Here is a 144,179-nt window from a genome sequence, read left to right on the forward strand (position 1 = left end):
GACTTGCCTGGGATTTGATCAATTTTTACTTACACACAACTGGAGAGGACCTTGCTGACTACCCAACTGAGTGCTTTCTCCTGTGTATGCTGGGACATGGGGCTTGCTTGGTGCCCAGGCAGGTGAAGTTGATAAGTTCCAAGGAGTTAATGCACCGAAACTTCGCTTAATTGAAGGAGAGAGCCTATGGGTTAATTCTCTCTTTTTCCCTCAGGACATACTGCTCTACAAAGCAACTAAAATGATTTCTTGGTAAACAAAAGCAAGGATCAGTGCTTAGAGGCACCTAGTTTGATGGAACAGGTCGTATTGGCTCTCCGTCCTCTGCTTCCCTTTCCTAGGCCCTCGATTATGTTCCTGGAATCATACCCTCTAATAAATTGGTAGCACGTAAGCCATCTCATAAGCTGCTGCTTTCTGAGGGTCCCAGACTAGAACGGAGGGGAGTCAACAACTGGCATCATGTACAGACAATATGCTCACTGTTAAAGAAAATACAATAGAATCATCAGATAAATGTTTAAAACAAATTAGAGTTCTGCAGATTTGTCAGGTACAAGATGATCACCAATAATGAATCAGAAAAAAACATCTGAAAAGGAAGTATTTTTCACAGTGTCAGCCTTAAAAACAGTGCCAAATTAGCACAGAAAAAAAAAGAAGCTTAAGCAGATTATACAAAATAAAACGCACACGTTGACCCAAATACAATGGAAGCTGTGTTTGGTAGAGGCGGCCCAAGACCGTGAAGAAATGATGGGTAGTTTACTGTATCGCGTTGGGAAGAAATGGTTCATTGTGTGAAAAAGAATAATACTGCATCTCTACATGAAAAAAAAATATTTCTTAAAAGAGTTTGACATGAGTCCCTCCTGTGGCCTAAAGAAAGTGGTCCTTCCGTGGTATTAACCTTGACGTGTCAACACGTGAGTGCTGTGGGCAGCTCCGTAGGGCAGCCTGTCCGGGGTGTCCCTGGTCTGCTCTGCTGCACGGTCTGGGTGCTTCACCTCATGACCGACGATGGGAGCTGCTCACTCAGCCTTTCTCTGTTGCAAACGAGACACTTGGGTGGAAGGAACCTGACCCTCCTGGCTTTTCTGAGCTGACGTGTCCTCCGCATCCTAGCTGCTTCCTGCCAACCCCTCCACTGTGCTCAGAGGGCCTGACTACGGGAATCCGGAATCCCTGTGTCAGAGTCTGGCCCCGTGTGATGCTGCTTCCGTGCCTGTTCTGCTCCCTGCCTGTGACCCTTCTAAGCATTGAGGCGCTGAGTGGGCCTAACAAAGTTCTTCGAGTGGGATCGACCACCTGAGTAAAGCCATTTCCGGTGGTTCTGTATCCACGTGAGACCATAGACAGAAGAGAACACTTGACGTGTGGAGAACAGCATGTAAAAGGCATAGATTTACAGGTGGCAGTAGAGATTCGAGTGTATTAGTGATTCCAGACAAGAATACATCAAAATCAGAGACTTGTGTTTATGCAATTAGGTTGACAGGTTAAACAGACCGGCGACAGGCGAGGAGAAGACAATCGGAACATCCAAAAATGTCAAAGATTTAATATGTAGAATATGAATGAAAATATTGAAAATGCGTGAAAAAAACATGTGATTCTAATTTAAAAGAAAGCAAATGACATACATAGGAAATTCATAGCATAGAAAACTGGAATGCTAACAGGGATTGGATGGAAAAGAGGGAGAAGTAGCCAATCAGCATGATGTCTTTTCAGAAATAACCCAAATAAGCTGATTTTAAATTTAGAAACACTGTATAATCTAAAATCAAAATTTAATGATTTTATAATGAATAATAGGTATCTTGATATGAGCCTAATGAGCTTTGAAATATAATTAAAATAAAAATAGCACACATTGCAAATGAATTAGCGTCTTACACATGATACAGAGAACAACATTTTGCTAGACTTTGCATAGCAACGTTTTAGTCCATGAATACCCCAAGGAGGTCAAATCCCAGAGAAGAGATGATAGAATAAAATAAAGACACTTTATAATACCCTACAAAGCAATGCTTTGTTTTCTTAATTGACAAACTTTACTGGGGAGGAGGGCAGTTTTAGTTTTATGGGAAAATTAAGTAGAAAGTAGAGTATTTCCATATATCCCCTGACTTTCAACCCTAGGGTCCCCTTATTAACGTCTAGCATTAGCCTGGCACATTTGTTGCAACTGATGAGCCAACATTTATATATTATTATTAACTAAAGTACGTGGGTTGCATCAGGGATCACTTCTTGTGTTGTACATTCTATGGCTTTGCAAATATATGACAGATATGCACCATTACAGAGAGGAGAGAGAGAGAGAGAGAGAGAGAAATGGATAGATAGGGGGGCATCTATCTATCATCTATCTATCTACATATTATATATAGTATATATTTATATACCATATATGTGATATATATATAGAGATATACACGATATAACACATATTAGAGTTGTGTTGCCCCAGAATCCCCTGTGTTCCATGTATTAACCCTCCCTTCCCCAAACTCTTGACAATCAATGATCCTTTGCCATTTCCATAGTTTTGTCTTTTCCAGAATGTCACAGAGTTGGAATCATAGAGTATGTAGCCTCTTCCGATTGGCTTCTTTCACTCAACAATATGGATTTAAGTCTCATCCGTGTCTTTTTCCGGCTCATTTCATTCAATTGTCTGGGTGAGCCACGGGTTATCCATTCGCCTACCCAAGGGCAGTTTGTTTGTCTCCAAGCTTGGGCAGTCGTGAATAAAGCTGTGATAAACACCACGAGCAGGTTTTTGTGTGGCCATGAGCGTTGGGTTCCTTTGCATAAATACCAAGGAGCATGGGTGCTGGGGCATGTGGCCGGAGGGTTTGTTGTTTCGTTGCTCCCATGGTGGCCGCACCCACCTGCATCCCCACCAGCAGCGAATGGGAGTCCTTCTCACCCCCGTGCTCACCCGCATGCAAGTTCTCAGGGTTCCAGATCTCGCCCATCCCGACGGTTGTGTCATGGTATGTGGCGGTTGTTTTCACCTGTGCCTCCCCACTGACATGGGGTATCAGCATCTTTTCAGCTTCCTTTGGAAGCTTTCCCTCAACCTCACCTGTGTAATGGGCCACCCCAGGCTCCCCAGCAGACACAGCCGTCTCTTCTTGCTTCTTTTAAGTTATGCTAACAAGGAGTTGCTGCGCTTCCCAAAATATCTGCTAGGACCTGCAGACACCCCAATAATAGTTTGCACCTCAGCGATCTTTGCGAATGCAATTGATGTGCGCCAGCATCCCGGCCCGGGCTCATTGGTAGTGACACGTCCTCGGCTCCCCGGGGCGGGGGGCGGTGGGGTAGCAGGACCCCGACGGTTAGGCCAGGCGTTCTGCAGGGCAAGAGCTCTCAGTCCCCGCGCAACTAGTCCTCTTGTTGCCTCAGGTCAGTAAGTGATCTTGTTTCCACCTGTTTTAGCTCCTGCCACAGACACAGGGAACACCTGTGATTCTCTCCCTTGCCTCCCTTGGTCTTTCACACTTCAGACGTGCACTAAGGCTATTAGATGATAATCGACGTAAACCTGAGCTCCATTCCTTTCTACGGCTCCAGGCCCATCCACCCATCACTTCAGCAGCCGTGTGGATGGTCACCCCCTGCCCCATTCAGACCCGAAACTCACTACCTTTCTGTCCACTACCTTGTATTCCGTGTCCCAGTGCTCGGTGATGCGCATCCCACCTTCCTTGAAAAAGGTCCTGAAGACCCCCTTCCACTCACTGTCTTAGCCCTTACTTATTTCAGTTTTCACTCTCCTTACTTGGACTAGTTCCGCGCAGTCGGGGTCACTTCTCAGTCACATCCCCACCAGTCCCCCTGCCACAGAGATCTGAGTCATCTACTTAAAAAAAAAAAAAAAAGAAAAAGATTTTATTTATTTATTCTTGAGACACAGAGAGAGAGGCAGAGACCCAGGCAGAGGGAGAAGCAGGCTCCGTGCAGGGAGCCCGACGTGGGACTCGATCCCAGGACCCCAGGATCAGGCCCTGAGCCGAAGGCAGATGCTCAACCACTGAGCCCCCAGGTGCCCCTGGGTCTTCTATTTTTAAGGCCAGTCCTTGCACTGGCATGGGTGGCATGTTTCTGCCTCCCCCACTACCCTCCTCTGCACTGACCTCTCTTCTGCACAAGCAGTGCGAGTGCCCCTGGAGGGTGCTCACGGGAACCGGGCACAGCGTCCACTTGCATCCCCGCCACCCACTCCCATGGCCTGTCAGCTGTGCCTGCCTCCTCGCTGACCACCCCCCACTCAAAAGTTGATGAGATACTCTCTTTTCGTCAACGGCCTTCCAGAAAGTCTTCTGAAACCACTATAGAGAATTAATCGGTCTTTGCTACCTTAGAGGATAACACAGGATTCCTCATCCTTCTTATAATACTTCATTATATCTCATCACTGTTTGTCCTCCCGGACTGTGAGCTTCTCGAGGGCAAAGGTGTGTAACCTGCTCTTCCTCCACCTGGGTATTCAGCAGTATTTCACACCTGGAAGACACTCACGGCTCTGCTCAAGAAGGGCACTGATGAATATGTGAGTAAAAATAATTGGCTAACTGTCGTCTTTACTCTCTTTATCCCTTTCATAAGACAAAAACTGAAAATGCACCACTATTTGTTTTTTTTTCTAAGTGCACGTGCTTAAACACACCACAGACAACTAATCTGAAGATTTTTTTTTTTTTTAATGAAAACATTTTAAAGCTCTCCATGTATATTTTCTCTACAACCAAGACTCATTGGCTCATTGCCTAAGGTACTGTGGTGGCCAAGGATTATGATGAATTTTTAATAATAGAGTTTGAAAATGTATGTTTGGTTGTTTTTATTTTTATTTATTTTTTAAAATATTTTTAATATATGCATTTCAAATACGTGCTTTCTGAGATAACATTTTAATGGGATCATGCCCTATGAATAAATGCAATTTCATTTACCCATGACCCCAGATTTCAGGATTTTATTTTAGTTTCTTTTCTATGGAAGCCTACAATAAATTAAAAATTTGTTCCTGTAAAATGTGTAGACCAGGGAGTCCCCTGGCAGTTTGGAAAATGACGAGTGAAGAAAACACAGCTCTGAGTCTGAGTCACTATGTCATCAGCAACAAAAACCCTGTTTGCTTGCATGCAGGTGCAGAGACTTTGGAATTGGAAGAATGACTGAAGCGTTTCATGGCTCGCCCTTTGGCTTTTAGCATCCATTCTGCGGTCTAAAAAATTAACTGGGAATCTCACAATCGAAATGGGTAGAGGACAATCAAATTCTCCGCTGCCTCAATTTTCAAAACGATGGCAGGTTTCATACTTTCCTGTGTGCGGGTCAGCTGGGGGAATCCAGGAACCTGCCCCCTGTAAGTGAAATGGCATTTTCTCTGGCACACATATCAGTCACTTGTCACAGCTGGCCGAAAGCACCATCAGAGACTCCCAGAAAAGGGACCCGTGTGAGCCCTTTCCTTTGCAGGGCCCTGCTGGGAAAGGACACACAAGGGCTCTTTTGTAAAAATCTGCTTCCTGCACATGGGCTCTTCAGAATATGCGTGTCTTTAAGACACCTTGGTGCCCATAACTGGGTTCATCAGTGCACCTGACTGGCCTTGTTCCCTGGGGAATTTGGAATCCTGGAGGGATCTTTCCCTCTGCGAAAATGGGTGGAGTGTCCACAGGGGGGAATATATATCTATATATGTATATGTATACAAAAATATATATATAATATATGTATATATATTCTGAATATATATTGGGAAAAATGCATATATAAATATATTATATTTATCATATTTGTATTATTATATATTTAAATATTTATATATTTTATATTATATTATATTAATAATTATATTATAACTATAATTTATAATTATAAATAATAATTATATTATTTATTATATATTTATATATTCTATACATTATATTATATATATTATATTATATATTATATGTGCTTTCTGCATTAATAATAGTGGGTAACAGGATGGGACTATAGTTTGTAGAAAGAAGCACATAACCACTGTGACGTGACCACCATCCCTCAGGTTTGTCTGTCTGCTGGCCTGTCTGCTGGTAAGGCATTCTGAGAAGTCGCCCCCTACCCATGACTGGATGAGGATGGTGATGGGGAGGAGGACATGGTGGCTGTGGCAGTGGGGGTGGCTGAGTAGTGACAGCTACTTACTGAACACTTATTATGACTCCTGAACTATTAATAATCTAAGCGCTTTATGAGCATGGACACATGCAGTCTTCTCAACAGCACTGTGACCCTTGTTATTCCCATTTGGAAATTTTCATCCCAACTAATTCCGGATGAGCAATCCCTCTCAGATGTTCATTGGCTTTTTTTTACTCATTGGAGCCCTGTGACATCTGGCTGGTGCCCAATTACGGACGTAAGGGCATTGAAGGAAGATCGCACTCAAGTGTTCCATCTACCTCGCTTCCAAGAAAACTGTGTCTTTCCTACTTTTTGCCAGTGTCCTAGTTAGTAAGGGTAAACATACAGCACTTGGAACATCGCCTCTGATTAAGACCAATTATGGATCTTTATAACCTACCAAGAAATTTTTAAAAATTGAGGATACAGAGGGAAAAGGGAAAGATTTTGATTTTCAAGCAGGTCTGTGAGTAAAGAAATATGGATTCTACTCTCTCTGTGTGTGGCTGTGTTTATCTTTTTCCTCCATCTCCTTTACTTCTATGGCTTAGTGAGGAAATGGTGTACCGTCATTAGAGTCCACTCCGGGACAGACGAACCTTTAGGTCACCAAATATATTTCACAATTTCTGTAAGTGGTAAGATGTCTTGCAAACATTTAAGGTTCATGGTTCACAACAGAGTATTGATTTCCCCAGACACCATTCTGCATATAAACATGATTGCGGACAAGAATCTATTTCCAGAGACGACTGATCTACCTTGATAATTGGCTGAAACCCAACTAAAACGGCAGATGGAAGATGAGGACACCTTCCCAACCATTCTCGGTTCATCTTAGACAGTAGGCCGCAGAGTGTCAAACTGTGGAGTCTGGGTCTCAGACCAGACAGGGAACTGGCCAGCTGCCTTGGCGACATGGGGGCTTCATGCCAGCTTTCTGGTTCATCTCTGAAACTGGAGCCAGAGGCGACTTTGACACTTGACAAAATTCCTACATCGCTCAGGGCTGCTGTGCGAGTGTCTGCTTCAACAGCCTGAGCCTACTCTGTCCATGTGACCGACTTGCAAGCCAGAACCTTCCATGAATAAAGTAGAAGAATGATGATAGATGTTGTTGATTAAGTTACCTAGTGCCGTCTAACAGAATGTGTTGTTCCTTTCTGGAAAGGCTACCTGCCGTTTTCTCCCTCTTCAGGCTCTATCCCACTCTACTGAGGAGGGAAACCCAAAGTTGGTTGGACAGGCTGTCCCTGTTCTTCCTTTCATACCAGGCTGCTAAATTTGGCCAAAAAAAAAAAAAAAAACACAAACAAACAAACAAACAAAAAACAAAACCAAAAACCAAGACCAAAAACAACAATAACCCTCAAAACAACAACAACAAAAAACAAAACAAAACAAAACAAAACAAAAACAAAAAAAACAAAAACAAAGTAAAACCCTCCAAGAAGATAGAAAAATAATGTGGAGAGAAAACAACAACAACATCACACGTCTCTTTTGGGATAAGCAGCTCAATGAATAACAAACTGTCCAACCAAGAGCATGAACGCCAGACACAGCTCCAGCGAGTTCTGCAGCAACGTGGACCAGGGGGCCGACACAGACACACTGGAATCCCACAGATCTGGCTTCAGAGCTTCCTTCCAAGGCTCTAACACTCCCTACACACAGGCGTCTTTGGACAAGTAACGTAGCTTTTTCCTACCTCAGATCACAAGTCTGTTAAGTTATATGAAATCATTTTCCTTCGATTCTAACAGTGAGAATGAAATTAATATCCCAACCCTCTAGACATAGTATATGCTCAGTAAATAGCTTCCCTCCCACCACCAAACCCCTAGTCATTCCCCATAATATGTAAAAATAATGCTATGACTTAGGTGAAGAGCTAAGGGGACGGAGACTGTCTTGATGGCAATTGTCACAATCCTTGAACTGATGCTGCCCAGGATGTTAGGGTAGCCGGACGGACACATTTTGGAGATTCAGTGGTTTGTTTGGGTCGAGGGACAGCCACGAGGCCCACTCAGAGGAGTGGTGGGTGCCTAGGACTGGCTGGTTTCTTTTCTAGCGAGCCTCTAAGGGACACGCGCATACTGTTCGCAGCACAGTAAGCGTTTTATTTGAACTATCATAATAAACACCTCCAAGAGGCCCACGGTGTTCATGGTCCTGTTTTGCAGATAAGCCAAGGCAAGATAAGGCAAGAAGGGGAAGCAAGACACGTAGCAGCTTCTCACACCACAGGGCAGAAGAACAGGATCCACTGACAGGTAACTACGGACACCAGACCGTGGTCTTTATTTTACACGGTGACACCTGTTCCCAGGCAGGCGCTCACCACACTGACTCCCTGTCTCTTGTAAGAACAGTTTGAGGGCTTTTTTTTTTTGTGTGTGTGTGTGTGTGTGTGTGTGTGTCTGTGTGTGTGTTTTTTTTTTTTTCTGTTAGATCTTAATTGTGGTTCCTTTCTCACGTCGTCCGAACTGCCTCTGTTCATATGAATTCCCTGCCTCTTGCTTCGTCTTTGGCCAACTGCTGCATGTGTCTCTGTGTTTTTGAATCTGGAGGTAACCTTGCCACAGAAGAATCTTTCTTTTTTATCTAAATAACTTCAAGTCAGACTTCTGGTAAAAAGGCCCGTACTGTAGCTTCACTATGTGGAGTATAAAAGTCCAAATTTAAGCTGATGGGTGAGACCCTCTATAACCAAAACCTTGATGTATTTTTACTTCTTCTCTCCCATAGTTTCCCCCAAAACCATCTTATTCTTTAATATTGGACCCCTTTCCTCTCTTGGAACAGACCCCATGTGTCCCTGACCCCTACCTCTTCAAGGTCCCACTAAAAGGCATCTTCTCAAAATATCTCCCAAATGTTCCCAGGTAAAAGTATTTTCTTGTTTTTAGGCATTTGAGACAGTTCAGCTTAGAGTGGATTCTGGCTCCGTTACACACACCATGTGGGACTTTGGGTACATGACATCATCTCCAGGATTCTTGCTTCTTTACATAAAAAAGCAGGGAGACACTTTGCAAAATTCTGACAAAGGACCCGAAGTCTCCGGCCTCATCGCAATTAAGGCCTTTCCCTGAAAATAGGTGAGAACGACACCCCGTGACCATCCGATATTGCTCTTAAATGAATCCCACTTGAATCTGTGCACCCGTTTTCAGAGATAAACATGGTCCCCAAACTGAGAACAGGTGCCACCTTCAAATCTTCTGCTCAAAGAATGTTTTAGCTTTGAGATTTGCTTTCTTATTTTCTATTATAAATAGGTAAACGAGATATCTTCTAGCGTATAATAAGGTTAAGGAACGATTGCAACTTGTTAAACGGATGAAAAATGAAATAAGTAGGGCGTGACCCCTTCTGTGTTTGTCCACGCACAGGGGGCGTGCCCCACGAGCACAAGCATGCCTCACAGGCAGGCTGAGAACTCCCACCTTCGGATGGGAGGCAGGGCAGTACCGATAGCAGAGTCCCAGGGAACACTTGGCATTTCATTCACTAAGGAATGACACACGCCAACCTTTTTACTTGTCACTGACCCATAGCGTCCCAAAGTTTGCGTTGCTGCGATCATATACAATAAAGTCGGATCACTCCCAGAGAGGTGAGTTAATTCCAATGTTGATAGATCCTAAGTTCTAAGCCCCTAAGACTACTGTAAAGACATGGATAAACTAAGGGAGGCTGAGTCCCTAGCAACTGGCAGGCATACAGCAGGCTGTCAGTAGACATTCCCCGCCCCGTTTCTCTACTTTCCAACGACATTTTGGCATGCTGTAACAACCTAGTCCTTTTGACCTCGTCTTCTCTTTTGTTTTTAAATATAAAAATCTGTACCTATGTATGTATTCAGTTTGATGAATCGTCTAACGGGGGGTGGACCATCTTTACTGTCCAGGGTGTGAACTCTTTGCAGGCAAAATCCATGACTTACTCGCTATTGCATCCCTACCCTGTATTTTGCAAACAATAGTTATTAGTAAATGTCTGAATTAAATTGGCCCTGCTAAGTCTGAAATACGGAAGCTAAATTTATTGTGGAGTGGTTTACACAGGTTTCTCAGTGAACTGATAAAGGGGGCCTCGAGATGCATGCAGCGTAAGTAGGAAAAACAGACTTAAAGTTTGGGCTGATTGATTGTGAGACCAACATGGCTTGAGGTTAAGAGACCCTCACCTGCCCAGCCTTTGCCAAAGCCCTATGATCAATGCAGTATGAGTTCCATATAATCATATATTCTTGTTAATTTTGTCAAATCACAATCGATGGCAACAGCTTTCTGTTTCCACTCCAGTTTGCCCTTCACCTCACTTTCTCTGGCAGTGGGGGCTATTGCAGTGGCTAGACATACTTTTGCTTTCCAGTACAAGGGAAACAGAGCTGAGAATATATTTAATCCAGTTAGGTGCTTTGCACTTACTTTTATCAACAACTCTTCCAGTATATAAATGGTTTCCGGTAGTATTTTTTTTTTTTTTTTTTTTAGCCCATGCTATCAACCAGTACAGCACCATGACCAATTTTCAGGCCCAAGAGTTGGGTCTGTGGAACATAACGGTATTGTAAATATGTGCATAGTATACAAAAAACAAAGTTTGAAATATATATCCAGCTGTTAGACTTGCAGAATTCTTCCAACCATCAGATGTATAAAAACATGGGTGGGAGCCCCATTTCTAATCAAAACAGAAGTCACCTCCTGGAAGAGGTATCCCTTAGTGATTCAGTACATAAATTATAAATGCGTGTGGTGAATTCAATAATTAGCTCAATTCCTTTGCATCTCTAGTCAACCCCATAGTTATTATGATCTCATTATTGGGAAATTACACTTGCCTGATCCTTGTCCAGTGGCTCATAAGAAGGAATGAGGTAAAAATATCAATGCACCAATTCTGGCCTGGGCATTCAGAAATAGAACACAGTTCTGCTTACCCGCCTCTCCTCTGCTATTGCCATGACCAAAATTGTCCTGGCTTGCTCCCAGTCCTAAGGCAATAAGAAAAATATGGAGTAGAGCCACCCAGCTGACCCACAGAACACTAGTAAGAAGCAGGGTTGTTCCAGCCATCTAGCTGAGCCAGCCTAGACCAGCCAAGTGCATCAAGTTGTAGACCCATGAGAAAAAGTAATTCTTTGCTAAGCCATTGACTTTGGTATAAATTTGTCAGGCAGTAGCATTAGGCAGTAGTGAAGTGATACAATACAATCACTATTTTTTTTTTAAGATTTATTTATTTATTCATGACAGAGAGAGAGAGAGAGAAGCAGGCCCCCCCTGCAGAGAGCCAGATGTGGGACTTGATCCCAGGACCCCAGGATCACCCCTGAGCTGAAGGCAGACACTCAACCACTGAGCCACCCACGCGTCCCGTGATCACTATTTTTTGATGGAGATTATACGACATACGATTTATTAGCACTGAAAGGTTTGAGAATACGGCAGTTGAAGTCTAGAGTACTAAGTGCAAAGCTGCATGTTTTATGCATCCAAGTATCTGTAATAAATTTTGATCAATAATAGAGATTAGGGGTGCCTGGGTGGCTCAGTCAGTTGAGCTTCCAACTTCTGGTTTCACCTCAGGTCATGACCTTGGGGTCCTGGCATCAAGCCCTGTGTTGTGTTCCACCCTCAGTGGATTCTCTCTTCCCCTCTGCCTCTGCCCCTCCTCCTGCTCCTGCTCTCTCTCTCTCTCTCTGTTAAGTAAATAAATAAATCTTTAAAAAACAGTAGATATTAAATTACCTCTCTATTTTTTTCTATGGAAAATAAAACAAAGTCAGGACAATATGAAAACTTCAAAGAGATTATAAACGCATAAGATACTGTTCATGCATGTGTGTGTGTGTGTGTGTGTGTGTGTGTGTGTGTGGTGTTTCTGGAAATGTCAATTCCTTTAAATTTACTTTTATTTTTCCAGTTCATTTTTAAGCTACTTTATTAAACTTTAGTTGTCCTAAAATAAATGGTCCATGTTTCAAGTATATAATAAGTTTTGATATGTGTATACATCACCACAATCAAAAAATGAATATACCTATCATGTCAAAAACTTCCCTCAGGCCCTTTGGAGACCCTGCCTCCCATCTCTGCTGACCCATGACCTCCTTCACTAAGCAACCACTGATCTGCTATCTGTTGCTCTTGATCAGTTTGAGTTTCCTAGAATTTTGTGTACATAGAATTATTTGTTCTTTTTATGGCTTTTTTTATGCAGCACAATTTATCCATGTTGCTATAGCAATGGTTGGTTTCTCTTTGCATTTCTTAGTAGTAGTCTGTGGTGTGAACATGCCATCATTTGTGTATACATTCACCTTTTGATGGACATTTGGGCTGTTTCCAGCTGTTGGGTAATACAAATACTGATGACATGAACATTCATAGACAAGTCTCTACATGGACATACATTTCCATGTTGTTTGGGCAAATACCTAGGAGGGGGGCAGCCCCGGGAGGCGCATCGGTTTAGCGCCTCCTGCAGCCCAGGGTGTGATCCTGGAGTCCCGGGGTTCCAGTCCCACATCAGGCTCCCTGCATGGAGCCTGCTCCTTCCTCTGCCTGTGTCTCTGCCCCTCTGTGACTCTCATGAATAAATAAATAAGCTCTTAAAGAAAAATACTTAAGAGGGGAGTGAATGAGCATATGTTAGGTGTGTATTTAGTTTTTTAAAGAAACCATTGAACTGTTTTCTAATAATAATTATTTTCACGCACTTTGTTCTGTGAAAGTTCAAATTCCTACCTATCCTTGCCTAAACTTGGTATGGACACCCTTTTTCTTTTCCTTTTGTCATTCTAATGGATGGGCACTGGCTTTTCATTGTGGTTTTCAACTGCATTTACATAAAATGACAAATGAGTCAAGTATCTTCCAAGTAATAAATTGCTATGTGTAGGTCTTCTTTGGCAAAGTGTCTATTCCAAATTTTTGCCTACTTACCTACAGGGTTGCTTTTCTTATTTTTGAGTTTTGAGTTTTGATCATTAAGTGCTCTTTTTTTTTTTTTTTTTTTGGCATATAAAATTCTTTGTCAGATTTCCGATTTGCAAATATTTTCTCCCAGTCCTTGGTTTGTTTTCTGTTTTGCAACCCCCCTCCCTCCCACTCCCTAGTAGTGTTTTCTTGGGGGCAGAAATTTTAATTTTGATAAACCCCAGATTATCAATTTGTTATTTTATGGATCATTCTTTTGGTGTTGCATCTATAAAATCTTTGCCTACCCTATAGTCACAAAGGGTTGCTCCTATATTTTCTTAGAGTTTTTATAAGTTAGGTCTGATGTACTCTGAGTTAATATTCATATACGGCATGATGCATAAAGCTTATTTGTTTGTTTTTGTCTTTGCATTTTATAAAGACTATCTTCTTTTTCACTGAATTCTATTATCATTTTTATTAAAAACCAATTGATTTTACACATGGGGCTATTTATCTGGAATCACTCTTTTATTCCAATGATGCATCTGCCTATCTTAACATTAATACCATTATTAACCACTGAAACTCTATAATAAGTATTAAATTCAGATAGTGTACCTTTCCCAAAATAATCCCTTTTTTCAATGTCATTTGACTATTTATTTATATTTCCATGTAAATTTTCCATGTAAAATTTTAAATTCACATGTCAATTTCCACAAGAAAATTCTGTTGTACTTTTGGCTGAAATCACATTACATCTATCTACAGATCAGTTTGCAAAAGATTGACATTTTATATCAAATTTTCTGATTCATAAAAATGATGTATTTCTCCATATGTCCTTCTTAATTACTCTCAATAATATTTTGTAGCTTTTATTGTAGAACCCTGCATAAATTTAACATGATTTATCCCAAAGTGATTCATATTTTAATACCATATTATAATTTAAATTTAAAATTCCATTTGTTCATTGCTAGCATATAGAAATACAACTGAATGTTATATGTTGATATTTTATTCTGAAAATTTATTCAGCTCAGTAATTTATTCTACTAGCATTTTTATAGAATCCATGAGATTTTTCATGAATACTAGCTTGTGAACTGTTTTTATCTCTTTTTTAATTTCTTTTTCATGCTTTTTTGCACTCATTAGAATCCCCAACATAATGTTGAATTAATGTCTTGAGAGTTACATTCCTGTCTTTGTCCTGATATTAAGGGAAAATCACTGTCTTTTGATATTAATGATGTTATCTGTTTTCATTTATGCCCTTTATCAGTTTTTAAAATTCCTCCTTTATTACTACTTTTTTGAAAAGTTTTAGGGCAGCCTGGGTGGCTCAGTGGTTTAGTGCTGCCTTTGGCCCAGGGCCTGATCCTGGAGACCTGGGATCAAGTCCCATGTCAGGCTTCCTGCATGGAGCTTGCTTCTCCCTCTGCCTGTGTCTCTGCCTCTCTCTCTCTTTCTCTCTCTCCCTGTATCTCTCATGAATAAATAAATAAAATCTTAAAAAAAAAAAAGAAAAAAGAAAAGTTTTAGCAAGGGTAAGTTTTGAATTTTTATATGTTTTCATACATTTGATCATAGTTTTTCATTTTTAGTCTCAATATGTTATATTACATTGATTAATTTTCAAATATTAAGCAATTATAAATTCCTAAGTGAATTCCTTCTACTTATTATATGTTATCTTTATATATTGTTGTATTTGGTTTGCTAGAAATTTGTTAAATTTTTTTGCACTGATTTTATGAGGAATATTGTTCTGTGTTTTTCTGGTAATATCTTTGGTTTCGATATCAGAGTAATGCTAGCCTCATAGAATGAACTGGAAATTTCCTGTTTTCTTCAGTTTTCTGGAATATTTTGTATATTTTGCATTACTTCTTCCTTAAATATTTGAAGAGATTTTCAAGGAAATGTTTTTAACAATACATTCTCTTTCTCTGATAGATGTAGAGGTAGTCAGGTTATCTATGTTGTGTTTTGTGAACTTTGATGATGTCCTTAAGGAAGCTTCTGCTTCATCTATGCTGTTTGATTCATCATCTTGAAGTGGTAATACTTTCTTATTATTCTTGTAATACCTTACTAACATTTTAATAGGTTTTATTATAGATAAATATTCACTTTGTGTTCATACCTTGGTATTTTTTGTCAAAAGAAGACCTTCAAATTATTTCATCTTTTGGATATAATGGAAATGTTCCTGTTGCTAATGTGCATCACCTTGGTGTGGATTCCCTTCTCAAAGGCACTTAGCTAATTTAAAAACATTTGCAAGGACATCCTTACCTAATTGTCCTGGCATCAAGCCTCCTTTCACCTGAAGTTCACTGGTAATGAAGATGTGGCCAACAGATAGTTTTAGAAGATCACAGTTGCTGTGAGTAAGTCCTCTTAGTGCAAATCCATTCATTTTCAGAGTCAACCCTGAAATGCTAAAACTACTCTTGACCCAGAATTCGTTCCATCAAAACACCAGAATGATTTAAATTCCGCCTATCATGTGTACTAGGTAGTACTTTCATTAAGAATGGAGTTTAAGAAAAGAGGAAGAGCGATTTCAGACACATGCCTGCCATGATTAGCTAATGTATACCTGTTCCTGGCATCTTTTACAGCAATAGTAAAGTAGAATTAAGAAAATATCATGAAAAAAATGCAAAGAACAAGAGATAAATGATGAATTACTCAGTAAGATTCAGCAAGTCTCACTCATAGGTCTTCTGTTATGATTTTCTGTCCCACTAGTACCTGAGCTTTTGGCTTCTATTTACTTCAAAGTATATTATTGAACATTATTTCCATTATTAAAAAGGAACTTCAATTTATTTTTCAATTTCATGGTTTATCTGTCTATATTTTGGTTTTTGAACAATTTCTCTACCTGCTTCCTCACATACAACATCTCTGTCACCATTGATTCTCAGGGATAGATAATTCAAATTTGTCCGTAACCACTTAACACAACCCCAAACATGTTTTGGGTAAATTTCCATCTAACTGTATACTTAGCCATCATGTCATACTGGCTAACTTTGTGCATTACCATTTCTATTACTCCATAGAAATGTATATGTAATGGTATTCCAGGATTCTTTCACTGCAAAACTTTTAGAGACATTAGTAATATTTGTTCTGAATTTTTTTTTTATTTATCAAGTTTTATTCTACTTGTCCAATAATTGATGATTTTGAAAGTATAAGATTAAATATTTGGCACCAGTTTCATGGTCCTACAAAACTCCTGACATCCGAATCACATCAGGAAAACCCTCACAGCACAGATGAAGGATTTTAATAGACCAAAGAGCCAGGATTTTGAGGACTGGTCCAGCTCTCAAGTAGCATTCCCCTGGGGTATGTCCATGTGTTCACATACCAAGGAAAATGAATGACAGCATAACCAGGCAGAAAGCTGTGATAAAAATGAAGGAAAATGGGACCATGTTACTGACAATATGGGCAAATGCACAAAGACTGAGGTGACAGCAAGTTTTACTTCCTCGGCAGAACTGAAATCTCGCGTGCTGGGAACACAAGGCCTGCTGTCATCCTAAAGGAGCTTCTAGGACAATGGCAGTAGTTAATAGCTTAGTGGTTAATAACAAACTTTTATGCCATATGAAATTCTGGCTCCTCTTCTTCATGTCTCTGGGAGAATCTTTAAAAACCTCTCTAATTGCAAATTCCTCAATCTATATAATTGTGATAATAATAGTACTTAGTTAACACACTTCAGTGACAATTACAGAAGAACTAATGAAAAGACTCAGTGCTGAGTCTGACAAAAATGAAGGAAAGAAATGTTAGTGTTACAGGCTGAATGTGGGTATCCCCCAAAAATTCATATGCCAAAACCTTAACCCCCAATGTGATGGTGTTAGGAGGTGAGACCTCTGGGAGGTCATGAGGGTGGAGACCCCATGAATGAGATTAATGCCCTTATAAAAGGAACCTCAGAGAATCCCCATGTCCTGTCTTCCACAGAGAGAACACAGGTGTTTATGAACCAGGAAGTGTCCTCTCACCAGACACCAGATGTGCCGGCATCTGGATCCTGGACTCCCAGCCTCCAGGACTGAAAAAGAAGTCTGTGTTGTTTATAATACTTTGGTATTCAGTTACAGAAGCCCAAATGGACTAAATATTTAGCATATATTTTCCTCGTTTAGGAAGAGAGACACAGAGAAGTTAAGAACACTGCCTGTTCCCACCCCAAGTGAACAGCAGCTTCAGGGCTCAAGCCAGGCTCCGACCTGAGCTCTTGCACACTACTCTTCCTCTCCTACTGACTTATTCTGTCTCAACTTTTGTCAAAGCCTCACACTTGTTACTATGTTCTTGTAACAGACATCATCATATAAATCTTCAAGGTATACAAGTGACTTCACAGTCTATGGAGATTATGTGAACCTACACCTGTGTCTAGAGAAACTACCAGTGGTGCAATCAAGATGTGCAGTCAAGTGAGAAAACCCAACGTTGCAAAGAGCAAAGGCAGAAAAGCACAAGATAAGTAGAACAACTCAATACTTAGCAAGATGAGAGAGCTAATAAAACAGAAGGAAAACAAAGCAGTAAGTATCCTCACAAATATTCAAGATGACATTGTTCACATAAAACAAGGAAACGATACAGTGAAGAAAGAAAGTTGGAGCAGAATGACCTGAGGTATGGTGAAAAATTGCTGTTTTCACCATGAACAGTTCTGTAACATTAGATTAGTATTGAAGGATAGCATAAAAATTATGGGTAAATAGCTTGAGCTATTATCACAAAATCATAAAATCAACACTTCTAGGTTAAGGAATAATGGCAACCCAGCATAACAGTAATACTATATTATGTTTTCATTACATACGTCTATCATTTGGATTTCAAAGGTTATAGGCATTTATTAATGATTACATTAATTATAGTTATAATTATATTCATTTATATTTCACCAGTGGGATCAGTTTTCCTAGGAGTTATTTTTTAAATAAAAAAACAGAATAGAAAATTCAGGATTTATAACCAAGAAAACTCCAGCCAAAAAGTCCAACTGGTAACTCTTCTGAGGGTTTATGCATATTCCCCATAATAATAATAGTATAGAAAGCGGATCTCAACTTTATAAACAGATTCCAGTGAGAATGACCTTGTATCAAACAAAAAAGGCAGAGAGAGAAAGAATCATGCCTTCTGTGATTTTTCTAGACTAGAAGAGAATATCCATTTACAAACAACACAGTTTACTCATTTGTTTTGCTCCTTCCTCCTTTGGGAGTAGTGTTTTGACGTTAGGAAGAGGTGCTTGTGAAGGTCTGTACCTAATAGGAGCCCTGAGACCAAGGCTGTCTTCCAACAGACATACACTAATGGAAAGATTGCAGTTTGAGTGGATAGTCAGATCCGTGGTATTCAATCTTAACACTGGAAGAATGTGAAACCATATATTTTGACACTAGATGCTTCATCATAGTTAGTCTGACGGGATGGGATGCCTGCCTGAGGAGATAGAGAAGGGATCTCCTCAAGCTTCTCTCTCAGGCCCTCCCACACTGTGGCTGATAGGAAGCATATCTGCAAAAATCTGTTCCTTCTACATAGAAACGCTTACCTCCCAGAGAGACCACCTCTCTACCTCACATATTTGTTAAAACACAAGAATGGGAAGAAAATACTGCATCTTTAATAGATAAGTTCCACAAGCTTCTGTGATGATTAATTTTTGTGTCAATGGGGCTAGGCTATAATTCCCAGATATTTGTTCAAACACCAGTCAAGATATTGCCGTGAAAGTGTTTTGTTGTTTTGGGTTTTTATTTGTTGTGCTGTGAAGGTGTTTTGTTGTTGTTGGGTTTTTGTTTGTTTGTGTTGAGAGAGAGCGTGAGTAGGAGCTGGGGTGGAGCAGAGGCAGAGGGAGAGGGAGAGATGAATCCTAAGCAGGCTCCATGTTCAGCACAGAGCCCAACGTGGGGCTCGATCTCATGACCCTGAGATCATGACCTGAGCCTAAGTCAAGAGTCACATGCTTAACTGACTGAGCCACCCAGGTGCCCCACTGTGCAGGTATTTTATTAGAGATGATTAACATTGGACTCAGTAGACTTGGAACGGACACGCTATCCTCCTTAATGTGCGTGGGCCTCAGCCAACCAGGTGAGGGTCCCAAAGGAAAGAGTGAGGTTCAGTGAAGACGACTTTCTGCCTGCAGATAGCTTTCAGGTCTGAACCGTAGCGTCGCCTCCGTGCCGTGTGTCCTGCCTGCTGGCCTGCCTTGCAGAACCTGGACTTGCAAGCTCCACAGTCGCATGGGCCAGCTCCTAACATAAAAAAATCTCTCAGTCTCCCTAGCACTTGATAGAACTCTATTTCCATCTACATTAATACTGACTGCATTACGTCTCCTCTGAGTGCAATTTACATGTGACTCGAGTTAATTCATCAGGACAGGTGAGGTCTTCCTGCCCTTCAATCGTACTGCGTGGCTGCTGCAGTCTGAGGGGACACTTCTCTTCATCACTGTCATCACAGCTCCTGCTGCTGGGGACCCATCTCCTCGAACGCACGCACCTACAAACGTGACTTGTGCACCGCCTTTTAAGGTTTCTGCCCAGAAAGGACTCAGTCACTTCTGTTCACATTTCATTGGCTGACACATGACATTACACCTCACTTAACTTCAAAGAAGGGTGAGGAGTGCGATTCTATCACAGACCCAGAAGGAAGATAAATTGATTTTTCTTTTTTTTCCACAAGCGAAAGTAACAAAAGCAGTCTGTGTGCTGCTAAGCACGACATCTGGTTCAGTTCACTTTCTTCACATGAGATACGCTCACCCTGTTCCCCGGGTTTAGAATCTAAATCCTATCATGGCACAGCGTCAAGGTCAAAGTCGAGGGTCTCTGAATGACACACATTTTTCTCACCTGATATTCCACCATCGTTGCTCTTGACAGAGAGAACCTGAATCCCAAAGGAATCTCCCTTGTACTCACACAACCCGCAGCAATAGAACAGGAACAATGTCACCACAATAAATACCGCCTCCGGGAAAGGGGAAGGTTGTGAGGCCCACAGATGTTACTGGTCCACAACATTCCTACAGGAGCACAGGGAAGATGCAGAAAGGTGTGAAGCGCATTCTCTGGTTATGCCTGATTCCCATCTGCAGAGGACTAGGGGTCTGCTGTGGGGAGAGGCCTTCCACTTCCATTCTCCCTCTTGGACCCATTTGCATCAGGCAATGGAGAACACGCTCTCTTGGGGCCCGCGCAGGCTCTGCAGGCTGCTTCCCCCCAATAGAACATGGGAAGCCTCTGTGTCACTGGACATACTGCATAGTCAAAAACCATTTTTGAGACCAGGATTTGAGTTTCCCTTAAAACAAATCTTATTTATTTAACTACAGGCAATCTTTACTACAACATTTTTTTTTCAATCTGAGGACTCACTGCCTCCATTTTCTTCCACTTACGAATATGCTTCATGTACACTGTAAATAACAGTGTAAATGGGCACTTTCCCTAAAATGGGCAGAGATTCATTTCCGTGCCCTGATTTCAGAGAAAAACCTGGTATAAGTAAGAGCAATAAACCAGAAGCAATTTTAGTAAAAGGATAAGAAGAAACTAAATGCAGGTCATTAATTCCTTGAAGAAATAACAAATACAAATCCAGTTCAATCATAAAATTCATAAGTACTTTATTCAGAGAACGAGCAGCTGAAGATGTTCAGGAATGCAAAATTTTATGATTTGAGTGAAAAATTATGATTTGAAAAGGAATTTTCTCTGTTTGAATTTTACCTGATAATGGCAAATATGACCATGTCAGAATGACAAAAATATAATTATTTGTAGAATTCCTCGAGAGAGCATGCCTCATTTCTATGTGCAAAATAGATATGAATCCATAAATCTGTTGTCCAGTGAATGTAGATTAACTTACCAAATCACTTCAAAAGGTTTTGGGCTTTTAGGATTCCACTTTATAAAATTATATAATCAGTGGAGCAAATACTCCATAATATTAGGACACTAAGAAACTAATGTTTCTTGTGCCAATATTCTTATATTTGTAAAGAAGCTACTTATTTGGAAGAGGAAGACAAATGTGGCATAAATTCCCCATATTTTTAAGTGAATATCAGAAAAAAAAAAAAAAACTTTGCCACTGGGATTTAAAGAATAAGCACATATATGTCTGTTTTAATCAGTATTATTCAAATATTAAATGTACAGTTTAATATTTCTTAGATTTTAAGTAACATAGAATTTTAGTAAAAAGGTAAAATTGTGCATCACATTCAGATGAAAAGTACATTTACTAACACTCCAGAATTAGAATTCTAAAGATGAAAACTTGACATCTTTTAATTTTAAACTGAAGATATCATAAAATATTATATTAATATAAAAATATTCTATATATCAATGTAAAAATATGAATGGCAACTAATCTTAATTAAATATTGACTCTAAACATGTGTGCTGTTAAAATATATGCTTATTTAATAAAAATATTGTTAGTACGTGCCAAAAGTTTTTCTAGTAAGGCGAGGTAAACTTTCATTAAATCAAACTTTATACTTGAAATAATCATAGGTTCAGGGGAAATTGCTATAAATAATAAAAAGAGATCCCATTGACCCTGCACCCAGTGACACCAGCAGGTAAGGCTACAGCACCACACCACCATCAGGATACTGAGCGGAGGCCCTCAGGTGCAGACACTTCCAGCAGCTCCAGAATCCCCACTGCCTGGGGGCCTTCTAAAGCCACACTCTCTTCTCTGCCCTCACCCCCACCCCAACACCCATCTGCTATTTCTGCATTTTATCATTTCCAGGTCATGACGTAGGTGAGTTTATACATTATACAACCTCCCTGTGGTGGTGTTTTCCCTGGAGACTCTTCTAAGTTGTTGTGTGTGGGTATTTCATCCATTTCTGTTGCTAGGTATGGTTTCGTGGTATGTCTGTACCAGTGTGTTTAACATTTACCTATAGAAGGACAGGTGGGTTGTTTCCACGTCGGCTTATTAAATATAAATTTGCTGTAAACATTCACAAATGATTTTTTTTTTTTTTGGTATGAACAGAAGTGTTCATTTCTCTGGGATAAATTCCCAAGAGTGCAATTGCTGGATCATGCGGTGGCTGCATACTCAGCTTTTGAAGAATCCGCCAAGCCCGTTTCCAGCGTAGCTGCCCCATGTTACATCCCCCTCGGGAGTGTATGCCTGATTCACTTTCCCCACACCTTTGCCAGCCTTTGGATGTTGTCATTATTTATTTATTTTATTTTATTTTATTTTTAGCCATTCTGATGTGTGGGCAGTGATACCACACTGAAGTTTGAATCTCCATCACCTTAGTGACTAAGCATATTGAAGATCATTTTATGTGCTTATTTACAGTTTCTATGTCCTCTGTTGAAATGGCTCTTTTGCCCATTTTCTAATTTTATTTTGTTAGTTAATTCTTCCTGCTGAGTGTTGAGAGTTATGTATATATTCTGCATACTGGTGTGGTTTGCAAATATTTTCTCCCAGTCGGCAGGCTTGCCTTCTCAACATCCTAAAGGGGTCTTTCATAGAGCAAAAGTTTCAAATTACGCTGATGTCTACTTCATGCATTTTTTTCCCCTTTATGGTTTGTTCTTTTAGTGTCAAGTCTAATGATTCTCTGACTGGCCCTAGATGCTGAAGCTTTTATCTTTTCTCTTTTCCTAAAAGTATTAGAATTTTAAGTCTGAGATCCATTTTGAGTTAATAGCTGCATAAAGTATAGGGTTTAGGTAAAGGTTTCCATCTTGCCTATGGATGTGCAATTGCTCTATTACTGTATTTTCAAAAGGCTGTCCTTCCATTGACTTGTTTCTCTCCCTGGGTCGACAATCAGCTAGGCATAGCTGTTCACATCTACCTGCAAGTTCTCGGTTCTGCTGTGCTACTCTTTGCAAAACTCCCTTTAAGAATTAAAGAAAATATCACATGAAATGTATTTATTAGTTAATTCCCTTTGCTAATTGTGATTTGGAACAAACTGCTATCATATTCCATTCTCACTCTTCCCGGAATAGAGTCAGCCTCTATTGAGCATATGTGAGATCATGTCGATGAGTTATACGCATAGGTTTTACATGTGGAATGTGGAAAGATTTTGTGTATATCCCTTACAGTCTTGGCTCCTAAAGTCTCTTTGAGAATCTTTCATGCTTTCCCTCTTCCATCTGCCAGCTAAATAAGGAATACTGAATGACAATAAAGGAAAGTGGGGACATAGGACATGAGGGCCATGAGCTTCTGAATGACTCCTGTGCTTCCAATACATGCGCAAAATAAACATTTACTGTCTTAAGATTTGGGGATTGTTTGTAATAGCAGTAGCTCATCCAGACTTTCCTATCCCCTCATTATTAACATCCTGGGATATTCCATCTCTCTATAAAGCATTGCCATAACTCTAAACCATTATTTTACTCAGAGTCAAGCTTTAGTAGTTACTAGGGATGGATAGAGATAAGAAGTCAAAGCCAGTGCCATCCTGTTTGATCTCACTGCCTGACAACCATCAACTCAGGCTACTGACTCTACTTTATCAAGGTGAGCACATTTTGATTTTGGAGCGACTGGCAAACCCCAACTATACATGCATTATGAGTCGGCCTGGGATTTTTTCTATCAACAAATAAGGAAGTCCGGTTTCCTTCACACCTGCCAGCTTCAGGCATTCCCAAGAGGGAGAAACTGGTTATAAGCCACCTTTTATATTCTCTTCCCAATTCTCACCTTTTATTCTCTTCCTAATTCCTTTGGTTGAAATGCTCTCTTCTATAAAGGATATGACTTTAAAAAAATATGTATAAGGTTCAAACTTCAACATTTTAACTAAATTAGTCAAATTTAGATGATTAAAAAAAGTAAAGGCAATGATTGGTTTACTCTGCAATGAAGAAAGGACAAGTTAAATTTAAAATGCCTTATATGATAACTGTCCTTAAAAAGTTAATAAAGCAGGGACACCTGGGTGGCTCAGCAGTTGAGCATCTGCTTTTGGCTCAGGGCATGATCCCGGGGTCCAGAGATTGAGTTGTGCATTGGGCTGCCTGTAGGGAGCCTGCTTCTCCCTCTGCCTGTGTCTCTGCCTCTCTCTGTGTCTCTCATGAATAAATAAATAAATACATCTTAAATATGTTTATAAAGCAAAATATATAAATGACCTGTTATTTGGTTATCAGTGTTTGGGGAACTTGGCATATTTGACATTCTACTGGCAAAGTCTAAATACAGAGAGTTGAAAACATAATCCCACAGTCACTATGCTAAGTCTTTTTCATTTATGTTAGTTTTCAGTTTCATCCATCTAAAATTTTTAAGGAACTCTTAATAAATGGATCTCTTGTTATTCAGGTAAGCACAGTTTAGACTGCCTTCTAAAACTAGGAGAGATGCATTGTATCCTTCATGTTTTCTTTTTAGATAGCTAATATTTATCTTTTAAAATTCTGTACATAGAAAGCACTACTGCATAAAATGTTTTATAGTATACTATTAGAAATAATATTGATGTATATTTTTAAGTTTTTATTTTAATCAGCTGGTGTTCATTATGACAAGAGCACTCCTTAATCCCCATCACCTATTTAACCCATCCCCCACTCCCTCTCTGGTAGCCATCACTTTGTTTTCTATAGGTAAGAGTCTGTTTCTTGGTTTCTCTCTCTTTCTCTTTTTTCCCCTTTGGTCATTTGTTTTGTTTCTTAAATTCTTCATATACTGTAAAATCATATGACATTTGTATGACATTTGTCTTTCTCTGACTAATTTATTTCACTTAGCATCATACCTTAGCTCTATTTATGTCATTACATAATGACATAAATCTCAAGAATGACCGATATGTTAATTTTTAAAATTATACTAAAATCTTCTTGGAAGTTATCTTTATTCTGTGTACTATTTTCTTTGAAATTCTCTAACAAATATACCTAAAAATAGATTGAAAGATTATATATTAGATTATATTATACTTTAGCATATGCTTATGTATACAGCTACACACAGAGCAACTCACTTTGTGAGAAATCTAGAAACTAGCTGAGTGACTTCTACAAATAAACAAACAAACAAACAAACAACTCACTCACTTACTCAACATCCAAACAAGCAGGAAAGGCTAAGACACAATCTTATCACAAACTGCACCCCCAGCATAGCACCATACAATCAGAGGGAAACCCTGACTCCAGCTTCTTCCCACAGAACAAGGGGTTTGGAGTGCACACTAGCATGCCAGTCTAAAACTGTAACAGGAGACATCACTATGTGATGATAAAGGGGCCAATCCATCCAGAGGATTGAGCACTTATAAATATTTATACACACAGCATCAGAGAACCTCAATAGATAAAGTAAATATTAATAGATCTGAAAGGGAAAATGGACGGTAATACAATACTACTAAGGGACTTCAATACCTCACTTTCAAAAATGGATAGATAATCTAGAGAGAACATCACAAAGGAAACACTGGAATTGAATTGTACTTTAGACCAAATGGACCTAAAAGACATAAATAGGACATTCCATCCAACAGCAGCAAAATACATATTCTTCTTTAGTACCTTTGAAAAATTTCCAGGATAGGTCATATGTTAGGCCACAAACAAGTCTTAATAATTTTAAGAAGACTGATGTCATGCCAATTACCTTTCTAACCACAATGATTTGATACTAGAAATCAATTACTAGAAGAATATTAAAAAATCCACATACATGCAAAAGTTAAATAACATGCATCTGAACAACTAGTAAGTCAAAAAATTAAAATAAAGTGGAAATAAAAAATGCTTGAGACAAATGAAAATAGAAATACAATAAACCCAAATTTACAGGATGCCATAAGCAGTTTGAAGATGGAAGTTTATAGCAATAAATACCTACATTAAGAAAAATGAAAGATCTTAAATAAACAACCTAACTTTATACCTCAAGGAACTAGAAAAGGGAGAAAAAACTAGCCTAACTGAAAGTTATTGGAAGGAAGGGAAAAACACAGAGGAATAAATGAAATGAAACTAAAAGAAATAGAAGAGACCAGTAAAACTAAGATACATTTTTTAAAAGATAAAATTGAAATGCACCAGGTAGACAAGCCAAAATAAAAAGAGAGAAGACTCATAGAAAATCAGAAATGAAAGAGGAGATATTACAACTGACAACAAATAGCAAGGATCATAAGAAAATATCATGAAATGCCATATGCCAACAAATTAGATAACTAAAAATAAGTGGATAAATTTCTAGAAAGAGAAAACCTTAAGGACTCCACCAAAAAAATACTAAAACTGATAAATGAATTCAGTGAAGCCACAGGCTACAAAATCAATGTACAGAAATCCATTGTATTTCTATACACTTTTAAGAACACAATCCCATTTATAATTACACCAATAATAATAAGATTCCTAGAAATAAACTTAACCACGGAGATGAAATATCTGCACTCTGAAAACCATAAAAAATAATAAAATAAATTGAAGATGACACAAAGAAATGGGAAAATATTTCATGCTCATGGATTGGAAGAACAAATATTGTTAAAATGTCAACATAACCCAAAACGATCTACACATGTGATGCAATTCCTATCAAAATACCAAAAGGGTTTTTCATAGAACTAGAACAAATAATCCTAAAATGTGTGTAGAACCAGAAAAGAACCCCAATATCCAAAGAAATCTTAAAGAAGGAGAGCAAAGCTGAAGACATCAAAATTACTTACTTCACGTTATGCTACAAAGCTGTAGTAAACAAAACAGCTTTGGTACTGGCATAAACACAGACACACAGATCAATGTAACTGGATAGAGAGCCCAGAAATAAATCCACAATTTTATGGTCAATTAATCTTCAACAAAAGAATATGCAATGAGAAAAACACAGTCTCTTCAACAAATGGTGTTAGGAAAACTTGATAGCAATGTGCAAAAGAATGAAATGGGACTGCTTTCTTACAGCATAAACACAAATAAACTCAAAATGGATTAAAGATGTAAATGTAAGACCTGAAGCCATAAACATACTAGGAAAGAATGTGAGCAATAATTTCTTTGATATTGACTGTAGCAATATTTTTCTAGATGTCTCCTGAGGCAAGGGGAAAAATAAAGCAAAAATAAACTTTTGGGACTACATCAAAATAAAAATCTTCTGCACAGAAAAGGAAATAACTAATAAAACTAAAAGACAACCAACTGAATGGCAGAAGATATTTGCAAATGACATATTCAGAAAAGGCATTCAAAATATATAAAGAAGTGTTAAAACTCAACAACAAAACAAATGAATAATCCAATTTAAAAATGGGCAGAAGACATGAATAGACATTTTTCCAAAGATGACATACAGATGGCCAACAGACACATGAAGACACATGCAACATCACCCATCATCAGGGAAATGCAAATAAAAAATACAAGGAGCTACCCCCTCACACCTGTCAAGTGGCTAAGATCAAAACCACAAGAAACAATGGGTGTTGGAAAGAAAAGAAATCTTGCACTGTTGGTAGGAATGCAAACTGGTGCAGGCATTGTGGAAAAGAGTATGGAGGATCCTCAAAAAGCTAAAAATAGAGCTATCCTATCATTCAGTAATTTCACTGCTGGGTATTTACCCAAAAAAGAGAAAAACACTAATTCAAAAGGATATACACATCCCTATATCTAGGGCAGCATTATTGACAATAGCCAAATTATGTTAGAAGTCTAAGTGTCCACTAATAGATGAATTAGACACAGAAGCTGTGGTATGGGTATACAGCGGAATATTATTCAGCCATAAAAAGAGTGAATTCTTGTCCTTTGCGACAACATGGATGTGGCTAGAGAGTATTATTTCAGGTGAAAAAAAAAAGTCAAAAGAAGACAGATACATATGATTTAACACATATGTGGAATTTAAGACAACAAAACAAATGAACAGAAAAAGAAATATAGAGAGACAAACCGACACAGACAACCATAGAGAACAAATGAACAGTTACCAGAGGGGAGGTGGGTAGAGGAATGGATGAAATAGGTGATGGGGATTGAAAACACACTCATCATGATGAGCACTGAGCAATGTATAAAATTATTGAAAACTGTATCATACACTTTAAGCTAATATAATCTTGTATGTTAACTATTCTGGAATTAGTTTTTTTTTTTTTAAATCATTAAAAAATTCCTAGAACCATACAAAAACAAAAAACCAGAGTAATTATAATTAAGGAGATTGATCAGTAATCACCCCCTGCCCCCAATGAAAAGTTCAGGGAAAGAGGTCTTTACTGGTGAATTTTGCCAACATTTAAAGACAAATCAATACTAATCCTTCTGAAACTCTTAAAAAGTATAATAGGAGACAATACTCTCAAATTAATTAATTATATGAGGCCTTGTATTACCCTGATGCCAAAACTATACAAGAACACACATACACAAAGAAAATTACATGACAATATCCCTAATGAACATAGATTCAGAAATCCTCAACAAAACACATGCAAATCAAATCAATGGTAAAGGATCAAACACCATGGTCAGGTGGGAATGCCCTGGACACAAGGATGGCCCAACATACACAAGTCAATAAATGTGATTAGATCACATTAAAAAAATTAAGGACAAAAATCATATGATCACCTCTGCAGAAAAAACATTTGACAGAAATCAACATGCTTTCATGATTAAAAAAAAAATCTCAACAAATGGAGTATAAAAGAACATACTTCAACATAATAAAGTCATATAAGAGGAGCACACAGCTTACATCATATTTAACTTAGAAAAGATAAAAGCTTTTCCCTTAAGATCAAACAACACAAGACAACAAGACAGAGGTGCTCACTTTCACTACTTTTATTTAACATAGTACTGAAAACCCCAGCCATAGCTATCAGGCTTAAAATGTTCCTTAATAATACTAAGTATTTATTTTAGAGATGAATTTAAAGAGAAAAATTCTCTTTTCATTCTGCCTTTAGGTACAAAACAGAGATATCTTTGTTAGAAAAAACAGGCGATCTCAAGTTAGAAAATAGTTAACAGAGTCAGATAGGAAATATAAAATGTAGATAATATAGGATGAACATTAAATTGGTAGCCACACTATGATTATAATTCACAGAATGCTTTTAATAGAGAAAATGGATTTTATTAATAGCAAAAAGCATTTTGAAACTATATTAGATTGTATTTAAGGAATGTCTACATTTCCCTCATTAAATGTTGATGAAATGTCCTAATTTAAAATTTTTCTCTTCTAATATAAACCTATAAACTCTTTTTTGAAGATTTTATTTATTTATTTGAGAGAAAGTGAGAGTATGAGAGAGAGAGAGAGAGAGCATGAGTAGGGAGAAGGGCAGAAGGAGAAGCAGAGTCCCCTCTGAGCAGGGAGTCTGATGTGGGACTCGATCCCAAAGATCATGACTTGAGCTGAAGGCAGATGCTCAGCCGCCTGAGCCACCCAGGTGCCCTGAACCTATAAACTCTTGACACTGTCTTTTATTAAGCTTTCTTGAGGTATAATTGACAAATAAAATAGCAATATATTTAAAGTCTAAATATGACGTTTTGATATACATAGACATTATGAAAAAATTCCTACTATTGATACCTCACATATCTATCTCTTTGTAAAATTTTAACACTTAAGTTCTAATGTCCTAGCAAATTTTAGTCATACAGCACAGTGTTAACAAACAAGGTTACCATACTGTTTTCTGTCATTACATCTTTTGTAATTCATCATGATCTTTGTCCAAATGCTTGTTGATATATCTAGAATATAACTCCTTAAGGACAGAGAGCAGAGATATTTTTTAAATATTTTATTTATTTATTCATGAGAGACACAGAGAGAGAAAAAAAGAGAGAGAGGCAGAGACACAGGCAGAGGGAGAAGCAGACTCCCTGCAGGGAGCCCGATGTGGGACTCGATCCCGGGATCAGGCCCTGGGCTGAAGGCAGGTGTTAAACCGCTGAGCCACCTGGGCTGCCTGAGAGGAGACATTTTACGGCATAATGTTAGTACAGTCCTAGAAGGAATGGATGTGTGTGCGTGTGTATGTAATTTGATTAAATGATTGAATGAGTAGTTGGCACTCAGTTAATATTGGATAAATGAATAGTGCAAAGCAGGCCCCAGGAGGCCAACGGAGAAATAACAGAAAGCATTGGAGGGTTTTGATCTACACACAAAACATCATGTTTAACATGAGACTCACCACATCCATGCCATGGGCTCATCAAACACAAGAGGTTCAGTCTCCCATATGCCAGACAGAGGAATAAATGGTCATCAACGGAGAGCCCCAGTGATTACCAAAAAAAATGCAATGATGAATATTCATCACAAAATATTTCATTTTTTAAATTGTATTGATTGACCTAGGATAGGAATTATATTTACATGTATTTCTATCAGTGGTTATCAAACTACAATCCTATATAATAATTTGAAAATTGGTATATCTGTTTAAAAGAAAATCGAAAATAAGTTACTTTGACCGTAGTTCTAGGTTATCCAGGTGATCACTGCCATGGGCTGAAGGCTGTGTCCCCCTAGAACTCATACTTGAATTCCTAATCCTCAATGTGATAGCATCGGCAATGAGGCTTTGGAGAAGTCCTGAGGTCACGAGGATGGCACCCTCATGATGGGATCAGTGCCCTTATAAGAAGAGATAGGGATGAGCATGCTTGCTTTCTCTCTCTCTCTCTCCATCATGTGAAGACACCAAGAATAGGACACTTACCAGAGCCTAACCACACTGACACCCCGATTTCAGACTTCCCAACTCCAGAACTGTGAGATGCAAATGTTTGTTGTTTAAGTCATTCAGTCTTTGGCCTTTGTTATGCGGCTCAAACTAAGACAAGAGAGTATAATGAGGTCCTGTCGCATGATTCCAGTCCCAGGCTTGGTTTTTGTTTGATAGCTTTATGGGGCCAAGTGATCAAGTACAGTGAGCACATTTAACTTGTAAGATACTGGGTGGTATGTTAGCTGCCAGTAAGTTGTCACCCTGCAGTGTCAAAATGACAACAGTGTGGCATATTTATAAACAATATTCTAATGTATGAAGTAGTTTAGGATGGAGGATTGTTAAGTGAGCTAAATTAAACGAATTAAATTAAAAGGCTTTACCACTTGAAGCTGTCATTCCTGGGTGTCACAGACCTGACAGGACAACTGGGGTGTCTGAGGGTGGAAATCACAGGTTTATAGAGGAATAGAGTAAGACTGACCCTTGTGCAACTTTGCCTTCTCACTTTTGACTCCTTGCTTTTTTCTTTTTTTTTCTTCCTGAAGGTTGTAAACCCAAAAGTACATTGGAAAAATGGCTCTCTATATATTTCATTTATATTTCACTGAGTATCTTTGATGATATCTTGGTGTCCCACTAAGCTTATTGTAATAGAAGTCTATGTGTATAATCCACGCCTCTGCTCAGGCCTGAGACTGTTTCTTTTTTTTTTTTTTTAAGATTCAAAAATCTTAACATTCAGCAGCTATAAGCTGAGAAAGCACATCAGACAAGTGACAGGTTTAAACATAAACATATGTGTATGCCCAGGAGTGGAGCAGAAATCCACTCTGGTATGTGGACTTAATCTAATCTGCAAATGCCATATCCCCTTGAGTGTCTACTTTGTAAACTGTCCTAAAATTTCAACCCTGGAAGGGCTTCACTCTTCATCTACTCTTTATCTCCTCTTTCAGACAAGTGGTATCATAGCCCAGTAAAGGTAAAAGATATGATCAAAAGTGCCTAGTTTGCTTGTGGCAGAATTAAGGTTAGAATTTAAATCCCTTGGCTATACGGGCAACTGAGTGGGTCAGTCAATTGAGCATCTGCCTCTTGATTTCATCTCAGGTCATGATCTCAGGGTCTTGGGATTGAGCCCTACGTGGAGATCCATGCTCAGGGCAGAGTCTCTTGTCTCTGCTCCTCCCCTGTGACCCCTCTCCTGTTCACAGGAGTGCTCTCTCTCCCTCAAATAAATGCAATCCTTAAAAAAATTAAGAATAAAATTGTGTTAAATAATAAATCTCTTGACTATCGATCTGAAGATGTTAAAAAGAAGACATTACATTATGAACAGTATCATGTTTAAGCGTATTGATGACCTCTTTTTTTTTATATTGACCCACTAGGTAGTAACAGTGCTTAACTGACATGATTACTGGAGGCTTGCAACCTGGTGAAGCACTTAGTACTCAGTGTTAATCGACAACAACAACAACAACAACAACAACAACAATACCATTTAAACCTCACCAGCATGGAAGGTCATCTAAAGCAGGAGCTTTGACTTTTATGTTCACTATTACATTTTCAGCTGGTAGGACAGTATGAGGTAAACACTTCATAAATGGTAAATGTTTATTGAATGAATGATGCGACATATATAGGAATGATCTTTATTTCTCTACCTATCCATCTCTTTTTTTCTACCTCTGTATCTATAGTCTTATCCAAAATCAGAATTAGGACTATGAAATTATATAGACTCCAAAACCTATATTCTCAACAGTAATATAGGAAAAGGGCTTTACATAATCAAGATACTCTGAAGGGCAATCTTAAAAATATAAAACCAGATCTAGGATAGAAAATATTTCACAGAAAACAAGGGGAAGTCTCTGTATTGGATTGAATGATGGCCCCTCCAAAATGTCCACATGCTAACTCTCAAAAACTGGGCATGTGACCATATTTAGAAAAAAGGGTCATTGCAGATATAATTAAGTTAGGGAGATCTTGAGATGAGATCATTCTGAATTACTGTGGGGGAGGGGGCATAAATCCAATTATAAGTGTCATCAGAAGAGACAAGAGGGAAATTGTAGAGGAAGAGAAAGGCATGTGAAGATAGAGGCTCATGCTGGACAGATGACATCACAAAGAATGAAGACAGCCTCTAGAAAGTGGAAGATACACAAAGGAATTTTGTCTGAGGGTCTTCTGAGACTCTGCAGCCCTGCTGACACCGTGATGGTGGACTTCTATGATAGAATGAATTTTTACTGTTTTAAACTCTTCCGTTTATGGTAATTTGTGATGGCAGCCACGAGAAACTAATACAGTCCCCAAGACCGAAAAACAAGCCCAACTGAAAATAAGGGACTATACTCAGTAAGTAAGAGAACCATGAGCACTAGGTGAGAAAGGGTGGCACAAGCACCAAGGCTGATGCTTGGACTGATGACAGCCCATCACAGATGTGCACAACAGGATTTGAAATTGCTGAGTTAAGGTATGACTTTTGAAAGACACTAGGCAAACAGGATTGCTACAGAAAAAAAAAATCAAGCAATTAAAAATTACTAACACACAATGAATAAAAGTCAGAAATAACAAATAATTTGGAGTCTGAAAGCATAACCTTAAATATAAGATTACTTACAGCTATAAAATGAAAATGAAGACACCAATTAAAGAAATAAAAATAAATAAAGGAGCTAAAAATAATGAGTAGGCAGCAGGGGACTCTGAAAAGGGACCACAAACATAGGAAAAGAAATAATATTGTATATTAAAATGTGCTACTTTTAATTTAAAACTGGTGAATAAATTAAATGACAAGTTCAACACAGACCAGTGGAAATCCTGAATTCAATGGTGTATCCGGAAAAAAAATTACCCAGAAATTAGTGTAAAGAGAAAGGAAGAGAGAAACTATGAAGATAAATAAAAGATAAAGACAATAAAATGAGGATCACTATATAGCTAAGTAAGGCCCAGAAAGAAATTCTAGAGTGAAATGAAGGCAAAAAGTATTTAAAATGTTAAAAAAAAAAACTGAACATTTTTTACAAGACATGAACCCAAACACAGAGGCAAAGGAACTATCAGTGAAAATAAAAACAAATTCACTTGTAGATATATTAATGATGTATTTTTAAAATAGCAAAGACAACTCAAGGAAAATAGACATCATAGGAACAGATTCACAATCATATGAAAACATGAGTCATGGCATAGCACATGGGGCAAAATAATTGCTTATTTAACAATGATCCTAGAACAACTGGTTATCTTCATGGAAAAAAAATAAATTGGATTGTTACCTTAGGCCACAGCTTAAAATTGATTTAGGTATATTAAAACTTAAATATAGAAAACAAAACTTTAAACTTTAAAAAGAAAATATTGAGAAATATTTTTAAGTACTTGAGGAGTGAAAAATTGATTATATACCACTTCATCATCACTGTAACTGAACTACATTAAAATTCAGATCTCCAATTATCCAGCTCTGTGGCTTTGAACAAGTAATTTAATAATGATAATAATAATAATAATTATTATTATTATATATTTCACAGAGTCAAATTAATTATTAGAAAAACAAAATATATAATGTTCAGGACAGTACCTCATACACAGATACACATGCACTGTTTAGTTTTTATAATTGATGCTTTCATAGATTTTATTATTATTTTGGGCACAATTCCGCATTTTAGAAATTGTTCCTCCACACGTAATCATGGGACATCAGACCACCTAATCCACATAGTTTATTAAATTACCAACATATTATGACTGCCTTGGCCTAGAGTCCTTCACTTTAAAATTATTACTTATAAACAGGAAACTTAATTGGGTACAACAGGCGTAGATCAAAGATGTTCCAGTTGAGGACTGCTTGGAATAGGAGGTGTGAGTTCTGGTGAATTTAGAAAAGCGACCCAGGACTTTCAGAGTTAAAGAAAGCTCTAAAATGGATAGGCTTGCATTTTGTTTCATTAAATTTTGATAAGGTGACCTCTGACTATTTGAATGATATTCTTTGCTGACCTGGTATTCCACCGGCAGCCAAGAATAAAAGACCTTTTGCTCCTCCTCTCTAATCTCTGTGGTGCATTCCTTTAAAATCCTGTGGAGTGTTTCAGAATTCTAAAATCAACTCTAAAATTGAGTTCTTCCCATTTACGTAGCCTTTTGTTTAGAAAATGTAATTGTTCACATAATCAAACCAAATTATTTTCTTTGTTACGTAGGATTTTTTAGGGGAAAAAATCATGAGGTTGCATGATTTTAGTAGGCTTTATCAGAGTAATAAATTTCTCACTCAAATCTAAGACCTGTGTATGTGTCACCTAGGTTAGCTCTCATCCATATGGTCTCATCTCACTTCATCATATTGGTTTATAAGCTAATGGAGGAAAAGGTGATTTTTATATCTCCCACATTGCTTAATAGTGTCCTCCTTTAGGTAGGTGGATGATGAATTCTTATCTGGTGAGTGAATCCAAGCATGGTCAAAATAGTTTTTGAATGATGCAGTGATTCTCTTTGAATAATTCTGGATAAGTGTTTCTAAATAATGCTCCCCCCCTTTTTTTTTAATTTGAAGGATTCAATTAAAACCGTAAGCATCTTCCTCCTATAGAAAATATGATATGAATTGATTTAAAATTAAATATGTTAATGTAAAATATTAATTCAAATTTAGGACATCTTTATCCTATTAATGTTGTGATTATTTTCCCCCATTTCTGATAACATGCTATACATGCAGCCCTATATTCACTGCAAATAATCAGAACATTAAAAAAATGCTTTTTGAAACTCTGCTTTCTATGTAGAATACTAAACTGTGTTTTGAAAGCTGACTGATGATATGGTTTGTCATGAACTTTATCTACTACATATATATATATATATATTATAACTCTCTCTATATATATATACAAATTATAGTATATAGTAAAATAGCTTGAATTTCAAATAAGTAACCAAGACCATGTGAGTGAAAATTAAACAAAATTACTTAACCCTATGGCCTATGGTAGTAGGGATATTTTTCATGTGAAAAAAATTAAATTGAACAAAACCTTGATGGGTGGATGTTATTTATGAGGCTTAAATAGCATAATAAATATGTTGCAAGCAGATGAACAATGTGAATGTGGGGGCCAAGGTCAGGCTGCCGCCAAATGTGCCAATACGACGTAGTGATTATTTTAAAATAATGTTACTTAAGGAACAGCCAATGCAAGAACTGCACTTTGACCCCCTTTGTCTACAGAAATCAGGAAATGAAACTCCCTGTACCAGAAGGTAAAGAGACACCCTTATCACCAAAGATAGGGAATTCAGAGCTGAAAAGGTTGTAAAAAAACAAATCTGTTACTTTTACTAATTTACTACCCTAGCCCAAATTTAGTTTAGAATTCCTTAATAATTACAGTTCCTAAACATATGTTTTCTTTGTCCCATAAATTCCTCACAGATCTATTGTTTCTTTGACTAAAAAGTATAAAAGTTGCCTGCCTTCGTTATTTCTTTGGGTTTTGATTTTATTATCGGGTCTCTGTAAGCACACAATTAAACTTTCTTTCTCCCCTCCCCCCGTTAATCTGCCTCATGCCAATTTAATTTTTAGAATAGCTAGAAGAACTTTAAGGGATAGGATAAAATTTTTCTCCCAACATGAGTAAAGGAAATGATGCTTTGTGATGAAAACCACCCATGTGAGTCCCATACGTGTTAAGTCCTTGCATCTCTTACAACACAGAATATTTTTATTATCTTCAATAACTAAGTACTACTTAAACAAGTCATATTAGTATAAATGACAGTATCTAAATCAAATCTAGCTTTTATTAATTAAATGCTTATAGAGATCACCTGATGGAATTCCTGAAAATAAACAAATCAGGAGGCAAGAATATTTAATGCGTTATCCATATGGTGTTACTGACCAACCAACACAGTCATGGGAGTCTCATTATATAAGTTTAAAAATAATACTGTAATTGCCTAAAATGTGGATATGTCAACTATATCCCTATGTAATGATTATAAAATTATATATAAGACATACTACAGCAGTTTACTTCCCTGAAGATGGATGCCTGTGGATTAGAATAAAATTTTTACCTATTATGGTTTTAAAGATAAATAGAAATAGTCTAGAATAATTTCATCAAACATGAACCTATAGACAACAAATCCTTAGAGTTTGTTATGTCTCATCAGTCCTATGGAACAGCCCCACCTTTACTTTCCTATAAAATCTTTCCCTAAATTCTTCAAATGTGAATATGTTGCCATCTTCATCACATCATATCAAGGGCACATGACATCTTAGAAATCATACTTGATCATCTGACTAAAGTGGTGTAAGTCAAATTTCTTTAAAGTTGCTCTGTTTCCCCCGACTGTTCCATTCTGTCCCATTTAGAAGTAAGCTACTGTAAGCATCTGAAATCTATGGATGGAGGGATTATAGTCCGCCTCCAGGAGGTCAGAATATATACCTTAATTATTGGAAATTCATATGTATGGGACAGTTGTCCCTTTTCTTGCATTGACTTATTTATTCAATTCTTAATTTATAAAAGTTTGGATTCATAAATAAATTTGTAGTTGAGGTTAATCCAATATAATGATGATGATGATGATGATGATGATGATGATGATTATGCTCAAATTATCCTCATGTGTAGCCTTTTCATACTGCTTCTATCATTTAGCAAAATGCATTTAAGCATCCATGATGTCTTCTTATGGTCGGAAAGCTCATTCCTTTTTATCACTGAATAATATTCCTTTGTATGGATATACAGTTTATTTAGGCTTTATCTCATTGAAGGGCAACTTCTATGTTTTGATGGTCTTGTAAATCATGTTTTGTTCATTTCAAATTAAGATTGTTTATTGATGGTATTTAAGAAAGTAATTGACTTTTGTATATTAACCTGGGATCTTGCTATATTCATTTACTTGTTCCAGAACTTTTTTTTGGGGGGGTGGTATTTCTCTTAATTCTTTGGGATTTTCTATATATATGACGATTATGTCATCTGCAAACAAATATAGTTTTATTTTTTTCATTCTCAATCTATATATATTTTATTAACTTTTCTTGATTCTTTGTACCTGTAATTTGTAATATGATATTGAAACCAGTAGTGAGACAGAATATTCTTGACATTTCTCTGATCTTAGGAGAGAAATGTCCATTTTCTTAGTACAAAGTATATTAGCTATGGGTATTATGTAGATGTTCATTATACCAAGTTGAGGAAGTTCCTCTCTTTTACTGAGAATTTTTATTATGAAAGGGTTTGGATTTTGTCAAATGCTTTTCTGCATCTATTGATATGATCATATGACTTTCCTGCTTTAGCCTGTTGACATGATGGAAGCCATTAATTGGTTTTCAAGTATTGATCTAGACTCACATATGATGTGAAACAAATGTCTGGTGGTCACGGTATATAATTATTGTATACATTGTTGGATTTAATTTTGTAATATCTTGTTGAGGATTTTTAAGTACATATTCATGGTCTATGCTTTGTTGCAGTGTCTTTTTCTGTTTTGGTATGAGAGTAATGCTTATTTTACAGAATGAGTAAGAATGTATCCCCTTTGATTCTGTTTTCAGGAAGAGAAATGAAAAACTGATATTAAAAAAGGAAAATTGATATAAATCCTTTCTAACTGTGGAGAATTAACCAGTGAAACCATCTGGGCCTGGTGCTTTATTTTTTTTAAGTTAATAATTATTGATTCCTCTTCTTAAATAGATATAAGCCTAATCAGATGATCTTTGTCTCTCTGCGGGAGTTTGGGTAGTTTACCTCTTTCAGTAAACTGGTCCATTTAATCTATGTTATAAAATTTACATGCACTTGGGAAGCCTGGGTAGCTCAGTGGTTGAGTGTCTGCCTTTGGCTCCGGTTTTGACCCTGGGGTCCTGGGATTGAGTCCTGCATCGGGCTCCTCACAGGGAGTCTGTTTCCCCCTCTGCTTGTGTCTCTGTCTCTCTTTGTGTCTCTCATGAATAAATACATAAAATCATTTAAAAATAAAAAAAATAAGCATTGTGTGAGTTTAAGGTGTACAATATGATTTATGATATATATGAGAAATGACCACAGTGGAGTTAATTAACACCTCTATCATTTCACATAATTAGCACTTTGTCTTCTTTTTGGTGTAGTAAAAACATTTAAGATCTATGCACCTAGCAACTATCAAGTATATAATAATGTTAACTGTAGTCAGCATGCTATATACTAGGTATATAGAACATACTTATCTTATAACTGGAGGCTTTTAGGTTTTGAGCAATTTTCCCCACCCCCATGCAGAGGGTACTACCAATTCATGCTGTTTCTGTAATTTTGGCTTTTGTAGATTCCACACATAAGTGAGATCATACACTACCTGTTTATTTATGCCTTCCTTAATTCACTTAGCATAAAGCCCTCAAAGAGAATCCATGTTGTCAGAAATGGCAGAAATTCTTTCTTTTTAATGGCTGAATAATATTTCAACATATACGTATACCTCATTTTCTTTATCCATTCATTCCATTGCTGGACACTTAGGGTTTTCCATATCTTGGCAATTGTGAAGAACGCTTCAACAAACATGGGAATTCAGATATCTCTTTAAAATAGTGATTTAATTTCTTTCAGATATATAACCAGAAATGGAATTGCTGGATCATATGGTACTTTTATGTTTAATTTCTGAGGAAATTTCATAGTGTTTTCCATAATAACTGTAACAGTTTACATTTACAGCAACAGTGCATAAGAATTTCCTTTTTTCCACATTCTGCTCAACACTTGTCATTTCTTGTCTTTTTAATGAGACATTCTAACAACTTTGAGGTAAAATATCATTCTGGTTTGGTTTTCATTTTTCTCAATTAATAGTGCCGACTATATTTTCATGTACCTGTTGGCTATTTATATGTCCTCTTTGGAAAGATGTCTATTCTGGTCCTCTGCCCATATTTCAATCATACTGTTATCATTATTTTGTTACTGAGTTGTATGAATTCCTTACATATTTGGATATTAGTTTCATCAAAAAAAAAAAAAAAAGAAAGAAAGAAAGTGGATCTGCAAACATTTTTTTCCTATTCTGTAGGCTGCCTTTCTCATGGCCTATTATTTCTTTTGCTGTGCAGAAGATTTTAAATTTGAGCTAGGCTCACTTGTTGGTTTTTGCTTCTGTTGCTTATACTTTTAATTCCATATCCAAAAAATCATTGCCAAAACCAGTTCAAGGAAATGTTTCCTTCTTTATTCTAGGAGTTTTATAATAATTTCAGGCCTTGTATTTACCCTTTAAATCCAATTTGATTTAATTTTTGTACATAGTATAGGATGGGGGGGTCCAGTTTTGTATTTTATTTTTTATTTGTATTTTTCATTTTTGTGATTATCAAGTTTTCCTCACACAACGTATTGGGGAGACTATCTTTTCCTCTTTGAGTTTTCTTGACTCTTCTGCCAAGTATTATCTAGCTTCATAAGCATGGATTTATTTCTGAGCTCTCAATACTGTTTCATTCATTGTTCTATGTTTTTTTATGTCAATAGCAAACTGTTTTGATACTATAATCTGTAGTATAGTTTGAAATCAGGAGATGTGGTGTCTCCAATTTTGTTCTTCTTTCTAAAGATTGCATTGGCTCTTCCTAGTCTTTTCTGATTCTATAGGAATTGTGGGCTGCTTTTTCTATTTCTGTTAAAATTGCTATTGGAATTTTGATAGGGATTGCACTGAATCTATAGACAGCTTTGAATAGGATGCACACTTCAACTATCTCAATTCTTCCAACCCATGAACATGAAATATAGTTCAATTTATTTTTGTCTTCTTCAAATTCTTTCATCAAAATATTATAGTTTTCAATGGATAGATCTTCATATTTTTGGTTAAATTCATCCCTAACTAAAAAAAGTGTTTTTGATGCTATTGTAAAGGAGATGGTTTCTTTATATATTTTTCTTATAATACATTGTTAGGGTATAGAAACGGATTTCTGTATATTAATTTCTGTATGTCAATTTTACATGTTGTACTTTGTTGAATTTATTTTTCAGTTCTAAGTTTTTGATGGAAGTTTAACATTTTCTATGTATAAGATTATATCATTTACAATGAATGAGAATTTTACCTCTTCAGTTCTGATTTGGATGGCTTTTATTTCTTTTTCTTAATTGTTTTGGGCAGCTCTTCTAGTACTATGTTGATTAGGAGTGATGAGAGTGAGCAATCTTGTGTTTTTTTTCTGACTTTAGGGAAAGTTTGCAAACTTTCATCATTGACTAGATGATAGCTGTGGACTTGTCATATATGGCCTTCATTATGTTGAGATATATTCCCTCCATATCAAAATTTGTTGAGCATTTTTGCCATGAAAGGATGTTGTATTCATCAAACAATCTTTCTTCACTTACTGAGATAATATTATTTTTGTTTTTCATTCTATAAATGTTTATCACATTTATTGATTTTCATATCTTGAAACATCCTTAAGTCACAGGACTATAACCCATTTGATCATAGTGTATGATCCTTTTAATGTGCTGTTGAGTTTGGCTCCTAGTTTTGTTTTTTGTTTGTTTTGAGAATTTTTGCATCTATATTTATCAAAGATATTGGCCTGTAGTTTTCTCACAGTCTCCTTATGTGGCTTTGGTATCAGGGTAATATGTACCTCAAAAATGAGTTTGGGAATGTTCCTTGATACTCAATTATTTTGGAAAAGATTAAGAAGTACTGGCATTAATTCTTCTTTATTTTAAATTTTATTTATTTATTTATTTATTTATTTATTTATTTATTTATTTATTTATCTTTAAACATCTGGTTGAATTCATCAATAAATTTATCTGCTCCTGAGATTTTTGTTGTTTCTATTGAGAATTGTTTTTATTACTGATTAATTTCTTACTTATTTTTGTACTGTTTTGTTTTTCTATTTCTTCATGAGTAAGTGTTAGTAGGTTGCATGTTTCTAGGAATTTATCCATTTCATACAGTCTTTCTTATTGGCATAAAATGATTTATTTGTACTTCTGTAGTGTCAGTTGTAATGACTCTTATTTTTGATTTAATATATTTGAGTCCCCTTTTTTTTTCCTTATTAAGTATAGCTAACAGTTCATCAGCTTTGTTGTATTTTCAAAACAAAAACAGCTATTAGTTTGAATTTTTCCTAATGTTTACTGGTCTTGCTTTCAGTTTTTTCTACTCTGACCTTTGTTATTTTTTTCTGTAATGTTGGATTTAGTTTCTTCTTTTTTTAGTTTCTTAATGTGTAATTTTAGGTTGTTTATTTGAGATTTCTTTTTTTTTTAATGTAGGCTTTTGTAAAATTCCTTCTTGGAACTGCTTTTGCTAAATCCTATAAGCTTTGATATGTTGTTTTCATTTTCCCTTTTCTCAAGATTTTTTTTTCCCATATGATTTCTTTCATTGCTCCATTAGTTTCTCAGGAATATGTTGTTTATTGTCACATATTTCTGAATTTTCCAGGTTTCCTCCATTATTGAGTTCAAATAATGGTTGAAAATGGTAGTTGGTATAATTTCAGTCTTCTGATATTTGCCAAAACTACCAGATGATTTATCTGGCAGACCAGTCCATGTGCACTTGAGAAGAATGTGTGTTCTACTGCTATTGGATGGAATGTTTGTGTTAGTCTGTTAGGTCAATTTAGTCCAAAGTATAATTCAAGTCCAATATTCCCTTATTGATTTTCTGTCTGGATGATATATTCATTGTACAAGGTGAGGTATTCAAATCCCTACTATTTTGTTGTTTATCTTTTTCTTCAGTTCTATTAATATTGTTATATTCAGTTCTATTAATATTGTTAATATTTAGGTGCCCCAATGTTGAGTGCATAAATATTTACAAATGTTATATCTCTTTGATGAATTGACCACTTCATTATTAGATAGCGACCTTGTTTGTCTCTTGTTACAGTTTTTGGTTTAAAGTCTATTTTGTCTGATATATGTATAACTATCCTGCTTTCTTTTGATTTCCATTTATATGGATATCGATTTCTATCCCTTCATTTTGAACCTCTGTGTGTCCTTAAAGCTAAACCGGGCCCAAGGTAGGTAGCAAATACGTGTTTTTTTGTTGTTGTTGTTGTTGTTGTTGTTTTTTTTAATGATTTAAGCACTCTATGTCTTTTGGTTGGAGAATTTAATCCATTTAAATTTAAAGTAATTACTGATAAGGACTTATTTTTCTTAAAGATTTATTTATTTATTTATTTGAAAGACAGAGAATGAGGCAGACAGAGAAAGAATGAACAGGGGAGGGGCAGCAGAAGAGAGAGAGAATCCTCAAGCAGACTCCTGGCTGAACGTAGAGCCTGATCTGAGGGCTCAATCCCAGGACCCCTGGGATCATAACCTCAGCTGAAATCCAGAGCCGGCCACTTAACTGACTGGTTCAACCAGGCACCCCAATAATTAAGAAGTTATTAATGATATCTTTAATTGTGTTTTATTTTACAGTTTTTATTTTCTTCCTGAGTTACCGTCTTCATTTGTGAGTTATTTTCTATAGTAATTATGTTTTGTTTCCCTTCTCTTTATCTTTGTGTATCTACTGTAAGTTTTTGCTCCGTGATTTTTCTGAGGCTTACATAAAACATTTTATAGATATAATACTCTATTTTACACTGATAATTTTGATCATATATTAAAACTCTACCATCTTACTCCCCTGCATACCTTTCATGTTTTGGATGTTACAATTTGCCTCTTTTGTGTGTATGTGTGTGCACCCATTAACAAATTATAGTACCTAAACTTATTGTTAATATGTTCAACACTTTATCAATTATATTAAAGTAGTTAACACACCACCATATTACAGTTCTAGAACATTCTGAATTTGCCTAGTATACTACCTTTATCAGTGTTTTGTATATTCTCATGCTTTTGTGTTACTAATTAGCGTTCTTTCATTTCAGCTGGAAGATGTTTTTTCATCATTTCTTGTATGGTAGGTAGACCTAATGATACTGAACTCCCTTCAGATTTTGTTTGCTTGGAGAAGTCTTTATCATGTCTTCATTTCTGAAGGACAACTTTAACAGATAAAATATTATTGGCACTTTTTTTTTCCCTTTTCCTTTTAGCAGCTTGAATATATCATCCCATTCCCTTCTGGCCTGCAAGGTTTTTTTTTTTTTTTTTTTTTTAATTTATTTATTCATGATAGTCACACAGAGAGAGAAAGAGAGAGGCAGAGACACAGGCAGAGGGAGAAGCAGGCTCCATGCACCGGGAGCCCAATGTGGGATTCGATCCCGGGTCTCCAGGATCGCGCCCTGGGCCAAAGGCAGGCGCCAAACCGCTGCACCACCCAGGGATCCCGCCTCCAAGGTTTCTGCTGAGAAATTTGCTGATAGCTTCATGGTGATATCTGCTGGTAGCTTGTATGAGGTTTGTTTTTGTTTGTTTTGCTTTGAAACTGTCTCTTTGTATTTGAGTTTAGACAGTTTCATTATAATGTGTCTTGGAGAGAAATTCATTTTGGACTGATTTTGGAATGTCATATTAGCTTCATGAACCTGATGTCCAAATTGCTCCCTAAACTTGGGATGTTCTCACAGCTTTCTGTCCACTTCTTCCTCTCTTGTACTTCTGGGAATGCAATAATTCCTGGATTATTCCTTGTAATGGTAACTATAGTTCATGGAGACTTTCTTCTCTCTTTTACTCTTTGTTCTTCTCTGACTTGGTAATATCAAAGGTATTCTGCTTCACAGATTCTTTCTTCACTTTGATCCAATTTGATGCTGATGGTCTCCTTTGCATTATTAATGTCATTCACTGTAATCTTCTGCTTCAGCATTTCTGCTTGACTCTTTTTCTATTATTTCTATATCTTTGTTACACTTCTCATTTGGTTCATGTTTTGTTCTCCTGATTTCACTGAATTGTTTTTCTGAGTATTCTTGTAGCTCACTGAACTTCCTTGAAAGAGCTTTCTGAATTCTTTATTGGGTAAATCACAAATCTCTAGATCTTTGGTGTCTTGTTGAGAAATTTTACTGTGTCCCGTTGGTGATGTCATGTTTCCTCTAATTGCCATACTTCTCAAAGTTTTTCATGCCATTTTCACATTTGAAGTAGCACTCATCTCCCCCAGTCTTTAATGACTGACTTTGGGATATAATTTCTCTCCATTTTGCTAGAGATTCTGAGGCTTTCACAGTCGTTTTGTATTGATATGCCTGCTCCACACTTCTTGCTCCCTCTTGTGGAAGAATTGTTAACCTCCTATGCCTTCTCTCAAGGCTGATAAGCCAGTCTGGATGCTGACAGAATGCTAAATGTTCAAGTTTCTGGTTTCTCCCATGCCCCCAGAGTCAGGCCAGTTTTCTGTATTCAGTAAATATCTGTAAAATTTCACTCCTTCAGAAGCATGTACAGGGAGTCCGTAATAAGGAGTGGGGGATGTGTTAGTGAGTTCTCCAGACTGTTCTTCTCATCCTATCTCAATGTGTCCAACTCAGATTGTATTTTTTTTTCCTCTAGCAGTATAGCTGTGGCTTATTCACTATCCCCTAGACTTCCACAAAGGCTCTTTTACCCGTGGGTGATTGCTTAAACTGGTGTTCCATTACTTGATGCATGGGTGGACACAAGTCCTCCCAAGTCCCTGAGTGTATCGTTCTGGTGGTGGAATCCATCCTAAACTGGGATGTAGCTAAATCCTGAGGGGTAGAGAACTGTGTCCAGGTCTGTAGCTGAGCTCATCACTGATGAGTCTGCCACCTGGGTGTGAGTCTTTGTTCTCAAAATGGCTCTCCACGGTCTCAGATTGCACTGGCGCTTCACAGTCTCCTACCTGGATGGCAAAACTCTCACAATAATGTGCTAGCCTGGAGACAGATGACACATTGTTGTTGAGGACATCATTATCTCTATATGCTTTATAAGGCTCTGTTTGAAAGCCCAGAATATAGACTATCTTAGTGAAAATCCAATGTGAGTTGTGTGAGAAGGTACATTCTGCAATTCATCTACTGTTGGACACTATATTACATCTAGTTGATTGAAAGAGCTGTTGAGGTCAACTATATCTTTACAGATTTCCTACCTGCTTGTTCTATCAGTTACTTAAGTATGGATGTTGAGATCTCCAGCTATCATAGTGGATTTTCTATTTCTCATTTCAGCTCTATCAGCTTTTGCCTCACATAATTTGATGCTCTGTTTGTAGGTATATACACATTTAAATTATTATGTTTTCTTAGAAAATATGCCCTTTTATCATTATGTAATTCCTATCGTCATTCCTGATAATACTCTTTGTTCTGAGGTCTATTTGTCTGAAAATAATACACCCACTCCACCTTTCTTTTATTATTATTATGACATGTCCTTTTGCTCTTATTTTATCTCTCTTTATATTTAAAGTTAATTTCTTTTTTTTTAAATTTATTTATGATAGTCACACAGAGAGAGAGAGAGAGAGGCAGAGACACAGGCAGAGAGAGAAGCAGGCTCCATGCACCTGGGAGCCCGATGTGGGATTCGATCCCGAGTCTCCGGGATCCCGCCCTGGGCCAAAGGCAGGCGCCAAACCGCTGCGCCACCCAGGGATCCCTAAAGTTAATTTCTTGGAAAAAAATATTGTTAGGCCTTCTTTAATTCTGAGAATCTCTGTCTTTTAATCAGTATATTTAAAATTATTAGGTTTAAAGTGATATATAATGATAGTTAATAACTACCATGTTTATAACTATTTTCCATTTGTTGCATTTTTCTTTGTACCTTACTCAATATTTTTGCATTTTCTGACATTACTTGAGTTTTTTAAAAGATTTTATTTATTTATTCATGAGAGACACACAGAGAGAGGCAGAGGGAGAAGCAGGCTCCATGCGGGGAGTCCGATGTGAGACTTGATCCCAGGACCCCAGGATCACACCCTGAGCCAAAGGCCAACGCTTAACTGCTGAACCACCCAGGCATCCCTACTTGAATTTTTTTTTAAAGATTTTATTTATTTATTTGAGAGAGAGACACACACATTGTGTGTGTGTGTGTGTGTGTGTGTGAGAGAGAGAGAGAGAGAGAGAAGAGAAGAGAAGAGAAGAGAAGAGAGAACAAACACAAGCAGGGGCTAAGCATAAGGGAAGGTGGAAAGGCAGAAGGAGAAGAAACAGACTCCCATGCTCAGTGAAGATCCCAACATGGGGTTCAATCCCAACATCCTGGGATCATGACCTGAGCCAAAGGAAGACTTTAACTGACTGAGCCATCCAGGCTTCCCTTACTTGAACTTTTTATATGACTGTATTTTCTTATTTCTTAGCATATAAATTATATTTCTTTAAACAACATGTAGTTGTGCTTGCCCTAGTGCTTCTAGTGTACACTTTAATTTAAATTCACTTACAAATGACGCTTTAATGATTAACATTCAGTGCAGATACCTTATAAAAGTATTCCCAATTTCCTTTTCCCATCTCTTAAGACATTGCTGTTATTCTTTTTCCTTATTTGTATTCTATAATCACCCAACACATTATCACTACTGTTATTTTAAACAAATACATTACTGCTATTATTTTAAAACATTCATCTGTATAACAAAGGACACAGTCAAGTGAAAATCGACCTACAGAATGGGAGAAGATGTTTGCAGATTATGTATGTGATGAGAAGTTAATATCGAGAGTATATAAAGAACTCCTACAACTCAACAACAGAAACTCTTTAAAAATTGCCATAGGACTTGAAAACATATTTTTCTAAAGGAGACATACAGATGACCAACAAGCACATGAAAAGATGCTCAACATCATTAGTTATTAGAGAAATGTAAATCACAACCACAACCATAATGAGATACCACTTCACAGCCATTAAGATGGCAACTATATATTTGGAAACAACAACAACAACAACAGAAAATTAGAAGTGTGGAAAAAGATGTAGAAAAATTGGAGTTATCCTATTTCTGGGTATACATCTAAAAGAGTCAAAAGCAAGTTTTTTTTTTTTTTTAAGATTTATTTATTCATGAGAGACACACAGAGAGAGAGAGGCAGAGACACAGGCAGAGGGAGGAGCAGGCTCCATGCAGGGAGCCCGACGTGGGACTAGATCCCAGGATCCTGGGGTCACGCTCTGGGCCAAAGTTGGTGCCAAACCGCTGCGCCACCCAGGCTGCCCATCTGAAAGCAAGTTCTTAAGGAGATATTTGTATACTCTGTCCATAGCAGGATTATTCATAATAGCCAACAGGTGGAAGCAACTCAAGTGCCCATCCACAGATAAATGGGATAAGTAAAGTGCGGTAGACACACACACACACACACACAGGAAAATTTTTCAGGCTTAAAAAGAATTGAAATTCTGACCCTTGCTACAATATGGATGAACATTTAAGATGTTGTACTAATTGAAATAGCTAGTCACAAAAAGACAAATATTGTGTGATTTTACTTATATGAGGTACCCAGAAGAGACAAATTCATAGAGAGTGGTGGATGCCAGGGTCTGGGGCACGAGGAGAAGGCAATGGGGAGTTATATTTAATGGTTATGAAATTTCAGTCGTGCAAGATTAAAAGAGTTCTGGAGATTGGTTGCACAACAATGTGAATGTATGTATATATCGCTACTAAAATCTACACGTAAATGATTAAGATGGTAACTTCTATAAGTATTGTAGGACAACTAAAACACAATTCTTAATAAAAGAGATTAAAGAAAATAAAATATTTTAACTTCATTTTTTTTCCTCTTTTATGTCCTTTTTGTTCTGTAGATGGAAGATTCTAATCTATATGATTTCCTTCTTCCTGAAGAACTAACATTTCTTTCTTATGGGTCAGTTTTATTTGTCCAAATAAATTTCTATTTATTTGTCTAAATAAATATTTTTCCTTATTTTTGAGGTTAATTTCATGGGATATGGAATTTCAGTGTGTTGTTTTCTCCAACATTTCAAAAATTTTTTTTTAACATTTCAAATATTTTGATCTACTTTTTCCTATTTGTATGGTTTCTGGTGAGAATCTGCCATTATTTTTATCTTTGTTCCTCTATAGGTAAAATATATATATATATTTAAAGTCTAACTGATTTAACAATTTTCTCCTTGTCTTTTGACAAAGATTGACAAAGATATGAAAATTGAATATGACATGCCTAGGAGTATGTGCCTTTTATTTTTCCTGCTTTGTGCTTTTGAGCTGACTCTGCTTTTTCTTGTGTCTGTCATTAATTTGTAATGTTTCCAGTCATGATTACTTCATAATTTTTTTTTCTACTTTGTTCTTTCCTGCTTCCCTTTTTGGTATTCCAATTTTGTGTATGTTCTCTTCTAAAATTGAACTACTATTCTTGGATATTTTAATCTGTTTTCTTTTGATTCTTCATTCACTTCATGTGTATGTGTGAGAAGTTTCTACTGACCTATCTTAAGGCTCAGTGATCCTTGCCTTACTGTGTCTGGTCTACTGATGAGCCTAACAAGGGCATTCTTCACTTAAGTAATTTTGATTTGTGATTTTTCTTCACTTATTTTGATTCTAGTATTTCCTTTTGATTCTGAGAGTGTCCAGCTCTGTGCTTACTTATATCCACCTGTTCTTTCATATAGTGTATTTTTTCTTCCATTAAAACCTTCAACATGTTAAACAGAGGTATTTTAAATATCCAGTCTGACAATTCCAACATCTGTGTCCTATCCAAGTCTGTGTCTCATGTTGCTTTGTCTCTTAAAATTGTTTTTTATTTCAGTATGCCTTGTAATGTATTGTTTAAAGCTGAACTTGAAGTATCGGGTGATAGGAACTGAGGTGGACAGGCTATCATGAGGTTTTGTGTTGTTCCAGCTAGGTCCTGCGGTTTGTTTAATACTTGCTGTAGCCCTACGTACCAGAGATACCAAATTCCTCCAGGGTTCTTGTTTTGATCCATGCAATTGACTCTGGGGTCCCCTAAGCAATTTTTCTCAGAGTGAATCTGTGTCATGATGCTCTTTCCACTGTAATCCAGTGTTAGGACACTGCATCCCTGTTGGATTATTTATAAGATGGATGGAGGGGAGAGTTCTAGTCTTAGGATCAGATCTAAGTCTTATTTTTTAATTTTATTTTTAATTTATTTGAGAGAGAGAGAGAGCAAAAGAGAGAGAGCAGAAGTGAGGTGAGGGGCAGAGGAAGAAGCAGACTCCCCACTGAGCAGGAAGCGCCATGTGGGGCTCCATCACAGGACTCTGGGACCATGACCTGAGTGAAAGGCAGATGCTTAACCCATTGAGCCACTCAGGTGCCCCAGATTTCAGTCTTATAATGGACCTGTGCTTCTAAGGCTGCAAACATCACTAGTGTTTCTCTCGTGTCACAGATTTTCCCTTCAGTCTTCTTTGTTGAAGGAGGGTTAGAGGGGCTGGAGTGGAAGCACTGTCCTTTCTCCAGCTGGGAGAAGCCTCCCTTAAATCTCTTTCCCCAAAGACTGTCTTTGTTGTGGAGAACACGTAGTGTGTTTCACAATTGTTACCTTCCCTTTCCTCCTTGCAGAGCCAGTGAGAGATACCTCCTGCCTCTTTGTGAAAACCTAGCAGGGTCCCTAGACGTAAAACCTGCAGAAGTGTAGGCGAGCTCCCGAGCCACCGACCCCAGGAGTTCCTGCCACACTCCGCCTCCAACAAGTCATCAAATTTACTATTTATATGTTCCTCCATGGCTCCGGCAGCTTCTGCTTTGGGTGACCCAGTCTCAGCTCTAACTTTCTGGATTCCCCTGTGCCTCTAAAGTAATGCTTTACTCTGCAACCTCAGTTCTCTGATGTGTCCAGAAAAGGTAATTGATTTTTGGTTTGCTTGGTGTTTTCTTGTTTTAAAGATGTGAGTGGCAGCTTCCAAGCATTTTATATGTCAGAGCTGAACCAGACAAATAAAGAAATCCTCTGCGTGGCACATATGTGAAAAGACACACAGAAAACAAGTATTGCAGTGGTTTCTGATGCTGGATTAGGGAAATAATTCTAGCCAAATTTCACTGCCTGATTAGCATTAATTTACTCACAATTTGAAAAAACAGCCATTAGTTTAGGAGTATCAGACTTCAGTAGTGGTAGGCCAAGTACCAGCCCTTGCCAGCTTCTTCCACTGCCAAGATTTAGAATGCCTGCCTGGATACAGAAGCACATGATTGTTGGCCACTGTTTTGGCCTTCGCCATCTGTCTTGCTTCCCATATAAATTCTCTCCCCTGCTGACTGATATATATGGCATTCTGTAGAAGGCCCATGCACAAATTTCTAAAAGGAGTTCTCAGGAAAGAGCTTTTCTTGCCATTCACGTCTGCCAGGTTTCTGCCATGACTTGCTTGTGTTCTCATTTGTAAGGCAACGTTCAGTGTAGCACCCGTGTGCAACATTTGGGGTATTGGATTATTTACCGCTTCCTGCTGCAGCCCAGGCTCACCCACTCCATGATTCTACACAGCGTGATTCAAAAACGAGTTTAACATAGCATGCATGGTATTTTGGTATCACTGCCCATATGAAAGTATGGGAAAACCCCAAGACATATATCACATTCACTAGCACAACACCACAATTGTGTTTGTCAGTGCATGTTTGTCTAATCTCTCCTCCTCTTTGGAAATATTCCAATGGCTACAAATGCAAAAATAAAGATATGTAGGTATTACCTTGTGGTAAAAGCAGATTTCCTGGGAATGGGGGAGAGTGGGTGCTCATGGTGATTGACCATTATTGCCAAAGATTTTGTTGGAAATAAGCCCAGAACTTTCTATTTTATTTATATTCTATTCAACATTTTGTGCTATACCAAGGTTAAATGAATAAAAAAAAAAATCTGTTACTAACTTTACTCATGATTCATTTGTCTTTTAAAGAACTGAAGACTCACTCTCTGGGTGTCCAAAGAAGGGGCGATATGTTAATCCAATGCTGCCTTTAGCTCACATACTGAGGTAACATAAAATATCTTTGAGAAATGTGTGTCCCAGTGACACTTTCGCTCTCCTTATGTTACTGAAAAAAATTTCAATAAAATTCACACTCATAAATTAAAAGCATGGGGAAGATCTAACTGAACTTCTATAATATGAATATCTTTAGCTCTCAATCACCTTTCTCTTCACATCTAATTTCAATCCCTAGAATATAGAAATAGAAGAGGAGAGGGAGGGACAGAGACAGAGAGGGAAAGGGAGTGTGTGTTTAGTATTAACAAAAGGTCTTAACAGTAGTTTATCATGTTAAAAAATCAAGCATTCCATCCACTATAGCTTTTCCCTCTACTCCTCCCTCAAAATACTTTTCATTACTGTGTTTTCTACTTTGAGAAAACTTAAAAAAAACATGGAAGCATTTTCTCGAGAACTAAGTGCTAAATCTAACCTCAAACCAAAAGCTAAAGTCAAATTCATTTAAACAAGTGACTTTTTTTTTTAACTCAGAAAGCCACATCACCTTCATTAAAAAAGCTAAGAATCTTGAACATCATCGTGATAATGACAAAATACTTGACCACACAGTAGTCAGCAGAAAAGGGGATCATGAAATTAAAACAGCACTGTCACTTGTTTTATTTCCTAACAAATTCCCTTTTAAATATCAGTGGATATAGAATATGCATCTCAATTGTCTAGGATACTTTGAAAACAATATTAGAAAAATCCTAAAATACTAATTATTTAGGAGGGACGTAGGAGGTGATAAAAATAAAATGGAAAGGATCGTGAATGTGGAGTCTGACCCTTTGATTGAGCATTTAGTCTCCACTCTCTGCTTATGTGAGACCAGAGATAAATTGAAGCTCAGTTTCCCCACCTGCAAAATGCAGGCAATAATAGTATATTCTTATAGTCATTGTCCAAGCTTAATCCACAGTGTCTGTGAGCACACAGCAGATACAGAGAAAATATTTGTAAACAGAAATAGAGGTATATCCCCAGAAAGGGCCACACTTAGAATGGGGTATCACTTAAAAAATACTTCTTTTGTAGCTTCTCCTGGAGAAGAGAGTTGAATTCTCAAAAAGTTGTGAGAGAATAACAATCTCGCATGAAAATTGTAGAAGAGAGTAAACAGAGGGAATATTTTCAAATACACTTTATGAGACTAGCAAAGTGTTACGCCAAAACCTTATAGGACATTCCAATGAAAGAAAATTAGCAATCAATATTTCTCATGAACACAGATGTGAGAATTAAACAAAATGTTAGCAATTGGAATACGTTTACGTGTATAATAATGGGAAATAGCTTCAAGTAATGGGATTCATTCCCAAAGTACAAGGATTATTTAATATATTTTAAAATAAATGACTATAATTCATCACATTAGCAGAATAAGGTAAAATGATAATTTTAATAAATATAAAAATAATTTCATAAAATTAAAAATATATATATTTCTTGAGGTGCCTGGGTGGCTCATTTGGTTAGGTGTCTCGATTCTTGATTTTGATCCAGGTCATGATCTCAGGGTCCTGGGATCCAGCCCCAGGTCAGCTCCCTATTTAGCTTAAGGGGGAGTCTGCTTACTCTCTTTCTCTCTATCCCTCCCCCTTCTTTAAAATAAGTACATCTTTAAAAAATTATTTTAAAAAATATTTCTTGATTAATTCTCAGCAAATGAGGAATAAAAGGGAATATTCTCAGTCTAACACAGAACATGCTAACATCATATCTAACAATGAAGTTTTTCCAAGTTTTTCCCTCATGGTTGATATGAAACATGGATGAGCACTGTCACCATTTCAACCCAACCTTGTATAGAAGCCCCTACCTAATGTCATAATGAAAGTGATTTTATCTTAATGGGGTCCCTGGAAACAGTCAGTACAAAAGTAATCAATCATATTTTTATATACCAGCAAGACAAGGTATGCAATACAAAAGATAGTTTATGAAATAAATCAACTAAAGTATGTGCACACTATAAACTACAAGATTTCTTTTCTTTCTTTCTTTTTTTTTTTTTTTAATTCATGAGAGACACAGAGAGAGAGAGAGGCAGAGACACAGGCAGAGGGAGAAGCAGGCTCCATGCAGGGAGCCCGATGTGGGACTCGATCCCAGGACCCCGGGGTCATGTCCTGGGCTGAAGGCAGGCGCTAAACCTCTGAGCCACCCGGGCTGCCCAATTGCAAGATATTCTTGAGAAAGATTGAAGAAACCCTAAATTATTGGTGAGAGCTAAGTAGTGCCCATAGATCAGAGAACTTGATATATGCTAATTCTTCTAAATTTAACTATAGATTCAATGCGATGACATTGAAACCACAAGGATTCCTGGTAAATTAACTTTCTTATTCTAAAATTCACATAGAAGTGGGGTACCTTGGTGGCCCAGTCAGTTAAGTAGCCAACTCTTAATTCAGCTCAGGTTGTGATCTCAGGGTCCTGGGATCAAGCCCTGAGTCAGTCTCCTTGCTCAGTGAGAAGTCTGCTTCTGGTCCTCCCTCTGCCCCTCCCTCATCTCATGCTCTCTCTCTCTCCGTCTCTCAAATAAATAAAATCTTTAAAAAATTAAATTAAATTAAATTCACATATAAGTACAAATATCCAACAATAGCTATGAATGTCCTTAAGTTGAAACCTACATATCTTACCAAGATAATAATGCTTTCTGTAAAGGTCCAGATTTTAAAAGTAATGGCTATTGACAAACAGGCCGGAAGATAGAATAGAGGGTCCAGAGAGAGATCTACTCACATCAGTTAACTGAAAGTATGGTATTCTCAACTAATGATGTTGGATCACTTGCATCGTTACTTAGAAAATCAACAAAATTTACCCTTGAGATGGATCATGTACCTGAAAGCAACGATAAATAGTTTGAAGCTTCTGGAAGAAAAAAACCCTAGGAAAATAGCTTCGTAACCAAGCTAGATTTATTACATAGAACTCAAAAAACACTTTGCCGGGACGCCTGGGTGGCTCAGTGGTTGGGCGCCTGCCTTCAGCCCAGGGCATGGTCCTGGAGTCCTTGGATCAAGTCCCACACCGGCCTCCTGCATGGAGCCTACTTCTCCCTCTGGTGTGTCTCTACCTCTCTCTCTCTCTCTGTGTCTCTCATGAATAAATAATATCTTAAAAAAAAAAAAAAAAAAAACACTTTGCCTACCGGAAAAAATGGATAATTTGGGTTTAAAATAAAAACTTTCTCTCATAAAAATTCCATAAAGTGGGTAAAAAGTCAGGCCTCAGATGGGATACTATATTTGTAATATATTTACTTAAAATACTCATGTCCATCAAAATATAGAACAGTTTCGAATCAACAATAAAGAGATAAACTAATTAAAATGAGCAAAAGGCTTTTAAAAAAGAATATTCAGGGCAGCCCGGGTGGCTCAGCTGTTTAGCGCCGCTTTCAGCCCAGGGCGGGATCCTGGAGACCCGGGATCAAGTCCCACATCGGGCTCCCTTCATGGAGCCTGCTTCTCCCTCTGCCTGTGTCTCTGCCTGTCCTTCTGTGTCTCTCATGGATAAATAAATAAAATCTCTTAAAATATTTTTAAAAAATTAAAAAGACTTTAAATATCCATTAACATAGAAAAAGTTTTAAAAATATTTATTCATCAGAAAAATGAAAATTAAAAATTGATATCAAATAATCCTCTATGATAGCTGAAATTTAGAAGACAGACAGTATCTAAGATATAAAACAATGGAAATTCTCATGTATTTCTGATGTGAGATGCATAGATAGAAGAAGCATGTGGAAAAATGTGAGTCGTGTCTATTGAAGCTAAATATGAGCATAAATGGTGCATAATGTGCAACAAAATGTCTATGTCCATAAAAATGCAAGATGTACAGAGTACAAGAATGTTCCTACCAGCTTTATTTGTAATAGCCTCCAAATGGGAATAATCTAAACATATCAAATGTAAAATAGTAAATTGGGGTATACTCATACAGTGGAATAGCGCAGTAATGTATTGAAACGTTGTCATGTTGGGCTGAAATGTCAACAGTGCTGAGGTTGAGAATATCCTAACCCTGGCTTCAATGAATATCTACTATGACAGCCTTGGAGAGAGGCAGAGACACAGGCAGAGGGAGAAGCAGGCTCCCCATGAGGAGCATGATGTGGGACTCGACCCCAGGACCTGACCCCTTCTCTGAATGTAGGAAAATCTTAGCTCCAGAGCTCCCCAGAGGATTGGCTGAGTCTCAGCAGTCACCACAGAGCAGATCAGCTGTCTGTCCAGTCCCACTTTCCCATGCCCTTGCAGATGTGACTCCCAGCCTCATTCCCCAATACACCTTCTTTATCACAGTCTGTTTTCTGGGAGCTCAATCAATTACACATAATTATTTTGTTTATGCAATAAATATGTATTTTGAATATTTATTTTTTAGAGAGAGAGAGAGCATATGTATAAGGAGGAGAATGGGGTCGAGAGAAGAACCCTGAGCAGACCCCCTGCTGAGTGTAGAGCCCTACATGGGGCTAGAACTCAGAACCCTGAGATCATGATCTGAACAAAATCAAGAGGTGGATATTTGACTGAGCCATCCCGGTGCCCCTATTCAATAAATAGTTTATTAAATATCTATCACATAATATAATGTGCTAGATCCTGAGGATACGACAGTTAAGGATATTAAACAATTATGCAACATGAAGAAGACTCCCTCATGGTTGACACTTGTTTTGAACAAAAGAAAGGGTCAACTAAGACTTGTACTTTCCTTCAACCACAAAATTTTAGAATATCTTCTAAACTAAATGTGACATGTTTGTTCTTAAATCTGTCATATCTTAAAGTGGTTGGTGGTGGATGGGGTAGGTAGAAGAGTATGCCAGGATTTTTTTTTTTTAATTTTTTATTTATTTATGATAGTCACAGAGAGAGAGAGAGAGAGAGACAGGCAGAGGGAGAAGCAGGCTCCATGCACCGGGAGCCCGATGTGGGATTCGATCCCGGGTCTCCAGGATCATGCCCTGGGCCAAAGGCAGGCGCCAAACCGCTGCGCCACCCAGGGATCTCCGTATGCCAGGATTTTAAGTGTGGTTTATTTTTTCTAAACAGTAAAAAGTCACAGAATAAAATTCTAACCTCAACTCGCATATTAATTTTCCATATAAATTAGTAAGTCACTTCACCTTCTTAAAGGTCATTCTTCTGATCTCAGAATGAGGCTGTGAGTTTGTCTTTGAGATTAATTTTAGTACTGGATTTTTATGAAATTAGCCATGGAGGTTTTCCAGTGGCCATAAGGTAAGGTCTTCCGTTTGAGTGATAGGTGTGGGAGGAACAACTCTAAGACAAGTTATGTAGTTATACAAGTCACAAAATTTGAGTAATAATCAGAACTATGTGGTATTCTAGGTATTTCAGTATTTAGATGTAATAGTTCCTATTCCCTAGTTTCGTCCTTTTATTTCCTAAATGTTGGCAGACATTAAAATAGAAGACAGAATTGGAGGATTTAAAGTGAGAATGGATCTGGATTTTTTAACCTCACAGAAAAATATTACTAGAAATTGATAGCACTTTAAAAGAGGGGGAAGTGACAGACACACATCTGTAACATAAGAGCATGTTACAGTTTCAACAATTTCCTGATTTATATGTATTACATAAATATTATACAACAATAAAAAGTAATTTTTAAATGTCAACTACTGACTTCCATGAATTATGTTTTTTTCATTTTCTATCATGTCACAGAAAACAATGGAATGATTGGTCTGACTCTAATTTGAGAAAAATTTCAACACAGCTAATTAGACTCTTACAGCATCTCTCTGTTGAAGGCATTCATTTGTTTAAGAAATTCTGTTTTCATTTCTGCCTTGGTGCTCATGAATGAATCAAATCTACCACCTTTTTTTTTTTTTTTTCCATGAGACACTTAAACCTTAGTAACAAGTTTTTGGTCTGTTCTTTTCAAATGTGGTATATGAATCTAAGACCGAGTTGCTCAATCATCAGGAATGCAACCTGTACCCACATTGTCAAATTATAAGTGCGTGCTTTCTTTAGATACTTGACTTGGTATGAAATGATCTAAGAACACATAAGAAACTTATAAATCTGATCCAGAATACTCCATAGGTCTACTCTTCCTGCATCCTGAGAAATCACTTTGGAGTAGATTCCTTGCTTTTTATGGAACAACATGGAACAAAGGAAACCGTGCCAGCTGATTTCATACGCAGAAGGATACAGTTTGTAAACAGGAATGAAGCAAAACAGAAATTGAAAGTGGAAGATGTGTCCTGGAGTTGGAGGGCAAAGAGAGAAGCTGCTTTAGCAGAGGACGTTGGACTGTGCGCCCAATACTGGGATCTTGGAAAAGAAGGTCCCAGAGAATAACTAGGACTTCAGAAGGGAAATTGCCCGAGGGAGGTGAGAACTACTGAGGAGAAACTCTCAGATACCGTGTGTGAGAGAGAGACGGAGGGAGAGAGGAGAAATATATTAAAATTCACTTTAGAAAAAATAGAGCTCGGGACACCTGAGTGGCTCAATGGTTTAGCGTCTGCCTTTGGCTCAGGGCGTGATCCCGGGGACCTGGGATCGAGTCCTGCATCGGGCGCCCTGCGTGGAGCCTGCTTCTCCCTCTGCCTGTGTTTCTGTCTGTCTGCATGTCTCTCATAAATAAATAAATACAATCATAAAACAAAACAAAAACTGTGGGTTCTCCTTATTGCAATGCTAAGAGACTCAAGACTGCTGCGAGAAGTCTCTAGTTCTCTCTCAGTTGAGCGAGGCTTCCCTGTGTGTTGCCTACATGTTGCAGGGGGCCTCTTATGTTTTTCTTAAGGATTTCCTCTATGTTCTCTAGACTTTTTGGTTCTTACAGCTTAAGATCTCAGAAGCAGAGATGCAACCCCCTAGTGTTTGCAGGGAAGATCCAGATCCTTGATTATGTGAACGTTTCTGGACAAATGATTGGGTTGAAGTAGATGGTGGCCCTCTGGTCAGCTTGAGCCACATATTTGCCATGATGGGGAAGGAAAATGCCTCGTGTATGAGAGGGGACAATAAACATATAAACAAAAATAGGAAGCAAGAGCATAGCATAGAGAAGTCAAGTCACTATGTTGTGCACCTGAAACCAACGTAAGGCTGCGTATCAATTATACTCAAATAAAAAAAAAGTTACTAAATAAAAATTGGAAGCAAGATAGGTGACAGTCAAACCTATGTCTACCACATTTAGTACTATATCATTTTCACCGTCCTCTCTGTATCCATCAGCACATGGCTAGGCATGAACTGTTTCAATGGGTCAAGGCAATTTAGAAAGATAACGATCTGGAATCAAATGCCTTGATGAAAGTAGCAAAGAGCCAAGGTAAGGGCGGTGGACACAGTGGCTCTACAGTAGAATAAAAATCGAGTTTGAAAGACAGGTATAGGCAAATATGGTCAAGAAACTGCAAGAACATAGCTAGAGGTTGGGCATCTGAATTAGAAACATGACAGAGATCACTGATCATCAGACTTAGGTCTTTGGCCACAAAGATGAGTTTCATAATTTTGTACTAGACTTCCTTCAATCCCTCCTTCCTAGTTCCAGGCAATGGGAGAAAAGCTCTCTCCAACAGTGGGCTCTAGGAAACAGCAGTGACTGGCAAAACTAGATAAGCCCTGAGAATTTCAGTGCTTTTGACAGACATACCAATTCTTCTGTTTTTCAGAAACAGGCATTTCTAATTTTGTTTCATATAACATCAGGCTCATAGGTATTGTAGAATTTTCAGCTAAGCAAATGCTACTTAGGTCTCATTCTGCTATTGCTTAATTCATTTTCCTCTCCTCTTATTGATCGAGTTAAATAATGTAATTAAAGCAACACAGTTGGGGTATTGCCTGCAGTCAGGAGAGTATTCTCCTTTTTTTTTTTTTTTTGGGAGTTGTATATAATTATATTAAACTTCAGCTTTTCAAAGTAACTCAATTGATCCTCAGTAGAATATTGAATTAAGTAATTGATGTCAGAAAAGTTTTTTTGGTGGTTATTATATTTTATTCACCCTGAGCGGAATGGCCCCCGATATTTTTGTTTGAATGATTCCATTCATGTCCATTATACGTTATATGCAACTTAACTTCTGTTCAAACCTCATTTATTCCTTGTATTTATTTATTTCTCTGTATATTTGTATAAATTTTGCCTGTAGGCTGCTCTGACCTTTCAGAGTTGCTGTAATTTTGTAAAAGTGGACCAATCCTTCAATCTTCCAATATTATAATTTAAGACAAAACTTCCATTGCCATCAATCATTCATAAAAACTTAATACCCAAAATACTGAAATACTGAAAAAAAAAAACGAAATAGCAATCCAAAAATAATATTTTCAACATTAAAAGAAGAAACAATGGCAAATTATGCATGAATGTGAACAGTGTAAGTTCTTGAGTGCATCTGATGGCTTTGTTAAATATTGATATCACAGAAGAGGCCTCCATTATATTTGACAAGTCTTACTGGAACACCCTGACATCATATTTATGGTGAAAGAACTGATGTATTGATAGCAATATCTACATCTGTAAGTAGGGTCAAAAATACCTCGGTGCCTATATTAATCTTTAAGACAAGAGTCTTTGATGAAAAGTAATTACGGGTGAGGCAAAGCTCTGAGTAAAGCTGTTGCAAACACACCCATGAGAGACACTCTGTGAGTTCAAGTTCTCCTGGAAACAAGCACGGTGAGAAAGTAAAAAGCAAGAAAATAGAGAGTGAAGCTTAAAAATAGGCATCTGAGTCAGCAGTGAAGTCTAGCACCGTGTGTCTTAGAGCAACTCATTACTTCCATTCCCTTAGCGCTAAACATCAATATGTCTGGGTACTACTTAGCTTACTGGAAGGAAACTTGAGAGTCACAATGCAGAGCGGCAGCTGCAGTATGAAAAGAAGGGGGCATGAGTGATTCTCTTCTAGTAGTTAGTCCTACTGCCCACTTTTATGATCCTTTCTCTGTCCTATCCTACACGAAAACCCTTCAATGAATAATCTTACCCCATCGTGCAGTTATATAATTTACACTAAGGACAGGACAAATCCTTAAGGTCAAAATGTTTTAACTGGGGTGGGCCAGGTTTCCATTTGAGCTTCAGATAGCCTTTGAATACTGGATTTTTGTGTGTGTGCGTATTGACATACATGCATACATACATTTATTTATTTATCTATCCTGGAAAGGACATCTGTGGCATCACAAATGATTCTTAGTAGGACCTACAAAACATTTAAGAATTACTGCTGTTGTAGCTAGATACAAATAAAATTATTTTGGGGAGAGTAATTATGTTTTGGGGAGGCAATTCTTCATGGAGCTCTTGTGTTTCTACTGTCTCGCAAGCAGAAGTACGGATTGTTTGTGCAGGACTATTTTTACAAAAATGTTTGTATAGCAAATCTTCTTGGAAGGTAGAGAAGTAGTCTCCCTCTGGAGCAAAGAGAAGTTTTGCATAAAGCCCTACATGATGCAGAGCGTGCCTCTCTCTGGAGCCAAGGGCCAATTTGCTTACTGTAATTATGGCAAAAACTTTGGGCTCCCTAATCTAAGGGCTCCTTTCCTATAATGGAGGTCACTGCATGTGCAATTGTCACCTGGATCTCTTAGCATTGCCCTGTGGGAACTGGGACTCAGAGAACCAGGACAAGAAAATGCTGATACTTTGGCTCTTGTACTGCTCTGCGCAATCAAGTCCTTTGTCTTGACTCAGAAAATCTCATGCCTTCAGCCCAGCTAGCATCCATGAACTTATGGCAGGCTAACCGTACAATATCATTACCTTCACAGTTTGGGCCATGAGCATGGGGATGCTGACAAAGGCATGACTTTCAGAAAGAGGAAGAATAAAAAACCTCTTGGAAAGATTAATAAGATTCGAGGGAAGTCCATGGTCATTAGTAGCACCCATACTGGCCGAAATGCACAGTCAATTGCACAAGAAATGCACAGTGAATAGTTCTTCACACCATGGCTATCGATTAGCAGGGGCCAGGAGGTAATTGAGCACCGTAAAGTGGGCTAAAAGCCCCGTGTCCAAAAAAGTGCTTTAGTCGTGGCTAACTGTCCTAAGGAAAGGGGGACTCCCTGACTAGTCTGATGACAGGCCCAGGTTTGTCCCTACTGTAAAACCAAACACTCTAATTCTTCTTGGGGGTGTAGAATTTTCCACCTCTTTAGACAAGAGTTGCAGATATGCGTACCCATACTGAATGTGAGAGGAGAGACATTTGCGACCACTGTGGGCAGAAACCAGGCACAGTGGGAAAACGTTGACTGGCTTGCTTCGGAGATGAGGGTGTGGGGTACAAAGTGTTTTGTTTAAAAAGGATGGTAACACCCATCTGTCTTATGGGTTGGCTTCTTCTGCAATCTCTCACACCAAACTTCAGATCATTCAGAGACAAGAATAAGGGGAGCTAGAGAATTTTGCAGTGTGTCCTGGCTACTATCAGAGTTTTGATCCTTGGAGGAAGATTCCCTGAGACAGAAAAATTCCTATGGGAATTCGGAGAAGAAGTTGACTCTAGTATAAGACTCTCGCCCCCCTGGGCTGGGTTTACAGTACAGATAAATATGACCCATTTGAGAATGAGACAGAACAAAGACATTTTAGGTAAATTATTCTAGCCATCCCTGCATTCTCAGAAGAGCCTCCTGACCCATTTGTTGGAAACAGGAAAGAATCTAAGAAGAGATGTTATCATAGTAGTGGGACATAGACGTGCAGATGTCTTTTAAAAAGATGCCATTGTGGGAGACTGGCCCAGGTCTCCCAAAGGGCACAATCCCTGCAACCCCAGAGACCACGATGGCTATAAATGCTGAGTCAAGAGGTCCTCAGAGCTGACTGAGATGGCGTCACTAATGATGACCTCACTACTTAATACAGGGAGAGCCAAATACATTAATTTTATTTGGTTGAACTTCAAGCAGGAACCACACCACTCCGTAACAAAAGCCCATGTGTCTTGTGTACTGCTGTGGAGATGGATTCTCTATTCATGACCCCATCCTCCCTTCCCCGTTCCTTAGACCTCAGATGGCCTAAGGGAAAAGATGATTAGGGGATGAACCTAGGATCTCAGATTTCAGGGAAGGGAGGAGCTCCACATGCAAAACTTTGTTGGAGCTCTGTGACCAACCTACTTGATGCTGTGGGGAGAAGGGACGCCTTAATTCAGCTAAGTGAGCTTCAGAATGGTTCACAATGGGGAAAGGAGGTGAAATTAGCCTTAACCTTGGGGGTGGGAGTGATGGACGAAATCTATGTGCTTTATTTGCTTTTCCCACTTTTAAGCATGCAGTAAGAATCCGGGTGTTCTGTGCTGGTACATGCATTTCAGAAGGTTTCTCTCAATGAGGTGTGCCTCAGGCAGAGAAGTGCCAGCACCTTTGCAACCCTGGAATCATGATGATCACTTTCAGTTTCTGACTGAAACTCTTGCCAAATGGAGCCTCTGGCAAAGGAAGGCACTCTCTACCTGGAGACAACCCTCTAGGGTTTTGGGCTTGTCACCCCATTGACTCAGCTACCAGGCACACCCAGCAGCCATTAGCTCCCTAATGGTAATATGGGCTTTGGTTCAAACCAAATATCTGACCCAGGAGAACTTACGACTGACTTGCTCATTTGGGTGTGCCAACCAGACTCAAGGACCCACCCTATGGGATGGGTGTGATGATCCTCCCTTCTCAGATGGAAACGGCATATTCAAAAATGTGATAGACTCTTTCCTTGACCAAACTCCAGTCAGCATCCTCTGAGCCATCTTCCTGACCAGATCAGGCCTCAGCCGTGGCCTGTGAGAACTTCAGACTCTCAGCAATGAGTATTTTATCCTCCTCAAAACTACGAGACTTGAAGATAAGTATCTTAGTCAGCTCAGGCTGCTATGTAAAATACCGTAAACCAGGTAGTGTAGACAACAGAAATTTATTTTTCACAGTTTCAGAGGCTGAAACTCCAAGATCAAAGTGCCAGTTAATTGGCTCCTGATGAAAGATTTATTTTTGGTTTGTAGACTATAGACTCTCACATGGTAGAGAGAGAGCTCTGATCTCTTCCTAATTCCATCAGGGGGCCTCCACCCTCATGACTTCATCTAAATCTAATTGCCTCCAAAGGCCCCACCTCCTAATAACATCACATTGGGAAGTAGGGTTTCAGCATATACATTTGGGGGAGTTGGGAGGCACGACATTCAGTCCATAACAAAACACTAGCATGGTTTCTAATCTCAAGGCCACATCCCAGGATGACCCTAGCCCCATTTAATGTGCGTACTGGAGAAAGGTCAGTGCTGCCAGGAGAATTTACTGTTTCAGTCAAAATTTGATGATAGGCAGATAGGCTCCTGAATCCAAAGACATGAACAGAAATCTCACAGAGGAAGACATAGACATGGCCAACATGCACGTGAGAAAATGCTCTGCATCACTGGCCATCAGGGAAATACAAATCAAAACCACCATGAGATCCCACCTCACACCAGTGAGAATGGGGAACATTAACAGTCCTGGGGTAATGACTTTAGAAAGCTTGTAATTATAAATCTTTCTCTGCCCCTTTAAGATGTAATATTTTACCCTCCAAGGCTTTCTTTTCCAGAACCTGAGCACTGTCTCAGCAATCCAAACACTCAGAGTTAACTCCCTGTGAGAGGATGGGAGCCCGACTTCCCTAAGCCCTGTTAGCAAACCCAGATTTACCAAAACTCCACTCACTTTTTGGTAAATTTCCACTTCCCTAACTTTGAGTCCCCAGTCTCCCTTCTCTTCTCCCTCCTCTATTTAAAGCATTCACTCACCTCTGCACGAGTCAAAGTTGAGTTCAGTTCATGCTAGATCCTTTCTTCTAATATAATACTTATTACTGAATAAAATCTACCCTTGTCATTTTTAACTAGTGTCTAGGTTAATTTTTGTTTAGCGACCGGGATTCTCTTGTTGAACTGGCGTGGTCCTGGATTGTAAGGATAATGACAATGTGTTTGAGTTCACCGCTTCCCAAGGTGCCCATCAGTAGTCTATGTGGGTCAAAGTGTTGACATGGTGGGGGTCTATAAATTCTACTAATATGCTCTCACAATTCTCACCCTGATCTTTTCAGAACATGGTCTGTGTGTGAGGAGAAAATGATAAGAAAAATATAAGGTTAGTAAAATGGGGTACTCCCCCCTCTTTTCTTTCTTTCTTTCTTTCTTTCTTTCTTTCTTTCTTTCTTTCTTTCTTTCTTTCTTTCTTTTTTCTTTCTTTCTTTCTTTCTTTTCTTTCTTCTTTCTTTCTTCTCTTTCTTTTCTTTTCTTTTCTTTCTTTTTCTCTCTCTTTTCTTTTCTTTTTTTTTTCTTTTCTTTTCTTTTCTTTTCTTTTCTTTTCTTTTCTTTCTTTTCTTTTCTCTTTCTTTTTTTTTTTTCTTTCTTGGAGGATAACATGCTCAGCACCTTGGAAGGGTAGCATCTTCTACCCTGAGATATGGGGGAAAGAGGAACATTAGTGATCTTTTGCTCTGGTGATCTTTCAGAGCCACCTGGATCCTGACTCAAGCAAGGAAATGCCATGGTGTGGTTCTCCCAAACTGCTGCAAACTCCTTACATTTAACTTGTTCCTGAGTTTAATATGCACCTCTGATGGCTCTGACCACGGTTTGATCATCACTGCCCTTAACCGTACAGAGAAGTTTAGTGACAACACAAGTGGCTGGCCCTTGCTCCTGCACTTCCCACATAAATCACCTCCTCTTCCCATTGCTAGTTAAGTCACGAATGTTAGAGGCCGCTCAGATGGATGCAGAAACAAACAGCTCAGGCTGCACTGGCAGCCCTCTTGCAGAACCTACAATAACAATTAGAATCAATGGTTCCAACCACACTGGGAATCACAGGGTTGCTGGATATGCATGAGAACATGTTGGAGATACTGTCAACCTATGCCTCCCAAATGGTGGATTTCCCACTTCCAGGGACCCTGAAATATCAAATAGCACTTTCTTTCTAAGGGCACCATCTACATCCCTGAGATGGTATGTAGTCATTGTGTGGAAGTCAGCCGTTAATGTGTTTCTTCCCAGGAAGCATGATGACCTACAGCCTAGAGATGCTCATGAGCCCTCCAAGTGTCAAAGGGAACACCATCAGTGCATCACATAGATCTCAGATGACTGTAAAGGGCTCTTCCACATGAGGCTACTAATGGTTACATGGGGAAGTTTTGTGAAGGGATTGCTTCCTTGATATTTATGAACATAACACGGGCAATTATTCCTAGAACGAGAGTCATCCAATTAGAAGAAGTGCAAAAACTCTGTCCCTGACATTACTCAAGTGGTCAGTGATGACCCAGACCCTGGAAGGCATTCAGTTCCACTCAGCCAGGGACATTAGAGTAGTGAGTTCCTCTTTGTGGGCCAGGGCAGAGTCAGTACAATCACTAATACATCTTGCTATGCCTGGATTAATGCCACAGGCCAAAGGAAAAGGTCGTATAGAAGCCTGGGGAGAAAACCACCTGGCATTCTAGGGGGGGCCCTGATGGTTTTTGACACTTGTTCAGGACACTGAAGCACATGCTTGAGGTCAACACTGCAGACTGACCTCATCTGCACACTGGGAGACCTTTTGATGGTTCCCTTAATTGGGTGCTGTCTGAGACAAATTGAATGGGTTTTGTCCCACCCCCTTCAGGTCATATTAATCAGTGTGGCTGGCAGAGTGGCTTACTCTTAGGAAATTTTGCCAAAAACCAAGACAGTTCAGAAACAAGCAGTGTTTATTATCAGCAGACAATTCCCTATGGGCTGCTCACATTTCTGCTTATCTTGCAATAAAGCAGAGGTACTGACTCCATTGTTCTATAATATCTTTGTTCCAAAATATCAAGGATGTTTTCATGGTAATCAGTCCTGGAAGATACAGAGAGCATCTCCGTCAAGAGCAAAGGGCACATTTATTTACTGGCCATTATAAAAGACTTATGCTCCCAAAGCTGGGCTCCCTCTCCCACAGTGGATGCAACCCAGTGGATGTGTAGGCATCACCCGGCCTCGTCATGCTGCTCTGAGGGAATCGGGGCTTGTGGAAACAGATGCAAGGAAATGCTGATGTTCTCACTTACTATGATTTTTGTGAATAATAATGCCCTATATTTCAATCTAGGAATCTTATGACTCAGCCAACATTCATGAAACACTTTTAGCTTGCAGGTAGGGTAAATTAAAAAAACCTTTCTTAATTCTTGACATATGTTTGTTTTCTGTGATTTTTTTTTCCTATCAAATCATTTATTTCAACAATTTTTTTTTATTTATCAGCTAAGTAGGAGCAGGACTGAGTAATGAATTGGGGTTACAAGAAGGTATTAAATATTAAAGAAAAATATACTGTTCTTTAGAAGCTTACTCTATTCTACATGCATTAATTCATTTAGTGAACAAATATTGTCAACAATGCTTCAAGAGTTATAGGAATACACATGTTTCTATGGAGTTAAACACACGTATTAGTTCACACACTTCACTGTGTTATAGCTAAGCTGAGGAGAGATAAATATCTGGTGCTTTGCATGTTTGTCTAACTGAGGCACACTCATTGCAGTCTAGTTAGGTAGCACAGAAGTTGGTGCTGGGGGTAAACTAACAACTTTGTAGGCTGACCTCAGGTCCTCTTGGCCTCACCAACTTCTGTTTCATGTTTCAGCCACTATTCTGAAAGGGATTCACCCAATTTTACTCAAATGAAATATGACAGCATCTTTCCATAAGCCTCTCATCTGCCTAGAGCTTCCCATTTGACAGTGAGACACAGGCGACCTTTGGAACCTCAGGATGGGCAACTGTGAACATCCTGAAGTCTAGGTAAGATCATGCCCTTGGGGTAAACCTTGGACCAGCGGAGTCCAGAGCGAGCAGATACATTTATACCCCTTTCTCCTTTAATATGGCCCAGCCCATGGAATATCCTGTAGGTCTATGTCATGCTGGAAAATAGTCTGATGAGAGCAAACACTTGACCAATAACAGGTGGCAAACATCCAAGAAATGTGGCTTTGTTTTGACTCACTCCTTTCTCAGCCTCACTCCTAATTCACGGAGATTACACGCCAATAAAGTCCTAACGTGTAAATGTTTGGTTGGGGTTGTGCTTTCGGAGAACACAAAGAGATGTGGATTCTGAAAGAGATAGTATATGAGTTGAGGGTGGTCACACACAAATGTTGGGTCGAGAGGCAGTAAAGTCAGAAACGAAAGGCCGTGCTAGCTGAATTATATCAATCATATCAGAGGGAAATGAAAGAAAGTGTGTGCAAGAGATGACAAGTTGAATTTGAATGTTTTATGTATAAAAGTCAGCTATGGTAACTCCGCACTGAGATTCTGATCATTCTGATGGAGGGATTCGTGGTCCCAATACAGAACCTACATGGCAGAGAGCACTGTAAGCAGGGTGCTAAGGATCCCGAGACAAAATTCCAGCTAATCACGTAACTGAAAGGAAGGCAAGCTAGCAACAAGGATTAGCAGCAAAGAAAGGAAATGTCCTCTTCAAAATCCAACACCTCTTCTGTCACCTTATGTTCAGCCTTGTTACTTTCAAATACGAGCCTGGAAGAGATTCCTCTGGAAGTCTCACTGGCCCCTCGGGGTTCTTTGGTTGTCTTCCACACAGCTGATGTTTGCTTTGGCCTGTCCTAGAAACGCAGAAGATGGATAGAATAGGAGCTGCTGCTGGCAGCACGGGGAGCTGTACACAACCTTGCTTGAATGGTTTTTACTCAGTCACAGGAGGATGAGGAGGTGAATGGAAGTAGAAACAATGGACAAGAAGAGAGACTGAGCAGGAAAGCTAAAAATCAGGCATTTAAGAGACAGTGAGGATGACAGGAGATTCACTAAGGATACTTAACAAATTTAAACCCCAAGTTAGCAACATGGGACCGCCAAAGGATAAGGAAATGCGGAGAGAATCACTAAAGGGTGGAATAAAACAAAACAAGCAAATGAAAGACCAACAAACTTTGAGCCACAGGGAAAATAACCTATAAAAATATATTCAATTTCATTAGTAAACGAAGAAGGAAAAAGCGCCTTAAAAATAGCAAATTGTTTACTACAGCTTTGTACCATAACTTCAGGTCTGGAACTGTGACGCCTCCCACTTTGCTTTTCTTCTTTTTGAAGATTGCTTTGGCTACTCAAGGTCTTTTGTTGGAGACAGAGTATGATGCTAAGTAAAATAAGTCAGAGAAAGACAGATACCATATGATTTCTCTCATATGTGGTATCTAGGAAACAAAATAAACAAGAAGAGGAAAGAGAGAGAGAGAGAAAAGAGAGAGAGAGAGAGAGAGAGATTGGAGAGGCAAACCAAGAAACAGACTATTAACTCTAGAGAACAAACTGAGAGTCACCATAGGGAAGGTGGGTGGAGGGAGAGGGGAAAGAGGCGATGGGGATGAAGGAGGGCACTCACTGTGATGAGCACTAAGTAGCGTAGAGGATGTTGAATCGCTGTATTGCACACCTGAAATGAATCTAACACTGTATGTTAACTACACTGGAATTAAAATAAAACTTAATGATTTTTTTTAAATAGCTAATTGTTTTTAAAAGAATAGATCTAGGAAGCTTGAACCTATGAGCTGAGTCTCTTTCTTGCATTGATCTTGGGAAAGTCATTTGCTAAAATGTTTTGGGAACCATTAAAAATGTTTTATACTCAACTCACATTATTGAACTCCTATATGCGCACAGTTGGCATTTATTAAATGCATGCTATCTTTAAAATGCTCTGCTGGTGGTTTTCTGAATGTTACGTCTTTCCATTCTTTCCCACCCTAGAAGGTAGGGAATATCTTCCTCTCCAATCTTCAGACCAAGAAATCGAGGCTCGGTGATGCTAAGTAATTTGCACAAGTTCAGTTATAGTTTAAGTGATGGCGTCAGATCAGAATTGACTTCAGAATTATCACTTTTAACTACTCACTGCATGTGCTTTGCCCTAATTTATCCTAACTGGAATATGGACATGTCAATGATTATGAAGGTATTCTTAAAGCACGCAAAATAATTAGGAACAACCTCTATGTTCAACAACACAGGACTACATACGTGTTTTCCTTTGGGAGCATTACAAAGTCTTTGCAAATAATTGTAATGGGAAAAGAACTCATAAAAGATGATATAATATTCATGATACAGTCAGTTCTGCTATACACCACGTGCTTTGAAAACATGAATTTGTATCAATAGGATTGATATATCGGGAACAATGTGAGCATAACAGGAGTTCTGTGTGTTGTTTATGTGCGTTTTCATCTACAAAAAGACCAGGCAAATGTGTAAAACCACGTTCCGATTAACTGAGCTGGATCAGAACACACAGCGTGCACAGACACACACATCCTCCCCCCCGCCCCCCACCTAGCTACCTCAGTTTGCCTCCTGTTTAGGAGCAACACGCATCTACCTCTGTCGTTCCAACTCCCATCCTATTCAGCCCCCCACCTCCCCGGTCACGACTTCACCTTGGCTCACAGCTGCAGCTCTTCTGAAGCCCCTTATAGAAGCAAAATCGAGATCTTTATTAAGGGAAAGTACCTGTTAACTATGGTATTATGTATCCTATAGTCCTTTACCATGTAAAACTGTGCTACTAGCTTTACCAGATTCCTCTTTTTTCTAACTGAGCCCTATCGGAGTCATTGAGTGGTGTGACCCCAGCCCTGTTTTCCCCTTAAGCTATTTTGTTTTGTTTTGTTTTGTTTTTAACTGTATGATTTTCCATAGCACAGGAATGTGCAGGGACACCTATGTTGATTATAGCAGAACTAACCAAACAATGGAGTTCTATATATAGTTTATTAATTCTGTGTATACAGTAAAATAATGGAAGCAACCACATCAAAATATTGCATGATTGTTTCCCGGTGTTCCCATTTCTGTAAGAATTCATGGTTTGCAGCCATTTCTGGTATCCTTTTCAAATGTTCCATTTTTTCACCTTTCTCCTTTCTCTGTTGAATCTGAATTGCTCTCATTATGAAACAAAAATTAAGATGGGCTGAAATTTTAACTTTTTAAAATAGTTTTGTTTATTTATGTGACACAGAAAGAGAGAGAGAGAGAGAGCACAAGCAGGGGGAGTGCAACAGGCAGAGGGAGAGGGAGAAGCAGACTCCCTACTGAATAGGGAGCCCAACAGTGGGGCTCAAACCAAGGACCCTGAGATGTGACCTGAGCCGAAGGCAGACGTTTAGCTGACTGAGCCACCCAGGTGCCCTTGAAATTTTAATTTCTAAGTAAAGGACCTTTTATCTTCTAGTAATAAAAGTAAAATGCTAAGTGACCCCATAGCTTAAAATCCAGCGGCATTTATAGTTTGAAATCTCCCTATATATTGTTGTGAGAGAGAATATCCTTACAAATTTATATCAGACACAGAAGAAAACAGTGGTTCAGTTTTGAAAGGTGAACACATAGGAACAAAAGCAACCACAGCTAAATATTCCAATACGAATGTGAGCTAATGCTTGTTTGCTTTAAAACTATTGCTGAGCACTTAGTTACAAGAATTACAGGATTTCTGGCATGATATCCTGAAACTCTAAGAATTGAATGTTATTCAAAAAAAAAAAAAAAAGAATGTTATTCAATATTTCTTCCAGATTCTTTGCTTACCAGTTACCCTACTGGGAATATCCCAACCTAACACAATCTGGAATGTTATACTGCAAGATTATTATGTGAAAACTTTAAATTAGTTATTTTTTAAAGGTAGTGACCACTGATGATGGAGGACTGCTTACAAGCCAACTAACTTACTTGAAGGTGACAAATTAGGCTCACTTGTATCACCCAGAATCTCCACCTACCTAAAAGCTCAGTGAAGCACATATATTATGGGGTTTGCCCTGCTTTGCATTTTGCTGTGATTTCAACATGCGTAAGTCCCTATTAACTCAAGTCCTGATGCTCTCAGAATGGGGGGTGTGGTTCACAGGATGTGAGGTATGCGAGCTAAAATCTTGAAGTCCTCACTTCAGAAATTTGCTTTACAAGATTGAATGTCCCTGAGAATGCATAGTATCAAATGCTGTGTAAGTAGCCCCTTAAAAGACTGATCTTTAGGGTCAGTTCTCTTGTTATTTTATATGGTGTTAAAAAAATCTTCATATCAATATCCTTTTATTGCATTCACAGGTAGTGGCTGTAACCTTGGTCCAACCTCCTGCCTCCTGTACATTTAATAACATTAAGATAAGAGAGAATTGTAGTGACCAGGTTTTATTTTTATGCTTCCTCAGATAGTACTTTAAAAGGTGATCTTCACTGTCCCAGAAAGCACCCAATTGAGGCTGACTATGTATTTTCACCAGGGTTGGAGGCCGGGTCATTTATACGAGTCTTCTTCCTTATGTATCACTCAAGACCAGCAAGTGTTAAATATATATTGAGAATACTCAGGTCAGTCACAAATAATTTCTTGGGTTCTAGAAACTCATATAAAATGAGACAACTGTCATCCAGTGTGAGAAAAAGATAAATCTGAGGAAAGAGAATTATCAATATAAGCCAAACAGGAATCCCAAGGAAATTTTTCAATATTTGTGTGCTGTGCACTAGATGGGTTTTTTAATATCAGCTCTGCCATTAACTGGTGTAAGAAAATTCCTTGTTTGTAAAATCTGAATAAATAATTCCCAATGGTGATATGAGGCATCGTTAAGAGAACTATGCGAATAGACTCAATGCAGCATCTGTCACACTCTGGTGGTTCTATGTCTGTGCTCATGTGGAAGAGAAAGACAAGGACGTTCACATCAGCTTCAGAAGCACATGCGATGAAACCAAATGAGGTATTTTCACTAAACTAGCAAAATGGCTCGACTCTAGGATAAGTTTGTCTAATAAATTTTCCTAGATAGGTTTATGTACTTTTCTGTAGATCATGTCTTAAGTGACCACTGCTCCTCATCCAGACCTAGGATAGAAATAAAAATAGTAACTCATTCATCTAACTGATTTGCACAAGTGCCTATCGTATTCTGGACATTTTTTTCTGGGCACTGGGAACAAATTAATGAAATAATTATTAATACTTCCATTTTGGAGTTGATTCTAGTACATTATGAGCTAATGCAAATGAAATTATATTATTGTCATTAAGACAACGCATATATTTCAGTGGACCTGCTATGATCTCTGAATGTGCCCCTCAAAAATTCATGTGTTGGAATCTTTACCAACCAACGTGATGATGTGATGGTGATTAGGAGGTGGTGACTTTGGGAGGTAATTAGGTCATAAGTGTAGAGTCCTCAGGACTGGGATTAGTGGCTTTATAAAAGAATTCAGAGAGCCTCCTTGCATCTTCCACTATGTGAAGATACAAGTTCACAACATGGCAGAGGGCCCTCACCTGACCATGCCGACACCCTCATCCCGGGCTTCCAGCCTCCAGAGATCTGAGAATAAATTTCCGTCGTTTATAAGCTATCCACTCTATGACGTTTTGTTATAGCAGTCTGGATGGACGGAGACAGACCATATACACAACATAAGCATGCACGCAAAACAGTGACCAGAGCCACAATTACTGCATGTAGGCTCCAGCTTCAGAAACAGAACACTGATGGGTGGCTTAGCTCCTCTAGGATATCTTGAGAGAGACAAGAAATGGTGCAAGGCCAGGATAACATCCAAAGCTGCACTCGAAAGTCAGGGGCTGCACGTAGGAGCAACCCTTCCAGAGAAGACGACTGTAAGAAGCTGCTCACCACACCTGAGGCTACGAATCATTGAAACACGCATCCATTACAAGAAGAAGAAGGACTTGGTAAGGCCACACACTTGTGTAACTGGGTCTGGGGTATCACCAGTGTCCCAGTAAGACATAATTCACAAGTGGCCAGCATATGATCTGGTTTGAATGTAGCCGAACAGAGGTTCAAGTCACTACGTTAGTATATATGCTTAGTATTCAGTGGAAGCACAAAAAAATGCCAGGAGCGTAGGAACTCCTACTGTCCGTATTACTAGCCACAATAGGAGAAATTCAATAGTCATAATGGTAATGATAATAATAGCAATCATGATTCCGTGATAAAATATAAGCTAATAGGGCAGCCCCAGTGGCTCAGTAGTTTAGCTGCCTTGGGCCCGGGGTGGGATCCTGGAGACCTGGGATCAAGTCCCATGTCGGGCTCCCTGCATGGAGCCTGCTTCTCCCTCTGCCTGTGTCTCTGCCTCTCTCTCTCTCTCATGAATGAATAAATAAAGTCTTAAAAAATATATAAGCTAATAATTTGAAGACAACGATGAAGACATTTTTGTAGAAATGTAAATTACCAAAATTAATTTAGAAAGAAAATTTAAAAACAGAATATCTTTAAATTCCTTAACTGTCCTCCCAAAAAGACATATCAGGCTAAAATAATTTTTTTCAAAGATCCATTTTACCCGAACATTGAAGAACAGATAATAATTGTGATGGTTATTTGTATAAGTCAACATGACTAGGCCATGGGCTGCCCAGATGTTCTGGGTGTTGTTTGTGAAGTTTTGGATGAGATTAACATTTCTTTGGTAGACTGAGGAAAGTAGACCGCTCTCCCTAATGCGTGTGGGCCTCATCTTATCAGTTGGAGGCCTCAATAGAAAAAAAAAAGTAAGGTTGAGTAAGAGGCGAGTCTTCTTGTCTAACCTCTTAACCTGAGACATCCATCTTTTCTGGCTTTTGAACTAAAACACTGCTTTTCTTGGGTCTTGCTTGAGCTTGCTGGTTTCACCACTGAAACTATATTATCAACACTCCAGGTCTTCAGCTTGCTAATAGGACATCTTGGGATTTCTTGGCCTCTATAATTGGATGAGCCAATTTATTATAATAAATTTTATCTAGATCATCTAACTATCTACCTATCTACTTAGAGAGATACATCCTAACGGTTCTGATTTTCTGAAGAATAGTGACTAATACTGATCTTCTACATATACATAACTGGATCTGAATGGCTCTATAGGAAGAAAAAATAAAGTGAGATAGGGTAGTACGTGGATAAAAAAAGACTATGTTCACATGTGAACAAAATCAAAATCAAAGATGTAAAAGTCTTAACTAAGATATTAATGAATAAAACATAGCAGTGTGTGTTCCAGTCTATGTGTGTCTATGAGTATGTGTGTGTGTGCGTGTATAACTGTATATTCCCTAAAGTTTTAGTGCAGTCTCAAGCTTTCATAACTTCTGAAGTATAAATTCTAAAATGTTAAGATAACCACTATTTGAATTAACTTAAAGTGTAATTATTTATATTTGTTAATCACTTATCTGGGTGATGTTTTAATAATGTGTCTTCAGTTTCTTTCTTTGTGTGTTTTCATATGGAAAATGTGAATTAGCCCATCTTTGAGATTACTGATTCTTTTCCCAGTTGTGTCATACCCACTAATGAATTTTTCAAAGACATTCTTTATCTCTGTCACCACCATGCTTTTCTCTTCCAGCATTTCCAGGCGATTCTTTTCATTTCCATCTCTCTGCTGAAATTATCCACATATTTGTGCATGTTTCTATCTTTCCTTCTAGAGCCTTTCATATATTAATTATTATTTTAAATTAAAAATCATATGAAAGTCCAAACACCTGGGTCATAGTTGAACCCGGTTCTCTTGACCAGTTTACCTCTTGAGATTTTATTCTTCTTCTTTGTAGATCATGTAATTTTTGGTTGAAGACCAGGCATTTTGTGAAGGACAATGTAGACTGAGGTCGATAATATGTATGTCTGGATATGGGATGTGTCTTCTCTTGCCAAGCCTCCTTCTCTTGTTTTGAATGTTGAGTCCATCTGGTTGGGAAATGAGGCAAATTCAGTGTTCCTGTGCTGTGGTCATCCACAGCACACCACAGACTTAAAATGCTGAGTGTCACTTTGCACTTAGGTTTTCCTCAAGATTTGTTCTCCATTCTCTGCCTGGGGTCTTCAGAACCTTGTGCTGACTCTTGGAATTGGTCTGTCCCCAGACTCTGTCTCTCCTTCAGCACTTACTGCTGTTATATATTAGCTGACTCTTGTTAGCCTAGGGGGGCAGGGAGGGATCCTTCTACTGTCCCGGTTCAGCATCATATTTAGGCAGGTAACACATCCTTTGGCCTTGGTCGAGGCTTCTTAATGATCTGATCTCACGGTATTTTTAAGCTCCTCCCCAAGAGAGGGGGCTAGGGTTTGTTTGTTGTTTTGTTTTGGTTTGTTTTTGTATTTTTTTAAATTTTCTTTTGTCTGTTTGTTTCATTGTTTTTAGCACCTTTTGTCGGACTCTATTGGGTCTTCATCCACTCCTTGAAGATGACGGAGTTTTCTTCCTTCCCATAGCAGTTTAAAGCTTTTGTCCCATAGAGAAGACAGAGAAGGATTTATATGGGGCTTCATGCTGTTTCCACAGCAGCTCCCCCAGACCTGGGCCAAAAGATTTGCCTCTCTCCTGCCTCTTGACCAATCCTCCTTTTGACCCAGTGGGGCCTGTGCAGAAGGGATGCAAGCAGATGTAAACCCCCTTTTAAGCAGCCCCCAAGGACTCTGTTCTCTCACACTAATGTATACTTGGCCTTTCATAATTGGTTAAAAAGTTTAATGGAGTTAATCTTATTGGGTGATAAGGAGTCCAATGTCCGTTCCGGTGAGCACATGCTGTCACCCTGTCTCTCTCTGGAGCTGCCTGTCTTTCCACAGATTTCAGCTCTCAGGTGGGTCAAAGAAAAGTTGTGATTTTGTAGATTACAAGCATTTTAAATAGGCTATACATATAGTTGTAAGGGTCAGAGCAAGGCTTTATTCTGCTTTTTGTATTCCGATAGAAGTCAAAATGATTATATATATATTTTCACAAATAACAACTTTTAAATGTTTGTTTAAGTCCCTCTAATTGAAGATAGGAAAACTGAAAACTTAAAATTAAACCTTTTTTTCAAAGTTTACAAAATTTCAAAATAACACTTTTTTTAAAAAAGTACCAATTACATGTTTGAAACTATAAAAGCTTAAAACTGCACCAGATTATTTTTATATATCTCTGTGTATGCACTTACACACACATATACATGCACATAGCACATTAGTTTCATAAGGCTGTTGAACAAAGGGACAGCCTAAAGCAACAGAAATTCTTTCTCTTTCTGTTCAGGAGTCTGGAAGTCCCAAATTAAGGTGGTGGTAGGACCACGTTTGCTGAAGAATCTAGGGAAGTATTGGTTCCATGATTTTCTCTTTGCTTCTGGTGCTTTCTGACAATCATTTGTGTTTCTTGACTTGTACATGGAACACCTCACTTCCAGGCATCTCTTTGTAAGGCTTTCTTCTCTTGTGTACCTGTTCCTATATCTCTTTTGCTCTTCTTATAAGGACAACAGTCACAGTTGATCAAGACTTCTTCGGACTCTGGTATGGCCTCGTCTTAAATTAACAAATTGCATTTGCTTGACCTCATTTCCAAATAGTTAACATTCTGAGTAACCAGGGGTTACAAATCCATCCTATCTTTGCAGGACAAAATTTAATCCATAACACATACACACATACACAGTGATGGCAGAGGTGTTCCTCTAGGACTGGTCCAACATTGGAGATAATATGTCAGCATAATTTATTGTATTGCTATTCTTACAACCATCTCATTTGATGATGGAGGAACCATGACATTTAAATTTATCCATCTTGCGGTGATACTTATATAAAAAAGTTATCTCCTAGAAATCCTTATCAAATAGGTTATTATTTATGAAACTTTAGGACCACTCCCACTAGGATCGGAAGGGAAAATAAATGTCAGCCAATCTCCCTCTTGGTATGGTGTGTCGTTCTGGAGTTCTTAACAACTTCGGTTAAAACAAAGTAGACTTGTGTAAAAGTTAAAAAAAGAAGAAGCATTTTAATTAATTCAGATGATCATGTATTTCTAGAATTTCACATAGACTCATCAAAATGTATAAATATGTGTAATTTTTTCAAGGTCAATCATGCCTCACAAAAGCATGAAAAACCAATTAGGAGCTTAAGGAAGGAGAATGTCACTGACTTCAGTCCTTTCATTATACAGATAATAAAATAGTGATTAATAAAATAAAACCAGCAATAAAAAGTAGAAACACATTAAGGAAGTCTTATTTGTTCCAAGTGGTTATTATTTATGGTTTAACCATCAGAAAAGGCTGAGAACTGAGATTTAGAATCACAGAATGCAAGTCAGAAATAAGGGCCATTTTTTTTTTTTTTTTTTACTATAAATAGCTGTATCTAAAAAGAAATACTCAGCAGTATTCGAGCTGGATAGCATTGGTTAGTAACTCTAAACACCCATTTTTTCACACCTATGTGTAATATTTCTGTTTTATATATTCAAGTGTAAGCAGACTATAAGAAAGCATATCTATTGCACTAGATAGATTTAATTTGTCATATTATTTGCTGTCTTCCTATAACCTAAAGATCAACCACAACTATTATTAAAGAGAAAAATTGATCTTGGCGGATACAAATAATTTTGTAGCTACTATTATAGCATCCAGGTGTGCACTTTTTAATCTTGACAAACTATATGACAGACAACACTCGATGTTTGACTTTGAATGGCTTATGAGGCTGCATCGAGAAAATAAAAGAGGCTAGGAGCTGAACTCCAGGACATGGACCATGGCAGAAGCATTGGCTGGGCTGGACACAAGCCCTGTTGTGTTAATTATATGTAGTGGTCAATTACCCACACCAATGATGCCCTTTACAGCAGCAGAAAATCAAAAATTCCAATACTTCACTTAGATCACATACAAATCAGGTTGATCTTGAGTAAGAGCATCTTTGAACATGAAGGACAAAAAAAAAAAAAATAACCCTTTAATTACCATGTTTATGTCTCCTTTTTTAGTTACCCACAGAAAGTAAACATACTTAAGCTCATCTTAGCAATTACAGCCTGCTTTTCAGACTCTGTTTAATTATGAGTGAATCAATCAATATGCCTCTATTCACTGCCTCATTTCAATACTTTGCATTAGTTTCAAAACTGAACATTTCCTATAGACTTGGGCCTGTGTTTCCTGCTTCTATAGTATTCTAATGCTTAAATATGATTAAATATACAAGTGTCCTGGTACTGGCTCCATGGTATTGCCTTCTCCCCAAGCTGTTTAATGCCCGTCCTTTTCTTTACACCCATCACATAGCCATTCCTGCATAAAGATGGCATGATTTCACCCGCCTGCCCAGAATGACTCTCTTACATATGCCTCAATGCCCACACTTTCACTTGCTCCTTAAAACTGAAAATTTTTAAATCAAACAATTTAGTGTATGCTAATATCTGCTATGCCACAGGGAAACTACCCATGACCTTGGACCTAGGGAGTGTCAGTCCCCCCCCCACCCCATCCCCGGGATTGGATGCGCACTGTAGGCTTGCTGCCATTTTTCCTTTATTATAGCAACTGACTTTTTCATCATGCATAGAGTCCTATCTTGACATCCACACTCTCCTCTTGAAAAACAAGCTGGGATTATCAAAAGACAAAAGAAAACAAGTGCTGGCGAGGTTGTGGACAGAAGGAAACTCTTGCACTCTGTTGGCGTGAATGTAAATTGAGAACGGCCATTGTGGAAACAGGCCTGAGGTTCCTTAAGAAGTTAAAAATAGAACTGCCCTATGATCTAGCGATCTCACTGCTGGGTACATATCCAAAAGAAATGAAGCCACTGTCTCAGAAAGGTATGTGTACCCTCTTGTTCACGGCAGCATTATTCACAATAGCTAAGACATGGAAACCACCCAGTGCCCATTGACCGATGAATGGGTAATGACAATATACTCTATACATACAATTATTCAGCCATAAAAAAGGGAAGGGAATATTGTGAAAATGCAGATGAACCTGGAGGACATGATGCAAAGTTAAATAAGCCAGACACAGAAATAAAAATACTGTATAATCTTACATGTGGAATTTTAAACAGTTCAACTCATAGAGCCAGAGACTAAAATAGTGATTGCTGGTGGCAGGATGTGGTTCACGAGGTAAAAACTTTCAGTTATAAGATTAAAAAGTCCTGAAACAAACAAACAAACAAACAAACAAACAAACAAAACATGAATAAGTTCTGGGATCTAATATATAGCATTGTGTACTTGAAATTTGTTAAAAAAAAAAAAAAAAAAGGTTTCTCGTAAGTGCTTAGTAAGTGCTTTCCGCTGCTTTCACCATCACCAAAAACAAAAAGGTAACTGTGTGAAGTGATGACTGTATTAATGACTTGATTGTGATAATCCTTTTATATGTTTATGTATATCACATCATTAAATTATATACCCTAAATATATATTTTAAACACCTACCCTCCTATTAAAATAATAAATGAGTCAGGTTTACAATGTTATCTTGGACAACAAATTTGGAATCATTGGTTAGCAGAGGCCAGCTCTACTGATGAACTAGAATTTAACATTTTTGAGTCCCGTAATTTCCTGCTGGCCAGAGTTGGTACATTCCTAACAATGACCTAGCCATAATTATGGCCTCAAAAGGTGAAGGGCAGATTTTAAGATAAGATAAATATCCCCTCAAAGACATTTGCCTTGTGAAATAATATCCCCAAGAAGTGTTTTCTCATTCTTCCCAGGGAGCCTGTGAGAACTGTGCACCGCATTACGGGATTGGTTGATACCTAACCAGGTACTCTTGTTGTTATTGTTCATTCGTTTCTTTTTGTCCTTTTGGTGTGTTCAGCATCTTTGTTTATTCTCTCCTGGGTGCTAGAAAAAAAAATGTAAAGAGAAACACAAATCTCATCCTGTTCTCTTATTTTAAATGGACATGTGATGACATCATTCAGCTGGGAGGTGTTTTGGGGTGGAATATAATGCCCAACCCAGGGCTGGCTCCACTACGGAGTGGCTGCTATGCTACGCAGAACTGATATCAGAGAGATCGTGTAGGTTTATTCGTGTCAAAGGATTTGCGTGTTGAGAACAACTGGCAAAGCCACAGAGAGGAAACTCACTCACGGCGAGCCTGCAGGAAGCAGTGCACCTTCAGGAAAATGGTACTTGTGCAAGGTTTGTGAGCGCCTAGGGACAAAATCGAATCCTTTAGTCAAGACAAAGCAAAAAGGGGGCAGAGCTGGTTCTGTCTTCCTTGGCTTTATTTATTTATTATTATTATTATTATTTTTACTTTTTTTTTCTTTTCTTTCTTTTTTTTTTTTTTTTCCCTTGGCTTTGGACTTGATGGTTCCTACCTCTGTGTCCCCACACCCTCCCACCGCTCGTCCTAAGACTGTCTGCTAGTAAATTTTCCTTCATTAAAAATAGAGATAAACACAGGCGTCGGAATTCTAACATCGTCATGGCCTGTCCTCTCTCATCCACAAAGAGACACCTTCTCATGGTGACTGGCCAAACCGCTCGTGCTCCAGGCAGAGCAAACGTCATTCATGCTTTGACTGAAAATCCAATCAAAAGCCAACCTTAAATTTGCAATATTTTGGCAGGTTGTTTTGAAATCCCCCCAATGCAACAATCGAATAAATAAAACTTTCCCTGGAGAACCAAATTCCTGAAGAGAAGACGTTGAACATCTATGGTCAGGTGAGAGAAGGGTGGAGCCCAAACCAGCAAGCGTTCCAACTAGTGGAAGTGATGGAAAATGGAAAATGATTCAAGACAAGTATCTTGGGCCCCTGGGGGGCTCAGTGGTTGAGCATCTGCCTTGGGTTCAGGGGGTGACCTTGGGGTCCTGGGATCGGGTCCCATGTCAGGCTCCCCAGCAGGGAGCCTGCTTCTCCCTCTGCCTGTGTCTCTGCCTCTCTCTCTGTGTCTCTCATGAATAAATAAAATCTTAAAAAAAAATATCTTAATGTCATGCCAAATTATATGCTGTAAAGTATCAAATTGTTTAAATATACATACGGCAATCATAGCCTATAAAGTTGTTAAAAGTTTTAACTTTTTATACCAAATATGGAAGAGAGCACTTTTTGTTTCTGAAACGATTTAATACCGTAGACATCGTTTCCTACTTAGTGTGAAACATGTTCCGTATTTTTGTCATCACACACGTACACAGACATAATCCTATTCTGTCCGCATAAAATGCTACTGCATCTTTTTGCTTATCACAGTGGCACGTATTCTAAAAGCAAGGATCCTGAATCTTAAAGGTTCAGGAATTTGCATTTTCCACAAACTAACCCCACATTTTTTATTGGAAAATGTAACTATAATGTGTAGACTGACAGTGTTTGAACACTCAAACAGGCTGTTTCTTGGGGCACTTGGGTGGCTCAGTGGGTTATACCTCTGCCTCTTGGTTTTGGCTCAGGTCATGACCCCAGGGTCCTGGGATCAAGCTTGAGTTGGACCCTGCACTCAGCGGGGAGTCTGCTTCTTTCTCTCCCTCTGCCCCTCCCCCTGCTCATGGTCTCTCTCTCTCTCTCTTTCTCTAAATTAAATAAATAAATCATAAAAAAAAAACCAAAAGCAAGAACAAAAAAACAGGCCATTTCTTGAACGATCATTGAAACAACATGTAAACGACAGCCTACACTGAATGTGTGGCCACATGCAGGCAAAGGGGTCACAGAAGGACACAATTGAACCCAGCCTTTTGGCACATCTCATGGCATATTAAATAGGGAAAATTGAGCAGACTCATTAAAAATGACACGAAGAAATGTGCATTGATTTATTTGTGCATCATTTTATCGGTTCTTTTATTTTTTTAAAAGATATTTATTTATTTATTTATTTATTTATTTATTTATTTATTTGAGAGAGAGAGAGAGAGAATGAGCAAGGGGCAGAGGGAGAAGCAGACTCCTGGCTGAGCAGGGAGCCCGACGTGGGACTCGATCCCCAGGACCGTGGGATCATGACATGACCCGAAGGCAGATGCTTAACACTCTGAGCCACCCAGGAGCCCCTTATCTTTTCTTTTAAAAATTGAGAAAGATCGATACTGCTTTTAATAAAAAGAAAATCATCCCTTGGAGAATGAAAAACGGACAAAAGATGTACTATTTGGAAGTTACGGTTGAATTATGTAACTTTTTAAAAGTGATGCACTTTAGGTTCACCTTCATCCATATTTAAAAAAATATATATCAATGCAAATATACTGCTCAGATAAAACAAAAGATAAAACAAATCTCTTATGTCTGCGGATAAAAGAGCCCGTCTAATAGAAAACGTCAAAAGTAAATAAGTATAAAGGGGAGAGGGGTAGGGTAGGATACAAATCATAAGTTACAAGAAAGGAAGACATAATGATACGGCCCGGCCGGCCCTGGGGAGATATTTGTCATGTGCCCTGTTGCAATTTTAGCCATGCAAAACTAAAAGTGAAAAAAAAAATTGTTTATGGCAAAGCGTAGTGTACAAACAACGCGTGCAACGTGCAGCCATCCTGTGAAAGGCTGGTTTTCTGATCTGACTGGTTCCATTCATTTCAATCCAGTTCTCAGTGATGAAGAAAAATTTGGGGATAAATGGCTCATAACTTTGCTCTACAATTGTTTGTAGGTTTTCGCCACCACTCCCGGGGATCTTTTAGTATCACAAAACTGTTTCATTATGCTACACACTTGCCGTGTTACGTAGGATGATGTGCTTCTGGGATGTGCTAAGACATCACCTTGACTTCAAACCCCACTGTCTTCTTTCCTCATCGTGTATATTCCTTCCATGAGGGAGTGACGTCGTGCTTTGGAGTGACCTCATGCTTTGCTGCTTCAAAAAGAGCTAGCAGTTTCGATGACTGAATTCACTTAACCGTCTATGGTTTTCGAGGGTGAGAGAACCACCATCTGATGAAAAGTGAAGACAGGTTGGCCGGTTACTTGGCTATTGGGGAGAATCAAAAGGAAAAACAGGGGTGAGCATTCCTGAGACGGGGTGGGCCTGAGCTGCTCCATCGAATTCAGCTGCAGAAATGGTCATTAACTTGACTTCAGTGGATGCTTGAGTGGAAGGAAGTCGGTAAGTGTTTGCCAGGAGGACATCAGGCTGAGATAATGTACCGTGGTCAGGGCCAGGCAACCGAGGCACCGACCCAGTGCTTTACCTCCGCGTTGATTCCGGGGAGCAGAGAAGGGTGGCCGGGCAGGACCCAGAAGCTTTCCACCGTCGCGCACGGACAGATATTGGAGGTCACACCGCCTGAGCAGAAAATCACTTTTTCTTGCCTCTACCTGTGTCTCCTTAGAAAAGTATATCCTCTTCTTTTCTTTTTTCATTTCTTTTCTTTTCTTTTCTTTTCTTTTCTTTTCTTTTCTTCTTTTCTTTTTTTTTCTTTTCTTTTTTCTTTCTTTTTTCTCTCTTCTTTTTCCTTCCTTCCTTCCTTCCTTCCTTCCTTCCTTCCTTCCTTCCTCCCTCCCTCCCTCCTTTCTTTCTTCTTTCTTTCTTTCTTTCTTTCTTTCTTTCTTTCTTTCTTTCTTTCTTTCTTTTCTTTCTTTCTTTCTTTCTTCTTTCTTTCTTCCTTCCTTCCTTCCTTCCTTCCTTCCTTCCTTCCTTCCTTCCTTTCTTTCTTTCTTTCTTTCTTTCTTTCTTTCTTTCTTTCTTTCTTTTTCATGCTTTCTTGCTTTCTTTTTCTGTCAAAATTGTTTTCTGATTGCAGAACGGAATCACAGAGGCTGTGGTCAGGGGTGCCTACAAACCCAAGACCTAACTCAGGGCAGCCTACTACAACTAAACACAACGGAGCAGGGTAATTTCCTTCTGGTGATTTCAAATATCCACTTGTCAAATGAGAAATGTGGAACAGACCATATTCATAAATTAGGGAAGGACGATGGCCATCATATGTGAGTAGCTGCAATGAAGCCCTTTGACTTCTGAGAATTTTCTCTAATCTAGATATACACGTCGGCTCAGGGAACGCTTCCATGTCAAGGTTATTCAAAATATGATTTTCAGCTAGTCAAAATAAGGTAACAGTTTTTTTTTTTTTTAAATGTGTTTTCTCACCTTAATAACAATACATCTACCATATTAGCACCGTGGACTGGAGTTCAATTTAGACCGAATCTTACAAGCATGCCAAAGTTTGTATCAAATGTCTCAACAAACCAATTTATTCATGAATCGTCAATCACTGCCAATACAGAGTAATGGGTTTAGTTTAATGTGCATGAATCTTTCAGACAAAATAAATATACTGCACACATTTAAAAAGTGATCTTTATTCATTTTTGAATCTATACAGTTCTATTTAAAAAGTGACATTTAAATTTACACCAATAACTGCAAAAAAAAAATCTGTAAGTGTAAAAGGTCGGAACCATAAAACATTGTAGTTAAGTAATTTTTGGATTTTATTTTTAAAATATGACTAGTCTTACAGGCTTATTTAAACGCACTCATATTTGGCCGGGGAAGGCATGTTAGAACTTTAAGTTCCGTGCATTTTCCTCCAACGTTGTCTGAAATGATTCTTCAACAGTCCAGCTCTGGAAAATGAAGTAATCAAAAGATCCAGGAGGAAGAAGGAAGGACGTTTACTTGATTGATGGAAGCACGACTCTCACGTAACATCTATGGCATGTTATTTTGTAAAGACTTGGGAAGTACTGTACTTTGGGTCGGTCTAAGGAGCAACTCGAAAATAAAAGTAAGAGCCTAAGAACGTGGACATCCCACCACCACCGCACGAGCAGCTCTGGGGCTGATGAATTATACTTTCACCCGAGTGCCCTGAATTACCTAGTTTACGAGCCACCCATGGGCAATTTGGACACGTTTTTAAGTAAATATTTTATCCTTTGTTTTAGAAAAGCAAACTCTTCAGGAAAAGAATCGTCCTCTGAACCATGCGCTGTGCATCAGAACATGTGCAAACGAATTGCCTTCAAGATACTGTTTCACTTCAATGTGAGGTATCTGGTTAAATAAAGAATTACCAACTATGCCGAGATAATATATTTTTTTTTCTTCTCCAGTTTAAATTTTTTACCCCATCGTTCCTGATTCATGGAAGAGCTCCCAGCAAGAGCCATCGCTCCCACAAAAAGTCTAGAGCTGTCAAACACACGCGGCCCCGGTGAATGGGCACAGGGATGTTTCCCTGTTTGATTTGTATGATCCAAATGCAGAGATCGCTGCAGAGCCTGGCCTTTCTCTCGGCACAGATTCTTCATCTTCACCACGTAAAGACAAAGACATTGGTCACATAAGGTGATTGGCTAAAAAAATCATTGATCAGACAACAGAAGTCTTCATACTACCGATGTATCAAGCTTACAGTCTTTTGATACAACCACTTTTTTTTTTATTAAAAAGGGGAATGGAGATTCATTTTGATCTAGTTTATTTTTTCTTTTTCTGACTTACAATTTATCACCTTGGAGAACATACTTTTTTTTTTTTTTTTTTTTAAGATTTATTTTAGAAAGTACATGAGCAGGGGCAGGGAGTGGGATGGGGAGGGGTGGGGGGAAGACCCTCCAGCAGACTTCTCGCTGAGCTCGGAGCCCAACTCAGGGCTTGATCTCACCACCCTGAGAGCATGACCCGAACTGAAATCAAGAGTCAGATGGTAAACCAACGGAGCCACCCAGGCGCCCCAAGAACATACACTGTGATATATGATTAAGGGTTGACCAGTGGGCTCCTAAGTCTTACATAATAGAATCCTAAGAAAGTAAACATTTTTAATTTTTTTAAAAAAATATTTTATTACTTATTCATGAGAGACACAGAGAGACAGAGAGAGAGGCAGAGACACAGGCAGAGGGAGAAGCAGGCTCCATGCAGGGAGCCCCATGTGGGACTCGAGCCCATGACCTGGGGTCACTCCCTGGGCCGAAGGCAGACGCTCACCCCCTGAGCCACCCGGGTGCCTGGAAGTAAACCCTTTTCTACACAATCCTCACTGGATCTTCAGGTCATAGGAAGAGCCAAAAGTAACAACAAAATCCCTGTAGCACAGACAAAAAGGGGGCAAGACTCAGTCATTACACCAAGGGACTCCCACACGACACTGATTTCCCTGCAAACTGGATGAAATTCAAGTCCTTTAATTTGGGAATTAGTTCTGCAAAAGAGGAAATACTCATTTCCATTTAATCTTTGTATACTTCACGCAACTCACAAGGTGTCGGGTGTGTACGTGGGGGTTCAAGAGTGGAGCGCTCCCGCCTTGTTTTGTTGGGTTGACCAGGCGCCCGTAGCTCAGGCTTCAGGGTGCAGCACGGGCTCAGCACCCGGTGCAAAGGATTCCCAGGGCCTGGCCAGAAGCGCTGGCATGTCCTCCATGCGGTGGCACCTCCCGGAGAGCATGGGGACACATTACACGCATGGCCATCCATTCCCAGGTCTAAAAATTGTCAAGGGAATCGACGCCATGGCCTGTCTACACCGCCGCGCTGAGGTTGGAGCGAGCCGACCCTGTCCAGGAGAGCGGCCCCGGGCACAGCCACCGCCGGCCGCCCGCCACCTTCACCCGGACACCTGGGTGCACAGCTCTGCTCTGGGCCGCGAGCACTTGCAGCCGATCCTCAAACTTTGCCCCAAAGGCCCCCTTTGTTAAAAAAAAGTTTCACTTCTTTGCCCACTTTTCCAGGAGAATTCACAGCGGTTCTTGCTCTCAGTGCATAGTGCCAGCCCTTCTGTGTGGTGGGGAGCGCAGAGTCACCCTGGCCCTGCCTCGGGGTGCAGGACACTGCGACAGTGCGTCCTCCTCCCCCTTGGAGCTGCAGCCTTGCTGTAGGGCCGGGCTGTGACCCTGCCTCGGGGTGCAGGACACTGCGACAGCGCGTCCTCCTCCCCCTTGGGGCTGCAGCCTTGCTGTAGGGCCGGGCTGTGACCCTGCCTCGGGGTGCAGGACACTGCGACAGCGCGTCCTCCTCCTCCTTGGGGCTGCAGCCTTGCTGTAGGGACAGCGCGTCCTCCTCCCCTTGGGGCCGCAGCCTTGCTGTAGGGCCGGGCTGTGACCCTGCCTCGGGGTGCAGGACACTCTGCGACAGCGCATCCTCCTCCCCCTTGGAGCCACAGCCTTGCTGTAGGGCCTGAGCCATGACCATGCCTCGGGCCGCAGGACACTGTGACAGCACGTTCTCCTCCCTCTTGGGGCCGCAGCCTTGCTGTAGGGCCCAGGCTTAAATATATATATATATATATATATATATATATATATATATACACACACACACACACACACATATTTATATATATACATATTTATATATATACACATATATACATACATAAATATATATATACATATTTAAATAAATGGATGAATGAATGAATGGTGCAGTGTGGTTTTGTGTCGTTTTTCTCCACATCCCTCCTCCACCCGTTTACTGTTCCTGGATCCCATATTAACACCAGGGTGGCACCCTCAACCAGCGCTGGTTTATAGGGTTGGTTTCCTGGGGGCAGGAGTCTGGGCATGACGGGGCCTCCCGGGCGGGAGCTGGGCTGTCAGGCCGAGCATCTCATCCGGGGATCAGGGCGCCCCGAGCTCGTCCGGTCGGCTGGCAAAATGCAGCCCCTTCCTTCGTGATGGTTGCCCGGAGGTTGCAGCCCCCGCCAGCTGTCTGCGGGAGATCACTGTCACCTCCTCAGGGCCTAACAAACCAAACAGCCGCAGCCTTGCTCCATAGGCCTTGCTCATCGGGGATTTGCTGTATTCCAGGCAAGTGTGAGCACATCAGCTTGACTTCCCACCTCCACCAAGGCTGCTCTCTAGATAATGTACCTCGGGGGCGCCCGGGGGGCTCGGCGGTGGAGCATCTGCCTTCGGCCCAGGTGACCCTGGGGTCCCGGGATCGAGTCCCACATCGGGTTCCCTACATGGAGCCGCCTTCTCCCTTTGCCTGGGTCTCTGCCTCTCTGTGTCTCTCAGGAATAAATAAATAAAATCTAAAAAAAATAAAAAATAAAAAATAAAAATAAAAATAAAAATAAAAATAAAAATATAAATAATAATAATAATAATAATAATATAATAATAAAACACAGAAGATATCGTGCCTCAATCATGGGAGTGACCGGCACAGCACCATTTGCCATAAGAATGAGCTAAATCCAGAAACCGATGTTCACATCATCCCGATTCAGAGGTTGTGCCCGTCGTTTCCGGGAGGGAACGTGCAGGGCTTGCACCCCTGTGTCAGGAATCACGGAGGCTGTCAGAGTTCGGCTTTCCCAGGGAGCCGTATAATTCTAGAAGCTCAAATTCTAACCTTTTAGACTTATTTCTCATTGAGGGTCACAAGCTTCAATTTCACATACCCTAATTTTCTTCAACGACTTTTAGGTAGAAAATACCGATATTCGATTTCCTCCCATCCGGCTGGTTGATTCTAGCAACGGGCCCTGGGCAGGGGCCGGGAGGTGCCGCATCCTAAGACACCGGAGCCCTTGAGCCGAGCTGGACTGGGTTTTTATTCGAGACACAGGAGATCAAAAGGGAAGCTCCCACTTACAGTTTCCTGTAGGCCCATTTGCCAACGTGAGAAGCTATGAATGCTCAGGGTCCTGAAATCCATAAATGATTTCAACGTCTTCTGCTGCAGCGTGTGCGTACAGTAAGAGTTTATGTGATTATTCTCCATCGTTATTATATTTTACTAAGTAACCTCCAGGGGTTTGCTCACCTTCAGCATTTGAGGCTCTGGTTTCTTTTTTTTTTTTTTTTTTGGTTTTTCTTTTCCCCAGCAGCATGTCCTGCTGTCCTCCTCCGGTCTTCGGCGCTGCCACTGGGCCGAGCGCAGGGCCTCTGCTCTAGGCCTAGTAGCTCAGCACAGGGCCCCGGGGTCCCGGGCCCGGACGTGACCACAGCTGGGCCACTACCCCCCTCTGCACTTTATTTGTGTCCAAGTAGAGCACCTCACCTTCTTGGCTATTGTGAAAGGCCAATGAGTCAATACCTGCAAAATATTCGGGACGGTGCCTGACACGCCAGGAGCAGCACGTGTGTGCAGCGACTCCAAGCTCCCGCTCACATCCTCATCGGCTCCACCTCGACACCGGATGCCCCCCCGTCTGTGCCTCAGTTTCCCTGCACTCTCACTATTTCCAACACACCGAACCAGCTCCCCGTCCTCCGTTACGGACAGCGCTGTATCTTGAGCATTTCCTAGTCATTCCTCGGAAGTAAATTTTGTCTTATTCTCTGCCCAGTTTTCCCATCTCGGACCTGACATTTTTCTCAGTGTTACAGGACCGTCTCTAACAATCCAAATTGCGTGTGTGTCAAAGATCATTTTCCCAATATTGAACACGTTATGATTAGAAACAACAACACCCTAGACAATCGGTAGGAGCAGAAGGAAGGGAAATCCTCTTCCCAAGGCCATCCGCTGCGGACTCTCGGTCTGTGTGCCGAAACACAGCCCCGGCGTGTTTATTTTTACAGAAATGCCATCATACGATTCGGGCTTCTGTGAAAGCGGCTTTCTCCCCTCAACTTTAGGTCGGCGTACCCTCATGTCAAAAGGAGCCCATATTACCATTTCAGTTGCTGGGCGGCGTGGGCAGTGTGCGGGTGCTGCACTTTATTGAACAATCCTGTTATCAGTCCTCTATTGTCTACGATTCCTAATGCACACGTGCACGTGCACACACACACGGATCCAGATCGATCATGCGTGCGTTTTATATGCTTTCTGTTAGATTTCTCTTCATCTTGGAATGTTTCCCAAAATCCAGTAGTTTGAAGTGCGACTTTCTGGGGCACCTGGGTGGCTCAGTAGGTCAAGCGAAGGCCTGTCGATTTCTGCTCAGGTCGTGACCTCGGAATCGTGAGGTCAAGGCCTGAATCCAGCTTAGTGCTCATGGGGAGTCTGCTTGGGATTCTCTCTCTCCCTCTCCCTCTGCCCCTCCCCACCATGCTCATGCTCTCTCTTTCTCTCTCAATAATTAAAAAAAAAAAGAAGAAGTGAGACTTACTGTGAAGTGCATCATTAAGATTTTCTGTGTGTTGTTGCATTTTTACTCAAGTATTATACCAAGTCATGTCCTGATGACCGTATGCATGGGAGGCTGTGTCATTTCCGCCACCCCAGCAATGAGAACTGTCATTTGAATTAAGCAGCGGTCGTCTCACTTCTCCAACAGACCCCGTGCTTGGTCACCTACCTTTCTCATCGCCACACTAACACACACCTGGCAGGTGCTGAAAAGCGCCCAGCCCATGACACGCAAGGGATGGACTGAAGGAAAGAAGCCTTATGCGGAGTTCCAGATTCAGTTCAGGCTAAAGAGATACCAAATGGAGAAAGAAAACTGATTTAACCCCAACATTATATATGAAAAAAAAAAAAAGAGTAAGTCAAACGTGGCAAAAGATATACAACTTATTTCAAATCTCATCTCTACAAGACATGGAAGCATTGAAATGAAATGTTTGCAAATGACAACCCATCTCTGTGCTTGAGAAATTTCCTGGAAAACTTTGTCTCTCTCCCTCTCCTTTTTTCATGAACATCTCACTCATGAATTTTATTCTGAGTGCTGTTTTATCATTTTCAATCTCCTTCTGGGATAGTGGCTTAAAGAATCATTTCCAGAATATGGTAAGGTAATATGGTTTTCTGTGGGAGAGATTGTGAATTCTAAATATCTGCTTCTTTTTTGTCTTTATGTGAGTTCTTTTACATGATTTGCCTCAAAAAATAAGAGATTCTTGGAGTGATGTCAGCAAAATGGTAGGCTAGGGCAGCTCTAAGCACTCATTCTTCTACAGAAGCACTAAAAAAAACAAGCAGAGTCAACTTTGTTGGAGTTCTGGGAACCGTCAAAAGTTTGCATGAAGGAAACCATAGCTTAATGAAGAAAAAAATAAACACCTTCAAAATAATAGGCATTTTTTTCTTGCCCTAGACTCATCCCTCCCTGGCCCAGTGACAACCTGTCTGCCTAGTACCTTGAACCCAACGTTGCCAAGCAGACTGACTTGCAAATTGTTGTGTAGGGTTGCTCTCAGCTGTCTGGGGGACACCTGGGGGCACGCTGCAAGGGGCTTGCCTCTGTCTCAACTGAGGTAGAACTCAGGTGAGAAAAACAGCAGGTACTGTTGAACCAGCAGGTCCAGCAGGTCCTGTAGCCACCGAAAGCTCAAAGCAGACTTCACCTCAAATAAGGTGACCTGAGGCAAAGAAGGACATTATATGTATTAAGAAACATTGCAATACGTCGAGAAGGAATAATACATATTCCCATATCTAACAACAGATACTCGCATTACGTAAAGCAAAACGTTGACAGAACTGGAGGGACAAAGAGACCTTTGAAAAATAATGATTATTTAGAGTTTATGTCCCACTTTCAACAAGGGAAAGAACAGCTAAGACAGCAAGAACATCAAGGACCTGGCCCCACAATGAGCCGGATTGACCAAGACGCATATGTGGGACTGTCTCCAGCACCAGCAAAACGCACGCTCTTCTCAAATGGACACAGAAGATTGTCCAGGAGAGACTGTCTAGTATTAGGGCCACACAACTGTTCAGAACCATAAACAAGGCTGAAATCATACAAAATACCTTTTCTGATCATAATGCAGGGAGACCGGGCACTGACAGCAGAAGGCGATCTGGGAAACTCAGAACTGTGGGAATTAAAGGGCACCCGCTTAACCAGCGGCGGGTCCAAGAAGCAAGCACAAAGAAAAGTAGGGACTCCCTTGAGCTAAATGACAACAAAAACAACACGTTGGTCCCAAAACTTGTGGGATTCAGCGAGACAGAGATGCACAGGGGAGGAGGACACGAGGGGATGGGAGCAGGGACCCGAGCTGCTCTGTGCTGCAGAAAGAAGCACGTGGAGCCCCCAGAAGCTGCGAGAGGAAGGGATGGGTGCTCCCGAGGGCCCTGAGGACAGAGAGGCAGCGTGCACCCTGTCACTCCAGACCTGAGGCCTCCCGGGCTCTGAGACAATACGTTTCTCTGCTTTAGAGTCACCCAGTTTATGGTGTTTTGTCCTTCGAGGTCCCATGTCAAGCCCTTTGAATGACAAGTGGCCAGACCCTGTCCAAGATCCAGGGACTTTTCTTTGATTCTTCTCCGTTACAACTTACAGCTTCTTTTTTTTATTTTTCACGCCGCCAAAATTGTCTTAATTTAGCTACCCCTGGCTAACGGCCCAAACAGAAGCTCTGATCCCTGGAATTTCAACATCATCCTGACCCCTTTGGCATTGGACGTAAAGTGAGGATATGTTTTATTTTGCTTCTTTTATGTCTTTGAAGCCCTGCTCATCGAAGTGTGTGGGAAATAATAAAGTGGCTGTAGACTTAATCGCCTTATCTTATATGATAAATTAGTCAAAATGAAACAACATCAGCAATAACAGTACCTAGTTAATCCAGTCTGCGACATTTGGATTTACAAGTCTCTTAAAACAGCTTTATTTTAACACTGAATAGATAGGCGTTTCCAGGTCTCTGGGTGGATTTAAAATCTAGAAGAAGATATACAGGTATCCTAATAACCGGACCCTATTCCTAATCTTGCAATAAGAAACTTTCCCGTGGAAAACAATACAGGCTAGATGTCACCCGCCACTGCTGCTGGGGTCATGGGATGTGTGTCACCTTTTCTGCCCCCTATTCAAACTCTGGACTTCCCTCCTCCACCTGTTGCAGCAACACGTACAAAGGCACAAGGAAGGGAGTACACAGGCCTTGTGCTGGTCGGAGATCAGCTGGGGAGAACAGATTTCACTCCGATTGGTTTAAACAAAGATTAATTACAAAATATTGAACGGCATCGGGAAGTGTGGGGAGCACTGACAGGACAGATGCTGGGCTAAGTTTCCAGAAACAGCTCTGAAAGTTCCCTCCCGAGTGCATGTGGCCTGGAGAGCTTCGGCCCATGGGGCCCATGGGTCAGCGAGCTCCGTCTGCGACGCAGCAAAGCCAGCCTGCAGCTTCCAGCTCCCGCCACCCTTTCTAGGTCAGTGGAGGCCTCAGCATCCAGTTCTGAATTCGGAACCCAGAGAGCACACACCTGCCCAAGGGTCTGGGAACGGTGAGCAATGTATGTTTTTCACGCCACCCACTGTCCGGTATCCAAACCCACTAAGACAATCTGCAATCATGCCGTGTTGCAAAGAAGTACGGTTTTATTTCTTCCTTTCCAACCTGTGTGCCTTTTATTTCTCTTTCGTGCCTTCCTGCAGTCGTCGTGAGAGCAGAAGGCCATGCCCTATTCTCTCATAGGAGAAATGTGTTCAGTCTTTCAAGATTCATATCTCTTCTCAAAAGTTAACATGAAGCATGAGGCTTATTGTATGTCTTCGGATGTTCTTTATCAAGCTGAGAAAGTTACCCTCTATTCGAACTTTTCTGATAATTTTTATCATGAAGGGGTGGTGAATTTTGTGAAAAGCTATTTCCACGTTGACTAAGTGATCATAAATTTCTTCTCCTTTAGCCTATAAATATACTAGATTACATTGATTGGTTTTTGAATATCGAACCAGTCTTGAATCTGTAAGATAAACTCTACCTTTCCGCGGTGTATAATTCCGTTCATATAATGGTGATTTCTATTTGGTACTATTGTGTTAATGATTTTTATAAATAAATTCAAAATAAATTTGTAATAGGCTTTGGTCTGTATTGGTTGCGTGTGTGTCTTTGTACTGTATTTGTCTGGTTTTGGTATTAGAATAAGACTAGCTGCATAAAGTGATTTGTAATTTGCTCCCTATTCTCATTTCTGGAAAAGATTAAATGGAACTAGTGTCAATTATTGTGTAAACTTCTGTTATAAATCTCCGGTTAAATCACCTGAATTTTTTTAAACTATGAATTAAAATTACCTAATAGATACAATAGTATTATTGAATTAATTTACTGTATATTGAGTGGGTCGAATTTGAATTTTTTTTTTCCTTAGAGGAAACGGTTCGTTTTACATATGTTTTCAAATTTACATGTGCAGAATTGTTTGAGGTATTCCCTTATTTTCCTACTGATGTCTGCAGGTGATTGTTTCATTCTTGATAGTGGTACTTTATGTTTTTGGTGTTTCTTCGTCAGTTTTGCTAAACGTTTTTAATTTTATTAATTTTTCCAAAAATAACCCCTCAGATCTCTGTTTTATTCATATTCTGGTTGACTTTCTTTTTTTCAATTTCACTTATTCTGGTTATCATTATTTCTTCCTTTCTCTGTTTGCTTTAGTTGGCTTTCTTTTCTTTTATGTTCTTGAGGTGGAAGTTTAGATTATTGATATTAGATTTGTCCTTTATTCTAACATATACATTTGCTGCTATGGATTTCTTTCTTTGCATTTTCACAGTTATTGATACATTTTCATTTTCATTTTCATTCACTTTGATGTATTTTTAAAATTTTATTTAAGGCTTCCTCTATCCCTGTATTATTTCAAATATGTTGTTTGTTTCCAAGTTTTTAAAAATGTTCCTGTTATCTTTCTATACTTGATTTCTAGTTTTATTCTATTGTGATCAGAGAACATACCCTGTATAGTTTAAATTATTTTAAGATTTTTCAGTCATGTTTTATGACCTAGAGTTTGATATATCTTGGTATCTATTCCACAGATATTTTAAAAACATACAGTTCTTACGTGGCATATTCTAGAAAATGTCTGTTATACCCTTTGATTGATGGTGTTGAATTCTATCTCCTTGATGATTTTCCAGTCCTTTCATTTTCAACCTGCCAATATTATAATATCTGAAGTGAATTTCTTCCAGATAGTTGGGACTCTGGTTTTTAATCCACTCTATCATCTAAGTCTCTTAATTGATATATTCAGACCACTTATACTTAATCTAATTGTTGATATGTTAGGTCTTATATCTGCCACTTTATTTCTTATTTTCTGTTTGCTTCTTCTGTTTTCCATTTCTTTGTTTTTATTTTCCTGCTTTCCTGTGAGTTATTTGAATACATTTTAGAATACCATTTTGATTTATCTGTAGTGATCTTATGTGTATCTCTGTATAGCTTTTTACATTATTGTTCTAGATGTAATACATATAAAACATTTACTTTCTATTGGTGTCATTTTGCCAATTTGAGTGAAATATTAAAACCTACACCCTTTTACCTTTCCCCATTTTTAATTGTCTTAAGTATCTCTTCTTTATAGATTTGTGTTAAAACTTTTGCTTTAACAAACAAATATAGTTTAGAAACCTCAAAAGGTGAAAAAAACTATTGTGTCACCCAAAATTTTGCTTAGTGTGTTCTCTGTGTTCTTTTTCCTTCCTGATGTTCTAAATATCTTTCATTTATTGTTTCCTTTCTGCTTACAGATGTTTCATTAGCTATTCTCTCAGGATAGATCTTCTGGTGTCAAATCCTAGTTTTCCTTTATCTGATAATCTCTTGATTTCTCCTCATTCTAAAATGATATTTTAACTAAATATAGGATTCTGGCATTGACAGTTGACAGTTATTTTATTTCAGAACTTGAGAAATATTTTCCCACTTCCTTACAGCTTTCCTGAGTTGTGATGAGAAATACATGTCATTTAAATTATCATTTCTATCTCAATGCAATATTTTTTCTTGAGTCAAATAAAAATACATAAAATTTCTGCAAAGCAACAGAAGTTTCCATCAAGAAATAGAAGACATAAAATGGAATCAAGTGGAAAATTTCAAACTGAAACTATAATAACTGAAATAAAAAACTCAATGGATGGGCCCAACAGCAGAAGAAGGAAATAGTAAAATGAATCAGAGAAGTTAAAGGTAGAAAAATAAAAAATTATCTATTATGATCAACGAGATAAAATAAACTGGAAAAATGTAGAGCCTTAGAAACCATAGAGACTGTAACAAAGACCTAATATAGGTGTCATAAGCATCCAGGAAGGAAGGAAGAAAAAGTGTGAGAGTTAAAAAAAAATTAAAAAATTCAAAAAATTCAAATCTCAGTATCAATAGCTGTAGCCTTAATTGACAAACAACTGAAACCTACAGATTAAAGAGGCTTAGCACTCCAGAATAAGATAAACTCAATAAAGCCACCCAAGATATATCACAGCCAAACTTTTGAAAACTGAAAAGAACTATACTTATGTTTGAAAATTCAATTTGCATCTCTTCTCTAGGAATGACTCAAAAGACTGAAAGATTAGGTATTATTCCTCTAGACTTCCTTATAACCTTGGCCACTCTTTAATATGACCCTTCCATCAATTAGGAACAACCAAAATTGGCTCCTATTTTCTCAAGGAACAATGACATTTTTTTTTTTCTCATGCACAGAAATAATAGAGTTCAGCATTTTCAGTGTCAATGCAAATCTGTTATGCCAGAGATCTTGCCCAGAATTTGGGCAATTATTTTGCCTATTGCCCTAGTTGCAAGACAATGGCTTTGAGTTGTGGTCCTTATATCTGTAGATCATCATCTGAGACTTGTAAGAAAGAATGGACAGAAAAAGAGACATTTACTTTTATCGTGGAGAAAAAAACCTTCTGAAGCAGGCTTTCAGCAGATTTTTTCACCAATAACTCCTCCAGCTTGCAGGGAGGTTGCCAAACATGGATTTCTCCCTTAGCTTTATTGTGGGAGGTGACAAAGAAGACAGGTTTGAGAATGAATTTTGGATAGCCCACCACCAGTCAACCACAATCCCAATGATGCTACACTTATGTTTTCATCTAGCAATTTATCTCCTATATCACACTTTCTTGCAGATATATACTAAATGTTTAGTGGGTGAATTTTGAATAAACTTATAATGAATATCTGATCAATATCTCTAAAATTTGTGTAATGATAATGGGCCAGTGATGTACAACCTAAAGAATTGGAACATAATATTTCACTAATCCTTGAAGAATAAAAATTATCATTTTAATTTTTGTAACTGAGACTACACGAAGTTCATTAATGTACCCTGGGTTAAAGAGTACATTAATTCAAGAAGTCATTCTTTGAATCCAGATATATGTTTTCAAAGGCACTTTTATTCTGTATCACTTGTTCTGTCCCGGGAGCCTAGCACTGCTCCCACAGCATGGTGAACCTTGGTAAAATTAAGAAATTCATGGGAAGGGAGTAAATGCCAGGCATGGATTTGTATGAAAGACAAAGGACAGGATGACTTGTTTATAGTCTGTCATCCTATTTACTATTTCTTTTCTTCTCATCATATGCAACCTTATTGCATTTGTTCTAAAACTATTTTATCATGAGTCTCAGCCAATTGAAAAATGATTCCCATTTTTCTTATCTCTCCTTAGTCCATACTGTTCATAAGTACAAGGCTAATTTAAAGAATATTCTTGTTCAATGGATTTTCAACTAGACATAGGGGATCTTATTTTAGAGTTCCTGCAGCTTCACTCCAGTTCTAATTTCTATTCCAACAGCTTTTCCTATTAAGCCCGAATGGTTTGAGTTGCAAGATCAGATGATATGGTCACTCAAGTGCTTTGGTTTTAAAGCACTCAACCTAATAATGTATCTTCTTGAAAGTACCGCGAGATCCTTTTTTTTTTTTTTAACACACTAGTATTTTTAGAATAATTCAATATATTTTATTTTTATTTATTTATTTTAGAGATTTTTTTTTTTTTTTGAGAGAGAGAGAGAGACTCTTGGTGGAGGAACAGAGGGAGAGAATCTCAAGCAGACTTCCTGCTGAGTGCGGAGCTGGATGGGATGAAGAACTTATTTTTCAGGCCCTTGAGATCATGATCTGAGCCAAAATCAAAAGGCTGAGGCTGAATAGACTGAGTCATAGAGGTGCCATCACTCAATATATTTTAGATTAATAAAATTATTAATCATTTAATATTTAATTTCAATGTGCTTATATTACCTCCTTTGTTATACATCTGTAATCAGAATTATCTAAGCCTCACTTTCCTCTCATTTACTCTGAAAAAAAAAAAAAAAGAAGCCAACTTCACTGAGACACACCCCATTCTCTATCCCCAGTGACCAGTGATCCTCACTATGAGTCCATCTTCCACTGTGTAGTATTTTCCAAGAACAATCCTGAGGTATGGGTAGATGGTATGGATAGATGACTATCTGCACATGTCTCATTTTATTGACCACTTCTGGAAGTCCAAATAAGTCTAAGCTGACAGAGATAAAATGATCGTCTTTTCTCTCAAGTGTATCCTCAACATAATAGTTCAGTGTTCTGTTCTCTCTCCGCTTTGTAAAAAGTTTGATGTTCACCGTAGTCAGCTATATTTGCCAGGACAGCCCTCGTCAGAGCTCCCTTCATGCCAAGTACACGTGTGTTCAGGTTTGCCACGTGTTGCACGGCAACCAGCCCACAGCTTTGCTGTGGCTCCTCAGGATGTGATTCATTACCTTCCTTTCTCAGAGCACCTCTATTGTCCTGGGATGAGGCTGTCACCTGCTGATGAGGAGCTGCCTTCCTGGCTCCTCCCACCCCTACAGCCCTACTCTCCTCCCCTTCAGGGCAGTAGTGATTCTTACAAGTCCCATTCACTAATTCTGCTCAAGATGCCACTGCTCTCCAGATGAATGCATCCATTCTCTTGTGGCCTTTGCTCTTCCCTCTTCTTCCAAATCTCACTCAGTTCCTTTTCTTCCCCTCCTTTCCTTTCCTTCCTTCCCTTTCATTTGTTCACTAGGATATGTAACTGAGGGAGCCAATCACTCAAACAGCCCTGATGATAAATTCTCATCATGTAAAAAGTCAAGCTAAAACTACATGAAATAAAATTTTACACACCACAAAACTATCATTATCAACCTCTGAATTTATGAACTAAAATATTCAAAAATAACTCTGGCTGTAAACAGGACCTACTTGAATTTAAATAGCAAATCACTAAATTCAAAAAGAAAAATAAAACTTGATGCTTAAAATTACTGTGGTAAAATTTTCATTTTAGGACTGTGATAGCTTTAAAATAAGCCCTGAAATACTATCAGCATTTTTTTTTTTTTTACTATCAGCATTTTACCAAGAAATAAAGCTTTTTTGAAACAACGTTGAATTTTAACCAGTATAATTAGGCATTTGTTAACATCTTGGCTATGTCATTTTGAGATTGTAAAACTAGGGACAATTTATTTAATCTCAGAATATTAATCCATAAAAAGATGAGATTGTAAAGGATAATCTCTCTTGTCCTTATTAAACTACACTATAGTAAACCTTTTCTGATTTATAAACCTGAAGGATGTGAGTGACTGCTGGGTTTTTATGTGTAAGTAAATGTGTGTGCGAGTGTGAGTGTGAGTGCACACACACATTTATGCCAATGTGTCTGCATGAATTTGTTTTTTCTCTGCCCTTACTGCATGAAATGGACTAATTTGATAAAGTGCTTCTCTTTTTCTCAAGAGCAGTGTCCAAGATGGAGAGCCCAAGGTGCTGTTAAAATTAAACGCAAGAGAAAGACCAAATTTAAAAATTCCCAGAGTAGACAAAACCATTTAACAATAGTGAAATGCAATTTCGCTTATTCTGCAAAAGCAGGTGAAATTTAAGTTGGGCTGCTTTTTGTAACTGTCTCTGATGATAAAAGAGACTTAAGTCATCACTCTAAAATGGTATTAGCCACTTTTAACCAATTCTCTGCTGTCTGAATCCCTATTATAATAATCACTCATTGTACAACTTAACTCCCTCATTTCCTTTTTTAGAATCCGTCCTGTAATATCATCACCCTGAGTTTTACATCAGGCTTTGAATTTGAATATTGCAAGATCTTGAACTGTTCTTGCATGTACAATAAACTCTAAGTATTAAAAATTTTAAATACTGAAAAATACTAAATAAAAAACAACACTACTTCATTGCAAATATATATGTGGATATGTGTGCATATGTATTATATATAATACATATATAGATATGTTTTTAATAAATTTGTGTCACTGTTATCCTGCCCAAATCCAGAAAACATTTAAGTTAGCATCAATGCACTTTACTTAAAAGGACCACAGGAACTGTACTTTCCATAGAAGAAAACTTGACACAATTATAGTTCATTCCATTATGTTTTTGGAGCATTGAAACTTTCACCTTGAGTCTCAAGGTTGAAAGAAATCGCAACGATTTCTCCTCCTGGGTTTGGTGCTGCCTTACTCTGTTTAGTATAAGTGGCTCTGACTGCTTGTCAAAGGTATTCATGCACCTCCAAGTTTGGCTCAGCTCATTTTGACCATATGTAAATCATAGATTTTAGATTGAAATGTAACAACAGTGTAAAGAGGAAAAATTAATCTAATGGAAAGAAGAAAAAAATGATAAGCAAAATAAGGATGATAGTAAGCTGATAATTTATTCACAAAGTCTTGCCTTTTATGCTTGCATATTAAACATGCTAAACACAGCTACTGGGAAGCATTCCTCCTAATTTCCATTAGACAATCTGTTTTTAACAATACACCTAGAAAATGACTGCTCATGGCTTTGTTTGTTCACCATGGCTTGCATCTCACTGACGTTGTGTGCACTCTGATCCTAACTCACTTACTGAGGGGATACTCGAAGTCCATCAGGGAATAAGCATTTATCTTCACAAGGATGCGTAGCTGCCATGCACAGAAGTCTGTAGAGTCGGCATTAGGGGAATCATGTTTAATTTAGATGCCACTTTTCTCAAATGGTAACTATAAGTGATCTTTAAAAATTCTGAAATATTTTTAAAGTAGATCACAGCATTTTTTAAATGTTTTCAATCCCTTGATTTTTTTTTTACCTTAACTGAGAAACATTGATCTTTATATTGATAAAGACAAGTTTAACATAATTTAGATGACAGGATATTAGAATGCCATTTGGTTCAGATAAAAATAACATGAAAAATATTTATGACTTGAAATTAGTTTATAAACACATGCACAGTACTTAAAGAATAAATAAATGCTCATTTCTGCATTAGTTACAACCTACTAATGATGTCAATTGTTTCCTTAAGATATATCTATATATGATATATACAGATATATATGACATATATATGTCGATTGTTTCCTTAAGATCTATCTATCTATCTATCTATCTATCTATCTATCTATCTAATTGGCCCTGGAAGGGGTCCTAGCACCATGATTTGGAAACTGATCCTCAGTTATAATTGCTCTGCCATCTATTATGATCATTAGGCTAATTATTTCGGTTTTCTTTTAATGAAAATTCTGCTTTTGATTATTTTTCAAGCGCAAAGTACAGTGAAATGATTCAAAGCTCACCCTTTAAAGATGTCCTGGGTATAAAAGAAAGGGAGTGAAACAGTGACTTTAATGTCACATTTCCAGAGTTTAGAGCTTGCTTTATCATTACTGAAAGCCTGTCCTATTCTACTACACTTAAAGATCACAATTTCTTCACCTATTAATTATATAGTGATTATTTTCATTTTTTAAAGATTACACTAGTTCATTCATGTGGAAGTAAGCAATCATGAGTAATGCTGCAAATGTGACATGTGGGATACATTAAAAGCTTCATCATCATTTTACAACAGAATCAAGAAGAAAAATTTACCCAAAAGCACTATTCATGGAGGCCCCAAAAGACAGCACCATTGCCAAGCTAACCTGTATAAGATTCAATATTATCAAGATTGCCAACGGGTAAGATCAGAACTTATGGTCAGGCCAGAAACCATTCTATAAGGATTCTCAATATTTTTCAGGACCCCTTAGTTATATTATTCCATTTATTAGCTATGGATTACTTATTGTATATTTTGGGTCTGTTAATTACAGAGGAAGAGAGAACATGATGATTTAGATGAACAAAACAATGAGGTAAAGTAATATGATCCACATCAACAGCATCCAAGGAATAACATAAATTTCATGAAACAATTAGAAAAAAAAATTAGATTTTCTTGCTTCTTGTTGTTTCTGTTTTTTTCCTGCATCAAATTTAATGTAATTACTTAAATACTTTAAAAAATATCCACAGATAAACATGGAAACTTTGCCTCAGAGTTCTAAGAAAAAATACACAACAATTAGGAAGTTTTTTTGATATTAAGTTAATTTCTAAGTTTTCAGTGTCTTTTCAACAGGCTCCCTCAGTTTGTTCTCACAATAACTCTGACACAGAAGGGACAAGATCTTAAGAACCGTGTTCCTGGTTGAGCTAAATGGACCCACAATTGTGCACATGTACATTTCATCTACTTTTTAAGTGTATCTTTGCCACTTCTTGCTTTTGCATTTATAAATTATTCAGTGCAAATGGGTACATGCCAAGATGTTTTAAATTGATTTCTTCAGCACAATTATTTCTTCTTACCAGGTCTCCATTCCTTCATTCTGAGCATCAATCACAAGTTGTAATGCTGCCTTCCAAGGATCAAGTGGCTGCTCTTGGAAGAAGCATTTATCTGTATTTCAGAATCAGGAAATCAGGATTAGTTCATAAAGAGAGCCCACAAAAGCATTAACCACCTTCTTTTTTTTTTTTCTTTTTTTGAGAGAGAGAGAGAGAGTACATGTAGGTGCAGTGGGGAGAGTGCAGGGCCAGAGGGAGACAGAGAGAGAATCTTAGGCAGGCTCCATGCCAGTGTAAAGCCTCATATGGGGCTTGATCTCAAGACCCTGAGATCATGACTTGAACCAAAATCAAAAGTCAGATATTTAACCAACTGAGACATCCAGAGGTCCCAGAATTAGCTGCCTTCTTACCTTTATAAGTATCAATAGATTAATAAAAGGGTTGAAGTCGAGATTTAATTTTTTTTCAGAATTAGAAGACTGTCATTTTAACACACAAGACAAGAGACCAAGACTTCAGGGATAGAGATGGATTTTATTAGTGTGTTGTAGGTCTCTTATTGTTCCCCATTGTTTGTTTTCATTTTTCCATTCACTGTGCTCTGTTTTGTCTTAGAAGCAGTTGTTGAAAGTTAAAGTAACAGGAATCATCTATTTCTCCCTTGTTCAATCTGTTCCTCTCTATCTAGCAATTGTATTTCATTACCTACTGAGTAATTCCATAAGATTAGCTGATTCTTAATTTATATTCTTCTCTTCTATTACATCTTGATATTTTGTACAAGGTTTGTTTGGGGAAATTTCTGGAACTTTCCTGAGACCCATTTCCTTATTTTTCTACTAAACTTTTTGTTTTGAAATGAGTGTAGATTCACGTGCAGTTGTAAGAAAAAAACTCAGATCCCATGTAATTTTTACCAATTTTCTCCCCAAAGTTAACATCTTGCAAAAATATAATACACTAGCTAAGTCAGAATACTGATGTTGATATAGGCAAGATGAAGAATGTTCCTATCACTACAAGCATCCTTAATGTCATCCTTTCATGGCAAGAGTCATCCACTTCTATCTCTTCTTAGTAAACCCCTGGCAACTACCAATCTGTTCTCCATAGCCATAATGTTATTTCTAGAATGATATGTGAATGGAATCATACAGTATGTGAAATTTGGGGTTTGGCTGTGTTAGTCCTATGGCATAATTCTTTAGAGATCAATATAGGTTTTTCTGTAATCAATAGTTCTTTGGGGAAAGAAAGCAGAGAAGGAGGATCCTAAGCTCAACTCTTCCCATGCATGCAAAAAGATAACACACACATCATCATAAATAACCCAGAAAACAATCTGAAGACTGGCACAACAAACTCCACAGTTATAGGTAGAGAAGAGGCCACATCGAGGAAGGTAGGACAAAGATGTGGTTTAGGAGCAAAATGGACCATGGTCATCCATTGGTAGTATAGAGAAGGACAAAGCCAGACTTTCACACTGGAGAGTCCACAAATGAAGAGGGAAAATCCTCTTAACATTTACCCAATTATAAGAAAGTATTATAAAAAACCATATGCCAAGAAATTGGGCAATCTGGAAGAAATGGATAAATTCCTAGAAACATGTAAATTACAGAACTGAAATAGGAAGAACTAGAAAACTTGAACAGGCCACAAACCAGTCAAGAAATTGAATCAGTAATCAAAGAACTTCCAACAAACAAAATCCCAGGACCAAATGGTTTCACAGGTGAATTCTACTAAACATTTAAAGAAGAGTTAGCACCTGTTCTTCTCAAACTATTCCAAAAAATAGAAGAGAAAAGAAAACTTCCAAATTCATTCAATGAGGCCAGCATTACCTTGGTACCAAAACCAAGTAAAGACACCACAACAAAAGAACTACAGGCCAATGTTTCTGATGAACATAGATGCAAAAGTCCTCAAGAAAATATTAGGAAGCTGAATCCAATAATGCATTTAAGAAACCATACACCATGATCAAGTGGGATTTATTCCTCAGATGCAAGGGTGGTTCAACATTTGCAAAATTATATATATATATTTATATATAAATTATTATATAATTATATATATATATTACATATATATATTAGAATATCAGCTATAAAAAAGAATGAATCTTGCCATTTCCAACAACCTGGATGGATCTAGACACTATACTACTAAGCAAAATAAGTCAGTCGCAGAAAGACAAATACTGTATGATCTCACTCTTATGTGGAATTTAAGAAACAAAACAAACAAACAAGCAAAGGGAAAAAAGAGAAGACGGAGAAAGAGAAACCAAGAAATGGAGACAGACCAAGAACAAACTTATGGTTACCAGGTGTGAATGGGATGGGGAGATGGGTGAAATAGGTGATAAGGATTAAGGAGTGCACTTGCCTTGATGAAAAAAATACATAAAATATAAGAATTAAAAAAGAAAAAAATACTCCCTTGTAATAGTTGCATAGTATTCTATGATCTCAAAGTACCATCATGAATTTAACCATCCACATGTTGAAAGGCATCTGGCCTGTTTCCAATTTTTAGTTATTCTGACTATAGCTGCTGTAAACATTTATCTACAGGTTTTGTGTGAACATGTCTTCATTTCTCTGGAAAAATGTTCAGGATGTAACTTGTGGGTCATAGCATGCACTTGTTTAAAAAAAAAAACTGCCACACTTTAAAAATTATGGATTTGGTTTTCTTAATAGTTATAAGGCTATTCAGATTGTCATTTTATCTCAGGTGACTTGGGTGGTTAGTGAGTTTTCCAATAATTGGTCTGTTTCTTGTAAGTTTTATCCTCATGAGCAGTGTTGTTTGCTGCATTCCCTTATTAAAGGCTACAGGTTGTGTAGAGATATTTCCTGTTTCATTCCTGGCATTATCTTTCTGGAGGTTTGTCAACTTATCTTTCTGGAGGTTTGCCAACTTACTGATTTATTGACTTTCTTTTTTCTTTTCTTTTCTTTTCTTTTCTTTTCCTTTTTTTTTTTTAGTATAGCCAATGTTTTTGTTTTAATTATTTTCTTTATTGTCTGACTTCAATTCCATTGACTTCTGCTTTTAGCTTCATTGTCTTCATTCCTTCTACTTGTTTTGAGTTTATATTAACTTTTTTTTAACCTTTACTGATGTAGAAACTTATTGATTTTATACATTCCCTCAATTCTAATATGAGCGTGTTATGCCACAATTTATTCTTTGTACTTCATTAACTACATTTCACATGTGATATGCTATATTTTCATTTTCATTTTGTCTTATGTATTTTTAAAATTTTTCTTTTGATCTCCCTATTTGACCAGTAATTTATTTACTTGTGTTTCCAAGGTTCTAGAGATTTTCCTATTATCCTTTCATTATTGATTTCTAGTTTGATTCTATTATGTTTAGAAAGCATTTTCTGAATGATTTCAATGCTTAATTTTTTTGAGGTTTGTTTTTGGGTCAGTCCATAGCCTATCTTATAGCTACTGCTGTTGGGTGGATGTTCCGTATATGTTAGTTTGATTATACCAGTTGACTGTGTTGTTCAGTTATTGTATATCTTTGCTGATTTTATCCAGCCAGTAATATTTATGTATTGAATCATCAAATTTGATTGTATCCTCTGTTAGTTCCATCAGGTCCTGCATTATGTGCCTTGAAGTTCTTTTATTGGGTGAGTACATATTTAGGATCCTTACATCTTCCATATCCATCCTTTGTCATCATTGTATCTAGCAATTTTCTCTTATTTGAAGTCTACTTTATCTTGTATTAATGTAACCATTCCTACTGTTGTGATTAATATTTGCATTATACGTAGTTTTTGTTCTTTTAAATTCAAACTACCTTTGTGGTATTTGTAATTAATTTCTTATAAATGCCATAGTAGGATGTGGTTTTGCCTCCATAAATAATTTTTTGATTCTTTAAAAATTGTACATATTTAACTTGTACAACATGATGTTTTGATGTACATATACAGTGCAATGATTACTACTGTCTGGCTAATTAATACAATATCCTGGTGGAGAGTTACCTTTGTGTGTGTGTATGAGGAGGACACTTAAGATCTATTCTCAACAAATTTTAAGTATACAATACAGTGTTATTAAGAATCATCACCATGCTGCACGCTAGCATTATCTCATATGTGGGGTTTCAAAAGATCAAACTCAGAAGCAGAGCGTAGAATGGTGGTTACCAGGAGTGAGGCTGGGGTGGGATGAAAAAGTTGTGGAGATCTAATGGGTCTCTCTCTTTCTTTAACCTATGCTACGAATCTCTGTCCTTTGATACATGTAGAGCATTTATATTTAAGCTACTTATTGGTATATTAGAGCTTAAATATGTCATTTAAAAATTATTTATCTTTTTTTTGTTGGTTTCTCATTCCTTTCTTTGCTTTTCTCTTTCAATTACTCTTTCAAATGTTATTTGAACATTTTTAGGATTCCACCTTGATTTTGTGTACAGTGTTTTTAAAGATATCACTTTGTACCCTTGTCTTAAGGTTGTTTCAGGATCTGAATACAATAAAAACCTCATCATAGTCACTGGTATCATTTTACCATCTCAAGGGCAGTGTCAAGCCTAAGTTTTATGAAGGTCCATTTTTAAGTATAATTGCCTAATGATTTAAATAATTCATTACAAGTAGGATATTGCATTATATTTTGATTTTACCCATTTCACTGTTCTCACCAAGAGATTCTACTGAAACCACAGGTAAGTGAGAGGTGGGGTGCAGGTGAGTTTTTTTCTGTTGGCATTTTCCTGGAATAGGATGGGTATTGCTGAAAAAAGTTTCCCTCCCTTGTCTAGGGGTACAGGCCTCTCTTGGAGATTTTTTCTCTGTGCCTCTTGGTAGTTGAAAGTTGGAAGCTTCTGCAATATCCTGTCTGGATATTTGGGCAGGGGGAGGGGGATCAGTAAGGAAACACAGAAACATACCACCCCATGGTTCTTCAACTTCTAAGGTCCGCAGCTGCCTTCCTTCTTCCTACTTCCCAGATGTTTTTTATGCTTGTTTTTATATGAAGTCCAGGGAATTTTAGTTGTAAAGGGGAGTGTCTGAGAGATACCATCTTTGACTACAATCTGAAATAGTTTATATATATATATATATATATTTTAAAGAGTATTTTTTTATTTATTTATGTATGTATGTATGTATTTATTTATTTATTTATTTATTTATTTATTTATTTATTTATTTATTTAAGAGTGAGAAAAAGAGTACGATGAGGGGAGGAACAGAAGGAGAGGGAGAAGCAGACTCCCCCTAGCAGGGAGCCCCACCTGGGGCTGGATACCAGGACCCTGAGATCATAACATGAGCCAAAGGCAGGCAATTAACCCACTGAGCAACTCAGGCACCCCCAATCTGGATTAGTTTAAATAATAATGGAGTGAGGGATGCCTGGGTGGCTCAGTGGCTGAGCTTCTGCCTTAAGCTCTGGGCGATCCCAGGATCTCTTGATCCAGAATCTAGTCTGCCTTCAGGCTCCCTACAGGAAGCCTGCTTCTCTCTCTGCCTATTTCTCTGCCTCTCTCTGTGTCTCTACTAAGTAAATTTAAAAAATAAAATAAAAATAAATAATTATGGAATGATTACTAAAACTCTAGTTGTTTTTTTCAAATGATAATGTTTGTTTTAGATTTTCCAATGATGCCTGGCTTGGTCTATTCATACATTTCAATACTTATGTTACTGTGTTTATTTTTGCTTTGCTGGGATATCATTATTATTATTATTACTATTATTATTTTAGGTTATTGCTTTAAAAAAAAAAGTTGAATCTCTGTGCGTCTCATTATTTTTTGGATTTTTTTTGGCTTTCCTTTTTTGTTCCTATGTTAAGTTCGTGAGTAGTTCATCTTACTTATATCTCTAAATAATTACCTTGCAGATTTATTTATCATTTACTATTATTTTTTAATTTATCATTTTCAGTGTTTCTCTTATTTCCCTTATCCAGCTTTGTTTTGTTTGTTTAAATATTTTTACAATTCCTTAAGATGTGCTTTAAAGACTTTTATCATTTATCATTTGTTTTGTTATTATCAACATTGGAAAGCTATCATTTTCATCTGACTATTATTTTGGCTGTGACCCCTAGACTGCTTTATAGATCTCCCTGAGATTTTCCATGTCCCTTCCTGAGACATGCCTGCAGTTTTAAATGAGGAAGTGATATGAGCGTGGGAGTGTTTCCTCTTGTCCAGGCAATTTATATTTATTTTTGACTTCATTATGTTATGCATAGGCATATTGCACTGTGAAACTCTCCAGTGTAAACCTAAGATAATCTTTGTTGTCATGACTAAACTTTCCGTGAAAAGTCAAAATATGTTTTCCTTGTTTACAGATGTAATGATCTCTCTGTATGGCTGATAAATCAAGACTGTTGACATATACAGCCACTTAGAGCTTTACTCACTTTGCCCTGTAGACTAGTACTACTCAAAGATGATGTATGGGCCAGAGCTGGTGTATGGTGGTTTATTACAATCCATGATGAGGTCAGCAAAGAAATGGAGAGTTAGTGTTTAGAAAATTTTTGTAGCAATTAGAGTAATTTTATTTTCATGACATCTAATATTAAAACCTTATTTCAATTTCCTAACTTTTTTTTTTTTTTTTTTTTTTTACTGAATCAGTTCATGATGGGGCTAAAAGAAACAAACACCTAGTTCTTTACCACATGTTATTTGAGAAGCACTCTCATTGATGTCTCTGATTCTGAAAATGTTATGTTGAAAAATTTAATAACATCACACATACATAATGCTTCCATTTCCTTTTCAAATTATAGTATTTGGATATCTGGTCTGTATCAAAGACCTATCATGCTCTTTGATACATTCATTTTTATAAATGTTGTATAACCATCATAAATTTGCTCCTTAATTATTAGGTAATCTTCATCTTCTGTATTTATAACATTAAATTTCACCTTGTCTGAAAATAAGGTTGCCTCTCCTACTTTCTCTTGTCTGGTATTGATTTCTCCATGCTTTTATTTGTAACATTAAAAAGAAAAACACTTACTTTCCATTTTCAAAATATACTCATTGTCCATTAAATGAGTTTTTTTTTTAAAGTAGTACAGAAATGTTGTTTATTCTAACATAATCTGACAGTCTATCTCCTAAAAGAAGAATTCAGCTCAATTAGAATGTAACAATTGCTATATTTGGTTTTATTCTTTCTGCTTTAATTTACATTAATCATTTATTTTTTCCTCATTTTCCTAATTTTGCTGGTCCCATCAAGATGCTATTCATTTACTTTTTTCTCTCTTTGTTTATTTGAAAGCTCTATTGAAATTTTACATTCCATTAGTAGCTGTCTTCTCTTTACCTCAATGAAAGAAAAATCTCTCTGTCATTATGTGAGACACAATAGCAACTCTTTCCCCACTAACATTCTCTATACCCTCTTCCACAATTCATTCACCTCAACCTCACAGGAGGGCTTTGAACACTCCTACGCCTTGTCTCACCACCACTACCCCTTCTATGTAGATGTGAGTAATACATCACCTTTCACATCCCTCTCCCCAGGATGTGCTATCTTGAGATAGTTTAATTTTGGATCATAGTTTGCATGTATAATTGTTTGAAATAACACTTAATTGTTACTCATTGCAGTCACTTTGTCATTCATGATGTCATTTATTTATTCAATAAGCTCACACAGTATTTAATAGGACATAGTCAGTGTTCTACTAACTCCACAAATATTAAATGAATTAATATCACATTAAGGATGAGTGGTATAATACTATTGAATTTATTTATAGATGAGGAAACTGAAGTATAGACAGTCTAACAACCTTTCAGTAGACACAGCTGATAAGTTGTCCAGACAGAATTTAAAGTCAGGGCAACTGCAAGTCACTGTAACTCAGCGACTTATTATTTGGATTTTTAACTTGTGTTCATATATGTGAGTGTGTTTGTGTATGAAAACACAATATTCACTGCATCCTAATAAATTCCTCCAATTATATCATCTCTGAATCTCTGTTTTGCTAACTTTATATTTGCTTAAAACTCTTCATGCAACTTACTTGAGTATTATAGTCGCTGAATGCTTGCATAGTTACAAAGAGCTTTAATTAATCCTTAGAGGGGAGCATCTTTGTCAAGAAGGGAATTCTTGAATAGCAGACATCTTTATCTCAGTAGTCTCTAGCTCTTTCCAAGCTTCTAGCTTGTAAGAAAGAGATGAAACATCGAACGAAAGGATGGTCTTACTGCTATTATTATCATTACTCCCTTAAATCATCTTCAAGTTCAGACTTCTTCTTCTTCTCAAGGAAATTCTTTCTCTAACATTTATTTGTAAATTCATTTTTCCCTCTTATCTATATCTTAGTTTTTTTAACTTTTATTTATTTATCAAGAGAAAGAGAGTGTAAGCAAGAGAGAGAGGGAGAGCACAAATGAGGAGGGGCAGAGCGAAAGGGAGAAGCAGACTCCCCACTGAGCAGGGAGCCCGACATGGCGGTGGGTCCTGGGATTCCAGCCAGGATCATGACCCAAGCCAAAGGCAGATGCTTAATCGACTGCGCCATCCAGGCGCTCTGATCATTTTTATTTTAGTTTGATTATCTATATTTTAGTTGCTGGTTTTTCTGGATATATTCCTCAAGTGTCTTTAAATCTCCCAACTTAGTTTTTATATCTCCTTATATTTTATTCGTGGCTTTAAGCCCTTCCACTTGATGTTCCAGGCAACCATTTTACATCTCCGACATGTTTTTCTTCCAATGCATTTATCAAATTTGTCAGGTCCAGGGGGTCTTCTTTGTGTGGCTTTTGCACACGGTTATTCTTCTGTGTGAATATCCTTGGGTTTTCTTATTACACATCTGTTGTCATTGTTATTGTTAAAGTGTTCATCTTTTTCTTGAAGGAGTTCTATCTCATAAATAAAATGTTTCATGAAAAACATGAAGAATGGATTGTTGTTGCTATCACTTAGATGCTAGGCCCTCTTACTTGAACTGTAAGTTATTTGTATTATTGTCATTTTCTGGTCAAATTTTTGGGACTCAGGTACAACTGCTAGGTACTGTGAGTAGGTCCTGAGCCCCATAGCTGGCTGGGGAATCAGAAACCCTGCACTTTTTACCCATGTGCTCAATACCCCCAGAGATACTTGGCATGGGAGATGCAGATGGGATAGAGTCAGGGTTTAAAGTAGAGACAATTAAGGAATACCCTTAGGTCATAATCTTCATAAAATCTCTGAACTTAACTTATTCTATTTTATTTAAAATAAACATACATTTTTAAGACAGTAAGGTCCCTCAAAATCTATATCTATCTTTATCCATATACTTAGTATCTATCACGTGCAAGGTCCTGAGATACACTCTGGAGAAACAATTGTGGACACATGTAGTCCATGTTCTTGTGCTTTAGGTTAGTGGAAAGGATATAATATGATACCTGCTAGGACTGCACTATATTGTCCCTCTAGGAGGATACAGTAGAGGAAATGAACCTTGATGCAATGAGGCAGGTAAGTATTTCTAAAGGAAATGATTGCTAAGCTGACACCTGCGACAGAAAGCAGCATGTTTGCAGCTCAAAGCCAGAGAGTACGTGATATCCTCGGGAAACCAAAAATAGGTCTCTGACTCAAAATGAGGATACATGAATAAAAAATGGCAGGAGAGGAAACTGAAGAGGCAAAGACATAAAAGACATGATCACTTAAAACTACGATGACTGTTGCAGGTTGAATTGTTCTCCCCAAAGTTCACGTACTAAAGTCTTAATTCCCAGGACCTCAAAATGTGCCTGTATTTGGAGATGGCACCTTTAAGTAGATGTTTCAGCTAAAATGAGACCATTAGGGTAAGTCTTATTCCAAAATTACTGGTGTCATAATAAGAAAAGAAAATTTGGACCTGGAGATTTGGCGGATGCACATGCTCAGAGGAAAGGCCATGTGAGGACACAGCAAGAAGATAGGTTGCCTGTGAACCAAGTCAGGAAAAACCAGACTTATGAACACTTGATCCTGGACATCCAGATTAGACAATGTAAGAAATTAAATGTCTGCTGTTTAAATCACCCAATCTGGTATTTTGTTATGGCAACTCTAGCAAGTTAATACAGTGACCATATAATTTGTTTTGCTAAATCTAGTACACTTATAAGAATGAAATTGGAACTACTGATAATTGCACTGGATTGAAAAGCCTACATGGGTACTATCCCTGACAACTGAGGGGTAGAGGGGTATAGGGAAGTGTATGCCAGGCTGTACTGCCCTGGGCCATCTCTTCATCCTCTCCACTGGGGAAAGTGTTGGATGCCGATGGCACATAGTTGTGTCCTACTCAGAAATTGCTCTAAGCCAAAGGAAGCTGAATTTCACAAGGTAATATTCCCTTCCAGAGTTCATGCAGTGACTAACCTGTGCTAGCAGCACAAAAGCCTGGCCCTTTGTTTTAATGTGAAACAATTCCAAAGGGTATTCCAGCTCTGGAGCTTCCTGTGGGATTAATGGAGACATCTGTTACATCCTCATCATAGACAGTTCCTCCTCCTCCTCCTCCTCTCTCTCTCTCTCTCTCTCTCTCTCTCTCTCTCACACACACACACACACACACACACCAATAATATTGTCTCCTTCCTTTGCAGGTAATGCTTCTGAGAACATCCCCTAGGAAAGGTGACATCTCTCCCTACTGAAGTTTGTGACATGGATTTCAGAGTCTTAGCACGCATTTCCTAGAAAATCCCAATGAAGAGAGATAGCCATCGAATTGAACATGGATCTATCCATCTGTAGGAAACATTTAAGGGCTCTAAGGAAGATAGTGAAAGGATCATGTCTGAACTTTAGAATGATCACTCTGATTGATGCAGGGAATTGATCAGATGACTTCAGATTTCAGACAAAGAGAGACTAAGGAGGCTATTATACTAAGTCAAGCAAAAGGCAATAATCGCCCATGTCTGAATAGCGGCAGAGGGTAATATGCAGTGAATAAATGTGTGATCAAGTAGGATTAGAGTCCACAGGATGTGGGTATTTGATGTATGAAGAGATTGAGAGGTCAGAGGAGATTAACACCCAACTTTATGAAAACGTCATTTCCTGAAATAAGGGCTTAGATGGTAAAGATGATGAGTTCCATTTTGTCCATGTGGAATTTCGAGCAATTACAAATCACACAAAAGAAGATTTTAAGAGTGCATTTGGATATATCAGTTCAAAGCTCAACCAAGGGACTCAGACATGAACATATCTGCAAAATGAGAGTGTGGAGATGAAATGATTTTGAGGAAACATATAGAGGGAAAAGGAGTAAGGTCCTAAGACAGAATCAAACAGAGAGGGAACATTTAAGATACCAGCTCACCAGTAAGATTAAGAAGGAAGAGTCAGAAAACAAATTTAAGAAGAAGATAGAAATATGAATGTCAAAGCCAAAACATTCTAAGACAGAAAAAGTGACTTTGAACATATAGGTAAGGAAGTAATTAAGGGTAAAAATGGCCATTGAATTTCACAGCATGTACGTCAAAGGTGAGGGCAGTGACAGTGGGGAGGTGAGGACAAGATAAGCAAGAACAGGTTATATTGGATTTGGATAGAGAGGGAACTAGGGAAAGTGAGAGAGCCTTAAAGGTGATGCGGGCCTGACACCTCTGAAGGAAAGCAGGAAGGAAGGAATTTTGGCGGGAGAAGACTGATTGCAGTACGGTTCCACAAATGTTTAGCTGAGGCCCCTGGAAAATGTGTAAGCCAGAGAGTTCCAATGGAGGAACCCCACATCTCACAGGCATGAGCCTTTGTGAGTACCCAGCCATGTGCAAGCCCTGAGGGGCAAGAGGAGCTGTGAAACCAGAGCCAGTGGATGTGAAGCAGCAGTTGGTCTGGCAGTTGGCTGCATTCCCACAGGAGGTGTAACCAACATCTGCATGGTATGCTGGGCCAGGATGTTAGAGACCACACAAATATAGGACTTAAAGGGAATCAATAGAATGAGGTTCCCCAACAAGGTGACAGACATATAATAGGACACAAGCAGGGCGTTGGTTTGAGGCAAGATGAGGAAGATTGCTTGTTCTGGAATCACTATTCTTTCAGAGAGGTGATGGTAGATGAACATCAGTGACTAGGTCCTCCCACGGCAATATTTCTACTACTGCAGCATAAAGAGCAGATAAGCAACTAACATGGATGCAAGGACATCATCTAAGTCTTTATAAAAATAGTCCTACAACCAAATAGTTTCTGTATTAACTGTTGGCTTGTCAATATCCTAAAATTTGTGGACGGGAGTCATGTTAGCTTTTGGATTTTCTGTGATTTTAAATGTTACTATTTTGCATAGGATTACCAACTTAAAATGTATTTTAGTGACCAAAGATCATGGTCTTAATCCAGTTGCTCGCTGTGAATGCCTTTACGGTAGAGCTCCTTCTGTAAGCAAACCGTAAGGCAGGAATTGATTATTTTATCATTGTCCTCAATGTTAAATTTCTAAAAAAGCAACTCATGTATGGAGCATTAACTTAATTTTACTCAGGGTCCTTTTCTATAAACATCTACACACAGAGTTTGTATTCTATACGCATTAGACAATCTTACTAAGAAAAAATAGATTATACTATGACATCAAATTGTAGGAAATTATTCTGATTTTATTAATGTGTTCTATTTTTCTTCACAAAGAAAGAAAAAGGAAAGTGATTTATTTGCATGCACCAGTGAATAAATTTACATTTAGCTGTTTTGCTCATATGTACTGTAGTACAAGCCAAGAAACATGGTAGCGTGGAAGAGTTTGTCTTTCAAACAAAGAGCGGTTGTTTGGGGTTCAACAAGCTGCCTGTACTATGGTCTTAGAAAAGAAATTTAACCTCCCTGTGTCTGTGTTCTCATTTATAAAACAAGGGGGAAAATCCTTGCTTTCTATTTTTGTTTGCTTAGTATTTTTTTGTTAATTAAATAATTACCTTTTCTAGTTTCAGCCTTTAAAAACCTATTTCATCATTGATACAGTGTGCATTACAGTTTTGTTATTTGATAGATGGTAAATATAACTATAAGACAAAGACTTTTTTTTTTCTTGAGCCTGAAGGAAGTTGCTTTTACAAAAGATGCTCTTTATTGGGCATTTACTATATTCCAGACATTATCCTGGCTTTCCTCAAGTGAATTATATATATCACCTAGGGGTCAATTGTTCTTTTTTTTTTTAATATTATTTATTTATTTATTCATGAGAGACACAGAGCATGAGAGAGAGAGGCAGAGACACAGGCAGAGGGAGAAGCAGGCTCCCCATAGGGAGCCTGATGTGGGACTTGATCCCAGGACCCCAGGATCACAACCCAGGCTGAAGGCAGCACTAAACTGCTGAGCCACCCGGGCTGCCCGGGTCAATTGTTCTTTACCTGGAAGGAATTGTTTTTTTTAAGTAGTTTTTCAATTTTTTATCCATTCACTCTAGCCTAAAATTTCATTGACCTTTATCAAGTCAGGTGCACATTAGAAAAAAGAAAGAAAGAAAAGATATATCTTAAACTATGCTAGTATATTCACGTATTAGTTACAAGAATGTGGTTTTAAAGGACCCAGTTGGGGATGCCTGGGTGGCTCAGTGCTTGAGCCTTTGGCACAGGGCATGCATGACCCCAGGGTTCTGGGATCAAGTCCCACATCGGACGATTGTGGGGAGCCTGTTTCTCCCTCTGCCTGTGTCTCTGCCTCTCTCTCTCTCTCTCTCTCTCTCTGTCTCTCATGAATAAATAAATCTTTAAAAAAATATAAAATAAAGGACCCAGTTTTCAATATGGTAGAGCTTCCTTTTGAGAGACATGTTCTTTTAGCTATTCTCAGAATCTGAAGATTTAAGAATGAATTTTGTCTAGTAATATACCAAAGATGCTGGTTTTATAGGGTGTTCTTTACAATAGATGAAAGCATGTTTCCCAACGATGCTGCGATCTTTCTTGTGCTCTTAAAGTATAACGTTATAACCAAATTTTACCACAGTCATTAGCTCGCAAGGTTGCTTATGTCCATCCAGATTCACACAGGTGCACTTCTAAGTCCATTTAGTGATTTGACTTCATCTGCCTTACCAAGTGCTCATATTCTGGGGCAGATACACCCTGTTTGAACATCATTTCAAATCCGGTAGTAAGTGAATGGCAAACTATTGACATGTAGAATTTGTTGATCATTTCTGAAACAAGCAAAAATTGAGTGATCCTTACATAAGTCTTGTTGCTTTTCAAAAAAATCAGCATCTGAAAATTTCTTGATTAGAAAATGTACTTAATTTGCAGATTTTGTCATTTTATGTATGAAAATCTTGCACACATCCTTAGGAGCAAGAAATTCTTCTATTTGATTTCATAAAATTCAGGCAGACTGAAAATACTTTAAAATATTGCGTATTTTATGAATTTATACATACGTATGAGATGATTTGGTAACGGAATGAATACAGATGAATACTTAACAAAAGCAATAGAACCAAACTCTGCATTTTTTAACTTTACCATTATTGATGATTTGGGCCCTTTTTAGCTACTCAATAAATACTGTTAATTTTATGAATCACTGAATGACTGAAAGAAATCTGGAGTCCTTTCTGCCATATGTGTTAGGATCTGAGAAAGCCCAAAGCCAAATCTAGTACATCTTCTCAGAGACTATTGAGAAAGAGAATTGATTAACTATTCTGACTCTGGAAATTATATTAATGGAAGACAAAGTGTTCCAGGTCTAATGATTTTATAAACACAGAGTGGAAGGGTGCAAATTTGCTTTTGAAAACACAAGAGTTCAGGCTTTTCCTTATTAACCAGTGGGGCTGACGATGCCCTCCTGTGCTATTTGCAATTCAAGAGGCAGGCATGTACAAGGGTACAGTCTGTGTTCATTATTTATTTAACAAAATCACCATTTTTCTCTAATGTCAGATTTGCCTATTATTCACTCTCACTCAGGGAGGCAGCTCAGCCTGAGTGTTATTAGAGAAAAATATGACCCATGGTGAACTCTGCTACCCTGTGAGTTTGTTATACCAGAAACATACTTAGAGAAGCTATTTGGATTATATCACTATAATCTGACATTGAGGGCATATACAGCATAAACAGTTTATCCTACAACGAAGTTAACTGGGGAAAGAGACAGAGTGGAAATATCTTATTTCCTTAACAAACTAACTGCTAGTCTTTTTTCTTAAGATTTTATTTATTTATTCATGAGAGACACAGAGAGAGAGGCAGAGACCCAGGCAGAGGGAGAAGCAGGCTCCATGCAGGGAGCCCAATGTGGGACTTGATCCCAGGACCCCAGGATCACACCCTGAGCCAAAGGCTGACTCAACCAGTGAGCCACCCAGGCATCCCACTAACTGCAATTCTTAAAGAATAAATGCATTCAATAGAGTGTTAGACACATGGCTTATATGATGAGTTTTAAACACAGAGTCTATAGGAGATAATTTGAATTACCAAACAAATACAGCATAAGAGACACATTAAACCCACCATAAAATCCCAAAGAACACTGGCCCCTTTATTTACACAACCCACAGCATGGAACCTACATTTTTACTCTGTTTCTGCCAATAATACAGCATGGCCTTGGGTTGTGATCCAAAGGGCATTTTAATGATCTTTCCATGACAAGATGAAAGATGAGAAAAATCAATTTCAATGCCCTAAAGACACAACTTACTAGCACTGGATTTCACCAGGCCTCTGTTGTTTTATAGGGACTTAAATAAGAACCCAAAACTATTAAGAGAGTGTGGGATTTACTGTAGAGGTATCCAATTGTCTATTCTTTGAAAAGAGCAAAAAATAAAATGCATCACACACAAAAACGTATATAAAGGGAAAATTGAAAAGAACAAAATAAATCACACACCAAAACGTATATAAAGGGAAAATTGAAAAGAAGAAAATAAAGCAAAAATATTTTTGGCATTCTAACTATACACTATCTGGACTTCTTCAGCACAAGGCACAGAGGACCTCCAGTACATTTTTACCCACTAAACAGATGTTCTTGGGTTTGGGACATCTACCATTATGCATTTATGCATTTTTTCTGAACTGCTTTTTTAGACACCTTCGCATTCTCAAGTAATCCCCGAGAATATGGGATCCCAGCTTAATGTTTAAAGAGAAAAATGTTAACAGTTATTAATGATTTTTAATTTATTTATTTTTATTTTTTTATTTAATAAATACCCTATGAGGAAGATATCCCAATTTGAGGATACCAATTTTCAGTGACTGGCCCAACTTCTCACAGCCAGCAAATGACATCATGAGACTTATCCCACTATTTCTAATGTCAATATAATGCTCTTAATTTTGTACCTTCTCAGAAATCATATATAAATATATCATTTCCTCTTTGTATCCTTTTTTTCTTTCACTCTTATTTATATATGTGAATCAAATCTGCCCTAGTTCAGGGCCCAGTTCATGGTACAAAAGTATCCAACTTGGCTTTTGGGATACATGCGTACATATGAGCATATGAATGCGTATGAAAATATATAAGGACTATATCGATATTTATTTCACAGCTTCTGAAAGACATGCATATTATTGGCTGATGTGATCACAAAAAAAAATAAAGAAAAATATGGATATGTTACAGAGAGTTGGAGCTTTTAACACTGGAAAAACACTGATGGATCACGCAAAATATGCAATATATCACCATATCACAGAATTCAAATTCTCTCTAAATAGATATTAACATATATATGCATTGTCCTGATTAGCACCAATTGCTAGAACGTAAAAGCATTTTCTTCTATTGAGCACTTTCAAAATACTTTTTAATCACTTTATTATTTATATCATATCAGGCCAAAGCATATTAAGAAATAGAAGGCTGGAGGTTTTGTTTTTTAATCCATTATAACCTATGCCTATAAAATAGGATGCTGTAGACAGTGTTTATGGAAATTAAAAATTAATTCACTTAACAGCATATGCCTGACCCAATGGCAAAATTCCCCTTTGAAAATGAACCATATATCCATGTGGGATGCATTTGCCCCTCTGAGTCAGGGAAGTGTTTTCAGATAGCAGCAACACCATCGTGGAGAGAGGAACACCACCCTGGGGTTGACTTTCACACATTTACATGGATGAACTCAGCACTATGTTAAACTTTTTTTTTCTCTTGAAATGTGAAAAACTGGAACTCAGAGAAACTCTCATTATAAAATTAAAACTCATTCAAATTTATGCAACTGCATAGGTCTGACCAAAATGTTGCTCTGAATGAAATGTCAGTTCTGTGTTGTGTTGCAGGAAATTTTCTAGCTGCTTTTAGCCCTGGAGACTGATGATTTTTAAAAAGGTTCCATGCATTTTCAATTTCATTTAGAACCATTCCTTTTTTTTCCCCCCTAAAATGTTGCATTACTTTAGGAGGCTTCTCTGGACACACTTAGGGCACAAGCTTGGGAAAAACAAGACAAAAAACAATAAGTCTATGCTACCTGTATTCACAGGGACATTTCTTCCCTATTCCAAGTAGCAACTGAAAAAATACAGTACTTTGAAAAATAGGACCAGGGAGTGTCTATATCAGCACAAATATAGAATGCCTGAGAAAGCTCAAAGTTACACTAAAACATTCAAGAACAAAAACTTGTAAATATTTATAATACAGTTTTCATAATTGAGTGTTGATGGTTAACTTTATGTCAGCTTGGTCAACCTATGTTCCCCAAGATATTTTGTCAAACACTGGTCTATATCTTTCTTGCTGGCTCTATTTGTCTGAAGAATCCTGACTAATACAAGTGGAATATAAATCTTGAAATTAAAAAAAATCACGTTTATAAAAAAATCACATGCTTATTATATTCACTCCCTAATATTCAAGCCACTTAAATTAAAACCAGTCAGTTCTTCCAGCAAGTAAATGATTTACCTTCTTACGGCAAACTAGTGCCTTGAGATGATAACTTCTCAACTTCAGGTCCATATTGAAACACAGAATGCAACAAGAAAATAAATAAACTGTACCCAAGTCCAAACTTCAAAAGATAAATGAATGTCTCAAAATTGGTGAAAATTCTCCTGAATTGAATGCAAATTGACCAATCCAAATGAATATACCTATAGCATACTGATTTTTTTTCCTTAGAATTCATTGAAGCACATGACAACTAGAGCTCATACTGACAGATTCTTCCTAACACGCCCTACCCTGGAGGAAGAACAATGAGCTATGGGTAGGGAGAAAGCATTTATTCTTGAAATATGTTTGCCACTAGAGATCTAGAGTCTTCATACACTGATACCCGTCAGGCAATGAGTACAGACAATGGGGAACAAACAAATGAAGCTTGGAGGAAGTTGAATTCTATTAGATTCAATAGGCAGTAATACTAGGAAGCAAACCAAAGGCTGAGGACATCCCTGAGTGTAGCTTAGGCAAGACACACACACACACACACACACACACACACACACACACACAAACACACACACACAAAGGGGAAAGCAGAGCGCAGAGAAACAAATATAAAACAAATAAAAATAAGGATAGGAAAAGCAAAAGGTCATCCAGGGATTTCCCAGTCTCTTAATCCTAGTATGTTTCCTTTATATTGCTATATTGGTGGCACATCCATTAAAGAAATATTTACTGGGCAGAAACTGTACTGGCCGCTTTGGCTTAGAGTACATACCCTCTTAGAGCTTAGTTTGCTGCAATGATAAGTGCTGGGAAGGGGGAATGTGCAGGGATGTGACAGTGTAGAAGCACAGACTGACCTAGTCAGAGATTGGCCAATATTTCACTGAAGTTATGATGGAAAACACAATGAGGGCTGAAGGACAGTTGGATTTTTTTATCTAAGTGAATAAGAAGAAAAAATTGTTCCATGAGGAGGATGCAATGTGTACAAGTGCTTTGGAGAACAGGGCACCAACCAGACACTTAAATAAACTATTGTGTTGGCAGCCAGGAGCGATGGTGAAGTAGAGGGATGGCCTCAATGGTGGCTGGGGCTATAGCATGCAGGGCCTGATGGGATATGCTAAACATTTTGGGATTTTTACCAAAAGGATCCAGACCTTTTTTGTTTTGTTTTGTTTTGTTTTTTTGAGAGAGAAGGAGACAGAGACCAGGGCTCAGAGGGAGACAGAGAGAGAGACCCTCAATCAGAGTCCACACTGAGCTTGGAGCCCAAGGTGTGGCTCTATCTAAACCATGAGATCATGACCTGCACTGAAATAAAAATCAGATGCTTAACGGACTGAGCCACCCAAACACCTTCATCCAGACAATTTAAGTAAGGTATTAAAAAATACTAGATTTGAGCTTTAAACGGGTAATTTGAGCAACATTGTGGACAATGACTTGTAAGAGGGTGATAAGGATCCTGGGAAACCAGGTGGGAGGCTTTTCAGGAGATCACGTCAGAGTTGCCACTGCCTTGAATAGAGGCAGTGGTAGGAATGGATGGCAGGGTGAGATGTGAGACTTCTGTACGGTCTGGTTCATGGGGTATCATGGGGGTGAGACTCAGAGCAGACAGCTGTTGAAGGGGAAGGAGAAAGAGAAGGAGGTGCCAAGACTGACACTGGATTCTGGTTTGAATGACTCATGGATGAGGGCACCTTCTACTGACATAAATCAAACAGCAAGAGGTCAGGGGAGAACATGAGTTCAGCTTTGTGTTTGTTGAGCCTTAGATACATCAAAGAGAAGATATAAATTAAGCAGTTGGATGTAATGGTCTAGAGCACTGACAAAAATCTGGGGCTTGAGATACACATTCTGGAGACATTTCTACCATGAAACATTAGGCCTGGGTAATATTTCTCAAGATAAGTGTACAGAGTGAGAAGAGGAATGACTTTGGCTGAACACTGAGAAAACACAATATTAAAAAAAACCCTCACACCATAAACAATGAAGGAGTGACATGAAAATGGAAGGAAGACCAGGATCATGCTGGGTAATAGAAACGATGATCAAACTTTCAAGAAAAGAGAGAGATCAATGTTGCACAAAGCTGGAAGAGGTACAAATACAACAGTAATTTTCAAATGGCCACTGCATTTCATAGTGTAACCATCACAAATAGTCTTCACCAGAGCCGTTTGGTGGAAATAGCAGAGACAGGATTCACAATCAGAAGGGATTGAAGAATTGGATGCAAAGTGTGCAGAAAACCCTTTTACAAAATTTGTCTGTAGTAGATGAAAGATAAGCACTGTGTGTGTGTGCACATGTGCGTGTGTGTGTGTGTGTGTGTGGAAGTGCACGAGTACACATTTTGGCAGAATTTAGGACAGTCAAAAACTAAAATCCAAATTTGAGTACAGCTAAATATTATTATTAAATGGAATGCTTAAAATATAAAAATTAATATAAAATGCATATACTAATCCATTTTTGTAAGTAGACTCCATACCCAGTGTGGCACCCCACATAGGGCTGGAATTCATGATCCTGAAATCAAGATCTGAGCTGAGATCATGAGTCAGACATTTAACTAACTGAGCCACCAGGTGCTCTGCTACTAATTCATTTTTCATTAAAATTATTCATATGAATGAACATTGTTTGCTAATGTAGGAGTAGCACGCCTCAGCACTATGAGCTGGTAAATTGTACCTACAGTCATCAGCACACTTCCTTTTTGACATATGTACTCTGTTAATTTTTAATTTTAAATTACATATTGTCTTTGTACATTTGTATACATATACATATGTAGAGAAAGTGATGGAGAAGGAAAGTGCAACTACTGTAAATATGAATCTTGATGATATTTTACAATGTGAAGGTCACTGTAAAACAGCATACAAAAATAAAACTAAACCACTGAGTGCCACCTCAGTCACTATACGACATCCCCAGGGTATCTATCTACATGTATGCCCAAGGTCTCTCACCTCCCTGACTTCTAAAGTGGATATATTTTTAAATATATTTTATTATTTAAAAATAAATATATTTTTATTGTTATGTATGCCACACACTATGTATTGTTTAGGATCTAGCATCTTTTATCTGACACTGTGGTTCTGACACCCATTTATTTGACTTCATCCCACTGTAATTTGTTTACTCTCATCACTATATAACACCCTATTATAGGAACATGCCATAATATTTTATCCTTTCTTCTGTTTGATGGACATTTGAATTGTGTGCATATTTCAAGCATTTTATACAGTGCTGCTGTTTATTTTTTTTGTTTTTTAAATAGATGCACATATTTCAAGCATTGAAATTTCTGGGACACAGAGTATGTGATAATTACTTTTCCTAGACAGCATTTATTATTGCAAAAATATACATTGGATCCAGTAATATACATATAAGAGTTAGTGATGGGTCCCCATCCTCATCAGCACTAACTGGTCAGTCTTCTCTCTTTAGCTATGATGGTGGGTGGGTATCAACTTCCCCATATGGGGCTCTCATCATTTCAGAGTAGATGAACAAACATCCACAACAAAGACCTTGGGAAATTACAAAAAAAGGAAACACAGGATTCATGAAGCATGCAAGAGCATGCTCAACAAATGAAAATGTTATATATTTTATCCAACAATATATGAGAAACCAAATGAGAAGACAACAGACTGGGATCATAAAGCACCTGGCTGACAGTAGAGAATGAAAGAGAGGCAAAAAAAAAAAAAAATAGGGAAAAGGCAAAGCAGTGGATAATTAAAATTGCACTGGAATCAGTAAATCACACTTAAGTTAGGGAAAGAGGGCAAACTTAAGAAGTTCTTTGAAATTTTACCTCAAAACGACAAAGAGCTGGAATAAAATATGAAGATGATGTTATATCAGGAACAAAAAGAAGGAAGAACTTTGACATTCAGATAGGTTACTGGTTTTCTTGAAGTAAAGTCTGTAACATATTTCTGAATATCCAGTGGAGATTTTTTTGTAGTCAATTTGAATATTTGAATGTAGTCAATTACCTAATTAATATGTAGTCAATTATCTAATTAATATGAAGCATCAAATAATTAAATCATTCTTCCCATTGAGCAGAGATATAAAACACAGAAAGCTTCCTACATCCAGGTGAGGTCAACAGCCCTCATCCAAGGTTTTCCTACCAGTTGCTCAAGGGCAGCAAATAATCGCTGTGAATCAGAACATCATTGCAAATCTTGGGGGAGTCTCTACTAACATTCCAGGACCACTGAGGAATATCTTGGAAAAGAGCCCTTGGTACTGACGTTCACCCACTAAGGAGAGTGCCTCATATCTCCATCCAACCAGAACCCCATTTGCAAACTCTAGATCAGTCTAAATATTGTGTCTCAAGCCTCTGAGCAGGTCCAGCTTTTGTTACACTCATCTGCCATCACAGGTCACATGTGCAGTGGGGGAGGCCCCCAGAAGTCAGCATGTACCACGGGTAGAAATAAAGTCACCATCCCTGTTGGTTCAGGTAAGGCTGACTGTTCCAGAATGTTGTTCTTTGGCCCTAAAGCTCACTCTTCTGTACACAGCTGTCCCTCCCAACATGAAACTTCAGATACCCAGGCTGGCAAAAGGAAAGAGAAATAAAATTGTCTTTTTCTCTTAAAGTTTATTTCCTTGCTGGAACTAAATATATAGAGTAATCTACATGGTTTTCTTGACTACACTCTGATCTATAATATGATTAAAAGAACAACTGTCACCAGACTATTGAAAAAAGAGAAAAGCCTCAGGTTCTTAACACTCAAAAAACATAGTCATATTGAAACAGTCACTCTGGGGAATCAGTAGAACATTTTGTAATGTATTTTTTTTTCTTAATGATAATTAAAAGAATATTTCTTCAAAAATAGCTTGAACTTGCTGTCATAAAAAGGGCCAAACTGACAAGAGAGGCTTTTTAGAATTGAAAAATGTTATTGCATTGCTGATATCTTAAACAAAAATGAAAACCAAGGAAAATCTTGACAATAGAAAGAGTAAAACTAAAAAAAAATTTTTAAAAATGACATAGTGTATTATAAGATAGGCTTGAGGAATATACCTTACAATCAGAAAGGAGAGACCAAGATGGAATGGCACATGGCTGGAGAGAAAATGAGGAGTGGGGAAGGAACGACCAGAGATTATGGGATTGTGGTAAACATGCTACTATTGGGGATTCTGATTGGGGTTATATGAGAATTCTTTGTGCTACGTTTACAACATTTTTTGGTGACTGAATGTATTTCAAATAAAACATTAAGCCAATGAGCAAGGGATGGAAGACTCTGACAACAAACTGAGTTGATGGCATTTTTAGATTTATCTGGTCATCACAAACGCTATGAGTTCAAAAGTGTTTGTGTGTGTTTAAGTGTTGGCACCCAGAAAAGGCAATTTAATTAGGATTACCTATGGAACATAGGAAAATATCATGAGTTGCATCTTTCAGTGTTTTATGAGCATATTTTTTGACAGTTTAATAAAATATTCTATATTGCATACATTTAAAGTCCTCTCTAAATTTTAAATCATTTATAAACAGTAGTGAGAAGGAATGGCAGTCTCTACTTTAATTTATCTGGGTATGATTGGATGAAATATGATGTAGTTAGGATGAAAATTAGTGCAAATAGCATGTACAGAGGGATTTTTAATAAAATCATAGAGACTATATTTGATATTAACATGTAAATTTTGTACATCATGATGATTCCCTACTTAATTCATAAAGAGAGCTGATTAAAGGATAAAACTGCTTGTCTCCACCACTTGATAATGCATTAACCTAACGTCCTCAAACACACATTTATTTCAGGCTTCATCAAATAATATTGTCAATTCTCAGTTTCAAAGTCTTGCTCCCCGGAGAAAGACTATCCATTAGAGAAAGATGAAAATGCCTTGAAGCAAAATAGTTCATGTTTGCAAGGGCAACATTAGAGATTATAATGTGATTTCATATATTTTTTCCTAAATCAAGAATAATACTGTATTTGCATGCTGGAATTGTAGAACCCGATCCAAATATGTTATCCTATTCAAAACACTCATAGACGTGCTTTAAAAGTTCAGTAAAACCCTGTGATTTGGGCAGAAGGTGTTGTTATCCCAATATTACTGATGAGGCAACAGAGAGACTGAGAGAAATGTATTTTCTCTAATTAACATAGTTAAAGGAATGGCAGCACAAATCTCAGACTAGGAGAAATACCAACATTGTTCATGACATCTAGGTAATCTCAATATCTCTAAAGATTCACTTATTTATTTGAGAGAGAAGGAGAACAGGCAGGAGGAGGGGCAGAGGGAGAAGGAGAGAGAGTCCCAAGCACACTCCCCACGGAGTGTGGAGCCTGACATGGGGCTTGAACTCATGACCATGAATGAGTTCATGACCTGAGCCATATGCTCAACCAACTGTGGCACCCACTCACCCTTAGGTGATCTCAAGATCTTTAAAATATTTAATGTAAGAGGCACCTAATTGTCTCAGTTGGTTGCATGTCTCTCTCTTGATTTCCTCTCTGGTCATGATCTCGGGTGGGGAGATCAAGCCCCCTGTTGGGCTCTGTGCTTAGCACGGAATCTGTTTCAGATTCTCTCTCCTCCCCTTCCTGCTTTCTCTCTTTCTAAAAAACATAAATAAATCTTTGAAATATGTAATGTAAACCACTCATCAGTTAGATAAAATAGATATAAATATAGTATGAATGTTGATTTATAGATATAAATACAGATAGAAGTTTGGACAAAAATATAGATTAAGGGCCAACTGTTATATAGAGAAGCAATCTCCTTAGATGTATCTGAGTATATGTAAAAATTTTTCCTGGTAGAACACAACTTAAACTTCTGCTGAATTTTTAAAATATAGACAAAATTGTGAAGTATGGCCAGATGAAAGGAAAGTAAGATAATTTTTCTGATTATAAATTAAAAGGAAACATGACTCCTGAGGTGTAAGCAAGCTGTGACAATAGATTTGTTCTTCATTCTGGGTGAAAGCAAAAGTGAGCATTGTTCCTTAAGAATTTATAATCACAAACCCAAATTCACATGGTTTTGATTCAAAATACTCACATAATGTAATAAATCACAAACTGAAAACTAGTTTCAAGCAGGATTGTCAATACCAGAGCTATTGACATACAGGCCTGCGTAATTACTCTGGAAGGATGTCCTGTGCATTGTAGTAGAATGTTTAGCAGCGTCTCTGGCCTCTACTCACCAGATGCCAGGAGCATGTCCAGCCCCAAGTAGTGCAAGTTTGTTCCTCTTCCAGTGGGACTATTCGAGATGTTTTATTTTTAAGGCTATTTAACTTTTACTGGTTATCTATCAATCCATCCATCCATTGATTCATCCTATCTCCCTATCAATTGATTTTCAATCAATGAATGAAATGAATTTATTAGAAAAGTGAACACGGTTCAAAACAGTGTTTACATCATGGTTGAAAAAACCCAAAACATAATAAAAAATTTACCCTCTGAATCATTTTTATAGTTCAGTCATATTAATATTAACATATTGTTGTGTAACATAACATATTGTTGTGTAACAGAACCCTAGAAATTTATCTTGCAAAACTAAAATTCTGTGCCCACTACACCACGAGTTCCCATCTCCTCCTCCTCCCAGCCTCTGGGAACTATCCCTCTACTCTCAATCTCTATGATATTGACTAATTAAGATAGCTCATAAAGTAGAAAAATGCAGTATTTGTTCTTTTATGACTAGCTTACCTCACTCAGCACATGTCCTCAGGGTTAATCGATGTTATATCGTGTGTCAAGATTTCCTGCTATTTTTAAAGATTAAATCGTATTCCATTGTACATATACCATATTTTCTTTATCCATCTGTCTGTCAATGGACTTTGGGCTTCCACCTCTCAGCTACTACGAATAATGAGTGCTACAATAGACAAGAGTGTGAAAATATCTCTTTGAGATCCTACTTTCTATTCTTTTTGATACATACACGTAAATGGGACTGCTGGGTCATACGGTAATTATATTTTTTGTTTTCTGATGAAACCCCACCTTTTTATGCAACAGATATATTTTACTTTCCCCTCAGCAGCATGCAAGGGTTCCAACTGCTCTATATTGGGTTTTGATTTCTGTTTCCCTAATGTTCAGTGATACTGAGCATCATTTCATATGCTTGTTATCCACTCATGTATCTTCTTTGAATAAATGTTTACTAATGCTCTTCACCCATTTTTAGTTATTTGACTATGTGTTACTGAGTTTAATGCATTCTGGTTCTTAATTCTATGTCAGATACATGATATGCAATTATTTCCTCCCATGCCATAGTTTGCTTCCTTTACTTGTTGATTATTTCCTCTGATGGGCAGAAGTTTTTATCTGATGCAGTCTCATTTGTCTATTTTGATTTTTGTTTTTCTGTGCTTTTGGTGTCATATCCAGGAAATCACTACCAAATATATTATTTTTCCCCATGTATTTTCTAGAAGTTTTGTAACTCTTACTTACCTTTAGTACAAAATCCATTTTGAACTAGTTTTTGGGTATGATGCAGAGTAAGGGTCTAACTTCATCTTTTTGAATGTAGATACTCGGTTTTCTTGATAAGCATTTGTTAATTTTTTTTCCATATTTTGTGCTCTCAGAAATCTTGTCAAAAAACATTTGACCATACATGTGTTAGCTTTTTCTGGTGTGTCTATTCTGATCCATTGGTCTATTAAATTGTCTTTAGGTTAGCACCGCACTATTTTGATTATTATAGTGATTAAATATATTTTAAAATCAGAAAGTGTAAGACCTCTGACTTTGTTCTTCTTCAAGATTGTGTAAAATATTCAAGTTTCCTTGAGATTGCATTTGAATTTTAGAATTTTTTCTATTTCTCCAAAAGATGCATTGAGATTTTGATAGGAATTTCTCTAAATTTGTAGATCACTTGGGGTGATATGGACATTTTAACAGTATTGAATCTTCTGATCCATAAACACAAAATAAATTTCCATTTTTAATCTATAACTAGTAAAGACACTGAGTCAGTAAACAAAAGCCCAGAACCAGGTGGCTTCAATGAAGAATTATATCAAATATTTAAATAAAAATAACATGAATCATCCTTAAACTCTTCCAAAATATGAGAAGAACATTTCCAAACTCATTTTATCCTACCATTACCCTTTTACCAAAGCCAGACCAAGACACTAGAAGAAAGAAAAAAACAGAAGTCAATATCCTTGGTGAACACTGATACAAAAATCCTCAACAAAATACAAGAAAACTAAATGCAACAGCATATTAAAAGGATTTTTTGGCCACAACCAAATGAAATTTTTGTCTCTGGAATGCATGGTTGGTTAAATATATGAAAATCCAATAACCCACAGTAACAGAATGAAAAACAAAATCCACATGATCATCTCAATACAGTAAAAGCATGTGACAAAATCCAATACCCCTTTTGATTAGAAAACAAAACAAAACAAAACAAACAAACAAACAAAACCCCTCAACACATTAAGAATAGAAGGAAATTATTTCAACATGGGAAAGATGACATATGAAAAGCTCACAACTAACAAGATACTCAATACTGAAAAACTGAAAACTTTTCCTCAGAAACCAAAAATAAAGTAAGGATGCTTGCTCTCACCATTTCTATTAACCTAGAATTGTGAGTCCTGCTCAGAGGCATTAGTCAAGAAAAAGAAATAGAGACATCCAAAATGGAAAAAAAATAAAATAAAATTATCTCTGTTCACAGATGACACTATATTAAAAAAACAAAACAAAACAAAACAAAAACCAAAAAACCCTAAAGATTAAAAAAAGGACAGATGAGAAATCTTGGGCATTGTTAAACAGTACTTGTGAAAGTAACAGGGAATCCTTGCTCCAATTCTCATTGCTGGGGTAGCCAAGTTTACAGTAGTAATTCCCCGCAAATATATTTTCAGTTTCTATTTCACTTGTTCATGTTGTGAATGTTTTTATGGTGTCCTTTATCAAATAATTATGTTACTTTCTATCATTAGTTTTTTAAATATAAATGGAAATTAAATCATATATCAATTTTTCTCTATTGCTAACATTATTTTTGAAATTTTCTGTTAAAGCATTACAGTATATAACTGATTTATAAATGTTACCACAATCTTGCTTTCTTAGTATAGTCCACACTTAGTGGTGATAAATTTTAAACTTTTTGAATTATTGCATTTAATTTGTTAATATATCTTTTTTTTTTTACAACTGCATTTATGGCAGAAAAATTCTCTTTTCCCTTATTCTGTACTCTCCTTGTGTTTTAGTTTTGTGCTGTCTTCACTAGTACCACAAATTTAGTAACTGAAAACACCACACAATGTCTCAGAGTTTCCATGGGTCAAGAGTCCATCACACGTCAGCTAGATGCTCTGAGTAGGTCTCACAGGCTGAAATCAATGTGTCAGTGATGCTATCATGCTGGTTTGAGGCCCAGGGTCTTCTTAAAGCACACTGATTGTTGGCTGAGTTTATTCCCTTGTGGTTGTAGCACTGAGGTCTGTGTTTTCTTTTTGGCCACGTTCAGCTTCTCGAGGCCCCCTCTCTCCACCAGCAACTAAGAACTTACCTGTTCACTTTCTTCCTCAAGGCCGGTAAGAACCCATCTCTCTGAATTATTCTGCTACCAGCTAGAGAAAATTCTTCTGCTCAGGGCCTCATGCAGCTTGTAAGTCTAGACATGCCAATAATTCGAATATCTGGAGGTCAACAGACTTAGGACTTAATTACATCTGAATATGTCCTTTACAGCAGTAGCTAAATTAATGTTTTTACTGAATAACCAACTGGCAAGGATATCAGAGGGAAATATTTTCAATTTTGCCCACCATGGTATGCACTCTGCACCCAAAAGATTCACATTTCTTCTAAATGCAAGATACAGTCATCACTTTCCAAATTCTAAAATCTTCAGCCCTTTATAGCATCAGGTCATGTCGGGTCAAGTCTTATCATTGATATCAAGTATAGATAAACCTTTTTGGATATTACATCTCCTGCTATTTAATTCTTCCTCTTCCATGAAACTTTAAAACTAATAGATAAATAATTTTCCTCCAAAAGTACTATACAATGATGAGGAAGGTACAGAATAGTAGTTACAGACATTGTGGTTCAAAAGTATAGAAATGGGAGGTAAAAAGGAAGTGCTGGTCCAAAGCAGTTTTGAAATCTAGCTGAGCAAACTCCATTAGACTTCAAGGCCTAGAGATCTTCTTCCATGGCTCTCAGCTTTGACCTCTGAGGTCTCCTCTTTGCCATAAGGCCATTCTTCATTTTTCACTACTTCCTTGAAAAAAAAAAATTACTACTAGATATACATCTAACAATCATGGGCACAGTGTATACCAAAAGATGTGGACCAGAATGTTCTTGGCAGCACCATTTGAACAGTGCCAAACTAAAACAATTAATGTCCATCAACAGTAGACAGAATAAACTTATGTATAATATAAAAAATATATATTTTCACAATGACATATACATGGTGCTGAGAATTAATGAACTGTGGCTTCATGCAACAATATGCATGAATGTCACAAATATAACTGAGTAGGAATGACAGAAGAGGAAACATACTGAAGGATTCTATTTACATCATCTATAAAATTTAGCAAAGTGACGTGATGCTGCTAGAATTCTGATAATGGAAAATTCAGATAGTGGCAACCCTTAAAGGGCCACTGCTTGGAATGATGTGGAGAGAAGGGCTTTGGGGAGTGCTGTAAAGTTATGTTTCTGGAAATGACTTCTAGTTACAAGAATAAGCTGACAATTAATGAAAATTCATCACAATCATTCATTTGTAATATGTGCATCTTTGCAGGTACATATTTTAATGATGATGTTGTCAATATGGTAAGATTTCTTTATGTAGCTTTTTCATCAATTCTTTCTTACCCCAATAGTGTGATTGCATTTGTGTGTATGTATGCAGATCTCCTAGTGTCATGACACACCTAAAGATCAAATCTATATTCCCTAGCATGACTTATAAGTCCCTACAAAATGTATCCCACAGTCACCTCTCCAGTCTATTACTGGTTACTTGTGAGCTTGCTCTCTGTGTTCAGGAGAATAAGGGAGTCTTCTTCCAGCTTTGAGAGGTCCCATCATCCTTGGAGCTGGGGACATGAGATTCCCTTTCCCTGGACTGTTCTTCACCCAAACCCCAGAATGGATAGGCAAACCTAAATGATGCATCCAGGTTTAATTGTAATAGTTCTTCCTTACAGATGTCTTTGCTGAAACTTCAAACTTTATGAGATCCCTTTAATCCATGCTTTGCTAATACTCTATGTTTCTCCTATTCTAACACATATGAAACTTGCTCCCCATATTTCCTCTCTGTTAGACCACAGCTACATGAGAACACAAAGACCTTCTAATCACTATTGTATCTCAGTCCTACTAAGAAAATTAATACACACCTGAAAATGAGTCTACAGGTGATGACACCATGATAACGTATTTTCCTTTCTTAACTCTAAGATTCTGAAGTTACCAAGGTCTGAAAATATTTCAGAGTTAGATTAACACATATTTTAAGGAAGAGTAAGAGTATGTTAAAAATGGTTAAGATGGAGCTATATTAATATCAAATTGAAACAGGGTGATTATGCTGTGATATTATTGCAAACAAAAGTAAAATTAAAAAGGATGTGGATAAACAGATGTTTCCTACTTAATTTACTTAAAATATTTTAACTACTGAGAGGTTACTGAATTGATACCTTCTAAAGAATTTAACATTGGAACAAAGAAAACATTCTTAAAATCTTTTCCATCAATTTCATCTAGAAAGAACTTTAATTTTCTTGCATATTAAAATAGTTTTTGAATAGCTTCATTGCTGCAAAATGCATGTGCATCGACTGATCTACTCTCTCAAAACTTCCATCTTAGTTACAAATTGCATCTATACCTATCCCTGAAATAACATTTATCTGATTTTTCCCATTAGCCTCTTTTTTTTTGTTGCTTTTAGAGTGAGTCCCTTAAGAGTGTACATTAAATGTTTTTTGCTACTTATTGTGTGTTTAGGACACTATGGAGATTTTAAAACTAAACTTTTTAAAACAGAAATGTTTAAAACTTTTTGGGTTCAATTGCTTGCTTTCTTCTATGCACTTTTAAAAGTAGATTATTAATTGCTCTGTGTCTAAATAGCATTGTTAACTTGAACATAATTTATGCCATTTGACTCTAAAGGTTTCTTGTTACTTCACACTTAACACTAAGAATTCGGATAACATTTTAGCTAAGAACTCTGGGGCTAAGGAATAAAGAATCATGGTTTTATTTTGACTTATAAAATGTCTTATCTTAATAAAATATTTATTAATATTTATTACATACGAACCATATATAGAATATATAGTATTTATTTTTCTAGTGGTATCAGTATATCTGAAGTAGGAAAAAAGATACACTATTTTTGTGACTTTAAGCAAGTCAGTGTTGTTTTGTTTGATGACATTAGGTATGTGAACTAAAAAAGTATTTAAAAGCAGATGTAAAAGTACATAAATGTAAAGCATCTTATATGAATAATGGGCTATTATATAAATACAAGGTGACTATTTTTAAGATTTAAAATATGGAAAGTGCTTCCCAAATATAACACTTTAGTTAAAATTGAAAATATAAATTTATTGTAATTATGCCTCTTTTTAAATTATATGGATTTAGTATTAAAATATAGAGAGATATTTAATACTGGTGAGCTGGAGTATTTATTTCCCCATGTTAAATGTGTCATTTGATATTATTTTTATAACTTTTTTACTTAAAAATTAGAATTCTGTGTATTGTTGGAAGTGATCATTAAGAAAAATAGTTCTTCCTTGCAGGTGATATGTATCATTCCTAATACAATAAATTAGCATACTTGAACTAACCTTTTAAAGTCTATAATATAAACAATGGTATATTTGTACTTCCCCATCAATCACATATTCTGAAAGTGACTTTGCCTATTTAGTCCAGTGTGTTCTAGGAAGCTAAACAAAACAGAGCAAGTCTAAAATGATCACTAAGAACTATCTGAGGTGGGGCTGGGGAATAATGTTTCATTTAAAAGAAAATTTTTTTTTTTGCGGGGGGAACACCAGGGTGGCTCAGCAATTGAGTGTCTGCCTTCAGCCCAGGGATCCTGGAGTTCTGGGATCAAGTCCCGCATCGAGCTCCCTGCATGGAGCCTGCTTCTCCCTCTGCCTATGTCTCTGCCTCTCTCTCTGTCTCTTATGAATGAATGAATGAATGAATAAAACTTTTTTTTTTTTTGAAAGAGAGAGAGTGTAAAGAGCAGGGACAGAAGGTGAGGGAGAGAGAATCTCAAGCAGACTCAACACTGAGCATGGAGGGTTGATCTAATGACTCTGAGATCACAACCTGAGCTGAAACCAAAGGCTGGATACCTAACTGATTGTGGCCCCTAGATACCCTTGGGGAATAGTGTTTTAAAGGAGCAAAAACCCATTTTTAAACAAGAAATGAAGTTTCAAAAATTTCATTATGTGCCTAATTTATGGTCACCAGTGTGGCAGTAGCGGGAGGTGTGGGAGGGAAGACAAAAGCAACAGATGGATAAGGAGACTCCAGGATTACATTTACTCTTGAGCATGAAAGACAAGAGGAGCTTTAGAGGGCACAACAGCACAGGGAAAGATAGAGGAAACAGTTGCAAACCTCTAGAAGCATGAAGCAATGCTATTTGTGCAGGGACTTGGCATGACATCCACATGGAGGGAGGAGAGGGTTATCCTGGTTATATCTCTGGTATCAGCTCTGATGTGTAAAACCTGGAGAGTTGTCACTCCTATCCTTTCTCTTCAGAAAGGCTGATATATCCGTACCTTTTCTTATATCCATCAGAGAAGTGAGGTCACAGAAAAAGTACCACCCCAAATCCACAGGGATAGGTGAATCTAGAGTCACGGTCTCTTACCTGGAACATAAGCTGCTAGCTAGAGCCATATAGGTGAGGGATATTTAAGTGGCAATTTTAATGAATTGCTGGAGACCCGATAAGCCTCTCTTGAGAGTGAGAGCTCCCTGAATGCTAAGCTTTAGAGTGTCCCCATACTTTCTTTGGTTTTATTTCCAGGCACTCCACCAGGTTCCCACCAGGAATCCCAGGCAAGAATGATCCCTCTTAGTCCTGGTATGTCTTGCAAGACATACCCAGAGCATTCTCCATACCAAAGGTCTGTTCCTCAGCAGAAAATACTTTATGTAGACTTTTCTCATTTAGAAGAGCAGTATTTTTCCCATTTTAAGTCTCTCTACCTTTCTTGTGTCACCTAAGAGAAGGGGGCAGCTAAGAAATATGTGTGAAGGTCATGGCCCTGGGAAAAACCCCACTGAAACACTGAATATTAATCACAGGATTATAGGATACTTTCCTTCCCCCACATTTTTACTGCCACCTCAAAAGGGCACCAGTGATTATAGCTGAAAGAGCTGCAAGACACAGACTTCCCTTCAAAAGGCAGACTTCAGGAATTCCAAAGTTAAGAGAGATAACAAAATTAAGGACACCAGAGGATTTGAAATCTCTGGCACCCAGAACTATAGCGAACAGTGCACATAGCCCTGCTCATAACATACACCTCACACTAAAAAACTAACTTAGTTCAATTCCTATTACTCAATAGATCTTGTTCAGCCTTCAATGAGAAATTACAAGGCCTAATAAAATATGAGAAAAGCACAGTCTGAAGAGAAAAAAAAGCAAACATCAGGAACCAGATTGAGATATAACAGAGATATTGCAATTATCAGACTAGAGATTGGAAATAAATAGGATAAGGGCTCAGATGGAAAAAGTAGAAAGCATACTAGAACTGACAGACAGCATACACTGATAGATACTCAAAGAAAGAGTCAAAAGGAAATGCCAGAAATCAAAAAAACTGTAACAGAAATGAAGACTGCTCTAGATGGGCTCAGCTTGAGATTGACCAAGGCCAAGGTCAGAATCAGTCTGATGACAAATTAAAATAGAAAGAAGAGGAGAAGGATGCAAAAACAAAACAAAATTAGACAACAACAATAAAAACCAGGATAGCCCAATAAAAACCAGGATAGTGAGACAATTTCAGAAAGATTAACATACACATAATTTGATTATAAGAAGGAAAAGAAACTGAAAAGGAGAAGAAACATTCAAAGTAATAACAGCTAAGAACTTTCCTAAATTAATGACAGATATCAAACCACCTGATAAATGGCAGACACTTCATACAGGAAGCTCAGATAATATTGAAAGGTAAAAAATGTCAAAATGTCTATACTTAGACATATCATTTTCAAACTCCTTAAAACCAAAGACAATGACAAAAATCTTGAAAAATGCCATTGAGGGTCAAGGGACACCTTACCAATAGAAAAGCAAGAAAAACATTTACTCATTCTTCTCATGAAAAATCATGTATTGTGGATTTAGTGAGATAATATAAGGTGTTGAAAGAAAATAAAATAGGGGAAGAGAGAGGAATGGAGGGAGGGAAGGTGGGAGGAAGGAAGGGAGATAGGGGAAGAGAGAGGAATGGAGGGAGGGAAGGTGGGAGGAAGGAAGGGAGGGAGGAAGGAAGGAAGCAAGAAAGAAAGAAAGAAAGAAAGAAAGAAAGAAAGAAAGAAAGAAAAAGAAAGAAAAAAAAAGAGAAAGAACGAATCAACTTAGAACTCTATACCCAGGGAAATTACCCTCCAAAAGTCAAGGAGACATAAAGACTTTCTCAGATAAACAAAACCGAAGGGACTTTATTGCTAATGTATTTTCTTTGAAGAAATGTTACCAGAAGTTCATCAAGGAAAAGGGAAGCGATACACATTAGAAACTGAGATAACATAAAGGAAGGAAAAGTGTTGAAAATAAATAAAGGAAGATAAAATAATATTTTTAACTCTTCATTGATTTAAAAGATACCTACTTAAAAAAAAGATACCTACTTAATAATGTAGTAATAATAATGTATTGAGTGATTACATCAGATGGAGAAATTAATGAATAATAGCAGTGCTCTAAGGAGTGGGAGGGGAAAACTGGAAGTACTGTTTCAAGTTAACTTCACTCCAAGAGTCATCTTTCCTTCTCGTGAAGGGTATTGTATGTTTGAAGCGGAGTAGTTTTGTCACACTATACAATGTTGCTCTCCCTCTGCTTCTTTCAGCACAAGCTGGAAATGTATCTGCTGATATAAAATTATCCAAACCTTGTGGGTCTCATGAGTATCTCACAGATTTACTCTATTAGACAAGACGTTCCACCACAGATCATTCCTAGAGACTCAAATCTCTATTTTTGCTTTTGCTGAAAATACTGGGGATGTCTTTGAGTTAAACGCTGAATCCATTCAGAATGCCTTCTGTGTGATTGCACATTCTGACCTTTGGATATATCTGAGGAATCAGCAAAATATAGTTCATCCGCACCTTCTGCTTTTCCTTTAGAGTACAGATTCCTGGCTGGAAATCTCTTAATTTTCACAGTGATGTGGCTACGTCCAAAGCACACAAGAGTTAAGTGGAAAAGTTCTCAGTGAACAAAGCTGGAATAATTAAGGCAAGAAAATAAAATGGTATTGGTGTATAGCCTAAAGTACAAAGAAAATAACAAAAATAAATATTCATGATTCCATACCAATATAAATGAATGATTGAATAAATAAATAAATGTGAGAGAAGGGACAAATCTTTGTAGAATAATGGCAAATAATTCCTGAAGATACTCTTATTCTCAAAGAGATGACACAAAACTCCTCACTCCTTGAGTGTGGGCCGTGCATGGTGACTTCCATTCAAGGAGTACGGCACAGAAATAGAAGAGAAAAGGAATTCTACAGGAGAGAAACCGACACACCCTGTCTCAGCAGGTGGTCAAGGTCAACACTGATAGTGGTATGCTTTGTGGATACCATGCACTCTTGATGTGGCATGATGAAAATAATATTCTACTGCTGTGGCCTTCCTCCCCAAAACGATAACTCCAATCTAATCATGAGAAAAACATCAGGCAAATCCCAGCTGAGGGATATTCAAAGAGATATATGGCCAGGTCTCCTCAAAATTGTCCAAGTCATAAAAACACAAGGAAATTTTGTGAAACTGTCACAGCCAGGAGCTTATGGAATCATGATGAGTCAAAGTTACTGTGATATTATGAATGGGATGGTGGAAAAGACGAGGGATATTGTGGGAAAACTAAGAAAATATGAAAAAGTTGTTAATTAGTAACAGTGTATCAGTATTGTTAATAATTGTGACAAATGTGCCATGTGTATGGATTATACTAACAATCGAAGAAACTAGATGTAATGCATGTAGGAAATCTCTGTATTCTATCATCTGTAATTTTTCCATAAATCGTTTGCTCTTCTAAAACATAAAGGTTATTAAATTACAGGGGGTGCTGTTAGTGTTAGGAGTGGTAATTGACATTATGGAAGGCTTTTTATCTTAAAACAGAGAATGATTCATTTTGTTCCAAAGCCTTTAATCAGTGTTGGTATGCAAAACATCTCGTTAAGACAGGTACAATGTAATTTCTACAAAACATGCTGATCTCAACAACATAGCACACATTTGATGAATTTTGGAAAGATAATTAGTGATTGCTCTTCACTTGATGCAGACACACCTTTCCTTTCTTAAAAGAGAAAGGCTTTTTCAGGGAAAATTGGTAGAAAAAATATAGAAAGTGCTCTCAATATCACAAAGTTGGGGTTGGGTTGGAAGGTGGAAGGCAAAAGAGGCGCTGGGAGAAATGATACTCAGTGAATTTGCTGCCGTTTTCTACTTCTGAGGATTTAGCCGTGAAGCTGGGAGGAAAAAATCCTGTAAGCACTACTCATGGATTTACTCCAGCCCTACAGTTTTCCTGATATATGTCTCCTACAATGTGGTAGAGATCTTCTTAGCTGGATAACTTAAATGTGGGGAGGGAAAAAAAAAACGGTAAAACTCAGACAGATAATGATAATGAGACCACATGAAGCCCGTGTTTCATTCCTCAGAACGAGATCAGTAAAGTCCACTGTGCTGAGAAAGTCATTCATGTCTGGTGCACTTTCAAGTGAAAGAATATTTTATGCAGGCAAAGGAGCCACCCTAATAGACAATGAGGCTTTTGTTCTTATTTATAAATAAGTTTACAAAGACTTTAGGAAGAATCGGCAAGCTCATGGAATTCAACAGACCACAAGCAGAAAAGAAAATCAAACAAGGAAAGCTGTCTGCCAGTGAACTGAGAGGCTGAAAAAATTGCTCAGAATTCAGTGAAAGAGAATAGAAAGGTAAATATAGCGAAAACACGTGAAGCATGCACATATTTTTTTTTCCTGTTGGAAAGAATAAGTAGAGTGTAAAATGGCAAAATATATGAAAATAGTGAATCTTTTCATATTAAATAGGGAACCTAAGTCTGAAGAAGTTCTCAGACTCACTTCGTGTCAGGTCTCATGTAAAACAGTAGGAAAAAATGTCAGTTCATTTGAATGAAAAAAAAAAACATTTTATTTAAACAGCCAAATGACGAGAACCATATATCTAGAAGGGAATAGCAAACCGATTCCCATTCCACTTACCAACAGCAAAGCCCTTACTCTAACTTTACCAACCATATATCCTTAACACTAACTGAATTTCAAAACCCACAACTTTATTCTTGGTCTAGATTTTTTTTTTTTAGATTTTATTTATTTATTCATGAGAGACACAGAGAGAGAGGCAGAGACACAGGCAGAGGGAGAAGCAGGCTCCTTGAGGGGAGCCCAACGTGGGACTCGATTCCAGGACCCCAGGGTTTCAACCTGAGCTGAAGGCAGACTCTCAACTGCTGAGCCACCCGGATGTCCCTTCGGTCCAGATTTTAAGAAAGATGAAGATCAAGCAACTCAACAAGAGCATCAGTGGCACAGTGGAAGTCTCATGACCCCCAGGTGAAGCTTTGACTTTCCCACTCCAACCACTCATGAGATGCAGCTGATGATTATAGTTACAACTAGGAGGTGTGGATCCCCTTTATGCAAAGAAGCTCTGGAGTTCCCTCAGGTTTTATTTTTTCTAGTCAGTCGCAGCCACTCAGAGCTCCATGAAGAGCACGCATTTCCCATTACAGATGTATGATCAATATAACTGACTCATCAATGCAAGCACTCACTACTCAGCAATGTCTACAATGAGCTACAGATGTTTAACTTGATACATAGCAAGTTCCATAGGAATCTCATACCTTAAATCTCCAATAGAATACTTTTTAAAGTCAGTTAGGAAAGTTATAGTAAGCCAAGATTCAAATCCTCACATGTCCTGGATCATATAGCAGACAGACTGTGGAACATCTTCCTTGTACTATAAAATTCTGAAAGGAAATATTTGGATAAAGAATTACCAATCATAATGGGTAGACATGTGAATCACTGTGTTAAACACCTGAAACTAGTATTACATTACATATCAACTATACTTCAATGAAAAAGAAAATCAGGAAAAATGGCCTCCTGCCAAAGCCTTCTGATACAGGTTTGAGAACTTCACATGAAAAAGATCTCTTTGGCTCTGGTTCTGGCACTAGCCTGCTGGAGTTGGTTTTGAAAAAAAAATTACCAAAATCTAACAAAGCTGAAGCAAGAACTTCAATATTAATATGAGAAAAAAAGCAGACTTCAATTTAAAAATTAATTGTGCAAAAACCCATCATGTTGGGGTGATTAAACAAACATTTGCTCCACAACAAATGTACAGATGTCATAATTTAATATATGCCAAACAGAGTAAACCTAAAATAGAAATTAATGCTAGGAACTGAAGGAAACATTTTTGTTGAGAAATATTAATGGGAGAGCTGAGCTTATGCTCATATATAAACATGCCAAACCAATAATATAGAGGTTTTGAATAATATAATTTTTTTAAATTTCCATTATATACCCACATACACATAATTTTTTCTCACATGTAAAAAAAAAAAAAAAAAGTTCACCGTCCTCTCAAGCACCTTGAAAAATTTACAAAACGGCTGGTTATCGGGTTTCCAAAGCACAGAGTGCAGGTGACTACAAAATCTATCATTCCCACATTTTCTTGACAGGAGTGTAAATAACAAAGTACCTAGAATAGAGCAGGTGAAGAAAAATAGTGTGTGAAGGAGGAGAGCCTTTCACAACAGATGAAGAAGGCTAATGGTATAGGAATATGAGTTCTAGGAAGAAAAAAAGGACAGAGAGAAGAGTTCCAATTATTATTATTTTTAGACATAGAAGAAAATATTCCCAAGTTGCAATAGAAATAACAGGAAATATGAAAAAATAGCTCATTAGAATAATGCTGCCAGAGAATTACTATGGAAGTACACTGAATAAAATGAAATAAACAACAGTTTGATGGAATCCAGAGACAATACTTGAAGAGCTGAGTTCCCAGTCAAAAGGAACGTACAACAAAGTGTACTCTTCGCTCTCAAAAACATTTTCTCCTAAAAAATGTATTGATTTTTCCAGGGCATGGAGAAAAAGGAAAGAAAGCAGGAGCCTAGAAGCTGTGACAGTCTCACTGGGCTGAAGATCTAACATACTGGATTCATGGATAACAACACAATCAATCCCAAAGAACGCATATGGCAGAAAAATGGAAAGTGGAACTGCTGTTCTCTGTGCAATTTCCCCTCAAATCATCTGCTCACTCACAATTTATATATGAGAAAGAAAAACTATGGGTGATAAAGGGATAGGTTGAGGCTCAGAAGCCAACAGCAAATTTTACCAACCTCCCTCGCTCTGGGGAGACCCAAATTGGAGATGACGGTTCTCTAGAGAGCAATGAATCTGGTGGACACTGCACGATGTCCTTTGGGAGCACTGAAAGGGGTCCGTCACAAGGCGAGGTCAACTGGCAATGGGTGAGCCTCAAGTGGATCAAGTCACCTAACTCATACAGGGATTGCCTAGAATCAATTTAAATAAACTTTGGAAGAAGATAGCCTTATCTATAACCTTACCATTTCTATCACTGGATTACATAAATGATCTAAAATACTATAATTTTCATGTGTAAAGTCTAATATTAAATGAAAACATCTTGATATTTTCATCGAAGTGTATAGTAAGCACAAAAGCAAAAGAAGTAAGCATGCCTAGAAAACAAAGGAAAAGAAAATAAAAATATATGCCCATGTTATTCGAATACTGAAATAATAGACACAGAACAGCAAAAGAGCTATGCTTAATTTCTTCAATAAACAGGTGAAGAGAGAGAAAATTTCACCAGAAAACTTCAGGATGTTTTCTAAAGGAAATTCTAAAACTGAAAATCTGGCCCAGTCTCAAATGGACTCCAAATGCTTTTAAGAATAACATCTTAAATGCTGTCTTATGAGCTTCTAACATCGCTGCAATCCTCCAGAGACAACCCACCCAGGCCTCACAGTCACTTCCAACATTACTTAAAATTCCAGTTGAAAATAGCCTTTAAAAATTTCATACATATCACAAACCTAAAGAATACAATTGTGAAGACGTATTTTTACAAAAAGAGTCTCTCTGTTAGGAGTTAAGTGGACAGTCAGGTGGTCAGGGCCAGGGTCCCCAACAAGGAAGCAGGGAGTCGGGACAGCGAAGCGATAACAGCACTGATGTCCCATCTTGCAGCTCAGACAGGACCACACTGACCTTCTGTTTTGCAGCCCTTGCAGAAATGACTTCTACAAAACGTCCTAAATTGAGACAATTAGCCACAAAGGCATTTGTCAATATCACAGGCAAAGGGGCAGTTAGGCCCTAAGCCCCAGATGTCAGCAAAAAAAGGACCAACTGCAGGTGGACATTCACCTGGTAGGGAGACAGATGTGACCAAAGCCCTAATCAGCACGACTCAGCCCACCCCAAAGGCTTAAGAGAGTTCCCCCAGAGAGCTTAGGAACTCCCCTAAACTTAGACACCCTGGGGGCAACCCACTTGGATCCCTTCC

The 144,179-nt window shown here is 37.9% G+C and overlaps 1 long non-coding RNA gene across 1 annotated transcript; it reads left to right on the forward strand.

Moving 5' to 3' along the window:
- Window positions 1–17,515: 17,515 nt before the first annotated feature.
- Window positions 17,516–116,113, forward strand: LOC144283911 (uncharacterized). Its single transcript, XR_013352407.1, has 3 exons — window positions 17,516–17,731; window positions 32,355–32,557; window positions 113,853–116,113. It is a non-coding gene; the product is annotated as an uncharacterized LOC144283911 (long non-coding RNA).
- The last annotated feature ends 28,066 nt before the right edge of the window (window positions 116,114–144,179 follow it).

This window comes from Canis aureus, chromosome 15 (assembly GCF_053574225.1).
Source record: "Canis aureus isolate CA01 chromosome 15, VMU_Caureus_v.1.0, whole genome shotgun sequence".
NCBI classification, from domain to species: domain Eukaryota; kingdom Metazoa; phylum Chordata; class Mammalia; order Carnivora; family Canidae; genus Canis; species Canis aureus.